Source organism: Staurois parvus, unplaced genomic scaffold (assembly GCF_062004578.1).
Source record: "Staurois parvus isolate SC_StPar_1 unplaced genomic scaffold, SC_StPar_1.0 ptg000490l, whole genome shotgun sequence".
NCBI classification, from domain to species: Eukaryota; Metazoa; Chordata; class Amphibia; order Anura; family Ranidae; genus Staurois; species Staurois parvus.
The window spans coordinates 630,642-774,820 of record NW_028318286.1 but is presented as its reverse complement, the minus strand read 5'-3'; the positions used below and the strand labels follow the sequence as shown (position 1 = coordinate 774,820).

The window sequence follows — 144,179 nt, the reverse complement described above, 5'->3', positions numbered from 1 at the left end:
GAGAGGAGTATGGCGTGTATGGAGGTGGGTGGTATGTGCAGGAGAGTGGTGCAGAGTGTATTGAGGTGGGTGGTATGTGCAGGAGATGAGTATGGCGTGTATGGAGGTGGGTGGTATGTGCAGGAGAGGAGTATGGCGTGTATGGAGGTGGGTGGTATGTGTAGGAGAGGGGTGCAGAGTGTATTGAGGTGGGTGGTATGTGCAGGAGAGGAGTATGGCGTGTATGCAGGTGGGTGGTATGTGCAGGAGAGGGGTGCAGAGTGTATTGAGGTGGGTGGTATGTGCAGGAGAGGAGTATGGCGTGTATGCAGGTGGGTGGTATGTGCAGGAGAGGGGTGCAGAGTGTATTGAGGTGGGTGGTATGTGCAGGAGAGGAGTATGGCGTGTATGGAGGTGGGTGGTATGTGCAGGAGAGGAGTATAAAGTGTATGTTGGCGGGTGGTATGTGCAGGATACGGGTATAGAGTGTATGGTGGTGGGTGGTATGTGCCGGATAGGGGTACGGAGTGTATGGTGGCGGGTGGTATGTCCAGGATAGGGGTATAGAGTGTATGGTGGTGGGTGGTATGTCCAGGATAGGGGTATAGAGTGTATGGTGGTGGGTGGTATGTCCAGGATAGGGGTATAGAGTGTATGGTGGTGGGTGGTATGTCCAGGATAGGGGTATAGAGTGTATGGTGGTGGGTGGTATGTACAGGATAGGGGTACGGAGTGTATGGTGGTGGGTGGTATGTCCAGGATAGGGGTACGGAGTGTATGGTGGTGGGTGGTATGTCCAGGATAGGGGTATAGAGTGTATGGTGTTGGGTGGTATGTCCAGGATAGGGGTATAGAGTGTATGGTGTTGGGTGGTATGTCCAGGATAGGGGTATAGAGTGTATGGTGTTGGGTGGTATGTCCAGGATAGGGGTATAGAGTGTATGGTGTTGGGTGGTATGTCCAGGATAGGGGTATAGAGTGTATGGTGGTGGGTGGTATGTCCAGGATAGGGGTATAGAGTGTATGGTGGTGGGTGGTATGTCCAGGATAGGGGTATGGAGTGTATGGTGGCGGGTGGTATGTACAGGATAGGGGTACAGAGTGTATGGTGGCGGGTGGTATGTACAGGATAGGGGTATAGAGTGTATGGTGGTGGGTGGTATGTACAGGATAGGGGTATAGAGTGTATGGTGGTGGGTGGTATGTACAGGATAGGGGTATAGAGTGTATGGTGGTGGGTGGTATGTACAGGATAGGGGAATAGAGTGTATGGTGGTGGGTGGTATGTACAGGATAGGGGTATAGAGTGTATGGTGGTGGGTGGTATGTGCAGGATAGGGGTACGGAGTGTATGGTGGCGGGTGGTATGTCCAGGATAGGGGTATGGAGTGTATGGTGGCGGGTGGTATGTACAGGATAGGGGTATAGAGTGTATGGTGGTGGGTGGTATGTACAGGATAGGGGTATAGAGTGTATGGTGGTGGGTGGTATGTACAGGATAGGGGAATAGAGTGTATGGTGGTGGGTGGTATGTACAGGATAGGGGTATAGAGTGTATGGTGGTGGGTGGTATGTACAGGATAGGGGAATAGAGTGTATGGTGGTGGGTGTCTCCTTGCGGTGCCCCCCATCTCACATGATACCACAGTGCCCAGGTTGGCCATCCCTCCTGTCCATCCCTTGTCCCGGACCTGCCTGGGAGCACTCTGTTGCTGGGAGCACAGGAAAAAAATTGGGAGTGCCTGGGAATACTGGGGTGCTGGGATCACAGGTACAGAAGTGAGTGTGACTGGGGTGCTGGGATCTGTGGATGGAGTGCGCAGGAGCACAGGAGTGCAGGAGCTCTGGAGCCTCACTGATGTAAAGTGTAAGAAGATTGAGGAACACTGGGATTCACAGGAATGAGAGACACATTCAAAGAGATGTGAGGAGACGCGGGGTCCAGCAGCTAATGTAGTAGTACACGGGTTCACTCTGATGCGGTGTGGCACATCACATGTGATTTGCACAGGAACCGCAAAGTATTCCTGTGACGTATTCCTGTGCAAATCACATGCGATTTCTGTGTGGTGCAATTTGAGCCATACACTTTGTATGACTCAAAATCGCACCGCATCCGCACCAAAAAAGTGCAGGACCCTTTTTTTATCCGCACCAGAATCGGATCGCACGGGTATTCTCGCCCAGGCGATCCGATTCTGCATATCGCACCGCGTTTTACAAACTGATTTCGGGGTGTCGTTAACTTAACCTCTTTACGGTAATGCGTGGCCTCCCGACATCTGGGCCTAGACGCCAAGCGGCCGCACATTTGCGTTCTATTGAAAAAGAACATATGTGCTGAGAGTGCGCGCCCTGCGCACTCCCAGCACACATGTCCGGTACTCTTTCAATCGGGACCTTTCCCGAACATGACTCTAAACCCCGCCCCGCCTCTCGACTTCTGAAACCCTTACAGGGCTGGGAGGCGCCAATGAGTTAAAATACACATCAGCACAGGGGCGGACTGATAACTCATGGGGCCCCCGGGCAACAGGGGATCATGGGGCCCCTGTGTCCTTGCCCAAACTCAAAAAAGCCTATGAAAAAGGTACCAGGGGCATCTCATGGGGCCCCCTACTGACCCCGGGCCCTCGTGCAATGCCCGAGTTTCCAAATGGTCAGTCCACCCCTGCACCCGCAGCAGTTCATATGAACGGGATGCGATTATAATGCGGAGCGGAAATTGCACAGAAACCAATGCGAATTCCACACCGTTCTGATTGGGGCAGCGAACCCAAAAACTGCTGGAGCAGGTGAGGGTGACACTGCTGTTTGAACCGACCAATTTAAAACACTCATATTTAATAACCAGGGGCGGACTGACCTTTTGGAAACTCGGGCACTGCCTGAGGGCCCGGGGTCAGTAGGGGGCCCCATGAGATGCCCCTGGTACCTTTTTCATAGGCGTTTTTGAGTTTGGGCAAGGACACAGGGGCCCCATGATCCCCTATTGCCCGGGGGCCCCATGAGTTGTCAGTCTGCCCCTGTTAATAACTAATACTAAAAAATATACATAATACTAAAAAATATACAGACCGCCAAGAAGGGGAACCCACATATTCCTAATGAACCCCTTAAAATTGCTACATCAACGTGATTGTTAAAAAAACATGAGGAGCAAATAAATAAAACCTCAAGACACTCATCTTACTACAAATTACAAAACAAAATATAACAGATATAAAAAAGAAAAAATGACCAACTATGCAAAATAAAATACAAAAATGAATGTGACCGCAGCAAGGAAAATTCAGCGAGCAAAGTAAGCCCAGCATGGTGGTGTAAGAGCGAAGACTGTATAGAACGGAGTGACGGGCTGCCAAAGACCTCTCCGGCCCTTTACCACACACCTAACACGAGCCCCCGGCCCCCCGGCCAATGAGACGGCTCCCTCTGGGCCAGACCTGTGCATGGGCCTGCCCCTCACTTGATGTAATTATACCTGGATCTTGTCCCATTGTCACAGCCAGCGTTTCTTGCATCAGGTCTGAACTGGGGCAAAGTTGAATGTGTTTTTGCTGAGCAGCGCAGGAATCTGGAAACATGTTTTCTCCAATCCAAGACCTTTGCAACGGTTATAAGGGGCAGAAAATACATTAAAGCGGTTTATGTCAATGGACTATGGTTTTATGTCAGCCTGGCAGTAAACAATAAGTACGTTCAATCGGTTTTTACGACATGGTGTCATCAGCTTCCTTGTGCAATATATTTTTTATTTGTATGTCGCAACTCTTCATTTGAAGTGTACCTCTGACCGGAACGTTTTCTTCCAATATTGGGTGGAGAGTGGAAGGGTTAGAGCCCCTGTTAGGGTTTTATGGCTGTCTGTCTCTGCTGGGGAGATTCAGCCTCTCTGTCTTGGTGAAAAAGTGATAGGGAATCCAAAACTTACAAGTGACACCAAAACAGGAAGTGAGGGGAAATCTTCCAATGGGGACCCCTGTTCTGGTGACAACTCTATAAGAGGGGATTTCCACTCACTGGGATAAATCTTCCAATGGGGAAGTCTTCTTCTTTGTTGGAGTAGTTTTGTTTTTTTTACATCTAGTATCCTAGATTGTGTAGCGGATGCAGCAGTCCTTATTTATGTTTTATTGGCTAGTGCAGGGGGTCTCCAAACTTTCTAAACAAAGGGCCAGTTAACTGGCTTTCAGACTTTAGGGGGCCAGACTGTGACCATCGGGAGTAGAAATTGTCCTGCGTCATTGGTGTCAATGGGAAGAATAGTGCCCCGTTGCTGGTTTCAGTGGGAGGAATAGTGCCCCATCGTTGGTGTCAGAGGGAGGAATAGTGCCCCATCATTGGTATCAGTGGAAGGAATAGTGCCCCATCATTGGTGTCAGAGGGAGGAATAGTGCCCCATCATTGGTGTCAGAGGGAGGAATAGTGCCCCATCGTTGGTGTCAGAGGGAGGAATAGTGCCCCATCATTGGTATCAGTGGAAGGAATAGTGCCCCATCATTGGTATCAGTGGGAGGAATAGTGCCCCATCGTTGGTGTCAGTGGGAGGAATAGTGCCCCATCATTGGTATCAGTGGGAGGAATAGTGCCCCATCATTGGTGTCAGTGGGAGGAATAGTGCCCCATCATTGGTATCAGTGGGAGGAATAGTGCTCCATCATTGGTGTCAGTGGGAGGAATAGTGCCCCATCATTGGTATCAGTGGAAGGAATAGTGCCCCATCATTGGTATCAGTGGGAGGAATAGTGCCCCATCGTTGGTGTCAATGGGAAGAATAGTGCCCCATCGTTGGTGTCAATGGGAATAGTGCCCCATTGTTGGTGTCAGTGGGAGGAATAGTGCCCCATCGTTGGTGTCAGTGTAAAGAATAGTGCCCCATCGTCGGTGTCAATGGGAAGAATAGTGCCCCATCGTCGGTGTCAATGGGAAGAATAGTGCCCCATCGTTGGTGTCAATGGGAAAAATAGTGCCTCGTTGTTGGTGTCAGTGGGAGGAATAGTGCCCCAGCGTTGGTGTCAGTGGGAGGAATAGTGCCCCATCATTGGTGTCAATGGGAAGAAAAGTGCCCCGTTGTTGGTGTCAGTGGGGGGGGATAGTTCCGCATGGTTTGTTTCAACGAGAGGAATAGTGACTGTTGTTGATGTCAGTAGCAGGAATTATGCCCCCTTGTTGGTGTCAGTGGGAGGAATAGTGTCTTGTATCAGTGTATCAGCCGTGCGGGCCACGTTTTGCACGGACACGAGAGCCCATTCATTTGAATGGACTCCCATGCCCATGACATGCAGGGAAGAAGTCCCGGCACTTCTTCCAAAAATGCAGCCGAGGTTCCCAGTACGGTTGCGTTTTCCAGTGCAGGCGGCGCGCCATTAGAAATAATGGCACCCGCCTGCGGGTCCGCATTTCTCTGTGCGGGTGGTGCGGCTGCACGGATTTTCTTGTGGATCCGCAGCGACACCACCCGCACAGATGTGAACCTAGGGTAAATGTCGAGGGACATTTTGGGGGGATTTTTATTTTTTTAACAAAGTACTTGCGTGTCTTTATTTCTAGGTGACAACTTGAAAGTGATGTGGCAGCTCCATAGCCACTGATCACTTTCACAGAGCCAGCAGCGTGGTGCCCTCCCTCCCGCCGATCTCACATGCAAACAATGAAACCAGAAGTGATGTCACTTCTGGTTTTAGAGGCTCCATTTCCTGGCCAGTACAGCCAGGGGACACATCTAAGCAAGCTGATCTGTGCTTGGTTAGATGGTGTGAAGGGAACAGAAACACTGGGGTCTACTAGACCACTAATGCCTCCATAAAGAGCGTCTGCGTGTGGGGGTTTATTAACCCCTTGTGATAGCAACCAAGTAAAAAATTTAAATTAAAATAAAAGCGCCAGAGCTGTAAACTGTCACCTATGGTGATTTTTGTGCACCGTAGTTTTTGGCGATATCACAGCGGCAAGCAATTTTAAGACATGGAATGTTTGGTATCTATTTGCTATATGCAGCCTCATCTTTTCTATTTTAACCAAAAATTGGTCTTATATTGTGTGTTTTTGCACTTAAATTAATCTTATATTTTTTCCCTGAAAATAAACATTTGCGCAAATACCATGTGACATGAAAAATTTGCAACTATCGCCTTTTTTTATTCTGCTTCTACTCTGCTTTCAGAAAATATATAATGCTCTGGGGGTTTAAGTCATTTTATTACCAAAAATTACGATTTGTACATTGATGGAAAAAAATAAAAAAAAAAATTCTCTGGAGCTGAACTGGCTAATAGTATAAAGAGCCCTATTTAACAATATAAAGAACTTTGTTTAAAAAAATAAAGAACCCTATTTAACAATATAAAGAAATCTATTTAATAATATAAAGAAATCTATTTAATAATATAAAGAAATTTATTTAATAATATAAAGAACCTTCATTTAATGATATAAAGAAATCTATTTAATAATATAAAGAAATCTATTTAATAATATAAATAAATCTATTTAATAATATAAAGAACCTTCATTTAATGATATTAAAGGACCCTGTTTATTAAAATAAAGAACTCAATTTATTAGTATAAGGAACTCTGTTTTATTAAGAAACCCTTTTTAATCATATTGATGTAGCATAATTTTTTATTTTGCAATATCATCTTAATTTTAATTATCTGTCTATGTATTTCTGGAAAAAAAAAATAGATGCTGGCTTATAAATAGCTCGTGGTGTTGGCAACAAATCTTCTACCAATTTAGTGCATTGCAGGCTTTGGACGAACCCGACTGCTATATATTCTGTCGCAGTGTAATTCTACGTTAAAGCAAGTTAAACTGTAACAATGTCAAGGAGGAAAAGCAGTTTGTCTATGCGAGTTTTTGTTTCATCGGAAATATAAAAATTCTATTCGGTCTCTTTATGTATCCATAATATGAACATTTTGCTGTGGATACAATGGTAGCAAATGGAAAATCAGACTGATGAATGATTTTTTTTTTCTTTAATGGAATAAGTTGCAAAAATAAACAAATATCTTATAAAGTGAAGTTGGAGTTGTACATATTTGGGGCCCCTACAGCCAGAATGTGAAAGCATGCCCAACGCAGTGCACGCTCTTACATAGATGCAAGGTCCGAATTCCCTCTGGTCAATGAGGTCTGTATCCCCCCACCCCACCAACAATTTTTCCAGGTCCCTAGTCCAAAGACATAATTCCACAAGCACTTCCATGGCACCCTGACCTCACTTTTGTAAAATGCCAGATTCTGCGCATTTATGGACATCAGTGTATAATTGAAGAGAAAATTGTTGGCAGAAAGGGCAATAGAGAGACTTACAGGGTCTTCTCTGCCATAATAAAAAAAATCATAAGAGCTTAAAATGGTAGTAAACTCGTTTTCCAAAAAAAAAAAAAAAAGAGGTTTTCCCTGCATCGCTTACTAGCATATTATGAAAAACTTGCCTTAGAACGAAGCCCAATGTCACTGTTGCTTCCATCTTTACCCGAGCTTCCTTCCAGGTTCACAGGCTGTGGCTTCCTTCCTGGTTCACAGGCTGTGGCTTCCTTTCTGGTTCACAGGCTGTGGCTTCCTTCCTGGTTCACAGGCTGTGGCTTCTTTCCTGGTTCACAGGCTGTGGCTTCCTTCCTGGTTCACAGGCTGTGGCTTCTTTCCTGGTTCACAGGCTGTGGCTTCCTTCCTGGTTCACAGGCTGTGGCTTCTTTCCTGGTTCACAGTTAGGCTTCCTTCCTGGTTCACAGGCTGTGGCTTCCTTCCTCATTCACAGGCTGTGGCTTCCTACCTCATTCACAGGCTGTGGCTTCCTTCCTGGTTCACAGGCTGTGGCTTACTTCCTCATTCACAGGCTGTGGCTTCTTTCCTGGTTCACAGGCTGTGGCTTCCTTCCTGGTTCACAGGCTGTGGCTTCTTTCCTGGTTCACAGGCTGTGGCTTCCTTCCTGGTTCACAGGCTGTGGCTTTTTTCCTGGTTCACAGTTAGGCTTCCTTTCTGGTTCACAGGCTGTGGCTTCCTTCCTGGTTCACAGGCTGTGGCTTCCTTCCTCATTCACAGGCTGTGGCTTCCTTCCTCATTCACAGGCTGTGGCTTCCTTCCTGGTTCACAGGCTGTGGCCTACTTCCTCATTCACAATCTGTGGCTTCCTTCCTCATTCACAGTCTGTGGCTTCCTTCCTCATTCATAGGCTGTGGCTTCCTTCCTGGTTCACAGTCTGTGGCTTCCTTCCTCATTCACAATCTGTGGCTTCCTTCCTCATTCACAATCTGTGGCTTCCTTCCTCATTCACAGGCTGTGGCTTCCTTCCTGGTTCACAGGCTGTGGCTGCTTGAATGGCTGAGCGTCTGATCTACGGTCACAGCACACAGCTCTGAAGGAACAACATGGGTATGCCATTCCTTCAGAGCGCATGCGCTGGTATTGTCACTGGTTGCTGCTTCGTAGAATATCTCCTAAACGGTTGCATTAACCACTTCCCGTCCGGCCGCAGAAGTTCACATCGGCTCAAATTTGGCGCCAAACTGCCTTTATAAGGAAACCCTGCACTGCTCTCAGGTGCTGGTTCATCTCTGGCTCCCCAGTACCTTATTCCTGTTCCTGTGCTACTGTGACCTGTGATTTCCTGTGTACCGACTCGACTTGCTCCTGGACCTGTCTTCTCTGCTTAAACCCTGATCTGACCTCAGCTTGGTTAACGGATATCCTCTCTTGCTCCTCTGTGTATGACCTCAGCTATCCCATCTGGCTATGTCTGCTTTGATCTCCACCTGGTACCAGACCTTGGCTTTGAACCGGCTATCCAGTAATCCTCTGTTCCCCGTAAGGGCTTGCGTACCTCGCACAGGCGCCACCTGTCTGCAGACCTCATCTCAGTGCATCAGCTGTGCTCCTGGGTGGACCACCAACAAACACCCCTACAGGCGACCTGTGCCACTTTGGGCCTGACTCCCGCTGTCCCACTCTCAGAGGAGTCTGGAACTTAGCCGCAAGGGAAGCCCTCTCTCCACTGGCCTCTCACACCAGGTATGTAACAAATTGGTGTTCAACCCAGGACTGGAATCCCCGATGTCACTGTAGACACATGCATTGTTCTGTGTTTACATATAAAATAGGATGGTGAATTCATATATAATACAAAGTGAAAGGAAGAAACACGCCTGTAGTTTGCCTGGGCTTGTCAAGCTCATTCATTCACATATTTATTCCCTGTTTGTCAGACCACTCCTGAGCGCTGTAGTTTGCCTGGGCTTGTCAAGCTCATCCATTCACATATTTATTCCCTGTTTGTCAGACCACTCCTGAGCGCTGTAGTTTGCCTGGGCTTGTCAAGCTCATTCATTCACTTTCAGTTCAATGGGCTGCCCTACACGCAAAAATCGCATCAATAACATGCTACGTTAAGGTGCGTTGCGGTGAACTTAAAGCGGAACTAAAGTCTTGCTGTCAAAAACTGCGATCAGGCGTGTAAGAGTGGGGCCGGGTAGTGGGTACCCGGGGGAGGAAGGAAAGATACACGGAGATCCGAGATTGCAAGGAAATGTATTACCGTTCCATCAACACGGTAATAGAGTCTATGCGGCAGCACCGAACTGGCAGAAACACAGATAACTACGCAGCACTTGCGGAAAGCGATGCTCAGGTGCCAGCAGCGGTTAGCAAGCGGTGACGCAACAAGGCACTAGTAGCGGCGTCCAGTGTCTATTCTGTCCTTCCTCCTCTGGAACATCTCCCTACGCTGGTCACACTCTCCCTCTCCAGTGGGTTCCTGTCCCTGACCTAACCACATGCAAGCTGCAGACAGCCATTGCTTTTTATAAGTACCGCCCTCACTAAAGATGGCTGAGGAGGTCAACCGGGGCAGCAGCACCCTGCTAACACGTAGTGGGGCCTAAGAGGAAGCTTACATCACCGGCACGGTCCCCGTATGCCAGGAAGATGACTCCTGTGCATGTGCAGGAGTCATGTCATCCTGCGCCAACCAATGAAGACGACCGAAACTAGGCTCCCAGCACAAGATGCCGGCACTGGCATGGGACGGGGACTGTTAGGAAGGTAAGTTAGGCTCCGCTTTAAGAATTAGCACCGCTACACGCCTGCGAGCATTTTTTTGCAAGCTGCGTCTCATATTGCACAATGTGAGCTTAGCTTAAATGATTAAAATAGTAAAAATAAAATGAACACAGTATATGTAGTCCTGTGTAATTCCAAGAAAAAAAAAGAAATGGAAGTCTAAAATAAAAGATGATAAATCCTATATTAATAGTTTGGTGAAATTCCAATAAAAAGGAAATGTAAGCTTAGATAAAAAAAAAAAGATAATTCATTTATAAATAGTTCTGTGTAATTCCAATAAAATAAGGAAATGTAAACTTAAAACAAAAAATGATCGTATATATATATACGTAAATATTATTCTGTGCAATTCCAGCTTTAAAAACATGTAAGCTATAAATAAATAAAAAAAATCCTATATTAATAGTTTTGTGTAATTCCAATAAAAAAATGTAAGCTAAAAAAAAGAAAATCATTCCTATATAAATAGTTTTGTGTCATTCCAATAAAAATAAATGTAAGCTAAAAAAAAAGAAAGAAAATAATTCCTATATAAATAGTTTTGTGTCATTCCAATAAAAATAAATGTAAGCTAAAAAAAAAGAGAGAGAAAAGAATTCCTATATAAATTGTAATTACAATAAAAACATTTAAATGTAAGCTTTAAAAAAAAAAGGACAATTCTTATATAAATGGTTCTATGTAATTCCCATAAAAAAAGGAAATGTAATCTTAAAATAAAAAAAAATTACCATTCCTATAAAAAAGATTTTTTTTTTATAAATCACCCCACTGAGAATTTTTATGTTGGGGAAAAAAAGAGGTATTTTTTGTTATTGTGTCCCGTGGCCCCAAGCGATAATAAGATGGTACACAGTGTATTCTGTATTCCACTTCCTGATCAATCATTAGCTCTTAAAGGAATTTTGTTGATCAGAAACTCTCTTACGACAAAACTTGTTTGCAGGTCTGAGAGTCGGAACACATCAATATGACGAAGGGACAGACCTGCGAGGGGGGGGGGGGAGAGGGGGAACTGGAGGCGGAGCTTGTGTTACTTGTTGCTATTTAAAGAACCGGCTTCTTACCTGATGTCATCAGAGAAAAACTGACCTACTTGACTTCAAAGAAGAAGGAAGAATTACAGCTTTCTACTACTTTTTCATAGTAAGTACAGAAATTTAATTTACACTTTAACTCTTTTGTGCTTTGATGGTGATTTTTTAAAGAATTGTTTTCAAGTTTTGCATATTTCTGTACTTTGTGTATTGTGTGTTTGCTTGCAATATAAATTGTTTTTCCCTGTACATGGTATAAATCTCTCTGAATTAATTGCTAAATTGTGATTTTGTTAGGTGTACCTGTCTATTGTTAAGTGTGCAGCCATTTCCATGGTATGCTACACTAGCACTGGGCGAACGCAGGACCTATCACTAGGACCTGACAGCGTGACTGAAACTGGAGGTACCGCTTGACTCCAGATTCTTTGACATGGCCAGGTCCTAGAAAATTGATTGGCTGGACAGTGGTTTGGCTATCAATATGGCTGCCCTGCTGTGTTTGAGTGAGTGGTGTGGTTTCAGGGATTCAGTGGTCTAAAGCAACCCTTGCATTGGGGTCAGTAGGAAAATGTCCGTTACATTGGCAGTTAATGGGAAAAATGCACCTTACATTGGTGGTCATTGGGAAGAATGTCCCTTACATTGGTGGTCAGTGGGAAGAATGTCCCTTACATTGGGGGTCAGTGGGAACAATGTCCCTTACATTGGGGGTCGGTGGGAAGAATGTCCCTTACATTGGGGTCAGTGGGAAGAATGTCCCTTACATTGGTGGTCAGTGGGAATAATGCCCCTTACATTGGTGGTCGGTGGGAAGAATGTCCCTTACATTGGTGGTCAGTGGGAAGAATGTCCCTTACATTGGTGGTCAGTGGGAAGAATGTCCCTTACATTGGTGGTCAGTGGGAAGAATGTCCCTTACATTGGTGGTCAGTGGGAAGAATATCCCTTACATTGGGGGTCAGCGGGAAGAATGTCCCTTACATTGGTGGTCAGTGGGAAGAATGTCCCTTATATTGGAGATCAATGGGAAGAATGTCCCTTACATTGGTGATCAGTGGGAAGAATGTCCCTTACATTGGTGGTCAGTGGGAAGAATGTCCCTTACATTGGGGGTCAGTGGAAAGAATGTCCCTTACATAGGTGTTCATTGGGAAGAATGCCCCTTACATTGGTGATCAGTGGGAAGAATGTCCCTTACATAGGTGTTCATTGGGAAGAATGCCCCTTACATTGGTAGTTAATGGGAAGAATGTCCCTTACATTGGTGGTCAGTGGGAAGAATGCCCCTTACATTGGTGGTCAGTGGGAAGAATGCCCCTTACATTGGTGGTCTTACTACTAGTGGTAGATTAACCTGCCATCTTCCACACAGTAGTGTCACCAGGAAGGTGTCATGGGAATGTAACACCATCTTCTGGCTTTGCAGTGGGCGTTGTGGAACTGGTTGGGAAGCTACAAAAAGACAATATCAATTGTTTACAGACATTCGTATCTAAATTAAAAATATTTGATATCTTATATATTGCCAATGTAGTTTTTAAACACTCATGATGTTAAACCTTCTATTTCTCCAAAGGTTAACAAAGAATTCCTGACATCAAGATGCCATCCCAGCAGAAGACAGAGCTAGAGATTACAGGAATTGTGACTCATGGAGATCTGAACAGCTTAAGTTCCGATGTGGTCAACTTTATCGTTTCCAATGCTCGCATCTGCTTGCCAGATAACATCCACATCTGTGATGGCTCCGAAGAAGAGAACAAGAAGCTCATCCACCAGATGGAAGAGACTGGCATGATCAAGAGGCTGCCCAAATATGAGAACTGGTACGTACGTCTATGCTATTGTAGGCTGGGAAAAATGTGAGAATTGATTTGGAATTCTAGCCATAAAACGTATAGATGCATTTGCCAAGTAAATTTTTTTCCTTTTCACCATATCAGTTGGCTGGCTCGTACGGATCCCCGTGATGTGGCAAGAATTGAAAGCAAAACTGTGATCGTTACTCAAGAACAAAGAGATACGGTGCCAGTTGCCAAAAGTGGACTTAGCCAACTAGGTCGCTGGATGTCCGAGGATGATTTTGAGAAAGCATTCAAGTCCAGATTCCCTGGTTGCATGAAAGGTACGGCGATGGGGTCCCTAAACGACCCACTGAACTGTGCTTTTAATACGACTTATTTTAGGTAATCTCAATGCTCAAGCAACCAGCTCTGTTGTTAATGTCTATATGTTTTTTGGGTTTTTTTTGGCAGGTCGTACAATGTATGTCATCCCATTCAGCATGGGTCCTATAGGCTCCCCACTTTCAAAGCTTGGCATTCAGCTGACGGATTCACCCTATGTAGTGGCCAGTATGAAAATCATGACCCGAATGGGAACGGTTGTCTTGGATGCCCTTGCAGAAGGGGAGTTTGTCCGATGCCTTCATTCGGTTGGCTGCCCTTTACCACTAAAAAGTGAGTCAGCGAGACTGTGCTAAAAATGTATACATATATATTGGATATGAAGCAAAGAAAAAGGTCTCAGGCAAAATATTAATTCCTGTATATGTGTTTCACAGAACCACTGGTGAACAACTGGGCGTGTAATCCAGAGCTGACACTCATTGCACACATCCCCGAACGCAGAGAGATCATCTCCTTTGGAAGTGGCTATGGTGGAAATTCTCTCCTGGGGAAGAAATGTTTCGCTCTCAGAATTGCCTGTCGGATTGCGAAAGAAGAAGGTTGGCTGGCAGAGCACATGCTGGTACGAAAAAAAAAACTCCAATCGCAAAATTTGTAACTTAAGCCTCTAAAGGAATCCTGTACTCAGAAAATACATAGGTTGTCATTGCTTAAATCCTAGCACCAAATTCAGTGTACCCCAGATTCTCCCAGAAATTCTGGGAAAAAAAGATCTTTTTTAAAGTTCTAATTTTCTAGATCTTATTGATCCAAAAGCCTTAACACTTCAAGTCACTAATCCTGAAAAGAATCCTCTGATCATATTGGCTGCATGGTCACGGATTCCGGAAGTATGGAGTTCGGATGGCCACGGCACTAGTATTTTCAAAAGGCAGCTAACAATGGAACCCTCCATATTTTCTTTAAATATTATCTACTTTCACAAAGCCATATATCTGGAATTATTTAAATATAATATCAGATTGTCCTGATCTTTGAACTGAAGACCTAAGATTTAATGGCCTTTGTCATAAGTACTATATTTATATTGTATTTCTGTTCCTTGATCCTCACAGATTTTGGGAATCACCAATCCTGAGGGACAGAAGAAATATTTTGCTGCTGCTTTCCCAAGTGCTTGTGGGAAAACCAACTTGGCCATGATGCGGCCCGCACTGCCAGGATGGAAGATTGAGTGCGTTGGTGATGACATTGCTTGGATGAAGTTTGACGATCAAGGTAATAATTTAAAAGGTCATAATAAAAGTTGACATCTACAGTTAATAAAAAAGTAGATGCAGATCATTCACCATAAGTTTTAGCATTTATAGCAGTGGTGCTCAACTAACTTGATGTAGGGGGCCTCATATGTGGCCTCCTGCATCGCCAAATGGCTGTATATAATAATCAGATAATGTAATGCTACAGAAAAATGCAACTGGAGATGGTAAAAAAACTGCAGGTATGCTATAGGAGATGCTCATGTACTATACGAGCAGGGGCGGACTGACCATTTGGAAACTTGGGCACTGCCCGAGGGCCCGGGGTGAGTAGGGGACCCCATGAGATGCCCCTGGTACCTTTTTCATAGGGTTTTTAAGTTGGAACAAGGACACAGGGGCTCCATGATCCCCTATTGCCCGGGGGCCCCATGAGTTCTCAGACCACCCCTGTATACGAGTATACTATATGACATTGGGGACATTCTTCAGGACACAGTCATAGGCTTGGGACACATTACATGAGAATGCTAGAGATCACTGCTATTGTAGCCCCTTTATATATCAGTACTTGCACATATGTGCTCCCTACTGCTCGCTTACAAATTACTGGTGCCACATTTTAAACTTCTCTCAGCCATAAAAAAGATCAGAAGGGAAAAAAAAACAAGAATAGACATTACAAAAAAAAAGTAACATAGTGTGGAAGAAATAGATCAAACCATTTACTAAAAGCCAGTCGAAAGAATACCTTTCCTTTGCTGGCTTGAGTAAGTACCAAAACACAGACACTTCAGTAGGCTGCACAATAAGTGCCAAAGGGATGCATTCGGCTCCCATACTGCAGGTTGGGCATTAGGGGTTTATAGAATCTAAAAACAAAAAAAAAAATGAAAATAATAATTTTTTACTTAAAAAAAAAATTGTGTGCATATTTGAAAATGTACCATATAATGTTCCTGATCTATTTTGTCCTCAGCGCGTCAATCTTGATGCATATTAATTGGAAATATAATTGATTTTGTTAGGCAATCTAAGAGCTATTAACCCTGAAAATGGATTTTTTGGCGTGGCTCCTGGAACCTCTGTGAAGACCAACCCGAACGCTATGGAGACAATCCGAAAGAACACCATATTCACCAACGTAGCAGAGACCAGTGATGGTGGAGTCTACTGGGAAGGCATGGACGTGAAACTAGAACCAGGAATCACTTTAACTTCATGGAAAAACAAAGAATGGACACCTGAGGATGGTAAGATCATCAGGGGAGCAGAACTTTGAAAATAACACATTTTATACACCAGAATGTTTTGGCCCCATTCTACCATAAAATCTGAAGATCATTATCAACAAGCGTAATTCTTGTTCAAGCATGTCATAATTTTAATGTAGTCCACTAATCATGTTTAATCCACAATATTTATACACCTTTCTTAAATATGGGACTTTAAAAATGGGTAAACAGTCCAAAAACGTTACTCACAAACACTAGTATGATTCATCCTCATATTACAAAGATCTGAACAACTAATTTTAACAAACTTTTCATTGTTCCAGGTGAACCTTCTGCCCATCCTAACTCTCGTTTCTGTACGCCGGCCGGCCAATGCCCGATCATTGACTCCGAATGGGAATCTCCGGAAGGTGTTCCTATCGAAGGCATCATCTTTGGTGGTCGTAGACCTGCAGGTATGTAATCTAAAGCTAATAAATTTAACTGAACATGTAAGAAAAAACAAAACAGGAGGAAAAAAAAATCTTCATATCAGTAGATTTGTTGTAGAATGCTTGATTTGTTTACGGTTTTATGTAACCAGTTTCTCAAATTAATTTCAAGGTGTTCCACTGGTTTATGAGGCAATGAGTTGGCAACATGGAGTCTTTATTGGGTCAGCAATGAGGTCTGAAGCAACAGCTGCAGCTGAGCATAAAGGTGAGTAACCATGAAATTGTAAAGCGCTGCGCAAACTGTTGGCGCTACATAAATCCTGTACAATAATAATAATAATTCAGCCTATTTCAGACACCCTAAAAGTATCATATAATAAATACTAACTATGGTGGCCAAAGGGAGTATTTGAAAACGTATGTTTTTTTCTTTTGTAGGCAAGGTCATCATGCATGATCCTTTTGCCATGAGGCCTTTCTTTGGATACAACTTTGGCCGGTACCTTGCCCATTGGCTCAGTATGGAGCACCTCCCATCTGCTAAACTGCCTAAGATCTTCCATGTCAACTGGTTCAGAAAAGACAAGCAAGGAAACTTCCTGTGGCCTGGTTATGGAGAAAACATTCGTGTTCTTGAATGGATGTTCAACAGGATCAACGGAGAAGACTGCGCCAAGAAGACACCCATTGGCTACATCCCCGCTGAAGGCTGTCTGAACCTGAAAGGGCTCGGAGACATCAACATGGAAGAGTTGTTTGAAATCTCCAAAGAATTCTGGGAAGATGAAGTCGAGGACATTAGAAAATATTTGGATGACCAAGTCAATGCTGACTTGCCTTACGAAATAGAGGGGGAACTAGATTCTCTGGAGGAGAGGTTGAAACAGCTGTGAAGGGTAGAGTAGGTGGACATAGAGCCTTTCATTTCAGTTTTAGAGAAGGACTGTTTTCTAAAATGAGAACCTGGGTCCCCAGTTAAATAAATAAGCATGTGGTTCTTATTCTGTACCACATAATCTTGGGCTTTTCGATGTACCGGGGGTGACCTAAGTAGTAGTACGTACTGTATCCTGTCTTCCTTTCTTTCTATATTCCTTCTCTGCATTATGTATTGTAAAGAAGAGAGGATGGAGTGAAAAGGAGGACAAAAAAATATCCTAAAGCTTGTAAAAGGAAAACTTGAATATAATAAAGTGGAGAGAGGAGATGAGCTAGCATCTTGAGGGTTCTGAAGGAGCATAGCCCTTTCAGGAGAATTTATGAGAAAGTATATTTTTCTTGTGTTTGCCTACTTTATATATTTTATACCTAACTATATATTCTATGTATATATTTGAATACTGTATGTCATTATTTTCTCAAAGTTGTTAAGTGCAAAATAAATAGTATTTTTTAAATAAAATAATAAAAGACTCGGTGTTTGATGTTTTGGGAAGCAGAGGTTAAATAAAGAGCAGAATACCTGGTCACTGCATTATACCGCACACATAGTACATCTGAAGTCAAAGTAGATAAAAAATAGTAGCAATGGGCTGAACAAGACAAAACTTGGTTCCCCCATCCGTGGAAGCATGGATGAATCTGCAGTGTCCTATGGTGTTCAGACAGCCAGCACCAGTGGTTGTCAGTATACCGAAATGGTGACTGTAACTGATTGGCTGCAGGCGCTATTCGGCTGAGAATTTTTCACCAGTTCTCAGTTGTTAAATTGACTTTTGGTGAGCCAGGTGGTGTCAACGAGGACTTCAAGGAATTCCTGGTGAATTGGCAAAAATTAAATTTGTGTATGGCCAGTTTAAGTTGTGGTGACCTGTATCCCTGGGTTTGATCCATACTTAGAATACTACCTGTGTGGAGTTTGTATGTTCTCCCTGTGTCTACATGGCTTCTCTATGGGTGGTCCAACTTCCTCCCAAACTGGCTCTTGTGTGTGTATAAATTTCTAGAAATGGGAATCTGTGTGTTGGGTGCATCGACAAGGTAGGACATATAGATGGGACAGATAATTGAGATTCTAAGGCAGCCAATAGATGATTCGATTTTATTTACTCCCACCATGCATGGAAAGATAGAAAATTTCTAGATTAAATAATCAACACAGTCAGAGTTGATGGGGGAATCCCTCCCGCAGCGCTTTTGTGTTCTGCCAGCCGGCAGTAATTACATGTGAAAAATCCAACAGGCTGGTTGAACCTATGTTGATCGATGGATCGACTTGGGTACAATCAGCCTGCCCATACATGGATCAAAATTTGGCCAGTCCCTGCTTAACCGGCCAAATTTAGATCCAAGTATGGCCAGTTTAAGACAGTCATTCTCAACCAGGGTTCCTCCAGGGGTTGCTAGAGGGTTCCTGGAGCTGTGGCTGATTGACCTCCAATTTGACGATACTTGGACAGTTCCAGGGTCAACGCCACTTAGTAAAGCTGGCTGCATGACACCAATGATCTTTTTAGCTGTTGATTCTGACCACCACAGTAAGGGGGCATTCTTTCCAATGTATAGGACTTTTTTACCAACTCACTCCCAATTAATTGGCTTTAGTAGGGGTCCCCTGAGACCTAAAAATGATTTTTAAGGGTTACTCTAGGGCAGAGGTCTCCAAACCTTTTAGACAAAGGGCCAGTTTACTGTTTTTCAGGGTTTCGGGGGGGCTGTGGCCAGTGTGAGTGGAAAGTGTCTCTGCATCAGTGGGAGGAATAGTGCTCCATTATTGGTTTTAAAAGAAGGAATAGTGCCCCATCAACAGTGCTAGTGGGAGGGATAGTGCCCCATTGATGGTGTTAGTGTGAGGAATAGTGCCCCACCATTGGTCTTAGCAGGAGGAATAGTGCCCCATTGATGGTGTCAGTGACAGGAATAGTGCCCCATCATTGGTATCAGTGGGAGGAATAGTGCCCCACCATTGGTCTTAGCAGGAGGAATAGTGCCCCATTGATGCTGTCAGTGACAGGAATAGTGTCCCATCATTGGTGTCAGTGGGAGGAATAGTGCCCCATCATTGGTATCAGTGGGAGGAATAGTGCCCCATCATTGGTATCAGTAGGAGGAATAGTGCCCCATCATTGGTATCAGTGGGAGGAATAGTGCCCCATCATTGGTGTCAGTGGGAGGAATAGTGCCCCATCATTGGTATCAGTTGGAGGATTAGTGTCCCATCATTGGTGTCAGTGGGAGGAATAGTGTCCCATCATTGGTGTCAGTGGGAGGAATAGTGCCCCATCATTGGTATCAGTAGGAGGAATAGTGCCTCATCATTGGTATCAGTGGTAGGAATAGTGCCCCATCATTGGTATCAGTAGGAGGAATCGTGTCCCATCATTGGTATCAGTGGGAGGAATAGTGTCCCATCATTGGTATCAGTGGGAGGAATAGTGCCCCATCATTGGTATCATTGGTTGGAATAGTGCCCCATCATTGGTGTCAGTGGGAGGAATAGTGCCCCATCATTGGTATCAGTGGGAGGAATAGTGCCCCATCATTGGTGTCAGTGGGAGGAATAGTGTCCCATCATTGGTATCAGTGGGAGGAATAGTGTCCCATCATTGGTATCAGTGGGAGGAATAGTGCCCCATCATTGGTATCATTGGTTGGAATAGTGCCCCATCATTGGTGTCAGTGGGAGGAATAGTGCCCCATCATTGGTGTCAGTGGGAGGAATAGTGCCCCATCATTGGTGTCAGTGGGAGGAATAGTGTTCCAAGGGCTGGACAGATGCAAGCAAAGGGCTGCAGTTTGAAGACCACTGCTCTAGGGTAAAACGGTTGAGAAGGGCAGTTTTAAGGTCATAGTTCTTGCCTGGGGTTCCTCTTTAACGTAACAAAGGTCATTCTCCAGCTTCTATGGAATCGATTTATGTTGTGTATGTGAACACATTGTGATGTAGAAGGAACATATTTATCTGCACCTTTCCATTGAGTGTTTTTTAATCTATATAGAGAAATCAGCTCCGCCAGGATTTTATGGATCTTGGCATCCTGAGCTGTTGAATTTGTTACGAAACGGATTGTAAAGCTGTAAACTTGATAGCAGAGATAGTGGCAGCAGGTAAACACCGAGGTCAGCGGTGATGTCAGCGAAGGCGCTGGAGTATTAGGGAAGCATGGTTTGAACATTAATGGACCATTCAGTCTTGTGTGCTGAGGCAGTGTATGTTAATGCTCAGCAACAGACTGATGGGTCCAAAAGGGTCTGCTTGAATCAGACCCAAAACCTTTATGTGTTTGGCTTTGAGAAGAGTGGGTTGTCTCCTCTGCTGGTGGGAATGTCTTCCACTTATCCAGGTCCTTCTGTGAGAGGCCTGGGCTCTGCTGTGAGCTTAAAGAGACCCTGTCACCAAGTGCCAGGACAAGGCCACTTAGCGCCCAGGGCGAGGATGTCAAGCGGCACCTTCCCCAAAAAGGTATGAGCATTATGTGTCAACAAAAACCCCTCCATCTAATCTTCTAACTAATCTTCACACTTACCCTCTAGGCCACAGGTGTCAAACACAAGGCCCGCGGGCCGAATCCGGCCCTCCAGGCCATTTCATGTGGCTCTTGTACCTCTCCTGCAGGTACCCCCTTGTCTCCACCCCCACCTTGTCTCAGCAGTAGGCAGCAGGGAGGAGAATAGAACTTCTCTACCAAACCCTGCACCTCACAGTGCAGCTGCAGCACCCCCTCATCTCTGCCTCCCCTGGTCTCAGCATTCAGCAGACTCTGGTAACTGACTCCCCTCCTCCTCTGGTCCTCCTCCAGACCCTGTACAAGGGTGTTAAGGAGGGTGTGGGATTCTTGACATCTGATGTAAGGGGGTGGGGTGCTCTGGACATCTAATCTTACAGCAACCATAATGCTGATACGGCCCGCAATGAAATGCAGTTTGACACCCCTGCTCTACTCCCTCTGTACAACGGTCAGTAATACAGCGCCACCTACAGAGAGGAGGGTAAACTGTGCCCGTCTGCAAGCCATCATATCTAAGGATTTCTAAGCTCCAATACACTACATTTTAGTTTTTGGGTTTAAGATCACTTTACATTTTATGAACCTGCGAACACAACCTGTGCCACTGGACCGCCCATAACGTTTCTTGCTCTGGACACCTTGCCTTACAAATACAACTGGCCCTCTGAGGGCAACCATAATGTCAATATGGCCCGCAATGAAATGGAGTTTGACACCCCCGCTCTAGGCATAAATTCCCTTTGCAAGCCAAAATTTTCCCTCCAAAATAATTCCCACTCTTTGAGTCCAAATCCCCCTTCCCAGTGCAAATGCCCTCCCTCCCCAACTCCCCCCTCCTAGCACAATTCTTCTACCCCTCAAATTTCCCTTCTGAGCATAAATCCTCTCCCCCTATCCAATTGCCCTTCTCCCAGCACAAATCCCCCCCTCCAAACCCCACTCCTAGCACTATTCCACCCCCCCATACCTAGCACAAATCCCTTCAGTCATTCCAACTAGCATAAATCCTCCCCCCGAAATCCCCCTACCTAACAGAGATCCACTCTCCTTGTACAAATCCTCCTCCCCAAATCCCCCTACCTAACAGAAATCCACTCTCCTTGTACAAATCCTCCTCCCCAAATCCCCCTACCTAACAGAAATCCACTCTCCTTGTACAAATCCTCCTCCCCAAATCCCCCTACCTAATAGAAATCCACTCTCCTTGTACAAATCATCCCCCCCAAATCCCCCTACCTAACAGAAATCCACTCTCCTTGTACAAATCCTCCTCCCCAAATCCCCCTACCTAACAGAAATCCACTCTCCTTGTACAAATCATCCCCCCCAAATCCCCCAACCTAACAGAAATCCACTCTCCTTGTACAAATCATCCCCCCCAAATCCCCCAACCTAACAGAAATCCACTCTCCTTGTACAAATCCCTCCCTCCAAATCACCCATTCTAGCACAATCCCCCAAAATCCCAAACTGCTCCCAGAGCAGCTGCCCCTCTTGGCCACCCCTTGTGTCTCCAGACCATCCATTTTAACAATCCTTCTATAAGATGTGCGTGTTTAATATGTTTGAGGCATAATATTTACTTCCTTGTGAGATATTTTATATCTGTGAGACTGATGCTGGGTGCCACCATCTTGGATGTGAGATCAACAGCCCTAGCAGACTCACTAAAGTGACAGTATTCCTCTTCCCTCTTCCCCCCAACAGCTACATAAAAAGTTATGCAGGAAAGTAAGAGGTGGAGGAGCTAGCCCAGCACAGGCAGTAATTAAGCAACCCCAGAGGAGGTGAGGACATTGATGTGCAAGGAGAGAGGGGACTTTGGTAGGGAATTGACTCTCTTGGAGCAGTCAAATGTTCTTACACATTGGAAGTGAAAACAAAATCATTGGAAAGATAAAACACAGCAAGTAGGTAGCAGAATACTGGATTTTTCTGTGCTTTACCTAAATTGTTTAAAGATTAAGTTCACCTTTGGGAACATGTTACATGTTACATGTTCCATCTGTTTTTAGGGTGGACTATGCAACATGTTCCCAATGCTGCAGTCACTGCCTGATCCCCCCATCCTTGTGACAGCAGTACAGGACAAAATTCCCCGCACTAGCTGTCGCTTTTTGGGCCAATGTGACTTTGTATGTACCATACCTGGCTGATGCCACTGGAAGCTGGAAATCACTGAAGTAGACACTGCTACTACACTGTTACTACACTGTTACTACACTGCTACTACACTGTTACTACACTGTTACTACACTGCTACTACGCTGTTACTACACTGTTACTACACTGCTACTACACTGTTACTACACTGTTACTACACTGCTACTACACTGTTACTACACTGTTACTACACTGCTACTACACTGTTACTACACTGTTACTACACTGCTACTACACTGTTACTACACTGCTACTACACTGTTACTACACTGTTACTACACTGCTACTACACTGTTACTACACTGTTACTACACTGCTACTACACTGTTACTACACTGTTACTACACTGCTACTACGCTGTTACTACACTGCTACTACACTGTTACTACACTGTTACTACACTGCTACTACACTGTTACTACACTGTTACTACACTGCTACTACGCTGTTACTACACTGCTACTACACTGTTACTACACTGTTACTACACTGCTACTACACTGTTACTACACCGCTACTACACCACTACTACACTGCTACTCCAGAGATCTCTGCTTGCTTCCTGGTCCCATGCTGAGTGGCTACCCGGCTGCATTCTGAACGCAGGAGGTTGGCCGCTAGGCACAAGCGCCATTCAGAGAACACTTTGCATTTCCCTAATGAGTGCAAAGTGTTATCTCATTGGACGAGGTGGAGAATGTGACGTCACAGCCCCGTCTCCCCACCTCATCCAATCAGGGAACGCTGTGAATTTATTGGGAATATGGAAAGTCCTCTCTGAGTAGCGACCTCCTTTGCTCAGATTTCAGCAGTCGCTCGGCGTGGGACTCAGAGACCAGTGGAAATGACTGGAGTAGCGGTGTCTTACTGCCGTACTAGGCTGGGGTGCCATTAAAGAAAGCAATGACACTGCAATGTGCATTACCACGCACTGCCAGCAGGTGAACCCAGCCGAAGTTTATTTTTAGTTTTCCCCCAAAACACAGCTCATGAAATATGTTAATATGTAACAGCAACTGTAAACATGGGATAAACGGGAACATACAGAGCACATGCATGATCCAATCAGCGGCAAGCAACACCCCTTCCTGTCCTTTTATCTCAATTAGAAATGATTGAGCGAGCCATTGGTACCAATCACTCACTGTGTTCATTCATAACTAAACTTTTTTTTTTTGGGGGGAGGGGGGCTGTCAGGTTGGCTTTATGGGGCCCTGTGGTTTATAACAGCAGCCCTGACGGTCGCAGCCAAACTCAGAGACGACAGACTAGAGATTATAAATCTTACCTGCATTCAGCAGCAGCTCCAATATTTCAGTCTATCAGCATACAGAGGGAAGATTGAGATGTAACACTTGTATCATGAAGTCTGGAAGAAGAAATGTCTTTTATAACATGATCTGATGCACAAATACACTAATATTTGTATAAAAAGTCCCTGATTATATATACAGCAGGAAACGTAATGACAAGGGACATACACTTATCTTATGAAGACAGTCTAAGCAGGACTCTCACAGTGCCCCGTCGTCAGTCTGTAAAGTGCCACTCACCCTCCGAGCTCCACCTCTCTGCATATGATGCTTCCTAATGATTTCAACACATTTGCATAGATTTTAGCAGCCAGTTTAGGGCTGCGGGCTTTAACCTAGTCAGGGGCGGACTGACCATTTGGAAACTCGGGCACTGCCCGAGGGCCCGGGGTCAGTAGGAGGCCCCATGAGATGCCCCTGGTACCTTTTTCATAAGCTTTTTTGAGTTTTGGCAAGGACACAGGGGCCCCATGATCCCCTATTGTCCGGGGACCCCATGAGTTGTCAGCCCGCCCCTGAACCTAGCAGATGACCCGTTCTAATGAAGGACTATTAGACAGGAGGTTACAGAGGCGCATCGGAAATACTGCTCCATCCAAAACCACCTTCACCGTAAAGGGAATCTGTCATGGGAGAGACATGCTGGCTGCAGTCTGTGGCCTCGCCTTCTGAAAATGCTAGTTCCCTGGCTGTGATTCTCAATGCCCTCTCAATCATTAACCTGGAGCAAGTGTATTAGAAGGATTTTTATCTTTTCTCCAACTTTCACTTGCAGCATGCTTCTCCTGGGTCCGTGACTCTGAATTATTCAAGCCAGTCCAAACCAGACAGCTAGAATTTTTGGAAAGAGACCAGCAATGGCAGCCTGCGGGAGGAATAGCCTGCAGGAGCCTGTGCACTGCACCAAAGATGCGCTGATGCCGGTTGCAATGCTCTGCAGGCTCCAATGCAAGCAATTAATAAATGCAATTTTTGTCTTTTTTTTTGTTCTCCATATGAGTAGATTTATTATTATTTTTTTCTTTTCTTTTTACAAAATGTAGATTATATCTTTCAAAATAAATATATATAAACTTGCGCCACAGAAAAAATATAAACTTTAAGACATTTAAATGCTGCTGTTCTAAAAAACAATCCAATACAATTATAAACACTCTTGGAGGACGTTTGTTTTTGGGATTGAGCACAATTTATATATATTTTTTGTGTGGACTTTAGATTTTTTTTTGGACTTTTATTTATAATATTTTTAATTTTCACATATAATTTATTTGCGCTGTAGCGTGTTTATAATTTTATTGGATTATATCTTTCAGTCTAGGTTCACACTATTGTGGGCGGTGCAGCCCGCGTCTGCTTGGCCATGGTAGCCCATTCATCTGAATAGGCTGCTGTGCCCACGTTTCCCACAGGAAAAAGGTGCATTCTCCTTTTTAAAAATGCAGCGTCAGGAAAAACGTGCGCTCTTTTTGACCATGCGATTTCCCTGCAGTTCCCGCATTCGCAAACACGATGCAGGCTGAGATGCGTGGGGGGTGCCATTCAGAATGAATGGCAGCACTGCGCATCTCCAAAGAGCAGCACAATTTGGCTGCAGGTGGTTTTGGGTGCGGGAACATCCCTCCATCCACCACGCGCCCCCAGACTACCAACCCCTAAAAGCTTTAACATGTCAATTTCCTTTCAAAATTAATTTTCACTATATTTAAATCTGAATTTTTCACAAAAATAGCTCCTGGTGATCCTGTCATAAAGATCCTTGTTTAGGCACTTCCTGCTATAGGGTGACAACGCTCTGTCCCTGTCTTCCAATTGTGCTTCTGCGTTGTCACCAGGGGCGGACTGACCATTCGAGCACTCGGGCACTGCCCGAGGGCCCAGGGTCAGTAGGGGGCACCATGAGATGCCCCTGGTACTTTTCATTGGCTTTTACGGGTGTGGGCGAGGACACAGGGGCTCCATGATCCCCTATTGCCCGGGGGCCCAATGAGTTGTCAGTCCGCCCCTGGTTGTCACGCCATCACTCAGGCTTCTGATAGATACTACAAGAAGCCATTTCAACAGGCATGGTCTGCCGTTGTCACCATCAAGAAACCCACCTTAAGAAATACCATGCAGCCATCGCTGAAGTGCATATTTTAAAAAAAGTTCTGAAAATGGCTAGTTTAGCAAACTAAATGACCATTAAGGGTTTACATCTGCTGTAAAGCTAACCAGTTCTAAAGAAGTCTGGAAATCTGGACGTACTTATCCATGACAATTCTTTAATATAAACCACAGAGTAATGGACATCTCCATTTTGGATGGCTTTGCCGCTTTATGTAACCTTCCACTCTGTGGTGCACAAGGACAGCACGGGGTTAACTCTTTGGGCCTTCATTGAAGCTGAATGCAAATTGCAGCCACCTGTGCTTGGTGGACCCTACAAAAGGCAGGAAGGGGGCGGGTGTTCAGGTTTGGTGGAAGCCACATGGTTGGCCTCTGGTGTACTGTAGAGCTGGTTTTTTGGTCTTGGATGTTTGGTGAGACCCTTGAAGGGGCACATGAGCGATGACTGGTTGGGGCTCCAGTGAGCCTCAGCACAAGGTGATGCTGAAAGAGATTCTGAAGAATTCTGGCCAAGCCGTCACTGAAGAGCAGGCCTGGGCCCTGTGCTACCAATGTAGCTGCAAATGCCAGTGGACTCGGCAGGTTTCAGGAATGTTGCCAGTGCTGGGTGGTGTGGAGAGTGTCTTTATTCACCAGGATGGAGATGTCTCTTTTGTGCAGTCTGCTGGTAAGTGATATGTAGGCTTTGACCTTCTGGTATGAGGTTTTTTAACTTGACTTTTGATGTGCTTGGTGAGGGTTGGAAAATTTTACCTCTAATTTAGTTTTGACCTTTTGACATGCAATGTAACTCAGTCTTTTTTTGTTAATGGTGTTAGCCTGCCACATAATCTTTCAGTTTGCTAGTGGGCTGCCTGATATATTCTACAATGACTAACAAAGCTAGGCCGAGGGCAAAAATTAAGGCAATAAAAACCATAGGGCCTACATGAGGATAAAAGAAAATAAGGCACTCAGAGGTTAAATGTGTAAGGAGGTTGTAGGCAGGTGTTTCTCCACTGCAGTTGGTGTGAAACTCAAGTGGAATCTCAGTCTGGAGAGCAAGAGTAATGATTCTATATGGCTTTCTGGGTCATTGAAGTAGTTTTCTGGTTGGCTATGTTGTACCCATATGACCTTTTGTGGCCATCTTGGGTTAGCAGGGTATATTTAAGCCCCTGCCCTGGGTTTGTGCACTTCTGGCATGTGTAGTGACACCTTGTGTGCTTGTGTATCTAGCAGTAGGGAAAGTTTCCTGATGTGGGAAACAGGGACTTGCTATCTTGGAAAGGAGCTTCCTCCTTGGAATTAGACAGGCATGGCCTTGCTTCAACCTCAAAAAACAGACCTGTCCTCTTCTACATCTGACTAGTGTACTGTTAGTTTTTTCCCCATGTGGTGCTCTCCCACCTGGGTGTCTGTAATGTTTGCATTCTGTTTGGAATACTAAGTTCAGGTTTCACTGACACCAGACCATGCACCTCCCCACAGGTTATCTGCATTGGGTCAGGAAGGGCTTTAGAGATTGAGACGTTCAAGATTGACACTTAGTGAGAGAACGTCAATCCCACCCACCTTATGTACATAGGTGTCTTGAGGTTCAGGGAGGCTCAACAGTGCATGTGGTTTGGCAGCTTTGAATGTCATAAAGTGTTGTAAAATGACTTCTTTGGTAATGTCCTCAATTTCATTAATTTGTAGTGACCTGGGATTTTAGGGGCACAATGTATCTACAGCTTGTCCTACGTTTGACTATTGAGTGGCGTATTGCTTTTGGGGCCTAATATAGTTGTGGCTATGTAGGTATGCAAAGTAGAATAGTGCCTTCAGAGATAGCAAACCATTTACTAGTGTTTATGTAGCACCCCTCTAGGGGGAGCTGGCAAGCTTTGTTAGAGGCTGAATAGCAACCTGGGATGAGTCAGCCAGGTAATTTTTAGGTAAAGGCTCTGCTGGTCAGTGCCATGATTCCACCTACTCAACGCTTGAGATGTTTCTAGAAGACAGTGGGTGGGGGTGTTGAGGGGTTGATCTGCATACTCAAGAGATTCTAACCAATTCCCAAGCAGGAAGCTTGGCATGGGGTCAGAACAGCCCATAAGTATGAGGCCTGACCAGGAGGTGACCAATATCGGGTGGAAAATGTAAGAAGGCTGTAGTGTACAGCCTGGGAGGGTGCCCATCTGCAGGCAGGAGCTCAAAGGGAGCATCTGTTTGAAAGGTGACCCCATGTTTGTATGGAATATGACCGGGTCTAAATCTAGAGTGTAAAAACTTAGCAAGGTGTTCTAAATCAGAGCTACAGCCCGTAGGTTTGGGTGGAATAACTCTGATTTCAGGTAACTGAACCAGCAATTCTACTCCTATTATGTAAATACGTGACTTTCTAGTCCAGGGTAATACCATAGATTTCCAATTGCATTTAGTTTCTATCCTAGTTTTTAGCTGTCATAAGTATTTTCTTTCATTTTTATAAATGGCTGCATGTTTTGCTTACTAGGTTTACTGATTTTCTCTGAAAAGGTTAATCTGCCATGTAACATGCTCTTCTGCTATGTGTTCTGTGACTTCTAGGTATGGTGGGCGCTAGTCAATCAGAGGAAAAGGTAACCATCAGCTTTGTTGTACCTTTTAAACATGTTTAGGGTTCAATCACCTTTGTGATATGCGGTGAAATGTGCATTTTACTATTACAGGTACTTGTATAAGTGCTGTCAGTTAACAGTGCTTCACATAGTATATAGACACAGTACATTCCAGGGGTGGACTGACAACTCATGGGGCCCGTGTCCTTGCCCACACTCAAAAGCCTATGGAAAAAGGTACCAGGGGCATCTTATGGGGCCCCCTACTGACCCCGAGCCCTCGGGCAGTGCCAGTTTCCAAATGGTCAGTCCGCCCCTGGTACATTCACCTTAGTCCCTGCCCTCAAGGAGCTTACAATCTAAGATCCCTCACTCTTCATACTTGCACATACTAGAGACAGGAGCCAATTAATCAGCATGTCTGTGGAGCATCTGGAGGAAACCAAAGCAGGCACGGGGAGAACTTGCAAACTTCAGTAAGGTAGTGTGGGTGGGATTTGGCTACCCTAGTGCTGCTAGGCCGAAGTGCTAACCACTTAGCCACTGTGCTGTCCTATAAGCTTGCGTTAATATAAGGTAACCTGTGATGCTGACTGTGGCATGTTTGTCCATTAGAACCCCAATGAACCTTTCTGCCTTTTGCCATAATCTCTAGACTGGTTCCTGAGTGGCAGGGTCTGCATTCATTATAACCACCTGAGTAGTCTGTTCTAAGAACCGGTGCATTGGTTGATCTGCTATGTAGTAGTCAGTGATGTTTAGGTTTTGTGCTGCCCTAGGCAACACAAAAATTGGTGCCCCCCTGCAGAAAGTCTGACATTGACCAAGAGCACCTCTGCCCTCCACCTGAGCCTTTGACTACCACTGCCCCCCATACACCAGCCACCATCCCCCATGGCGAGACACTCACCTTCACAGTTCTGGACATCCCCAGGAACGAGAGTTGGGCTGTGCATACACAGTCGTGAAGCCACAGCATCTCTCGGAACCCACCAGGTCCCCATTACCTGTGTCCCTTCCATCCTTCCTTCCAAGGGGCTCTGCTGCCCCCCTGAAAAATCCCTCTCTAGGCAAATGCCTTGTTTGCCTTGTGGTAAATACACCCCTGGTAGTTACCATGCATTGTAACGAGTACATGAGGTGCCATTCAAAATGGCATCACATCAACCTTTTTTTACTGGAGCATGCTGGTGCAAATGGGACCTCAAATGAGTCTCAAATTGGTATTGCAGGTGATGCCTAAAACTTTATTTTTTTTTCTGGGTGGACTTCTGTTAATGCGGTGCTTGCTTTATCAGAAGTCTACCCTGAGAAGTCAAATTTTAGGCATCTCCTAAACACTCGTATGACGCTAAACTGCTGGGGGCTTTGTGTGCCAAGTACTGGACATCTCTAGGTTGCCATATCTGACAGATTGAGGTCAGGTTGAGCTGCCTTCATTGCCAACTACAGAGTTGTCTGGGGGGTACACAAGGCTAACTGTTGAGCTTCTGGTCATGTCTTCTGTCTACCAGGTGATTGAGCAGCTAGGGAAGGTGATGTACTGTGCCCTAGACTGGGGCCTCAGCAGTGACATGGAACGTGTCCTCAGCGACCCGCTACTTTATCTGCTCTACCGGATGGTCGGCCTGAATGCCAACTGCACATCTCCCACTGGTGAGTTGTGGAAAATCGCCCTCAATGAAGTTATAAAGGTAGGTACCAACCAATACTAGTAAATGGAGATGTTAAATGCGATTTACAATGTGATTTTCTAGCTTGCACATTTTCCCTCTTCGTTTTATGGTGTTCCACTTTTTGTACCGGGCTAGAATGCGGGAATGTTAGATTTATGAACATACTAGAAGTAGATTTAATCAGTCATTCAATTGTCAGATTTATAGTAATTTATCAGTCTGCAGCTTTTATTAAAATAAACTCTGCTAATCCTGTTATGAAGATGGTAAACCACTTCTGTTAAAGGGTAACAATGCTGCACCTGGGATCATGCTTTGTTGCCCTGCCCCATACCACCCCTAGTGGAGACTAAAAGCGGATGCGTGTTGTACAGGCATGGTCTGCCAATGTATTCAAGAAGCCAGTCCAGAGCAATGAGTGCATCAAGAATGACTGAGGTTGGAATAAAAAGTGAAAACATGACTTTATGGTATAACATGCCAGCTGTAATTGCTTTCTAGTAAAGCAAATGTCTTCTAGGGTTTAGAGTAGTGCTGTTGGAATTTTGGGCCAGATGTGGCCTTTTGCTTGGCTTTACCCGGCCCTTAAGGCACTCCTCCCTCTGATACAAGCATTATCCCCTTCACTGATGCAAACAATGGGGCACCACTGACATCGGTGGTGCGCGGTGTCCTCCCCGGACATAACCGGCGGGGCGCGGTGTCCTCCCCGGACATAACCGGCGGGGCGCGGTGTCCTCCCCGGACATAACCGGCGGTGCGCGGTGTCCTCCCCGGACATAACCGGCGGTGCGCGGTGTCCTCCCCGGACATAACCGGCGGTGCGCGGTGTCCTCCCCGGACATAACCGGCGGTGCGCGGTGTCCTCCCCGGACATAACCGGCGGTGCGCGGTGTCCTCCCCGGACATAACCGGCGGTGCGCGGTGTCCTCCCCGGACATAACCGGCGGTGCGCGGTGTCCTCCCCGGACATAACCGGCGGGGCGCGGTGTCCTCCCCGGACATAACCGGCGGGGCGCGGTGTCCTCCCCGGACATAACCGGCGGGGCGCGGTGTCCTCCCCGGACATAACCGGCGGGGCGCGGTGTCCTCCCCGGACATAACCGGCGGGGCGCGGTGTCCTCCCCGGACATAACCGGCGGGGCGCGGTGTCCTCCCCGGACATAACCGGCGGGGCGCGGTGTCCTCCCCGGACATAACCGGCGGGGCGCGGTGTCCTCCCCGGACATAACCGGCGGGGCGCGGTGTCCTCCCCGGACATAACCGGCGGGGCGCGGTGTCCTCCCCGGACATAACCGGCGGGGCGCGGTGTCCTCCCCGGACATAACCGGCGGGGCGCGGTGTCCTCCCCGGACATAACCGGCGGGGCGCGGTGTCCTCCCCGGACATAACCGGCGGGGCGCGGTGTCCTCCCCGGACATAACCGGCGGGGCGCGGTGTCCTCCCCGGACATAACCGGCGGGGCGCGGTGTCCTCCCCGGACATAACCGGCGGGGCGCGGTGTCCTCCCCGGACATAACCGGCGGGGCGCGGTGTCCTCCCCGGACATAACCGGCGGGGCGCGGTGTCCTCCCCGGACATAACCGGCGGGGCGCGGTGTCCTCCCCGGACATAACCGTAGTTTCTTCCTGGAGCATGCACAATTTTAAAGCGTGAAAGTATAAGTATCTATTTATTTGGCATATCTATATTTTACCAAAAATTGTTATATATTTGCATTAAAATTGGGGTATTTCCAAGAAAAGTTTGAAAAATTGCTGCGTAAATACCATGTGATTTGAAAAATTGCAACACCCACAATTTTCTTTGATTTCTGCTAGAAAATTACCCCAAACATTTTTACATGTTGGAGAGATGTCAGAATTGGCCGGGTAGGCTAGTGGTTAAATGAGGATACTGTAAAATGGCTTATTTATATTGAACTAAATCTATACCAACCAAGCCCAGCGTTCCCTTTATTCTTTTTGGCAGACTGTTACTCCATTAATCACATTTCCTGCAAAATTGTGCTTACATCTACTGCCAGTGCCCTGGATTGCTACTGTAGTAGAGCTTAACCCCTTGACGCCGATGTCACTCAAATATGTGGCCTCATAGAACTGGGCTTTTTCTGTGGGGGCCGCATATTTTCATTCCTGTCTTTGTGCTGGGAGCGTGCCGCACAGTGCTCTCCTAGCAGTGTCTGGGGTGTCACAGAGCCCCTGGTCCCGTTCTAGCGATCCGGACCCGGGACTCCTGTTTCCAGGTCACACGATCACTGATACATAAGTGAACAAAAACTGAATTAACAAGTGTCCATATAAAAATAAGTCCTTATTCCCATCAGAACCAATGATAAATATTCAGAATGTGCTTCCACCTATCCACTACGTGAGAAATATTGACCGCACTCACCAGATGGAGGTGAGTAATGAGCCTTATAGGATATAAGGGATCCTATAACCCCTCCAAAAGTGATCAAATCTTCTTTCACCCTGCTTAGGTATATAAATCGTCTCCACGATATTCCTCCATGGATTCCTCAATGGTGTATAGAGAAAAAAACTACATAGTGTAATACTGCCACTTCATATAAAATATAAAGATAGAATAAGGCCACTCACATGTTTAAATATAATTAAAAGCCTTGTTTAATAGCCTAGATGGCTTCAAGATAACCAATTTCCACAATGCAAATATAGGGATCTCATGCTTCTGTAGTATCTTCAGAGGATGAACAGCCTTCCACCTCTAGGAACCGCATAACTCGGCGTGCGTTCCAAACACCGGAAGTGACGTGAACCAGAATGATGGTGGACCGGAAGTGCATCAATGCGTTTCGCCCCACCCACAGGGCGTTCTCAAGACCGCATATTTTCATTCCTGTCTGTGCTGGGAGCGTGCCGCACAGCGCTCTCCTAGCACAAAGTCTGGGGTGTCACTGAGAGCCCCTGGTTCCGTTCTAGCGATCCGGACCCGGGACTCCTGTTTCCAGGTCACATGATCACTGATAGCCTGTGTTTGACTATCTCAGTGATCAGCCACTGTGAAGCCCGCCTTGGTTTTTTTCTTTGAATGGGGGAGATACATTGTATCTCTCTACTTGCAGAGAAAAAAAATCAAAACATTGAAGAAAATAAAAGAAAAACTACCTAGATCAAGGATTGATTTAGTTCAATGCCAGGGTGTGTTTGGGTCAAGGTCACATTTTAAAGGTCATGATTTGTTTTAAAATTGGCGTTAGTTTCAGTGTGTTTTTACGTAAAAAAAATGTGCACTTTCTGTGCTGTACAGGTAAAAACAACAAACATACACATATATGGTACCACTGCAATCGTTAAGAGCTGAAAAATGTTTTGGGTTCTTTGGTGGTAGGTTATGGTAGTAACAAGAAACAGCTAGATTTAATCTACCGGTATTTTCTTTACTATTTTGGGCCAGTTTTCCTTTGAACCCCCCCGATATCTATTACCATCTACCACAAAATGAAAGCCCTATTTGTCCTGAAACAAACGCGGTATAATTCACCTGGATGTACAAAGTAGTTGTGGTGATATATACGGTTTTACGAACACGTCAGTTGTAAAATTTTACTTAGGCATTATTTGTTTTACCCTTAGGTGTGAAGAGGTTAATTGCCCACTGAAGAATCTTCAGGAATGTTTGATTCCTAAACCCCCCCCAATGTGCCCTGTGGCTGTCTTCTGACCCCTACGTCTGTCCTGTATTGGCATAGGGGTTGGTAGGAGAAATGAAAACTGCAGGTGGCTCAGTAATCAAACATTTCCAAATGTCAGTTTCTGAAGGTGGTTCAGTGGGCAATCAGCAATGTCAATAGAGAGGCGAGTAGTTTTGCAAGGAACATATTTGCGGTTTTAGCGACTGTCCCTTTAAATCTTTGCATCCTCGCCAGCGAAGGTGTCCCACCTTCAGGTCAGCACACAACAGCTCTGGCAGCAAAACTAGGAGCTCCATCTACTGGCTGTAAGTTGTAAATATTCATAAAAACACTAGCAGAGTAAAAATGACACAATATAACAGTAAATATACACAAATATTTAAATCATTTGACACAAGTCCAACTGAAAAATGACATTTGTGATGAAGTGCAAAATCCTTATTGATCGGAAATCACCACGTGAACATAACGATGATTGAGTAAAGTGCCTTCAGATATCACCACGTGCTCCAGAGGAAAACCTTTAGGGTCAGGCCGCACAACGTATTCTGGAATGAGGTATCCACCTTACATCCCCGCCGGAAGTGACGCATCGCTCGCGTGTTGCGAGGAGGATGGGGCGAGATGTGATATAGATAACCTTAAGGCTACGTTCACATTAGCATTGTTTGCAGGCAGCAGAGAGGCGTTTGGGAAGCGTTTTTACAGCTTCCCAAACGCCTGGGACAATTCTGCACATTGCAGCACATGGTGCTGTTGTAACGGGAGCGTTAGCGTCACGGCGTGGCAAAACGGACGCCTCTGGTCGAGTCAGAAGGCGTTGAAGCCTCCTAATCTAGTCTATGGTGCCGCTCCATAAACGCCCGGCCGGCATTTGCAGTGTGGTTGCGGGGCGTTTGTCGAGGGGTAACACAATTCAAACTTCATTATAGGCGTTTGTAGGGTGTTTTTAACGCTCGGCAAACGCCTAGCAACCACCGCTGAACCACGCATGTGGCTTTGCGGAGGGTTAAAACGCGCTCCGCAAACGCCGGACCAACGCTTGCCAAACGCTATAGGGGAGTTTGGCAAGAGTTGGTAAGTCAAGTGTGAACGAGCCCTAATGGTTATTTTGGATATTTTGGCATGCTGTCATTTATTTTATGTGAGTGCAATACTTTCTACCCAATAAATGGTTTTTAATGGTTTCACGCGATGAGTTTCCTTTGACATCTTTCCTTGATTACGGAGTGTAATAGTTTGGAGGATGTCCCATCATATTGCCCTCTGATGGTCTTTGATGATCTGTACTACACTGACACTCACAAGTGCTATTGCCTATCAGGTTTGGATGGACCATGATATCTGGTGAGTGCCAGTGAATTGGGAGAGGCCTTCCTCTGGAGCACGTGGTGATATCTGAATGCACTTTACTCAATCATGTTCATGTGATCATCTTGGTGGATCTATAAGGACTTTGCAATTCATCACAATTTTCATTTCAGTTGATGGGTTATGTCAAATGATTTAAATTTGTGTATTTACAATGTTGTCATTTTCACTCTAATATATAATGTATATGTGTGTGTGTGTGTGTGTATATATATATATATATTTTTTTTTTTTTTGTACTGCTTTTGTTTCATGTGGTGATCACTGCTTTATTCACTGTTGGGGCAGCGACATGCTTACACGTTCTATGCACTCATTTGTTGACTTAAATGAATGATTTATTTATTTAAGGCTAGATTTTTTTTCCCTTTTTTTTTTAATATATTTTCACTTCTCATTTGCTTGGTGAATCTACAGTTTATATATTGATTTTGAAGATTAAATATTCATCATTTTCATGCGCCTAATTTTGGAGTTACCCTCAACTTCAACATTGAATTGATACTTTGTAGATTCCCTTCCAGTATGAGATTTCATTTTTCCTTGAATAGATGCTAAACCCCCAAAACTTGGGTAGTAAACTTTGTATAAGAAATCAGATGAGGCTTAGCCATAATACACAATTAAAGCGCCTATTTGTCCTGTAACATAATTCTCCATTCACTAGGCTTTTAGGCTTTGACATCTTGTGTGATCAGCCTTTCTTGTACTTTATGGTGGTTAGCCTTGATTTTCCTTACCTGTCTGCATCTGCTGATACACTAAAAAATTCCTTAAGTTCACTTTATTCAATGTTTTTCAGGTGTGTGTGGAAAGACTTTTCCTTTCCTCTGATGCGCCAGGACACTACAAAGCGGTGTGCCGTATGCAATATGGAGTACATGCTGAGATCTGCAATCTCCTGCAGACCATAAAGCAATCAAAAAAGGTAGTGTGATTTGGAACGCCATGCCTCAATGTCTTGTATAATGAAGATGATTGTGATTGGTTTATAACCAGTTCAGTGCAAGCCCACCATAGGGTGTCCATGTGTGCCATTGGAGCTGCTGGGAAGAACCAGAAAGGGTAGGTATGAGGTGTTGGTACTGCCTTGACCACACCTGTATGTAATGGGTTGGAGGGTGTGCCCTGCCAAAGCAAAAAGACTTGCATAAGAATTTTCTGCTTGATTTAAGGGGGAATGTGGTAGAGGAATTAGAGACGTGTATATGTGATCTACTGTGCTGTGTTCTTGGTACTTAATGGATTTTGCCTTAAACAAAATGTCAAGAATACTGGGGCATGTACCATTAGGTTCCTGCATATGAAGGCAAACCTAGACATCCTTTGTTTTAGGAAGAAGGGTGTCCTTTAGTGCTGACATTCTAAATCTGAACAAGGAGATTGAGAAACAGATGGCTTGATACAACCTTGGGTCGGAGGTTGGGGCGAGCCGGCCGTGTCGGAGGTTGGGGCGAGCCGGCCGTGTCGGAGGTTGGGGCGAGCCGGCCGTGTCGGAGGTTGGGGCGAGCCGGCCGTGTCGGAGGTTGGGGCGAGCCGGCCGTGTCGGAGGTTGGGGCGAGCCGGCCGTGTCGGAGGTTGGGGCGAGCCGGCCGTGTCGGAGGTTGGGGCGAGCCGGCCGTGTCGGAGGTTGGGGCGAGCCGGCCGTGTCGGAGGTTGGGGCGAGCCGGCCGTGTCGGAGGTTGGGGCGAGCCGGCCGTGTCGGAGGTGCACTGTTGCTAGGTAGCACTGGGTCACCTATTGCAGGAGGTGCTCTTTAACTGTATAGAAAGCCAAACCATTTTGGTTAGTGTAGGCAATGGTTAAGATCTTAGTATCATGCTGAAGGTTCATTTCTGTCCTAGACTCACGGGGAACAAGGATCCCTGCAAAGCAAGAACGTATATCTAACAATTGAAAACAGAACTGGTCATTGGAAAACTCTTCACCCCGTTTTCATCTTTCACTAGTTAACATAATGGTTTCCAAAATCAGTGGAGACAATAACCAGACTTGTAACCCCTCCACCTTCTATACAAAATGGCCTTTTCATTCTGTAAAGTTTCTGCACTTTGCATACTGCTGCCTTTAACTATAAAGTGCAGTAGCTTCTGAAGGCTCAACTTCAAAGAAGTCTTTTCTTTACTTTAGTTTAAACTGTCTTAACAAGATTTTTCTTTTTCCAGAATTTGATGAAACTGGAGACTAATAAGGAGAGCAACAACTCTGTTGTTTTTGAAAATTGGGTAAGATTTAAGATTTTTTCACTTTAGGTATTCTGCTAAAACCTTTAGTTTTTAGTAGGATTTAAACCCAATTGTCGCCCTAACAGGTGAATATTTTCTTGGTTCATGTTTGTGGGCAACTGTAGCGTTGGTTTCTTATCCCTTTCTGTCCTAGTGACAATGGTCACCAGGGCAGAAGTTAAATCTTCCCCATATGGGCACTACATTCACAATTGCTGGAGTAAGTTTTCTGGTTTTATGAAGCTCTCTGAATGCTGAAATAAAGGTTTACTGGCTTTCTTTAAGTAGTCCCTCTTATTGGGTATGTATAACTTCTGTATTTGAGGATTTGCTAGTCGTAAAACTATCTGAGCAATTTCATGTTAATAAATATTTAAAATGTTCAGTTAGTCTAGTCTGTAGTCGTTCTGCAGGTCTATAATTCTTTCAGCTGTTTAATGTAGGGGAGATTCAGATCCTTCCCTGTCTCCAGCTCCCATGAGTGTTTATTACAGGTCCTTATATAGTGCCATCAATTTATGCAATTTATGCTTTACATATTCAAATCGGTCCCTTACCCCCATGGAGTGTATAATCTAAGGTCTTTAACATCCATACATACACATTAAGGACAATTTAGACAAAAGCCAATCAATGCACCAGTATTTTTGTGTGGGAGGAAACCGTAGTACCCAGAGGAAACCCGCACAGGGAGAAGATGAAAACTGTGCAGGTAGGGCCATGGTTGGAATCGAACTGCCAAACCTAATGCTGCCAGGTGGGAATGCTAACCACTTAGCCACTGTGCTGTTGAGTTGGATAATTGAACAAATTAAGGTGGACTGTTAGAAACGGGACTCATTTTCTGGAAGATACTTCAGGTATTAAGGTGTGGTACTACACAGATGAGAACTAGGGATGCACTGCTTTTGGTTTTTATTGGCGAATACGAGTACCGATACTTTCGGGTCAAGTATTTGCTGAGTACCAACACTTTGCACTGCGATTTGCATATACACAAATTGCACTGCAAAGAATAGTATGTGATTTGAACAGGAATGTGATCTGTGTCCAAATCACATGTGGCTTCCCCACTGCTGTGTGATCCAGGCTTTTGTTAGTCATTGGTCAGCTGCTGACAAATCAGATGCCATCTAGACTGAACTGTCATTTCTGCAAGGAAAGAAAAAGCGGCAGGGATTTCAAATTCCTGCCACTTTCTCTCCTCTATCGCTGACTCACAGCATTGGATGCCTACAGGGAGGTTTCCCACATCGCTCCTGTGTGAACACTGGCTATGACAAGCCAGCTATGACAATGTGATTTGGACAGGAGTCACATTCCTGTTCAAATCGCATGCTTATCTTTGTGGTGCAATTTGCATCCATTACTGCAAGTCGCACCACAATGTAAGTACCGTGAGTATTTACACAAGTACTCATGAAAATTCTCATTATTCTCACAGATACTGCTATCTGTGCATCCTTAACCAATTGCCGACCGCAGATAGCCGAATGACTGCTGCACTGCGGCTGGCCAGTTCTGGGTGGGCGTCATATGACGTCCTCCCAGAACGCGCTCTCCTGCGCGCCCCCCGGCGATCTCTGTGATCGTTGTGTCCTACGGGCACAGCTGATCACGTGACGTGGTAAAAGGCCAATCACAGCTGCGTTTTGCCACATGATCAGCCGTGTCCAATGACACGCTGATCACCGGGAAAATGCAAATGTCGGTTCTCGGCTGCACTTTCCTCACGCTGTCAGATCGTGAGGAAAGTACTGCCGAAAACCGGCAGTTGTCAGAGCGGGGATCGGCACCGATCATCAGGGTCACTGATCACCAGTGCCCTGATCGGTGCCCAGCAGTGCCACACACAAAGTGCGCCCACCTGTGCCCAGCAGTGCGCCCACCTGTGCCCAGCAGTGCGCCCACCTGTGCCCAGCAGTGCGCCCACCTGTGCCCAGCAGTGCGCCCACCTGTGCCCAGCAGTGCGCCCACCTGTGCCCAGCAGTGCGCCCACCTGTGCCCAGCAGTGCGCCCACCTGTGCCCAGCAGTGCGCCCACCTGTGCCCAGCAGTGCGCCCACCTGTGCCCAGCAGTGCGCCCACCTGTGCCCAGCAGTGCGCCCACCTGTGCCCAGCAGTGCGCCCACCTGTGCCCAGCAGTGCGCCCACCTGTGCCCAGCAGTGCGGCCTCATCAACGCATATCAGTGAAGGAGAAAAATTACCTGTTTGAAAATTTTTATAATAGAAACAAACTTTTTTTTTTTTCAAAATTTTTTGCACTTTTTGCTTATAGCACAAAAAGTAAAGTGCCCAGCAGCAATTAAATACCACCAAAAGACAGCTCTATTTGTGAGAAAAAAATGATAAAAATTTCATATGGGTACAATCTTGCATGACCGCACAATTGTCAAAGTGCGACAGCGCTGAAAGCTGAAAATTGGCCTGGTAAATAAGGGGGTATAAGTGCCCGGTAGGCAAGTGGTTAATGAGAACCAGTAGAGTGTCATCTGCTCAGGAGTCCCCCACTGTCCTGCCACTAATACTTGTATCTGTGCAAATGGCTTAGTGCAAGCTAAAAGGCTAATGTAAATGTTGGTTTCTGTTGCAGAGTGCCTTGTGGAAAGGCGTAATGAACGAGCTACGTGTCGGGTTGAGACTCTGCTGCTCCAAACGGCACACCCACAAAGCTCGCCCAGTTGAGTATCCACTTGCGCCATATGAGATGTTGATGGAGGACATCCGGTGTAAGAGGTACACACTGCGAAAAGTCCAAGTAAGTTTGATGTCAAAAGGGGGGGATATTTAAGATGTGTTAAGCCCAAATCCAAGCAAAATGTTTTAAAAAATGTGTGGGGGGGGAGACAATAAAAATTTGCGTTACTACCCTCCGAATCATTTCCCAGTCACTGGGATAATCCCTTAACAACAAAAGCACATTGGTGCGCAGAATGTAATGCATGGTTTGGTCATCGCTGCCAATGAGCGACATGACTTTGAGGGAATGCCGGAAAAATAAACGCAACAGTGAGCTTTAAGTGGCAGTCTAGTTTTTTTGTAAATTGTACCTGTTGATCCTGCCAGTAGACCCAAAAGTGAGTTAGAGCCTAGGCTAAACTAGAACATAGACAGGGCTATCATTTATGTTACGTTATCTAGGGCTATCCTATCCAAAGGCTGAACATAGACTTCCCTGCAAGGCTGAACATAGACTTCCCTGCAAGGCTGAACATGGACTTCCCTGCAAGGCTGAACATGGACTTCCCTGCAAGGCTGAACATGGACTTCCCTGCAAGGCTGAACATGGACTTCCCTGCAAGGCTGAACATGGACTTCCCTGCAAGGCTGAACATGGACTTCCCTGCAAGGCTGAACATGGACTTCCCTGCAAGGCTGAACATGGACTTCCCTGCAAGGCTGAACATGGACTTCCCTGCAAGGCTGAACATGGACTTCCCTGCAAGGCTGAACATGGACTTCCCTGCAAGGCTGAGCATGGACTTCCCTGCAAGGCTGAGCATGGACTTCCCTGCAAGGCTGAGCATGGACTTCCCTGCAAGGCTGAGCATGGACTTCCCTGCAAGGCTGAGCATGGACTTCCCTGCAAGGCTGAGCATGGACTTCCCTGCAAGGCTGAGCATGGACTTCCCTGCAAGGCTGAGCATGGACTTCCCTGCAAGGCTGAGCATGGACTTCCCTGCAAGGCTGAGCATGGACTTCCCTGCAAGGCTGAGCATGGACTTCCCTGCAAGGCTGAGCATGGACTTCCCTGCAAGGCTGAGCATGGACTTCCCTGCAAGGCTGAGCATGGACTTCCCTGCAAGGCTGAGCATGGACTTCCCTGCAAGGCTGAGCATGGACTTCCCTGCAAGGCTGAGCATGGACTTCCCTGCAAGGCTGAGCATGGACTTCCCTGCAAGGCTGAGCATGGACTTCCCTGCAAGGCTGAGCATGGACTTCCCTGCAAGGCTGAGCATGGACTTCCCTGCAAGGCTGAGCATGGACTTCCCTGCAAGGCTGAGCATGGACTTCCCTGCAAGGCTGAGCATGGACTTCCCTGCAAGGCTGAGCATGGACTTCCCTGCAAGGCTGAGCATGGACTTCCCTGCAAGGCTGAGCATGGACTTCCCTGCAAGGCTGAGCATGGACTTCCCTGCAAGGCTGAGCATGGACTTCCCTGCAAGGCTGAGCATGGACTTCCCTGCAAGGCTGAGCATGGACTTCCCTGCAAGGCTGAGCATGGACTTCCCTGCAAGGCTGAGCATGGACTTCCCTGCAAGGCTGAGCATGGACTTCCCTGCAAGGCTGAGCATGGACTTCCCTGCAAGGCTGAGCATGGACTTCCCTGCAAGGCTGAGCATGGACTTCCCTGCAAGGCTGAGCATGGACTTCCCTGCAAGGCTGAGCATGGACTTCCCTGCAAGGCTGAGCATGGACTTCCCTGCAAGGCTGAGCATGGACTTCCCTGCAAGGCTGAGCATGGACTTCCCTGCAAGGCTGAGCATGGACTTCCCTGCAAGGCTGAGCATGGACTTCCCTGCAAGGCTGAGCATGGACTTCCCTGCAAGGCTGAGCATGGACTTCCCTGCAAGGCTGAGCATGGACTTCCCTGCAAGGCTGAGCATGGACTTCCCTGCAAGGCTGAGCATGGACTTCCCTGCAAGGCTGAGCATGGACTTCCCTGCAAGGCTGAGCATGGACTTCCCTGCAAGGCTGAGCATGGACTTCCCTGCAAGGCTGAGCATACTTTAACAGATGTAACGGCATCACCTTATTACATATAGTGAGTGATTTACTGCTAGGATCAATGAGAGCGCTGACTGTGAAACTGCCTTGTCTTGTAATTTTTTGCCTATAGTTCAGTCATCTTCAAACCTTCCTCTAGGCCAGTGGTCGGCAAGCCGCGGCTCGCGAGCCACATGCGGCTCTTTACACGCTTTAATGCGGCTCTTGTGTGCCGGGCGCCCGCTCCCCTCCCTCCTCTCGGGCGGCAGGGACTCTGCAGCGTGATCCAAAAAAAAAACAGCCAGGGCAGCGCGCTCAAATGCAATGATTGGCCAGTCTCGCTGCCACTCACATCCTGATACCCAGTGATTGGCTGTCAGGATGTGTGTAGGCGGGGCAGCGTGACGAACGTGAGAGGAGCTAGGCTCCTCTCACAGTCCGCCCTGAAGACCGGAACGGCGCGGGAACACGACGAGAGGAACGCGCGGAGCAAAGGTAAGTGAATTGACACAGGGGGGACTTGGCTTACTACTTGCTACTTACTTACTACTACTATATGAGGGATGAATTACTATAGGGGGGATGAATTGCTATAGGGGGGATGAATTGCTATAGGGGGGATGAATTGCTATAGGGGGATGAATTGCTATAGGGGGATGAATTGCTATAGGGGGGATGAATTGCTATAGGGGGGATGAATTGCTATAGGGGGGATGAATTGCTATAGGGGGGATGAATTGCTATAGGGGGGATGAATTGCTATAGGGGGGATGAATTGCTATAGGGGGGATGAATTGCTATAGGGGGGATGAATTGCTATAGGGGGGATATGAATTGCTATAGGGGGGATATGAATTGCTATAGGGGGGGTATGAATTGCTATAGGGGGGGTATGAATTGCTATAGGGGGGGGTATGAATTGCTATAGGGGGGGGTATGAATTGCTATAGGGGGGGGGATGAATTGCTATAGGGGGGGGGATGAATTGCTATAGGGGGGGGGATGAATTGCTATAGGGGGGGGATGAATTGCTATAGGGGGGGGATGAATTGCTATAGGGGGGGGATGAATTGCTATAGGGGGGGGATGAATTGCTATAGGGGGGGGGTGAATTGCTATAGGGGGGGGATGAATTGCTATAGGGGGGGGATGAATTGCTATAGGGGGGGGATGAATTACTATTGGGGATGAATTACTATAAAAACTTATTGAAATTAAAAACAGTGTACCATCCTATGTATTTTCAGTTTTAAAAATGTGGCTCTCAAAATAAACTTCAATCGTGGTTTTGGCGAGATTTGGCTCAGTTGAAAAAAAAGGTTGCCCACCACTGCTCTAGGCTATTACTAATGTGATTGTTTCAGAAGGAACAACTTTTAAACCTCCACCAAACTAAGCGGTTTCTTCCGATAGTTATTTTGGTCATTGTATTACGTTCAAAAACACAAGCATCTCTGAGGTTTTAAACAGGACAGGATGCTATGTAAGGTTATCTAGGAAATGCCACGTACCTTCTGTTTCAGCTGTAGTTTTATACATTTGTAGTACTACCCTCTGGAGGACCGCTGGACTTGTTTTGGGTCCCCCAAGCTCTGCATGGCTCGGCAACATGCATTTTTCACACTTGCACATCCAGAGTCAGTAATAGTCCTTGATCTGCCTTTGGTTTTATGAATTAACTTGGGGTCTAAAGGTATATGGGATGCCCAAGGAACTGCAAAACTTAAGGACAAACTTCTTCGCAGCAAACTAGAAAAATGTAGATAAAAGAGCAGTAATCAATATATAATGGTGCAGCGCTAAATAAATACTAATATAAGTGACCAAAATCAGACTAAATATAATCAAATAAACAATCTTAAGTGAAAAAGTGTACCAATATTAAATGAGTGCACACACATAATCGCTATAAAATCGATATAAAAGAATAACCCCAATAACAGGGATCACACTAAGTGAACAACAAGTGCATGTGTATACAAAAACACTCTGTGACATTATATATATCCACTATAAAACAGTCCACACTGTCCCAGTATTAAATATCAATTAGTGCTCCACAGCAATAACTCGCTTGTAAATCATAAATCCAGTGCCAACTCGTGAATCCAAAACCATCCGAAGTGCCCCCTCACCTCCTAACAGTGACCACAAGGGCCAGCTCGCCTTAGGGTAAGACGCACTTTCCCAGGAATAATCTTGTCTCCACCAGATGGACCCTCCTGGATATCCCAGACTTTTATCCTCCAATTCCCTGGTACTTGTATTAGTAGTTCACCCACACAGGATCATGATAAAAACAGATAGAAATCCTTTATAGTGTAAATCCGTATTTATTGCACATATAAATCCAAAAAATCCTACTCACATGTCACACAGCAACATCAGGCATTTCCCCATATTATGGGTGCATATGCATGGTTCCAGGTGTACAAAGATGGCCCCCACGCCGGAACTGACGTCACTGCGCACCAGAAGTACTGTCACTGCGTACCGACGCGTTGCGTCACGATCACCACGTGCAGTCTCTTTAAAAAGCTCTGAAATCCCCTTGATTCAACTCCTCGGACCCCAGCAGAATCCTCCACCCAGCTGCACTGGGGGTATCCCTGGGCAAGGGGATTTAAGAGCGAACAATGTAGTCCTGTGCCAGTGTTCCACATAATCTGATTTGTCCTCATCTGGTCGTTTACATTTACGTAAAAGCTGAACAAGTCTGGAAGTAAATGAAATGTTATGTTTTTAAATGTTCAGTACTGAAAGCAGAAATGAGACTATACTTAACATACACAAGTTCAATCTGAAAAGAGTTGAAATAGTTCCCTATTATACTCATGTGACTACTCAGCGCAAACCTGGTCTCTGCAGTAAAATGGAAATGCGGTTATGTACAATTCTTGTGGGGTGTTGCCTCCTATGAAATACTGTAGCAAAATATGTATTAAGATACTAACCTAGCATTAAATGTTTTAGGAAAGTGACCTGTCCAGTAGCAAATCAAGCAACAGTGAGGAGAATGTCATCTTGGAACTGATTCGCTCACTGAAACCGGTAAGTCAATATTTGGCTTTGTGGGTCCCAAGTGGGCTCCAGTCATTGTTACTTTGATGGCACCATAAGCAGGGAGCGAAGGCCACATGCTGAATTTCATGTTGTAAAGATAAAAACATTTATCAATTGGTGTAAAGACTTGGTTGCGGTGTGCTTGGCGAATGGTGTTCAAGTACCCATAAAGCTAAACATTGGGTGTGACTTAGAGAAATGTTTGGAAAATTGGCCTATTGACTATATTCACTGCACACATTTGCCACAAGATGCTTTGAAGAACCATGGGAAAACGAAGGCTTACCCATTAGCTTGAGTCCCTTCCATTGTTTTTCCACTTAACACTCTAAGCCAGCCATTTGCAATCTTTAGAACTGAAACCTATGAAATTTACATGTCTCAGGGCACCCTTGATACTGTCTACAGCTTAAACATTAGCACAATTGGTCTGTAATTATAAAAATGTGAAGAGATCACTAATGCCCTTCATTGTATGACCGAATTGGTTTTTTTGTAATCCTTATATAAAACTAATGGCCAAATGACAATTGTAGTACCCCCTTTAATGTTTAGTAGAAAGGCTTTTCATTGGTGATCAGTCTAGCTGTCCTCACATTGATATCCATTCAGTGATCCCCTGACACTGGATGAGTGAGACCCCTCTTCAGACAACCAAAGAATTGAGTGGTTAAGACAAACCTGAGGTACCCAAACAACTTGAACCCCCTGGTTGAGTGGTCAAAGTTGCTCTGCTAAATAGGTGCTGGCGCAAGCCAACATGAGGGTGCTCACAGCATTCAGCTTATATTCATATGGTTTGGGTCTTTTTCCGCAAAACAGTTGCACAAACCCCTTAGAAAATTATTGGAGTTTGTCTTAAAGTATAACTAAAGACAAAACCCTTTAATTTTAAAAAGAATGATTAGAAGTGATTTTTTTTTATTGCTGTCTGTGCTTCCGTTAGGCTTCACCCTTTGTGCTTTTTATCAGCATTGAAAGTGAAAATAAAAATCCTAAATTTTGGATTGTTCCCCAAAAAGTGAAAAAAATCTTCCAATTGTCCGACTGCTTCTGGTGACCTCTGAGACCCCAAAGGATTTTCAGACTACAGCTCAGTCAACTTGTTTTATTTAGGGGCTTAGCAACTTTGATAGGGTTTAAAGGTATATGGGATGCCCAACTTGACTTGCAGTTATAACTGAGGACCAACTTCGTGATGTACAAAAAGGTAGATTCTAAACTTTCTACTCCAGCCAGTGGCAGTCTCAATAAATAAATAGCATTCTGAGGAGCACCTGGTCCTTCCTAACTGAATTCCCTAAAGGCCCTCAGCTAGGAAATTCCCATCCACCTGGCTCTTTTGCAAAGTACCCTGGAGCAAGAGATTCTGAGACTGCCTGCAGCACTCTCAGGGAGAACTGGTTTAGTATTGCACCCAGCAGTCCTCTTCTGTAGGCCCCAGGGGTATAGAGGTACTCACTGTCCTTGTATCATGTAGTTCTGGGTAAACTGTTAAGACCTCACTGTGCAAGTTTGTCCCCGCTTGCAGGCTGTCCATCACTAGGGGACTGTAAGGTAGAGAAGCTCCCGCTGTCAGCTTTCTTTCCTGCAGACTACAGCCTGGAGATATAACCCCCTTGCCAATCTCCCAGCCCCCCACCCCAGCTACACAGCAGTACCTTTGTAATCGATCTTCCACCTAACTCCCGTCCCCTGCCAAAATGGCTCTTTATATCCAGGGGCAGTTTGACACACTACAAGAACCTAAAGCCTGGGATTGGTCACTCCCATGAATATGCAGATTGATCCTTCTGTCCGCTGGCTTCTGGAAGTTTCCATGGACCTCCAGAACCAGTTGCAGTCGAGGTCAGACCAGGTTCCAGCCTAACCTGGTCTGACCTGGACTTGGGCCCCGCTCAGATATGCTCACTCTGAGTGAGCCATTAGTTACCCAATTCTCTAGCTTCACTTGAGGGTGCTATATGGTACTCTTACCTGCGATTTTATTTAGTTGGTGACCTCTTTAAAGGAGATCTTCATTAAAGCAATTAACCACAAATACCCATTTTGTTTTAGGCCTCAGCACGTAAGCTGAGAGAGAAACCACAGGAGGAGCCAAGTCTACATGAGCTCCTGATGTCTGAAATTAAATCTTCCAGGTCAATACTCAGGTCTACAGCAGAGGGCAAGAAATCTTTTCGCAGGGTGAGTTTTGGTAAGTCCACATCAGATTTTCTACACCCTTTTCAAAGTTTCATATTTGGCTTCTCAAGTGATCATGTTAACTGTTCTTTGCAAAAGTTTTGGCTAGAGTTGGGCTTTAAGGAATACAGAAACTTTTATTTTTTTAGATGAAGAATTAAGGATTGCAGAAAGCCTGTTCTCCATTCCTTCAGACTACCCTTACTATAGATGCCGGCGAGAGTCCAGATGGAATGTGCCAACCTTCGATTTGCAGGACAATCAAGTTGAGGTAAACCTAATTTCTAAGTAATGTGGGGCACCAATTACCCAGATTAATTGGCAACAGTTTGGTAATGTAGGTGTTTGACCTCAATAGTTAAAGCCAAACCTGTTCAGTAGAGTAAAAATGGATGTGCGTTTACGTTTAAAAGCTGGACTCCAAACAGAAATAAAAATAGTTCAGCTATGTAATCATACTGTTTTTAAATGCAAGGAATGAAAGTATCTGGTTTAGATATTGATCTATTGAAGTCATAAAGCAGAGCTCAAAGGCAGGGGGAAGCAGCACAAGGAGCCTATCAGTTGTGTTGCCTTGCAAGGAAATAAAAGTGCTATCAATGGTGAGCTCATTGGTTTTACTGTTCAGTCAGACTGGGGAGGGGCAAGACCTGTTAACTACAATAGTGATTTCCTCCCCCTGCCACAGGACTGTGCTGTTTGGTAGAGCTGTATACATCTCAGGATTGAATGGATAAGTTCCTTGGTAGGTGAAAAGGCTAACTTGTATGTGTTCAGCATTACACCTCTCCATTCATCCGGGCAGTAGAGGCTAAAGGTCTTAAGACAAACCCATTTTGCTCAACCTGCAAGTAGAAAATGACTTCAGAAAAGTCCAATAGAGGCAATATTTGTCCTTTTTCTATCAATGACTCTACAAATGCGCTGCTCCTTTGAGGGAAATTGGTTCACGCTAGTATCCGGTTAATTGTGGACTGGCCCTGGGATAAACTGGTAACCTTGGTTGCCTCAGCATGATGGCTGAACAGCAGACGTCTTGTTACTTTCCCATCATGTTTGGTCAATGGCTTTTGTATAGTAGATGTGGTTTAGGTTATTGGCATTAGGAAGTTAATTGTGGAATCTGTCTTTTCTTGCCATTTATAGGCAAGGATAAGCTGGAACACAGAATTAAGCCAGGAATCCTCATCAGAACAAAAGTTCTCTGATCTAACATCCAGCAGCACAGGTAAGCATTGTCCAATGCTGGGTTGCCCTCCAGCCTTGCCTAGTGAGCTGCCTGAGTAATGTAGGACAAAGCAACAAGTTCTTTATTTCCACTCAACCAGAAGCCCACCCTTGTACTGTAAGCAATAAAAACCCTGTCCTTTAACTCTTTAGGGACGTGAGAACATTGTATTTGTGTCAATGGCATATATGTGACACTGAAACACTCCTATGATTAAGCTTGCATTAAACCTATAGATGACCACCTGACCTGGTTTAAGTGGGTTTTGCATTCTCATAGAATTTGTGTAAGAAAGCAAAACCAAATGAATGACGGCCTATTTGTCAATCACAAAGCGCTAGTCTGCTGGGCACAATATGAAGGGTATTCCCCTAGTACAGCAAAGGACTCATGAGCTGCGTCATATTTTTGGGGCCTATATCTGGGTTGGTGACCTTTGTTAAAACCTGATTTATGGAGAAAAATGGCAGCTTACTCTGTACACGCACTATACATTAACACATTAAGCTTTGCAGTACGTAGTTTGTGAATCGCTCATTGTTTTTAAGATATCTCCTTCCTGCCTGTGTGGACTTCATCACAAGTGGACCTCCGAATGAACTGTTGCTCAGCCCAAGTGGACACCCGAACAACCAGTGGCTCAACTCAAGACAAATTGCTTTCTTCTGAGTCGAGCCTGAAGAGGTTGTCTTTTGGCCACAAGCGGTCAAGCTCCTTTGAAGGCTTTCCAGGGGGAGCACAGGATGAACCGGTATCAAACAAGTGTTTTCATACTATATCAGTACTCTGATATACAGTTGACTTGAATATGATTCGAGGTTTTTGGAAGTTCTAGAAATGGCACTGACACATTTTTTCCCCTAATCTCAGGCCTGGAACTCTCCAAGGGTTAGTCTACCTCCAACAGTTTTGGAGCTTGCTCCTCTTCGTCGAATGATAGTGAAAACTGAGGTGTCGGTCTTCCTGTCCAATAGAGATATTCTAGGGCAAAAGGTAAGGGCAAGGATTATGGGTCGTACACATGGGCGGACTAACAACTCATGGGGCTCTGGGCAATAGAGGATCATGGGGCAACTGTCCTTGCCCAATCCCAAAATTCTTTGAAAAAGGTACCAGGGGCATCTCATGGGGCCTTCTACTGACCCCGGGCCCTCAGGCAGTGCCAGAGTTTCTCAATGGTCAGTCCGCCCCTGATTGTACATGATTTTCAAGAGGCAGAATGGCTGCTTCACTGGTATCTTGATATAGCACAGCTAAGCGTTAAAGTACAATCACTGTGCAATACAATTCACAGTATTATACATATTCCTTATGAAATTGCAGAAAATAAAACAGTAACTCAAAGCTATAAGTGCATTAAATACATTAAAACATTCTGTAAACTAAACAAATCTTCTGCATGGCAGGCTTGTTCAAGCTGTCGGAAGAGGCTTTTATGCTGGCAGGTCCTCTGCAAATTCTGTGAAAGGTAAGATTGCCATGTTCCTGAGCGGCTCCTTTTGAAATGAACCAAAAACAACCAAATGCCACAGGTTAGGAGCTTCTCACTTAACCAGTGAACAAGGAAAAGGGGGAGGGAGGGAAGAGACAATGAACATGCTATAAACGAATCTATAAATTTCTAACAGCAGAAAATTAATGTAAATGAGTCCATAAAGTCCGTCTTGCTCCACACTCAAGCTGCTGCTCCTCAGAGTGAAGTGATCTCTAAGAAAATAAAACAGATCGCCAGACTTAAGTGCAGTAGTATAAGCAGTTTTCCCCTTGTATTCTAGGACAGCCCTAGAGGGAGTTCCAAACACATTGCCCTCAGATCTAAAGGTAGTCCCTCAGCAGCATGGTCAGTTATTTCCTCCATCCAGAGATGACATTTTGCAGGAGAACCATCCTTGTTGCTGGGGCTTCGTTCTAAGGTGACCTGGAAGAGGAGAGAACCTTGGGTCTGGCTTGCTGGTTTTAGGGTTTCTTTACCAGGAGACTTTCTTGAAGGATAGGGTGCAATCCCTTTGCACCCGGGTGGGAGGTGGCCTGGTCCCGCCTACCATCAGAGCCCTTTGAGGGACAGGAGTGATGGTGTGGCATCCCCTTGGCAGTGTGGCTTCAGGACAGCTTTGTCCATCATAATCTAGACCTAATATGCAGCCTGCATTAGGCTTTTGTGAGGAAGGTCCTCCAAGCAGTTGTCACCCACAGTCTGAGTACTCGTCTCCTACAGTAGGGCTGTCCTGGAGGACTGGGGGGGGGGAGAGACCAGTTAGTCTTACCAGCAACTGTTTCCGTAGTCTTCCAGGATAGCACGTACCCACCCTATCTGATTTTTTTTTTTTTTTTGTGGGGGGGTTGTTTTTTCTGTATTTGATACAGCCTTCAGTTCTTGTAGGTAACTGACCATGCTGTTGAAGGATCTTACATAGCTACATAGTCTGGCTAAAAAGACAAGTCCATCCAGATCCAATTTGCTCCTGCAGGGAAAAAAATTCCTTCCTGATCCCACCGAGAGGCATTCGGGTATTCCCTGGATCAACTTTAACTATAAATGTTAGTATCCAGTTATATTCTGTGTATCTAGGAAAGAATCCAGGCCTCCAAAGCAATCCACTGAGCTGGCCACAACCAACTCTTGAGGGAGTCTATTCCACATTTTCACAGCTTTCACTGTGAAGAAACCTTTGTGTTTAAAGATTCAATTTTTTCCTTCAGATGTAGAGAGCGCCCCCTTGTCTGTGATGACCAAAGGGTGAATAGCTCTACACCGACTTCACTATAGGAACCACTGATGTATTTATACATGTTGATCATATCCCCCTTAATCTCTTAAAATAATAAATTCAGTTCCTCTAATATTTCCTCATAGCTGAGCTCCTCCATGTCTCATCAGTTTGGTTGCCCTTCTCAGTACTTTCTCCAGTTCTTCATTGTTTTTTGTGAATTAATGCCCAAAACTGAACCTCATAATCCAGATGAGGTTTTATTAATTTGTACAGGGGTAGAATGATTTCTCTGGAGTCTACCTTTTAATACGAGACTATTTTACTCGCTTTAGAAACTGCAGCTTGGCATTGCATGCCATTAAGTTTAGGATTTGTTTCCTGACCCGGTGAGAGGAGCTCGAACTCTCTAGGGCTGTCCTGGAAGACTACTGGAAAGTTGCAAGTAATTCTAACTCTGATTTTTAAGACAATTAAAAACTCATCTCTAAGAACAAGGCATGTCTACATGAGTGAAATCATGGGTCAGGAAGATGAATGGTCAGGATGCAGCTGTGGTCACCAGCAGGATCAGATGCTGCAGTTGGATGAGCCAGGTAATGGCAAGAACCAGGCTGGAACACAGGGGCACTGGACTGCAAGTGATGTCACCGTTGGTGGAACAGCATGCAGAAGAGCATAGTTAAAAGTTTAAAAGATCTGCAGCGTTTTCCTCAAACCAGAGAACTAAGTTGCAGCCTGGTTCTAGGCATTACCTGGCTCATCCTACAGTGACTTATGATCCTGCTGGTGGCCACAGCAGCATCCTGACTGGCCATGGAGAGCAGTGAGTTTAAATCATGGAGACATGCTTTGTGCTACCTAAAAATGAGTTGCTAGTTGTCTCAATAAAAACTGCTCATATTACTGCACTTAGTCTGGCGGTCTGCTATTCCATCTCCTTTTGAAATGATCTGAAACTTACGGAGTAGGGGCTCTTGGTGCTGTTGCTTTTCCTATTGAATCTGAACCAGTTCTAGAGCCGTTCTGAAGGTGATTGACCAAATATGCAGCTAAGATGCATGTGATCTGATATGCCTGCCAAAAAATTCCATGCAGCCATTTTTGCATGCCTGATAACTCTGCCAGAAAGTAAAGCCAGACCCTGACCCCTCACCACTGCAACTGCTGTATGGTCAAGACCACACTCAACCTGTGACTAGACAATGTAAGCAGGAGCGCAATAAGGTCACGCCTCTGCTCAGACTTGATGCTGCCTCTGCACGTCCAGTGTGACTGGTAGAGGGGATTGCAGGAGACTTTACACTTTCTTATTAAAATTGAATACCAAATATTACATTAGAACAGTAGTCTTGTCTTTCCCTATACCACAGTATGTGTAGTCTACTCATGCTTCCAGGCATAGCTGCGCTTCACTTGTCTTAATGGTCCCCTGAATGTTTATCTGCTTGACTGCCGTAAAGACATTTTCTGCAATTGTTCTCTTTAATTTTGCAGGACTATCTGCCCAGAATGCCGTGTGGAGGTAAATTCTTAAAATTGGGGTTGATTGATTCCATGTAATGCTTTTTCAACTTAAAAACTTTTAAATTTTTGGTTCTTTCAGAAAACTGCTAGAAAGAATAAACATGAGCCCAGTTTGTGGTTACAGTACACATTGGTATATGTGGATTACCATTGCTCAGACGGGGATACATTTATGAAAGTGTATTGTGAAAAACCATTCAATTAGCTAAATATATTACAGGTGCCTTAAAACAAATTGCAGTCTTCAAAAATTAAACAAAAGTGTTGACTGAAATAAATTCCCCCTGCTAGCATGCTGCAGACAGGGACCTTTAATATGTGAAGGCAATGGTCTCTCTGCAAAGATTACAGGACACATGGCTGCATGTGGTTTACCATTGCTCAGATGGGGATACATTTGTGAATGTATTGTGAAAAACCACATAATTGGCTAAATATATTACAGGTGCTCTAGAACAAATTGTGTGCAGTCTCTAAAAACTGGACAAGTGTGAATTGAAAAGACTTTCCCCTGCCAGCATGCTGCAGACAGGGACCTTTGTGTGAAAGCAGTGGTCTCTCTGCAAAGGTCAACATGCCCCTGATAAGTCAGTTTAGAGCAGTGGTTCTCAACCTTCCTAATGCCGTGACCCTTTAATACAGTTCCTCATGTTGTGGTGACCCCCAACCATAAAAATTATTTACCCAGTAATTATAATTCATGAGTGTCGTTTTACCTCCAATACTGCTGCTTTCAACCCAGTAGCTGCTTTCAACCCAGTAGCTGCTTTCAACCCAGTAGCTGCTTTCAACCCAGTAGCTGCTTTCAACCCAGTAGCTGCTTTCAACCCAGTAGCTGCTTTCAACCCAGTAGCTGCTTTCAACCCAGTAGCTGCTTTCAACCCAGTAGCTGCTTTCAACCCAGTAGCTGCTTTCAACCCAGTAGCTGCTTTCAACCCAGTAGCTGCTTTCAACCCAGTAGCTGCTTTCAACCCAGTAGCTGCTTTCAACCCAGTAGCTGCTTTCAACCCAGTAGCTGCTTTCAACCCAGTAGCTGCTTTCAACCCAGTAGCTGCTTTCAACCCAGTAGCTGCTTTCAACCCAGTAGCTGCTTTCAACCCAGTAGCTGCTTTCAACCCAGTAGCTGCTTTCAACCCAGTAGCTGCTTTCAACCCAGTAGCTGCTTTCAACCCAGTAGCTGCTTTCAACCCAGTAGCTGCTTTCAACCCAGTAGCTGCTTTCAACCCAGTAGCTGCTTTCAACCCAGTAGCTGCTTTCAACCCAGTAGCTGCTTTCAACCCAGTAGCTGCTTTCAACCCATTGGAAATGTGTTTTCTGATGGTCTTAGGGGACCCCTGTGAAAGGGTCGTTCGACCCCCAGGTTGAGAACCACTGGTTTAGAGGATTACTGGCAAAATTCCCAGCACCTGCTGATTTAAACATCTGTAGGTCTGACACCGCAGGGGCCGGAGCTTAATCCTGTGCGTCATACTGGCAGGGGACATACTTCCCTGCTCAGGCAGTGGCTGCTCTTTGAAGACCATGACCAGTAAGAATTTCCACACCACCACACCAACTTGTTTTTACAATGTAGCTAGGCCAAGAACACTTGACCTGTTGTGGGTGGGTCTCAGTAACCATACATTTGCAGTGCAGGAAAACGCATGTTAAACGCTCTTCTCCCATAGACTTCTGTGCTGCTCAACATGCATTGGATGAGACGTACCTGAAATATTTTCCAGACATGCTGAAACACACGTGAACCATGCTAATTAAATTCTGGGATGCCAAGCTACATACATCTTGATGCATTATGAACATTGCACAGAGCAGCCCCCTACCACCTCTTCTGGGGTTCCCTGCTAACACTGTCAACTCTTAGTGCCCCATAGCAAACCCTGTCCAAAAGGGGCACCTGTGTGGGCATGCTCCTGAGCCAGCCTTTGTCCACAACCCCTGCTTCCCTCAGGGGAATTGACGGTCAGTCAGGTCTATCATACAGCATCAGTGTGATGCAGCTGTCCCATGTCTCTAACCTCAAGAACTTGAGAATACATGACTGCTGATTGTGCATTGTAAGGTCTTTTCCAAGCTGAGAGCTGTGACGGTCAGTCACCCAAATAGTGTCCTTGGCTTCCTTCTACCAGACTCTCCTCTAATACATAAAAATCCCACTGTGGGAAGATGGCAATCTCAATGGGTTAGGCTGTCTTTCAGCCAGGTAATGCTTCTATAGAAAATGGTTTGAAGTCATTTTAACTTCAATTGTTTTTTAAGTGATGCCTTTAAGTTGCTTTTCAAGCTTTCTGTTCTTTGCAGATGTTGATGCCCCACCAAAAGTGCATGCACTTACCGGTCAGCTTCTTTAAAGCTCTGATTCTCACGCAGCAGAGTGATCTTACCCGAACCAAGGAGTTACTACAATGGAACAATTCCAGGTGATATTTTTGTTCAGTCTACAGTGCGTTCGTAATGTATTCAGACCCCATTCACTTCAATTTAGTTGCAGCCTGATACTACAGTTTAAATTAATTTTCCCTTAGTCTTTCAGGACAGCACCTTGAGACCTCAGCTCCTCGCCTGAGGAAACACCTCCACCCAAAATAAAACACCTGTGACTCCCCTCCGACCTCAGTTTTTGGTGTTTTTTCCGGTGGGGAGACATGCTATGGAGGTTTGTCCAGGTGCTATCAGGGGACCGGGAGGGCCTGGTGAAGGGAGAGAGGTGCAGCTGTGGGTGTATAGACTGGATAGCCGGGTTTTATCCTCCATGGTGGTGCGGTGACAGGCGGGCCTCCTCCATAGGAGACGGAGGGGCTGCACTTACCTGTCAGGCTGCACCCTGGCCCCCACCGGAGGGGGTGTTGGTGAGCCGGGTGTCCTCGTGTCTGGTGTCCAGAGGGACTGGGGGAGGAGTCCTGCTGTCCCACGCTGTGCCGGCGTTGGAGCCGGGCCAGATGCCAGGAGACGTAATTTCCGGCGGAAGAGGCGGGGCTTCTCCCGGGATGCGCCTTCCGGCTGCGGCCTAAAGACACGAGGGGCAGCGTTTTCTATGGTGGTGTTAGCACTGTATCCTGCAGAGGCAGGCGACACAGTATTTGGGCGACCACCTTCCTGAGGATGTCTGGAGCAGAGGCACCGGGACCAGGCGAGGCCAGCACTAGCCAACTGCAGGTAGGCGGCTCAGTGGAGCCTTGTTTTCCCTACCTGTGGGTCCCTAGCTCCAGGGGGTGTTCCCAGCCCTCTTATAGTCAGAGGTGCCAGAGGGGGCGATAGGCCCAGGCTCCTACTCAGTTAAACGGTTTGATTAAATGCTTTGTAAAATGTTAAGTGCCTACTTGTAATTGCTGTCCTCTTGACAAGGTGACAATACAGGTGGGAACTGGCACAGGTACAATGCATGTTCACATAAACAAAACTATCCTGCCAGCATCACCTAGGATTTTAGGGACATTAGAAACGGATTTTGCATGACGTTAACATGTTAAAGCTAATGATCCTTAAAAATGGTTTACAATTACTTAAAACATTTTGATCTTTCTTTCTAGCGTTCCCTTGGTTATGTTTCATCCCAAAAATGTGTCAGAAGTTTCCTTCCACAAATGGATAATGTACAACTGGACTTCAATGTCCATATGTCTTAAGTGCCAAGAGTACATATTGGACGTGATCAAAAGGAATCGGAGCTGCGAGGTCCCTGGAGGAATCTTGAAGTCTCGGAGCATGTCTGTATCTGCTACACCATTCCGAAGACCTTAAACCTTCAGAAGGTGCCAACTTCAACTTCTTTAGAAAACTGGTTGACTACAGCTGGAGTCGACTTCAATCCTTCAGACCTCCTGAAATTCTTATGGCGGTTATCAGAGACTTGATGAGACCAGGGAAACATGTCCTTGGTAAAGGCTTTTTATATTGTTTGTGTGTCCTGTCTTATGACTAGGCCTATCCAAATAAAATGGTCTTGTTTGCTTTGAGATGTTTGTCCAAAAACACATTTTTAGTTTTGAATTTCCCAACACACCCCTGGTGGGGAGAGGGTATATTAACCTTTTTCATTGAAGGTAAAAAATTTTAAGCAATGCCTTTAAAATTTTTGACCACTAATGACATAAACACTGGGTATGTATGGAATGTGCATAAAATTATAAATGTTTAACTAAATTATTTTATTTCATAATTCTAAATATCACAGTATGTAAGAAATTGTAAATATTTTATTATTTTAAATCCCAATTCTTGCATGGTTTTTGAAATAATGCACTTAACTGCTACACTTTTTTAAAACCTCAATTGGATTCACCAGACACAGACCGCTGTATATGGATTTGATGGGACTGTTGGTGACTTGTCCCGGAGAACTTGTTCCACGCTCCCTCTCACTACATGTGTTTTATGGCCTTGTTTCTTGAAGTATGACTGATTTTATTATGGCCTTGTGCTTAATGCTTGAGAGGAGAATGTATATTCTGTCAAATTTAACAATAAAGTGCAAGATTATTATGGAGCTTGTGGTTTTTTCATTTGTCGTTTGCTATATCAAGGAACTAACTTTTGTTAAATAACAGTGGTTTTATGTGCACATTAAAGCTCACTGGATGTGTAAACCCAAAATCCCTCTTTCAGTTTAGCATTTTGCTGAACTGTACATTTTTCACTTTCTAGGGGAAAACTTGTGTTCCCATTGGAGTGACCACTGTCTTCTAGAAAGTGATACCAAATTGTAGTTATCCCCAGAGCGAGTGGTAGGGAAACATTTCCAGACTTTTTATGAACCCAACTTTCCAAGAGGGTCCTTCACTTTAGAGGTCTTCGACAAAAAGTGAATTAAGAATTTCCCAACTGTCTACAGACAGCAATATTGGTATGCATTTCAACCCTTCTGTACGAATCCCAAAGCAAGAGTTTTGGGCTTTACATGCACTTGAAACAATTTCCGTTGCAAAGCATGAAGCCACTTTCTTGAAAATTGCAACAGCGTTGTTAGCTTGATGTGCACCGCTTCAGTTGGTCAGTGGACCAGGTCTGCAGGATCTTAAGATACTTCACTACAGATTTAAAATTGCCTATGCCTTGCTGTGTACAGTGAGGCATATTTCTAAAATTGAGTTTAAAAATACTTAAAAGCCTAACTGCAGCCAAAAAAGGTTTGCCTAAGGCGGGGTGCAGTTCAATTTGTGACTCCACTGGGAAGCTTTTCTAAGATCCCATCTGACTAGTAGTAGGGTTTCAGCTGCCTAGGACTTGATCACGATCTGGAATTGACTGCATGCATGGGCATTATCATTCTGGCCCAGCCAGTCCATATGCTTGAAGGTACTGATTATAGGAAACGCCTGGGAGCCAATAAAGGTGAGGAATGTGATTCTAAATTTGCTTTAGAATGTGTGGCATTTATTCCATCACTACTGGTCCTGAGAGGAGAACACCTCAATGGGGACAGACTTGGAAAACAGAGGCTCTAAACTTTCACTCCAACCAGAATAAACTGGGTTTGAGTGTCCAGCCACAGTGTCCCCTGAAGTCTATTGCTGCTCCATGCTGTCAGCCTGTTGACGGGTGTGAGCCTGTTGACGGGTGTGAGCCTGTTGACGGGTGTGAGCCTGTTGACGGGGGTGAGCCTGTTGACGGGGGTGAGCCTGTTGACGGGGGTGAGCCTGTTGACGGGGGTGAGCCTGTTGACGGGGGTGAGCCTGTTGACGGGGGTGAGCCTGTTGACGGGGGTGAGCCTGTTGACGGGGGTGAGCCTGTTGACGGGGGTGAGCCTGTTGACGGGGGTGAGCCTGTTGACGGGGGTGAGCCTGTTGACGGGGGTGAGCCTGTTGACGGGGGTGAGCCTGTTGACGGGGGTGAGCCTGTTGACGGGGGTGAGCCTGTTGACGGGGGTGAGCCTCTTGACGGGGGTGAGCCTCTTGACGGGGGTGAGCCTCTTGACGGGGGTGAGCCTCTTGACGGGGGTGAGCCTCTTGACGGAGGTGAGCCTCTTGACGGAGGTGAGCCTCTTGACGGAGGTGAGCCTCTTGACGGAGGTGAGCCTCTTGACGGAGGTGAGCCTCTTGACGGAGGTGAGCCTCTTGACGGAGGTGAGCCTCTTGACGGAGGTGAGCCTCTTGACGGAGGTGAGCCTCTTGACGGAGGTGAGCCTCTTGACGGAGGTGAGCCTCTTGACGGAGGTGAGCCTCTTGACGGAGGTGAGCCTCTTGACGGAGGTGAGCCTCTTGACGGAGGTGAGCCTCTTGACGGAGGTGAGCCTCTTGACGGAGGTGAGCCTCTTGACGGAGGTGAGCCTCTTGACGGAGGTGAGCCTCTTGACGGAGGTGAGCCTCTTGACGGAGGTGAGCCTCTTGACGGAGGTGAGCCTCTTGACGGAGGTGAGCCTCTTGACGGAGGTGAGCCTCTTGACGGAGGTGAGCCTCTTGACGGAGGTGAGCCTCTTGACGGAGGTGAGCCTCTTGACGGAGGTGAGCCTCTTGACGGAGGTGAGCCTCTTGACGGAGGTGAGCCTCTTGACGGAGGTGAGCCTCTTGACGGAGGTGAGCCTCTTGACGGAGGTGAGCCTCTTGACGGAGGTGAGCCTCTTGACTTAATATACAAATATGGAAGGTCCCATTTGGTCTTGGCTCCACTGCTTCAGGTCTCAACTCTTCATTGACTAACCATATAGTGAAACAATTGCCGTGGAATTTGCGTGTTCAAAGAAATTGTCAGCCATCCTTCCATTTCTTGGATATCCATACTAAACCTTTAAGACTGGGTCTATTTTACATAACCGTTTTCGGCTCTTACACGCTGGTAAGTGTTTAGTGGCATTTTAGTAGTATTTTGAAGCATGTAGGAGCGCTAGCCTTGTGTTTACAGTACATGTAAGGAAGAAAAAAACTAGTAAAAAGCTGTTAAGTGCATTTTAGTGTTTAGGAGCGTTAAGAGTTTGCTGGAAAAATGCCTTCAAAAACTCTACAAGTTATTCTGCTCCTAAATGCTGGAGCTTGAAAAACGCTACTTAAACTAATGTGCATGAACACATCTGGTTAACACTAGCTTCTAGAAGCAGGATACAAATGGTGATAGCAGCTTCTAGGATCTTAAAAAATTGCTATTGTGCAAGGAGCCTTAGAGCAGGGGGGTAAGAATTGGGCCTAAATCATATTTGGTTATACTGGAGTCAGTACATTACTCACTATGCTACATTACTTTACCTTCTCCAGTGCCGTTGGCATCGGGTGCCTAAAGGACCCATGCTTCATGTGAATGATTTTTCTCAGTATTTGTCTTGCTGCACTGTAAATGATGCATGGCAAAAATGTATATATCCAGACAATTTAACTTTGGTTTTGTCTCTCTGCTGCATTGCAAATATGGACAGAAATAAGGTATTTGCTTTTTGCTAAGCCTAGTGTTGTATCAAAGTGTGAAAAGGCTGCTCTTGCAGAAATCAAGAGTTAATAACCAGAGCTGACAACATAGTGCTGCACTAAAATCTTAAGAAGCATTTAACCCTCCCCATGTTACCTTGGAACCAAGGACAAAAAAAATAAACCCTGGCGTTCATGGGGGCAGTTGGTGATGGACTAGTAGTGGAGTCAGGTCTCTGCACTATAATGTAAAGGAGCTCTGTAATATAAAGGGGACTGCACTGTATTGATTAGTGCCCCTTTACAGCACTGGCCCTTTTATATCATAGTGCCCCTTTACATTACAGTGCCTCTAGAGACTAAAAATTGCTAGTGTGCAAGGAGCCTTAGAGCAGGTGCTAAGAATTGGGACTAAATCATACTTGGTTATACTGGAGTCAGTACATTAGTCACTATGCTACATTACTTTACCTTCTCCAGTGCAGTTGACATAGGGTGTCTTAAGGACCCATGCTTCATGTGAATGATTTTTCTCAGTATTTGTCTTGCTGCACTGTAATGGCCTAATCCAGTGTTTCTCAACTCCAGTCCTCATGGACCCCCAACAGGTCATGTTTTCAGGATTTCCCTCAGATGAAACAGCTGTGGCAATTACTAAGGCAGTGAAACTGATCAAATCACCTGTGCAAAATAATGGAAATCCTGAAAACATGACCTGTTGGGGGTCCATGAGGACTGGAGTTGAGAAACACTGGCCTAATCCAACAAAGACATCTCTTTACTGGACCCAATTGAGCAGAGATAGCCCAATCCTCAGCTGTCAGTGTGTTGGCGGGTGAAAGAGGTAGCAGTGTGTGTTGCGGCTGGCTGGGAAGGGTCTGTCAGTGGTGCTTCCTGCTTGTCACTGGAGCAGTCTCTATACCTCTCCTCCTTTCAGCCCTGCTTTAGGCATAGCCACACAGTGGGAAGTGAATGGCAGCGGACATCTGTTAGCCCTGTCCAGACCATGGTCCATCCAAAAGGGGAAGTTCCGATTTAAGGACTGCTCCCCCTTAGGGATTGGCACCTTTGGAGGGTGGAGGGGGAGCAGGTACCTGAAGTTGACAGGTACCCACTCCCCCTTCTGGTCTGATTGCCTAGGCGATTGGAAACGGCAGGTGTCTTCCCTTCCTGTAGTCTTTTGGGACTTGTGACAGGTCTCAGAGACTACAGGACCGTTCATGAAGCGCAGCGCTACTCACGCATGTGCAGTGGGTACCCGGCTGTGAAGCTGCAAGCTATCACAGCCGGGTGTCCACACTGAAGATGCCGACCTCCTGGAATACAGGATGGCCGGGGAAACGGGCTGCGGGGGACACACCGAGGGACAGGTAAGAGGCTGTTCTTTTAAGTCAGCAGCTACAGTTTTTGTAGCTGCTGACTTTTATTTTAGACAGTGTGAGTGGAACTCTTTAACGCCTCCTGTGTCCTGGACATCAACAGCACACTTTTCTTAAGCCTGTTGGCCTTGGCCCTATGGCCAGTCTGGGCCTGCTTTGTACACTTCTCCTCATGGGAATATGGGGTTGGTTTTCTTTCTGCGGTCATGCGTCCTGTGGTAAGGTGACAACACTGCTACTCCATATAGAGTATATTGGTTGATTCTAGCAGAATCATTGGATGGAAGGAAAAAAACCTTCATAGAAAATCTTGGTCTTATCGAAGGACTATCAAACTGTCTTGTTCTAACGTGCGGTAATCTTTTTTTTCCTTATTTTTGATATTTTAGATGTTATCTTGGACAGTGGAAAACCTTTCAGATTAACCCAACCACTTTTACCTCTCATGGGACAGCCTGTATCTTCCTTGATTCCCTGTTATCTGCTATGTGCTAAGGCAGGGGTGTCCAAATGATGGCTCTCCAGCTGTTGAAGTACTACAAGTCTCATTGTGCCTCTGCGTATCTTGCAAGACCTCATGGGACTTGCAGTTTCTCAATACCTGGAGGGCCATAGTTTGGACACTCCTGTGCTAAGGCCTTGCGGTCTGCTTTTGTCTCAGTACAGTCCAATTTCCAAATAATGGGCTGCACACAGACATTCAACTCTAGTCAAGGTTTCTTCAATGACACTCTATCTCTCGCTCCCATCCAAAGCCTTGACCCTAACCTGTTTCATCCACAAAAGGGGTAGTAATGGGTGGGAATAAGTGGTGTGCTGCTGTTGTAATAAACCCCGAACTGAGTGAAAAACATTGTTTATATTATTACAGACAGTCCCTGCGTTCCAATCATTCAACTTACATACACCTCGTACTTAACCTCCCTGGTGGTATTCCTGAGTGTAGCTCGGGGTTAAGTTTCAGTATCAAAAGTGGTAACCCCGAGCTACACTCAGGCTTACCTTGCGGCGTTGCTCAGGGGTTCCCTGCAGTGCTTACCTTGTCCTTCGCTCCTGCAGTGTCCCTGGCCATCTTCTCCAGCCGATGCTGGCATCCGGCTTCTGGTCCCTGTGACATCGGGACATACGGGCGCTGAAACCGCCGGCAAATTTGAACGTTTTAAAAAGTAATTTTTTTGAAAACTAATATAACATAGTAAAACATTGCTGTTTCAAACCATTTCACATACATTGTGTCCCGAGTGCTTTGTCTGGCGCCTTGCCTGCATTTTTACTGTTTTTTTCTGCCTGGAAACTGAGAAACGTCCATGGCGTCCAAAAAGTGTCCCTTTAGGTCAGACGCGGTTTTAGACAGGCTAGAGAACAGCGATAGTAAATCAGAACCACTTGCAGAATTGAATGATAATGATTCGTGAGGGAAATTCATCATCAGACACTGAAAACGATTCTGCGACTTTGCTCAGCAATGTGCAAACTTGGCGCTCTATTTCACATTTCAGTGTTTTTGGTTTGATTATATTATTGAATTAAACTTTATTATATTTTTTTTATGATTTATTAAATTATAATTTATGATTTTGTGTTTCAAGTTTTATCATATGCGGAATGTTTACTAGACTCTTGTTCGGACAGATTTCAGTGAGTTATTCCTAAAAATGACAGGCCTGCAATAAAAAAAACTTCATATTTCCATGCAAAATAATGTACCGCTTTCAGCACCAAAAATCTGAAATAATCACACCGCTAGGGAGGTTAAGAGAAGTAAAGTTTTTTTGTTTTTTTTTTTCCCCCTAGTTACCTAGATGTTTCCCCTGCCAGCTCCAAGTGTGAGAACTTGGAGATCACATGATCACTTCTCACAGCTGCTCTGAGCAGAGAGCGTTGACTATCAGTCACTGCTCTTTGCTCTGCCTTCCCAGAGCTCAGGGCTGTGGAGGGGGAGGAAGCTGCTGGTTTGGGCTCTCAGCAGATCACTGATAGGCTAAGCCAGGTGCTGCTCCAGACTCTGGGGTGGATCCCGACTTTAAAGTCGGAAAATTTCTCAAGCCTGGACCTGCTGAGTGACAACAGCTGACCGTAGGCGTCAGCTGAAAACTGGTCACAGGAGTGCAGAATGGACAAAAATATCTGATGAGCAGTTTCAGAATTGCTACTCCATCCATCGAACCAGATGTTAATGTGTGAATTCATCAAAAACAATGTCAAATATTGTACAAGGTTTACTTTTGCCCTTGCTTGCATTTAGAGTACAGTGGGTAAATGGTTAGCACTTCCGTCTTGCATTACTAGCTTTGTTGGTTCAAGTCCCAACCACAGCACCACCTGCCTGGATGTTCCCTGTGCCTGTGTGGGTTTACTCCAGGTACTCTGGTTTAATTCCAAAGACCTGCTGGAAGGTAAATTGTCCCTAGTATGTGAGCTTGGGATATTAGATTGTATGCCCATTGAGGGTTAGGGACTGATGTGAATGTACAATATATTTGTAAAGAGCTGCATATATTGACAGCATTATATAAGTACCTGAAATAAATAATTTTTACAAAAAAATTGTATTACTCAAATAGGTACATTATCTATATCAGTGATTGTTAACTTGTGATCGGCCTGAATTTTTCTGCTCATCAGCTCTCCTTATTGTTAGTGTATTTTATGTATGACCCGAGACAATTCCTCTTCTTCCAATGTGGCCCAGGAAAGTCAAAAGGGTGGGCACCCCTGCCCTAGATGATGCTTGGCTCCATTTGCATGATGCCATATACAGTGAATACATACATATATATTTATATTACTGCTAAATTAGGAGTATTAACACTTCGGCCCTCAATTCCCTCATGTTTTGCATTGTATTGGTATTGTTCTGTCACATGTTCTGTCCCCCTTTGTAATGTACAGCGCTGAGCGAACTATTGGTGCTTTATAAATACTGTATAATGATAATAATATGATATTTGAGGAGAGTAGTTCTAATCCATTAGAGTGAACACACTGTGGTCATAAACAAGCCACTTCATTTTTCAAATAAACTAGATGCTGGATTTCAAACCCTGTGATTGATACACCTTTTCACGGGCAATCTCTAAACTTACTAAACTGTAGAATGAACATTTTTCATTTTTATGGCTTGGAGGAGGTTACAGCTTGGAGGATAAAAGCTCCGGCTATATAACATTTTCAAAAATTAGTTTTAGTTGAAATCCTTGTGGCCATGGACAAGCCACTTCCACTGTCAGTCATGCCAGTGGTTGGACATCTAAAACATTTGTTGATGGTCTTTCTATTTGGCTGATGTCTTATAATCCTAAAACATTTAGGCATTTAGCTCAGAGGATAAGATATCTAGCTTAAAAAAGAGAATTCTAAGTTCTAACTCCGGAAATAATGCTTCCTTCTAGTTGGATGGTGCCTTATATAACTGAAACATCAAAACAAATTCCTTAATGCCGGAGAGGAGGTGATATCTCTAGGGTTAGCAGCTCTGATCAATGAAAAGAATCGTGAGTTCTAACCCGTCAGGGTGAAAGCCTTGTGGCTGTTGACAAGTTACTTTTTCTCTCAAGCATCCTTTTGGTCGGAGGTCTAACCTCTTTGTTTGTTGTCTTCTGCAGTTGGCTGATGAATTCTATTCCTGAATTAGTAGAATAAAGCCTTGGTTCCTTGTCTATGTTAATAGCTTTGCAGGTAAGTGCGCTCCTCAATGTTATAAGAGGTGCATGAGTTCTAATCCTCTGAGTTGCATGAAATTCTCTTCTTAGGTGTCATTTTGGGAAGAGGTCTATTGCTGTGTATTGTTCTACTTGGCTAACGTCTTCTATTTTAAAACAGCCGTATGTTTCTTCAGTGGTGCAGTGGCATAGTGGTTAGTACTTCTGCCTTGCAGTAATTGGGGCATGGGTTCAATTCCCAACCATGGTGCCTCCTACATTGAGTTTACATGTGTTTCCTCTTGGTACTCTGGTTTCCTCCGACACTCCAAAGACATGCCGATAGGTTAACCTCCCTAGCGGTATGATTATTTCATATTTTTGGTGCTGAAAGCGGTACAATTATTTTGCATGGAAATATGTAGTTTTTTTTATTGTAGGCTGTAATTTTTAGGAATAACTCACTGAAATCTGTCTGAACAAGATTCTAAATCATACATTTAATTCAATAATATAATCAAACCAAAAACACTGAAATTTGAAACATAGCGCCAAGTTCGCACATCGCTGAGCAAAGTCGCAGAATCGTTTTCAGTGTCTGATGAGGAATTTCCCCCACCAATCATTATCACTCAATTCTGCAAGTGGTTCTGATTTACTATCGCTGTTCTCTAGCTGATCTAAACCCGCTTTTGACCTAAAGGGACACTTTTTGGACGCCATGGACTTTTCTAAGTTTCCAGGCAGAAAGAACAATCAAAATGCAGACAGGGGACAGGACAAAGCACTCGGGACAAAATGTATGTGAAATGGGTTGAAACAGCAATGTTTTACCATGTAAAATCGTTTTGAAAAAAATGAAATTTTTTTTAAATTTTCAAATTTCCCGCCGCCGCCGCCCGTACGTCCCAACGTCACAGGGACCGGAACACAGGAGCCGGATGCCGGCATCAGGCGGAGGAGATGGCCGGGGACGCTGGAGGGGGGACATCGCGGGAGCGAAGGACAAGGTAAGTGCTGCAGGGACTCCCTATGCAGCGCCGCATGGTAAGCCCGAGTGTAGCTCGGGGTTACCGCTTTTGGTACAGACATTTTACCCCGAGCTACACTCGGGAATACCGTTAGGGAGGTTAATTGGCTCCTGTCTAAATTGTTCTACTTTCATCCCTGGCCATGCGGGATCTCCTGCATGGTAGGGTTTGGGGAAAGACCTGGCAACCTACCCTGTAAAGTAATTGCTAAGAGAATTCATGTAAGAAGTCGCTTGCAAGTGACGGTCCATGTAATTGCCAAGGGTTGGATACGATTGAATGGATAGATAGATAGATAGAATTACACTTCTGGGATGAGAGGAGGTAATAACGCAGAGTATTAGAACCCCAGTTGAAAGTTTTGTGTCCCTGGACAACCCACTCCATCACTGAAGTGTCCTAGCAGATACAGTTGTGTCTGTTATGCTCGGCATAAACATTTAGATGTATTTCCTTACATTATGTTTTTTTCTCCCTAGATAACTAAGGGTTTTAAAAAAGCCAGAAATAGGGGAATGAATATTATGGAGTCTGAGAGTGGGGGTAAGAGCTCTGGCAGGTACATATAAAAGAGTCCTCAACAATAGTGCGAAAGCATTGTGGTGCTAGACAAGCTGCTTCCCCTCTCAAGAGACCAAGCTACTATAGTTGGGTTTTCTTGCAATCTAGTTTATTGGTTACTTATATTCCAGAAATATGATAATGAATGTCATATTGGCTCAGAGGAAGTGATAGCTCAGATGAGAAGAACTTTGGCTAGGAAAAAAATGAAGGACAAAAGGTATAATCCATGTACATGAAAGTCTTACAGACCTTGACAAGCTGCATCTCCTCTCATGTATCCCAGTGAATGAGGATGTGTTTGCTTACTTTATGAGGTTTTTTTAGCAGTTGAATAAAGCTTTAAAAAAAATCCAGAAATTGGAGTTTGAATGCTCTCTTGGCTGAGAGGCGTTGAGGAAATATCTCAGTGGATATGAGCACTGGCAAGTCTAGAAAAAAACTATTTTGAAATGTCTAAGTAAAAGCTTTGTGATCTTGGCCAAGCCCCTTCCTCTAACAATAGCCCCAACATATATTGAATTTTCCCTTGCTTTAGGTGTTTTCTAGGTTTTTTTTTAACCTTTTAATAGAGAAACGAAAAATTAATGTGTGGGGATTTCTGACTGGCATGAGGATAGGATCTTACTTTAAACAAGAAATCCAAGAGTTGTAATCCATCTAAAACCTTGTAGGCCTGTACAAACCCCTTCACCTCTTTAGTTGATATAGTTTTGTTTCTATTTGTTCTTTTATTTTATTTTCATTAAAATTGAGGACAAATGTTTCATCACCAAGAGGAGGTGGTAGCTCAAAGCATAAAAAACTATGGCTTACCAAAAAAGCACTCCAATCCATCTGACTGAAAGCCCTTTGGCTCTGTAAAAGCCACTTCACCTTTCAAGTGTCCTAGTGAATATGCTTCTGTTTCCTTAGTTTAGGTATTTTTTAGTTTTCTATTGCCTTTTATTTCATAAGTAAGAAAGTGAATGATCCCATAACTGAGGTGAGCCAATAGCTCAGAGGGTAAATACTCTTGCTTACATGAAGCTGTAGACCAAGGTTTCAAACCATCTGTACTAAAGCTTTGTTCCCTGCACAAGGTGCTTTCACCTTTCAATATGTGATGATGTGCTCCTTTACTAATGCTTTTTTTTGGTTGACTAATGCCTTTTAAAACGGAAATAAAAAAATGTAGGTGATAGCTCAGAGGATAAGATTCCTGGCGAAGATGCAGGAAACGTAAGGTATAGAGTTTGACCATTTGGCTCTAAACAAGCCACGTCACCTCTGAAGTGTTCCAGTTGATATGCTGCTTGTGTTTTTCCTTAGTTTAGGTATTTTTAGTTTGCTATTGCCTTATATTCCAGAAATAGGAAAATGATTAGGTTAGTGGCCTAGAGCAGGGGTGGGCAATGTGCGGCTCTCCAGCCGTTGCAGAACTACAAGTTCCATCATGCCTCTGTCAGTTTTTCAATGTCCGTTCTTTGCAATGCCTCTTGGGAAATGTAGTTCCACAACAGCTGGAGAGCCACACACTGCCCACCCCTGGCCTAGAGCATGTGATAGCTCACAGAGTAAGCCCACTGCTTCAAATATAAAGCCGAGCACCAAGAGTTCTATCTGACTGCAAGCCTTGTGGTCCTAGACAACCTGCTTTCCTTCTCATATGGCTGGAATATTTTTCAATAAATTTGAGGAATAATGCTTGAGCACCCAAGAGAAAGTGGTAGCTCAAAGCATAGAAACTATAGCTATTATAAAAAAACGGAGTGAAAGCCTTTTGGCTCTTGACAAGCTACTTCCCCTGTCTATTGTCCAAGTGGATATAGTTGTTTTCCCTTAGTTTTGATATTTTTTTGCTTGCTAGTGCCCTATACTTTATAAATAGAAGAACAAATGCGGCTGCTTCCCTCTTCCATAGGCAATAGCTGAGAGGGTAAAATCTCTGACTAAAAGATCTTCTAAGGAGGCTAGGAGTTCTAGTCCATTAGATCAAAACTTTTTTCCTGTAAACAAGCTGCTTCACTTCTCAAGTGTACTAATGGAGATGTTCTCTCTTACTTAGTGTTTTCCACTGTTTTCCCAGAAAAGCCATTTCACCCATAACAAGCCATTTAACCTCTCATGTGCCATAACAGATATAGTTGTTTTTCCTTAGTTTAGGTATTTTCTGATTTGCTATTGCCTTATGATCCAGAAATAGGAGAATAAATGAGCCTCTGTCTACAAAGAGGTGATAGCTCAATGGATAAAAACTCTACCTAAAAAGGACAAGTAACTAAGTGTTCTAATCAGTGAATGGAAGCTTTGCGACCCTAGACAAGAGGTAAATCCCATGGGGATGTAGGTTTTTTCCCCTAATTTTGGTATTTTCTAGTTTGCTATTAGCTTAGGTTCCAGAAAGCGGAGAAATAATGAGCCCATGACTGAGGGAAGGTTCATTTTTTTCTCATTTGCTAATGCCCTATATTTTATAAATATAAGAATGAACAAAAAAGTCCAAAGGTAGAGGTGATAGATTAGAGGGTAACATCTCTACTTGCTCTGGAACAAGAGTCAGCAATTCCCAGTGAAGTCCTTTGGGCTCTAGAAAAAATGCTAAGTCAAATGTCCCAGTAGATATCACTGTCTTTCCTTAGTTTCAGCATAGCTTGCTAGTGCCCTATCTTTCAGAAATAGGAGAATAAATGCCCCACCACACATATCAAGGTGGTAGCTCAGAGCTTTGGCTATAGCAATAAAGAAGGAGGCTGTGAGTTCACGTCTATTAGAGTGACATCCTTGTGTCTGTAAACAAGCTACTTTGCTTCTCATGTGTCCCAATGGAAAATTTTTCTCTTACTTAGCTTTTTCCACAGTTAACTAAAGCATTAAAAAATCCAGAAATAGGAGAATGTACAGCCAGGTAACGGAGAATAGGTGGTAGCTCCGTGGATAAGTTCTCCACCTCATGTGCTTGACAAAGGATTTCTAATCTATTTGAGCACAAGCCTTGTAATGATTTACAAGCCACTTCACCTCTTGAGTTAACCACCAGCAGTAAGTATTTTGCTTTAGTCTGGTTTGTTTCTGCTTCATATTCTGGAAATATGAGAATGAACATCTACAGATCTGAGAAGAGGGGAAATCTCTGAGGATGAGACCTCTGCCTGGCAAAAAGTGATTTATACATCTGAGTGAGAGCCTTGAGTGGCATCTTTGCCTCCTGCATGTCCAACTGCGTAGTAAAGTGTTTCCTCACTGTTCAAGAAGATGTGATAATTTGGAGGATAAGAGCTGGGCCTAAAAAAGAAACGGTCACCATGTGTTCAACACCGTCTTCGAGTGGAATCTTCGCGACCCCAGATTTGCTTTTTCACCTCTCAGTTGTCTTAGTGGATGTAGCTATTTTCCTTAATTTAGGTATTTTCTAGTTTGCTATTAGCTTATGTCCCAGAAATGGGGGAATTAATTAATCAGTGTCCAAGGGAAGGCTAAATGAATGAAGGCAGAAGTTCTAATCTATCACACCTCCCATGTGTTCCAGTGGATATAGTTGTGTTCCCTTAGTTTGTCTTTTTTTCCTAGTTTGCTAATGCATTCTACAAATATGAGAATGAACACTAAAGCGCAAAAGAGGAGGTCATGGTACAGAGGATTATGGCTTCTACAAAAGAAGAGTTTTAAGCCATCAGAGTGAAAGCTTTGTACCCCTACACAGTGAATGGGGTGTTCCAGTGAATGGGGGTGTGTTCCTTCACTTAAGTTCTTTTTTTAGTTGATTAATGCCTTCAAAAAGCCATAAATAAAAGAATGAAGAGTAGCAAATGGTAATTGTTGTGATAGCTCAGAGGATAAGGTCACTGACAAACATGCAGGAGCAAAGAGTTCTAATCCATTAGATGTCAAGTGTCTTGAGTGGTACTCCAAATGTAGCTTTTGACTGGTATGCTAATGCCTTATATTCTAGAAACATGAGATTGAAAAGGTCTGAGGTTGGGAAGAGGTGTTATCATAGGGGATAAGGTCACTGAATGGAAAATAAGATCTAACATTCAACCATTTGGTTCTAGACAAGCCTTGTCACCTCTCATGTGTTCCAGTAGATATACAGTATGTGTTTTCCCCTAATTTAGGTATTTTTCTAGTTTGCTATTAGCCTTATATTCCAGAAATAGGTATAGGATTCGGTGGGTGTCTTAGAACCTGTGATATCTCACAGGGCAAGCTCCCTGGCTTAAATTTAAAACAAGAGATCTATCTGAATGAAAGCCTTCTGGCTCTAGACAAGCTGCTTCCCCTCTCAAAGTGCTAAACTTTTAGTTAAATTTGAGGAATAACACTTCAGCACTCAAGAGGAGGTGATTGCTCAAAGCCTATCTAACAAAAAAAATAGGAGCTCCAATTCATCATTCATTCATGAAAGCCTTTTGGCTCTTGACAAGATACTTCACCTATCAATTGTCTCAGGGGATATAGTTGTTTTAATTTTGGTATTTTCTTGCTTATTGGTGCCTTATATTTCAGAAATAGGAGAATAAATTCTGCTGCAACTGGGTGAAGATGACAGCTCAGAGGGTAAGAGCTCCCAAATGGAGGCAGTTAAGAGTTCGAATCCATTAGAGTGAAAGCCTTGTGGCTGGAAATAAGCAACTTCACTTCTCAAGTGTCCCACTCAATGGCAATAATCTTTCATACCTAGATTTTTATCCCAAGTGACTAATGCATTGAAAAACCTGGAAATATGAGAATGAACAATCAAGAATGAGAGAGGAGGTGGTAGCTTAGTGGGTACGTTGACCTGTCAAATGTACTATAATTGTTTTGCTTTGGTATGGTTTCTTACAATGAAAATACAGTATGAGAATGAACTTGTCCATAACCAAGTGGAAGTGATAGCTCAGAGGATAAGAACTCTGTCTTGGAAGAAGTGAGCTTCCAATCAGTGTGAGGATTTTGGAGCCCTTCAGGGACATCTTTGCCTCTTGCATATCTAACTGAATAGAACATGTTTTCCTCACTTTAGTTTTTTTTTGTCTTCCTAGGTGTTCAACACCTTAAAAACGCCAAAAATTGGAGACTAAACATTAGTGTCTGAGAGGGTGAGATACCTCCGTAGATAAAAGCACTGTGAAAACAAAAGTTCAAATTTGTCTGATTAAAATCCTATTGAACCTGAACAAACAGCTTCAACTCTCAAGTGCCCCGACAGATATAGTTGTTTTTCCTTAGTTTAGGTATTTTCTTGTTTGCTATTGTCTAATGATACAGAAGGAGGAGAATAAATAAGCTTGAATCTAGAAGCTGGAGATAGTACAGAGGGTAAGAGCACTGCGTCATAAACAAGACCAAGTGTTCCAATCCAACTGAGCCCTGGATTTGTGATCTTTGACAAGCTGCTTCACCTCTCAGTTGTCCTATTGGATGCTGTTTTTTTCCTTAATTGAGGTATTTTCCAGTTTGCCCTTACCTTATGTTCCAAACATAGGAGAATTACTGATCTAGTGACTGAGGGAAGATGATAACTCAGAGGATAAGAGCCCTGGCCAAAAGAAATAGAAACCAAGAGATTTAGTCTACTTCACCTCCCATGCATTCCAAGGGATACACTTGTGTTCCCTTAGTTTATTTGTCATGGGAACTAGGTGGGGTCCGGAAGAGGCTGAGGGCTGCTTGATGGTGTATGTACAGCCAGACTCTCCTTCTCGGGGATGTCTGGAGCTGTGAAGAAAAGAAGGGACATGCTAGCCATGGGAACCAGGTGGGATCCAGAAGAGGCTGAGGGCTGCTTGATGGTGTATGTAGAGCCAGACTCTCCTTCTCGGGGATGTCTGGAGCTGTGAAGAAAAGAAGGGACATGCTAGCCATGGGAACCAGGTGGGATCTGAGAGAGGCTGCGGGCTGCTTGATGGTGTATGTAGAGCCTGACTCATTCTCGGGGATGTCTGGAGCTGTGAAGAAAAGAAAGGACATGCTAGCCATGGGAACTAGGTGGGATCTGAGAGAGCCTGCGGGCTGCTTGATGGTGTATGTAGAGCCTGACTCATTCTCGGGGATGTCTGGAGCTGTGAAGAAAAGAAGGTACATGCTAGCCATGAGAACCAGGTGGGATCTGAGAGAGGCTGCGGGCTGCTTGATGGTGTATGTAGAGCCTGACTCATTCTCAGGGATGTCTGGAGCTGTGAAGAAAAGAAGGGACATGCTAGCCATGGGAACCAGGTGGGATCTGAGAGAGGCTGCAGGCTGCTTGATGGTGTATGTAGAGCCTGACTCATTCTCGGGGATGTCTGGAGCTGTGAAGAAAAGAAGGGACACCCATGCCATGGGAACCAGGTGGGATCCAAGAGAGGCTGTGGGCTGCTTGATGGTGTATGTAGAGCCTAACTCTCGTTCCTGGGGAGCTGTGAACATGAGTGTCTTTTTCTCTATCACCGGGGTGGGGGATAGTGGAAGGCTCTCCTGGGTTCCTGGGTTCCCGGGTGGGGGGGCAGAGGTGTTGTTGGTCAATGTCAGCATTGTCAGGTTCTCTCCACAGGAGGGGGAAGGGGCGGTGGTGTTGGTCGGTGTCTGTGTGGGCAGATGATTTTTGTGTTGCCTAGGGCACCACAAAACCTAAATACACCACTGTATAAGACATCAGCCAAATGGAGATCTGAGCCAGTTCTCCTCCTTCAGAAGTACTATGACATAGAAATTAGGTAATTAATGAAGCTGCAGATATTGCTCGGCAGTTAGAGATTTCACTCAGTGAGCCGTCTGCTCTGTCAGCCTCCAACAGCTAAGTTCACAGCTGCCATTAAACATGGATGTAATCATCTACCTGAGAAAAATCACCAATTTATTATAGCTGCAGACATAAACAGAGGAGATGAACCCCGGAACAGCAGGAGCGCTCTCCGCTCACTGGGCTCAGGCGGTTTCCTGCTACACTAACAAGGTGTTCCGGCATTGCGTCCTTGTTAGAGGTCTGTGATACAGAATGTACTGAATGCATTGGGTCAGCTAAATAGTCACGCAACTAGCATTTTCAGTAGGCCAGCAATGTCAGCTCACGCATTTCCTTACAGAAAGATTCACTTTCATTTACAAGACTGACACTTTAATAAAGAAAAGCTGACAGCTTCAAGGTCCAACCCCAGTCTATGTCCAGTTTGAATAGTGCCAAACATTATTCAGCTCACTTTCTGTGAGCCCAGGGTGTCATGAACACATCCTCCTGGAAGTGCATCACCATACTGACCTGGGCTTACAGTGCTGCCCCAAGTCAGGCTTTGCAGCACCAAAAACCTTCCACTGCTGATGCCAAACAAGAACATGAAGGACCTGTGACATCACCAACTAGAATCGGGGTTCTCAACTCTTTATGAGAGCAGGACCTGGTAAATTCGTCCATAACCTTCCATGCCCCAACAGTAAAATATAACAGTAACAGTATTGGAATGCAAAATGTGCATTGAAATGTTGGAAGGCTCTGGATGGGGCTGAGTATCATCGTGGGGGGATGGGAGTTGGAGGCCTGCAGCCAGGGGCAGACTGACAACTCATGGGGCCCCTGGGCAATAGGGGATCATGGGGCCCCTGTGTCCTTGCCCAAACTCAAAAAAGCCTATGAAAAAGGTACCAGGGGCATCTCATGGAGCCCCCTACTGACCCTGGGCCCTCGGGCAGTGCCCGAGTTTCCAATTGGTCAGTCCGCCCCTGCCTGCAGCACACCGGGGCACACTGTGGTGAGAGCTTAAAGGCACTGAGGAGGTTGAGGACTTACAGAGGGCCTGGGGGCACTGTGGACCACTATTGGAGGTTGGGAGGGCGCTATGGAAGCTGAGAAGTACTGTCGGAGGTTAAAGCGGATTTTCACCCTTCAATTCATCTTCCATGCGTTCCACCCCTCCTCCAATCCTCTGCATGATTTTTTTGGGTTTATCTATATTTTTTTAATGAAATTGTCTGGCTCCACTCCCATGCAAGTCATTCACCTAGGCAAATGACATACACTGTACTCCCTTTGCCTCCTGGGATATGAACATCACATATAACAGGAGACAAGGCCAGCCATCCTTCCTTCCTTTCTTCTCTCCCCCATCTCTAAACACTTACTTGTGGTCCCCTGTCACCACCGCCAGCTCCAGGATGATCTCTGCCACTTCCATGTTGTCCAGGCTGTAAAGGAGTGTACTGAGGCCATCAGTCAAATTGCTGGGAGGGAGCAGGGGCATGGCTTGCTGGATGCTGTGTGTGTCTATGGACGCACACAACACCAGCTGGGAGTGTGCATGAATGGGTGTTCCCTTAGCAGCCAGCTAGCTAAGGAGACACTCACGACCAGGCAGAGAGAGCCAGAAACTTGGGGGCCAGCCACAGGAGAATAAAACAGGCAATTTTTATTAAAGAAAATTAATTATATCATGTAAATTTAATATCACTTTAAACAATCACTTTTTTTTTTTAAATAACAACCAAACACGGAGAAGGATTATTTACATGTTTATTATACAAAGTCGCAACAATTCTGCCCATATCCCGTTATTTAAAATACAAAAACCATAGGTAGTCTGTATCTGATGAGGTATAACGGCCGCTCCTCCATCTAACTGGCTCCTTACGCTGTATTGTCTGCTCAGCAGGCTGTACATAGAGGTAGGCGATGAACCACAAAGGAAAGGAAGAGTTTAAATAGAAGTCATCACTAAAAAAAGAGTTCCAATATGGCTGCCCAGTGTGCACGTCTTTCAGTTCTTAAACATTTTCCGTTTGCTAATAAGTCTGATTGAAGCTGTCCAAGAACTGTGACCTAGACACAGCATTTCATGTGTCTACATATCCCCCAGAGCTAAGAGAAAGCTGAACATTTCCAGCTGGCCGGTAAGCATTGAAAGAAATAATTGAAGATGCATATCATTCGTGGTGCTGGCAAATAAATCCGTAGAGAGGGTTACACTTTAAAATTGAAAGTCGAAACAGATTCACGAAAGATGTTCATCTTGCTTTTCCAGCTTCAGTTGTTCGATCACATCACAGATGGCGGAGACATTTAAACATTGCTGGGACTGATCGGGGTTGGCGGGGGAGGACGTGCGTGGTGATCGCTCCTGGATTTCTACAGAAAAATAACGGTCTCAAGGAAAATCAGGATTTCATTTTCAGTGCAGATGCTGAAATCACTCATTGTGAGCCGTGTAACCTCCTCCTTTCATGGCACTGAGGAAGGGCTGATATACACTCTGCAACCTGAAGAGCTAATTCTTGGTAATATAAAGTTGCTGCCACTGTTTCTAATGCTTCGATTGATTTGTTTTGTAGTGCATACAAAAAAAAAAAAATATATATATATATATATACACACATATATATATATATATGTATATATATACAATATGTGTGTGTGTGTGTGTATATATGTTCTCCCTGTGCCTGTGTGGGTTTCCTCCGGGTACTCCGGTTTCCTGCCACACTCCAAAGACATGTTGGTAGGTGAATTGGTTCCTGTCTAAATTGTCCCTAGTATGTGTATGTATGAATGTGAGTTAGGGACCTTAGATTGTACCCCCCTTGAGGGTTAGGGACCTTAGATTGTACACCCCTTGAGGGTTAGGGACCTTAGATTGTACGCCCCTTGAGGGTTAGGGACCTTAGATTGTACGCCCCTTGAGGGTTAGGGACCTTAGATTGTACGCCCCCTTGAGGGTTAGGGACCTTAGATTGTACGCCCCTTGAGGGTTAGGAACCTTAGATTGTACGCCCCTTGAGGGTTAGGGACCTTAGATTGTACGCCCCTTGAGGGTTAGGAACCTTAGATTGTACGCCCCTTGAGGGTTAGGGACCTTAGATTGTACACCCCTTGAGGGTTAGGGACCTTAGATTGTACGCCCCTTGAGGGTTAGGAACCTTAGATTGTACGCCCCTTGAGGGTTAGGGACCTTAGATTGTACGCCCCCTTGAGGGTTAGGGACCTTAGATTGTACGCCCCTTGAGGGTTAGGGACCTTAGATTGTACGCCCCTTGAGGGTTAGGGACCTTAGATTGTACGCCCCCTTGAGGGTTAGGGACCTTAGATTGTACACCCCTTGAGGGTTAGGGACCTTAGATTGTACGCCCCTTGAGGGTCAGGAACCTTAGATTGTACGCCCCTTGAGGGTTAGGGACCTTAGATTGTACACCCCTTGAGGGTTAGGGACCTTAGATTGTATGCCCCCTTGAGGGTTAGGGACCTTAGATTGTACGCCCCCTTGAGGGTTAGGGACCTTAGATTGTACGCCCCTTGAGGGTTAGGGACCTTAGATTGTACGCCCCCTTGAGGGTTAGGGACCTTAGATTGTATGCCCCCTTGAGGGTTAGGGACCTTAGATTGTACGCCCCTTGAGGGTTAGGGACCTTAGATTGTACGCCCCTCGAGGGTTAGGGACCTTAGATTGTACGCCCCTTGAGGGTTAGGGACCTTAGATTGGACGCCCCTTGAGGGTTAGGGACCTTAGATTGTACGCCCCTTGAGGGTTAGGGACCTTAGATTGTACGCCCCTTGAGGGTTAGGGACTGATGTGAATGTACAATATATATATGTAAAGTGCTGCGTAAATTGACGGCGCTATATAAGTACCTGAAATAAATAAATTGTAGATCTATTGAAAGCGTTTGGAAATTGTCTAACTCCGAACTTCTGCTCCAGACTCAATGAACCCTGTATGCCCAATGCAGCCAACAATTTCAGAGTTTCTGCTCAGCTAAAACCTGATAGGACAGCTGAGTTTTGTAAATACATAAGTATACATCATAATTATGAGGTCGCTCTGGAAGCTGGAAATCACTGTAATAGACAGAGCTACTCCAGTGATCTCCACTAGCTTCTGGGTCCGAGCAGCTGCTCTGCTGCATTCTAAACACAGGAGGTTGGCCGCTCGGCACAGGCGCCATTCAGAGATCACTCTACATTTTCTCAAAGTACGCAAAGTGTTCTCTGATTGGACGAGGTGGGAAAGTGCGGCGATACAGATCTGAAAATTATTTCAGGGGTTCCCTGAGATCTCAAACTTTTTGCCAAAGGTTCCTCCAAGGTAAAAAGGTTGAGAAAGGCATATGTAAGAGTCTTCAAAGTTCAAGGACTTTCAAAAGGCACATTCCATTGACACAGCTAGGTTTTCCCTCTATAATACCTGCCAAAGCTTACCTACCCAGACACTTGTGACATCACAGTGTGATGGGGAATTTATAAACCTATAATAAACCATAACTATTTACCTTCAGCCACTGACAGATCGGAGACGTTCGGCAAACTGTCTTCACTTTGACTGCTATTGGCAAACTCCGCCCCTTGCACTGCGTCCTGCGCACCAAGGGCATCAGTTAGAGCAGCTGAATCTCCTTTGCAGACAAAAAGGTGGGAAGAAAGTCAGAAGGGCAACTCTTTTGGCTCTTTGAAATTTCAATTAAAGCTGAAATCCGGATAGATATAAAACACACAACTTTTTGCAGCTCTATATTCATTAATACTGTACATCATTAAATAAATAAATATATATATATATATATATTGTAATGCAAGCCATGTAAGCACCGAAATCTGATTTGGTATCTGACTCCTGCAGTTCCATGTACGGTTGAGCTCAGATGGGGGGGAGTGGGGGTGGGTGCAGCACAAGGAGCCAATCAGAAAATAGAAGTGCTGTGTTGCTTGTTAACATCATGCTAACAAGGAAAACTCTGATAGGAGGAGAGAGCAAATGACAGAAAGATGAACTATTATATCCGCTCTCCCCGGACCCTGCATTCACTATATCCAGTCTCCCCGGACCCCACATTCACTATATCTGCTTTCCCTGGACCCCGCATTTACTATATCCGCTCACCCAGGACCCCGCATTCACTATATCTGGTCTCCCCGGACCCTGCATTCACTATATCCGCTCACCCAGGACCCCGCATTCACTATATCCGCTCACCCAGGACCCTGCATTCACTATATCCGCTCTCCCCGGACCCTGCATTCACTATATCTGCTCTCCCCGGACCCCGCATTCACTATATCCGCTCTCCCCGCACCCCGCATTCACTATATCCGCTCTCCCCGCACCCCGCATTCACTATATCCGCTCTCCCCGCACCCTGCATTCACTATATCCGCTCTCCCCGGACCCCGCATTCACTATATCCGGTCTCCCCGGACCCCGCATTCACTATATCCGCTCTCCCCGGACCCTGCATTCATTATATCCGGTCTCCCCGGACCCTGAATTCACTATATCCGCTCTCCCAGGACCCCACATTCACTATATCCAGTCTCCCCGCACCCCGCATTCACTATATCCGCTCTCCCCGGACCCCGCATTCACTATATCCGCTCTCCCCGGACCCTGCATTCACTATATCCGCTCACCCAGGACCCCGCATTCACTATATCCGCTCTCCCCGCACCCCGCATTCACTATATCCGCTCTCCCCGCACCCTGCATTCACTATATCCGCTCTCCCCGGACCCCGCATTCACTATATCCGCTCTCCCCGGACCCCGCATTCACTATATCCGCTCTCCCCGGACCCTGCATTCATTATATCCGGTCTCCCCGGACCCTGAATTCACTATATCCGCTCTTCCAGGACCCCACATTCACTATATCCGGTCTCCCCAGACCCCGCATTCACTATATCCACTCTCCCCGGACCCCGCAGTCACTATATTCGCTCTCCCCGGACCCCGCATTCACTATATCCGCTCTCCCCGGACCCCGCATTCACTATATCTGGTCTCCCCGGACCCCGCATTCACTATATCCGGTCTCCCCGGACCCTGAATTCACTATATCCGCTCTCCCCAGACCCCGCATTCACTATATCTGGTCTCCCCGGACCCTGCATTCACTATATCCACTCTCCCCGGACCCCGCAGTCACTATATTCGCTCTCCCCGGACCCTGCATTCACTATATCCGCTCTCCCCGGACCCCGCATTCACTATATCTGGTCTCCCACAATACACAGGACACGGAAACGCAAATATTTTAGTAAATATAAATTGCTAAATACTTTTTCTCATCAGCAGTATATAGCAGTCTTGTGGCTTCTATCAGTGTCCATTTGAGCACTGGTTAAATCTTGTAGGAGGAGTTTTCATTCTCCTCTGACTGTCCTATGAGGCTGCATAACCCCTGACCCTCTGTCTGGACAGTACTGATTGGCTCTGTACCGACTACATGCACCCTCCCAAAGAACACAAAACTCTCTAGCCATACACACTAAACTAAGCATGTGCAGAGTGACTCTTAGAGCTCTGTACTATCAGCAGATGGACTGGGGACAGTAGAAGAAGGGGAGGATCAAAGAAGACAGGATCAAACAGCCTTTTTACACAATGTGAAGGATTAACCCCTTAGGTTCCACAGTGAGTATAACCAGCATGCTTTACTGCATCTACAGACTGATTTTGCTGTTGTGGGTTTAGGAACACTTTAACTACAGCAGAGAACAATCAGATATCCTGTCCTGACAGACAGGGCTGTGCTGTGTGGTTGAGCCTTGCAAATGTCAGGACTGGATGGAAAGAAATACAACTCCTTTGGCAGCTCCCTTATATGTATTTCATCCGTTCATTTGAATGTTTGCCAGGAGCTCAGCTTGAGTTGTTCCATTGTAACTGAACAGGCTGCTGCAACCTCCATAGTGTTCAGTACAGCCAGTTATATATCGTTTATTGGTATGGAGGTTTGATAAAGCCAGAGGTCAGGTGTCTCTCAGGGTACAAAATGTCCCCAGACAAGAACAAGAAGACGCTACCCTGTTACAGACTCTTGAAGTGTCTACTGCGCCTTACATAGAATGTTCTCTTTTCAGGTACAGCCCTTAGGAGAACTGTGAACAGGTGAAGGGCTGTGTCTATAAAGGCATTTCATGGACTTCTCTGGATGGCCACAGACTGACCAATAGGCATACCTGGGGCCAGGGGCTGACTGACAACTCATGGGGCCCCTGGGCAATAGGGGATCATGGGGCCCCTGTGTCCTTGCCCAAACTCAAAAAAGCCTATGAAAAAGGTACCAGAGGCATCTCATGGGGCCCCCTACTGACCCCAGGCCCTCGGGTGGTGCCCGAGTTTCCAAATGGTCAGTCCGCCTCTGCCTGGGGCATTCCCTGCTAGAAGCTATGGATAGTTCAAGAACCTGTACACACAGGCTTAACAACACAGCCAAGGGAACGAATACAAAGGAGCTGATTTACTAAAACTGTTAGTGCAGAATCTGGTGCAGCTGTGCATGGCGGCCAATCAGATTCGAACTTCGCCTCGTTCAGTTAAGCTTTGCCAAAAAAAAAAACCTGGAAGCTGATTGGTTTCTGTGCAGAGCTGCTCCGGATTTTACACTCTACAGTTTTAGTAAATCATCCCCATGGAGTACCATTAATGCCCCCCCTGGGCACTTATTTGTTTCTGCTGATACAGCAAAATTTTACCTGTTATGTAGCCACGATCCTGACTGTATTCAACATTCACTAATTTATCGCCTACTGTAAAATTTTGACTGTTTTGAATATTAATGTTGTACCATTTAACCACCTGAGGATGGATCACCATATGGGAATCTGTAATTAAAAAATAGAAAATAAATTCATATTATTATTAATACCACAATTGCCAGCAAATTGGATTTACCTTCACAATACAGAATTCAGGGCTACTAAAGTTTACATGCTTGGAATTATTATAGTGTGCAACCCTCCTAGTTAGCTAGGGGGAGATAGCTAATTATTTTTTTAGTTAGAAGGCTGAGTAGCAGCCTGGGTGATAGTCAGAGCGGTCAAATTCGGGTCAGGGCTAAGAGGATCTGCAAATCAGCTCTCTGATACCTCACTCTGATCTAGAGACTTGGAGAAGTCTCTAGAACACAGTGAACGAGGGTGAGGAGGAGCTGGTATGCACTCTTGAGGGATCCTGGCCAATCCCCAGGCAGGAGGCTTGGCATAGGGTCAGGACAGCCCTACTCTGAAGCAGGAGAGTTTGAGTGGAAGATGTAGAGCTGGCTGAGATGCAGAGGCTTGGGAGGGGGCCCAGTGGGAAGGAACCTACCTCCAGGTAGAGGAGCTGGAAAGGAGGATCACTCCACCTCAGGAGTCCCCTGAGAGAGGACCACCTGTGCAGCAGGGAAGGAGCCAACCCAGAGGAAGGCCTGAAGGCAGCCACCTATCCAACAAGAGAGTAAGAGTGAGTAATCCTACACCCCCTAGGCCAGTTAAGGGGAAAGGGGCATTCTTGTGTGAAACCTGACTAGCTCTTTACCCGTGACTGTTTCAACTTAAAGTGGCAGGCACTGGATCCCCTTGCCCAATCATTTCCCTCAGATAGCTGGATGAGAAGAGGATTCATCTGGGGCGGTACACTAGAGAGGCTAGAGGGCCCTCCAAGAAAGAACTTTTGCTGTAAAAAGACTTGTACATAGTTGCCAGGAAGTTGTTCTCAGCTGACTGCTCCTTGATCATCCCATACACCCCTTACCCCATCCAAGTTCAGTACCCCTAATAAAACTTACAAACCAAGCTCAGGGATTGTTTACTGGAATGCAAGTCTGTAGAAAATTTGTATTGCTTGGCTATGCAGGTCTGTTGGGGGCCCCATATAGTCAGCGACTCCTAAGGGGGTAGTGCTACAATCGTTTTGGATAGCAGGATGTTGGAGAACATTTCCCCTCACTTCCTGTTTCGTGACCACACAGGAACTGAAGAGGCATTCTCTTAAACGGGGACACAGACAGTAGTGAGATCTGATGGAGTTTGTTAACCTTCGCTGTTCTACCCATAGCTAAAAGAGGAAAAATCTTGTCTGGAGTTAGGAAATAAATACTAGAGAGATGTAGATGTTAGATCATGGTTGGATACACAGGGACAGACTACCCCTATGAGAGTAAAAAGACTCATATAAAAGCTGATGGGAAGTTCCCTCAATCAGTCGCTTCAGACCAGCTCATCTTGTCCACATTCAAGGATGCCAGCCCATAACCCAAATTCCAATACTAAACTAAGGCCACTAAGGTGAAGGCTACCAGATGACTATCAAAATGGTCATTTTGGCCAGCAAGATAAAAAGATTGTGGCTTAGTTTAGACAAAGGTTGTTGGCTTGGTAAGGTCACAATGTAGAGTTTACAACCCATGGAGACAAAAGAAGAGGCTGGAGGATGCTTGGACCATCCACATCCACACACTAATAAACTATCTTTGGATGGTTGTAGAATTAAAAAATCTCCACTTAAAGGGTCAGTCCATATAAAGCTAGTATTTAAATGTTTGGTGGATGCTGAAGAATTTAAATAGAATTTTCAGCTTCCCACCCCCTCTTTTTTTTCTTCTTACGCCTACTTACCTTCTGCGTTGTCCTGCCGAGATCCTCTTCTCAGCAGCTGCTACTCAGGTCCCAGGCCGCCATGTCTGTGTGTGATGGCATTGGGAATCCTGCCGGCTCTTCCAAGATTAGCTGGCAGGCCTCTCTATGATGCACCGCTAGGTCCACCCCCTTCCTTCTCTGTGAATGAAACACTAAAGGCCTCCTGGGATATGTGACGTACATATCCCAGGAGGCTCAGCGGGCACGGTACACATCATTCGGGACCAAACCCTTTCTATTTATGGGTGAAGATCTGCTTTAAAGTGATTCTAAAGGCTATTTTTTTTCAAAAATAACAAACATGTTATACATACCTGCTCTGTGTAATAGATTTGCACAGACAGGCCCCATCCTCCTTTTCTGGGCACTTGGCCCTTTCCCCCTGCTGAGTGGCTCCATAGCAAGCCGAATGATATGGGGGCACTCGTGGGTGCTCATTTCCGAGCTGGCTCTGTGTGTTCATGACGCATAGAACGTGGGTCGGCCCTGCCCCTGGCTCTCTACTTACTGTCTGTGACTGACCATAGCAGGAGTCTCACTGTCCAATAAGGAGAGAGAAAGAGCCGAGAGAGCTGCTGCTCTCATGCACACTGCTGGATTGAGATCGGGCTCAGGTAAGTATAGGGGGGGGCTGGGGGGGGGCTGCCTTTAGAACCACTTTAACCTTTTGATGTTATCTTCTACCTCTCTGTTGGTGAGATCTTTAACTCAGCAGTTTGAAGTCTATAGGAGGTGAATAGGCAAGCTACTTGTAGGCAGGTACAGTCTGCTTTCTCCACTGCAGATGGCGCTCAACCGCACTGCTGAGGAAGAGGATGTCAGGAAGAATTAGATGGTTCTCTGGGTCACTGGGGAAGCCATCCAGTTGCATGCTGTCACCTCCATGTGACTGTGGCAGCCTTCTTGGGTCAGGCAGAGTCTATTTAAAGCGGAGCTCCACCCAAAAGGGGAAGTTCTGCTTTAACCTCTGCACGCCGGCCGAATGCAAATGTGCGACCTCCCGGCGTCTGGGCCTATACACTGAGCGGCCGCATATTTGTGTTCTATAAAAAAAAAAACATATGTGCTGAGAGCGCGCGCCCTGTGAGCTCCCAGCACACATGTCCGGTACTCACGGAAAGGTCCCGATCTCCTATTTCGATCGGGACCTTTGCCGATCATGTGACCGTCGTGACGGCAGTCACATGACCCTAAACCCCGCCCCACCTCCCGGCTTCTGAAAGCCGTAAAGGGCCGGGAGGCACCGGCGCCAAGGGGTTAAGGACTGCTCCCCCGCTCACCATTAAGGATTGGCACCTTTGAGAAATAGGGGGGGGGGAGTGGGTACCTGAATTTGACAGGTAGCCGCTCCCACTTTCGGTACAATCGCCTAGTTGGAAGGTGTTCTCCCTCCCTCCCTGTAGTGTTTTGGGACACGTGACAGGTCCTAGGAGACTACAGAACCATTCAGGAAGCACATGCGCAGTGCGCACCCGGCTGTGAAGCCGCAAGCAGTCACAGCCAGGTGCTCACACTGAAGATGCCGGCCTCCTGGAACACCAGACGGCTGATGAAACGGGCTGCAGGGGACACACCACGGCTGTGGGGGACACACCGGGGGACCGAGGGACAATTAAGTGGCTGTTTTTTAAGAGTCAGCAGCAACAGTTTTTGTAGCTGCAGACTTTTATTTTTTGACAGCGTGAGTGGAACTCCGCTTCCCGGATTGGTGGGTAGTGTAGGGACAGGTCACCCATCTGTCAGGGACAGTGACTAGCAATAGGGAAAGGTTCTAGACCAGTAGGAAAAGGGTAGTGACACACCACCCTTCCTAGAATCTTCCAATTTGGGCATGGACTGGCCAGGCCGTATTCTGCCCCTCAACACAGATGCTGTCAGAACATCCGAGATCTGCTCTGCTACACATTGTCATCGCATTCTGTGGAATGTACATCAAATAAACACCACTGTATCATTTATGCCCATTCAGATATTACATTTTGGCAAAAAAAAAAATGTATCTATTCTTCTGAGACATTGTCCTGTGCACTGCTGGGGGACTCCGCTCCTTCCCCTATAACTCTCCTCTCCTGAAATACTCTGCACTGCTGGAGGACTCCGCTCCTTCCTCTATGACTCTCCTCTCCTGAAATACTCTGCTCTGCTGGAGGACTCCGCTCCTTCCTCTATAACTCTCCTCTCCTGAAATACTCTGCACTGCTGGAGGACTCCGCTCCTTCCTCTATAACTCTCCTCTCCTGAAATACTCTGCACTGCTGGAGGACTCCGCTCCTTCCTCTATAACTCTCCTCTCCTGAAATACTCTGCACTGCTGGGGGACTCCGCTCCTTCCTCTATAACTCCTCTCCTGAAATACTCTGCACTGCTGGAGGACTCCGCTCCTTCCTCTATAACTCTCCTCTCCTGAAATACTCTGCACTGCTGGGGGACTCCGCTCCTTCCTCTATAACTCTCCTCTCCTGAAATACTCTGCACTGCTGGGGGACTCCGCTCCTTCCTCTATAACTCTCCTGACCTGAAATCCTCTGCACTGCTGGGGGACTCCGCTCCTTCCTCCATAACTCTCCTCTCCTGAAATACTCTGCACTGCTGGAGGACTCCGCTCCTTCCCCTATAACTCTCCTCTCCTGAAATACTCTGCACTGCTGGGGGACTCCGCTCCTTCCTCTATAACTCTCCTCTCCTGAAATACTCTGCTCTGCTGGAGGACTCCTCTCCTTCCTCTAAAACTCTCCTCTCCTGAAATACTCTGCTCTGCTGGAGGACTCCGCTCCTTCCTCTATAACTCTCCTCTCCTGAAATACTCTGCTCTGCTGGAGGACTCCTCTCCTTCCTCTATGACTCTCCTCTCCTGAAATACTCTGCGCTGCTGGAGGACTCCGCTCCTTCCTCTATACCTCTCCTCTCCTGAAATACTCTGCGCTGCTGGAGGACTCCGCTCCTTCCTCTATAACTCTCCTCTCCTGAAATACTCTGCGCTGCTGGAGGACTCCGCTCCTTCCTCTATAACTCCTCTCCTGAAATACTCTGCACTGCTGGAGGACTCCGCTCCTTCCTCTATAACTCTCCTCTCCTGAAATACTCTGCACTGCTGGAGGACTCCGCTCCTTCCTCTATAACTCTCCTCTCCTGAAATACTCTGCTCTGCTGGAGGACTCCTCTCCTTCCTCTAAAACTCCTCTCCTGAAATACTCTGCTCTGCTGGAGGACTCCGCTCCTTCCTCTATAACTCTCCTCTCCTGAAATACTCTGCTCTGCTGGAGGACTCCGCTCCTTCCTCTATGACTCTCCTCTCCTGAAATACTCTGCTCTGCTGGAGGACTCCGCTCCTTCCTCTGTAACTCCTCTCCTGAAATACTCTGCACTGCTGGAGGACTCCGCTCCTTCCTCTGTAACTCTCCTCTCCTGAAATACTCTGCTCTGCTGGAGGACTCCGCTCCTTCCTCTGTAACTCTCCTCTCCTGAAATACTCTGCTCTGCTGGAGGACTCCGCTCCTTACACTCTCTCAGTCAATGTCTTACCTTCATTCCTCTCTTTACATCTTGTATTGTTCTGACTTTTCACTGTCCAGAGGTTTTCCTCCTTGCTGTGAGTGAGGAGGTCCATTGTCTTCATTGTGTACAGGTCAGGATTGACGTCCTTTGCTCTGGATTTCCCCAGCCGTTTAGTGATTTCCATGGCTTTCATTGGCTTGTTATTCTCCAGAATTGTGAGGATCTCTCTCTCTGTTATACAAGGACACATCGGGGGAGCGTTACCAAACGGCTATTTCAATAAAGCTTTGACAATAAAACCTGGAAGCTGATTGGTTTCTATGGACAGTTGCAGCAAATTTTTTTGATTCACTTTTAGTAACCAACCCCCCCATTATTACAGTGCGATACAATCAAGCAAAAACACGCCTCAGGTAAAGTAATTTTCGGTTTACGAATGAAAATCAATGGCTCGGTTTACGAATTGTTTTCTGAACCTCCGGAACGGATTAATTGGTTTTCAATGCATTTACAAATTAATTTTTATTCATGTGCTGTACAGTATTTATGCCTTTAAAGTGCACTTTATAAAGAGTTTTGAACACATAAAAGACTTTTTTTTTTACTTTTACTGACCTCCGGAATGGATTAATTGGTTTTCAATGCATTTAACAATTTGTTTTGCTATACGAACGGATTAATTGGTTTTCAATGCATTTATGATTTAATTTTCAATCACGTCCCTGTACAGTATTTATGCCTTTAAAGTGCACTTTATAAAGAGTTTTGAACACATAAAAGACTTTTTACTGACCTCCGGAACAGATTAATTGGTTTTCAATACATTTAAAAATTAATTTTTAATCATGTCCCTGTACAATATTTATGCCTTTAAAGTGCATTTTATAAATAGTTTTGAACAGATAAGACTTTTTTTTTTACTTTTTTCTGACCTCTGGAACGGATTAATTGGTTTTCAATGCATTTACAAATTTTTCCCGCAATACAAACGGATTAATTGGTTTTCAATGCATTTACGATTTAATTTTTATTCATGTCCCTGTACAGTATTTATTCCTTTAAAGTGCACTTTATAAAGAGTTTTGAACACATAAAAGACTTTTTTTTTTACATTTTTCTGACCTCCGGAACAGATTAATTGGTTTTCAATACATTTAAAAATTTATTTTTAATCATGTCCCTGTACAGTATTTATGCCTTTAAAGTGCACTTTATAAAGAGTTTTGAACAGATAAGACTTTTTTTTTTACTTCTTTCTGACCTCTGGAACGGATTAATTGGTTTTCAATGCATTTACAAATTTTTTTCCGCAATACGAAAGGATTAATTGGTTTCCAATGCATTTACGATTTGTTTTTAATCGTGTCCCTGTACAGTATTTATACCTTTAAAGTGCACTTTATAAAGAGTTTTGAACAGATAAGACTTTTTTTTTTTACTTTTTTCTGACCTCCGGAACAGATGAATTGGTTTTCGATGCATTCCTATGGGAAACTGCGTTTCGGTTTACGAATTTTTGCAATAAGAAAAGTCCCACGGAACGAATTAAATTCGTAAACTGATGTGCGCCTGTATATGTACATTATTACATCAGATATAAGATTTTTGTTATATTTTGTTTTCATTTTTGGTCAGTTTAATTTAGAGTTTTTATTATTATACTATTTTATTTATTATTATTATTTTTATTTTATTTATTTTTTATTTTTATTTTATTTATTTTTTATTTTTATTTTATTTATTTATTATTAATTATTTATTTTATTATTATACATTTTTATTATTATACTTCTGGTTTGGTGTGCTTTGTGATTCATATTGGTGCTGCCAAGAGAAGAGTATTTTTTTATGTTGGCAGCAATATTTATTACAAGTACTGCGGACTCTTTTTCTGTCTTCTGATTGGCTTTCTGGTCAGCAGAATTACTCACGTTGCTCTGTTAATGGGCTGGTTGTGTCGGATCCAGTCCTGTTCGGTTGCTCCATTTTTGCTTTATTTTCTGAATGAAAGAAATAAGAAGCTGAACTCCAGGCAGATACATCGGGCACACATTAATAAAGATCTCTATTCATGAACACATCATTAACTGGATTATAATATATTTATCCACACCTGGTTATATTCTTTCTATTTTAGTCTAATCTATTCCATTCTATTCTTTTCTATTCCTTTATTTTCTATTCTATTTAATTCTATTCTTTTATTTTCTATTCTATTCTGCTCTGTTTTACACCATTCTATTCTTTTCAAAATTCGAATTTTGAAAGATGGCTATATTCTTTCTATTTTATTTTATTTTATTCTATTCTATACTAAGCTATTCTATTTTTTCTATTCTATTATTTTCTATTTCTTTGTTTTATATTCTATTTTATTCTGGGTTTTTTTTTTTAATTTCTATTCTATACTGTTCTGTTTTACACTATTGTATTATTTTCAAATATAGAAATTCAAAAGATGGCTATATTCTTTTTTATTTATTTGTCTATTCTATTTTAGTCTCTTTTATTCTAAGCTATTCTATTGTATTTATTTTATTATATTCTGTTATAGTCTATTATCTTCTGTTTTACTCTATTCTTTTTTTATTATATTCTTTTATAATCTATTCCTTTATTTTCTAATCAATTTATTCTATTATTGTATTTTCTATTCTATTCTGTTCTGTTATACTCTATTTCAGTGGTCTCAAAACTGCGGCCCCTGGGCCAATTGTGGCCCTTTGCTTGCCTCTATCCAGCCCTCGGGGTACTTTTCCTCCCCCTGACACCAACAAAGAGGCACCATTTCTTACACTGACACTAACAGTGGGCAACCATTCCTCTCAATGACACCAACAATGGGACATTTTTCCATCCACTGACACCAATGATGGGGCACTATTCCTCCCACTGATACCAATGATGGGACACTATTCCTCCCACTGACACCAATGATGGGACACTATTCCTCCCACTGATACCAATGATGGGGCACTATTCCTCCCACTGACACCAATGATGGGACACTATTCCTCCCACTGAAACCAATGATGGGGCACTATTCCTCCCACTGATACCAATGATGGGGCACTATTCCTCCCACTGACACCAATGATGGGGCACTATTCCTCCCACTGATACCAATGATGGGGCACTATTCCTTCCACTGACACCAATGATGGGGCACTATTCCTCCCACTGATACCAATGATGGGGCACTATTCCTCCCACTGACACCAATGATGGGGCACGATTCCTCCCACTGACACCAATGATGGGGCACGATTCCTCCCACTGACACCAATGATGGGGCACTATTCCTCCCACTGACACCAATGATGGGGCACTATTCCTCCCACTGACACCAATGACGGGGCACTATAACTCCCACTGATACCAATGATGGGGCACTATTCCTCCCACTGAAACCAATGATGGGGCACTATTCCTCCCACTGATACCAATGATGGGGCACTATTCCTCCCACTGATACCAATGATGGGGCACTATTCCTTCCACTGACACCAATGATGGGGCACTATTCCTCCCACTGATACCAATGATGGGGCACTATTCCTCCCACTGACACCAATGATGGGGCACTATTCCTCCCACTGACACCAATGATGGGGCACTATTCCTCCCACTGACACCAATGATGGGGCACTATTCCTCCCACTGACACCAATGACGGGGCACTATAACTCCCACTGATACCAATGATGGGGCACTATTCCTCCCACTGACACCAATGATGGGGCACTATTCCTCCCACTGATACCAATGATGGGGCACTATTCCTCCCACTGACACCAATGATGGGGCACTATTCCTCCCACTGATACCAATGATGGGGCACTATTCCTCCCACTGATACCAATGATGGGACACTATTCCTCCCACTGACACCAATGATGGGACACTATTCCTCCCACTGACACCAATGATGGGGCACTATTCCTCCCACTGACACCAATGATGGGACACTATTCCTCCCACTGACACCAATGATGGGACACTATTCCTCCCACTGATACCAATGATGGGACACTATTCCTCCCACTGATACCAATGATGGGACACTATTCCTCCCACTGATACCAATGATGGGGCACTATTCCTCCCACTGACACCAATGATGGGGCACTATTCCTCCCACTGATACCATTGATGGGGCACTATTCCTCCTTCCACTGACTACAAGCTTTATATAATTTTTTTTTTACTCCCACTTTCGCTGGGACATTTTCTACTCCCACTGGCCACTCCAGCCCCCCTAAAGTCTGAAGGACAGTAATCTGGTCCTTTGTCTAGAAAGTTTGGAGACCCCTGCTCTATTCTATTCAAATCTATTTTATTTTTTTTTTCAATTCAATTCTTTTATATTCTACTCCTTTATTTTCCATTCTTTCCTATTCTGTTTAATTCTAAATTTGAATTTTCGGAACACTAACACATACTTACACATTGAAGGAAAGCAGCAATAATCAGCAATATATTTGTATTTCAAATTTGTTTTCGAATTCTATTTTGAATGAAATTTTGTTTCAATATTTTGGATTTGTTTAAATTCATTACTATTGTAATTCGTAAATTCAGGTACATATTAACCTCCGAATAACGAAAATGTCCTCCAATGTTTGATTCGGAACGAACCAAACTGCACATGTCTACTATACTGCATATTATATAGATGCCTACCTGATGCTCGGCTCTTTGCCTTAATGCTCCAGAGCTTTTCCTCATTACAGCAGAGCAAGTCCCAGCCCTGCATCTTGTACAGATCAGGATTAACATCTCTAGTGGAGGTTTTTCCCAAGGCCTTGGCGATAGCGAGCGCTTTCTGTGGTTTACCCTTCAGCAAGAGCTCATAAATGTCTTTTTCTGTAAGAGAAGAGCCTAATTGTCAGTGAGTGATGGCCTACAGAGATTTCCACCGTTCACCAAACTGTAAGGAGACTAGAGATACTGTCATTTATTAGTAATACATTATCCCAGCGATGGCACCACCTGCCTGGAGTTTGCATATTCTCCCTGTGACTGCATGGCTTTCCTCCGGGTACTCCGGTTTCCTCCCACACTCCAAAGACATGCTGGTAGGTTTATTGGATTTTGTCTAAATTGGCCCTAATATGTGTATGTATGAATGTGAGTTAGGGACCTTAGATTGTACACCCCTTGAGGGTTAGGGACCTTAGATTGTACACCCCTTGAGGGTTAGGGACCTTAGATTGTACACCCCTTGAGGGTTAGGGACCTTAGATTGTACGCCCCTTGAGGGTTAGGGACCTTAGATTGTACTCCCCTTGAGGGTTAGGGACCTTAGATTGTACGCCCCTTGAGGGTTAGGGACCTTAGATTGTACACCCCTTGAGGGTTAGGGACCTTAGATTGTACCCCCCTTGAGTGTTAGGGACCTTAGATTGTACCCCCTTGAGGGGTAGGGACCTTAGATTGTACGCCCCTTGAGGGTTAGGGACCTTAGATTGTACCCCCTTGAGGGTCAGGGACCTTAGATTGTACCCCCTTGAGGGTTAGGGACCTTAGATTGTACGCCCCTCGAGGGTTAGGGACCTTAGATTGTACACCCCTTGAGGGTTAGGGACCTTAGATTGTACGCCCCTTGAGGGTTAGGGACCTTAGATTGTACACCCCTTGAGGGTTAGGGACCTTAGATTGTACGCCCCTTGAGGGTTAGGGACCTTAGATTGTACGCCCCTTGAGGGTTAGGGACCTTAGATTGTACGCCCCTTGAGGGTTAGGGACTGATGTGAATGTACAATATATATGTAAAGCGCTGTGTAAATTGATGGCGCTATATAAGTAACTGTAATAAATAAAATAAAATAAATAATTGTTGTTATTATCATATGTATTAAATTGCCAGGTCACCCTGGGCCCGGGTTCACACTGATGCGGTGCGGAATTCACAGCGTTTTCTGTGCGAATTCTGCACTGCATCAGAATCACACCCCGTTCATGCGAACCACTGCAGGTGTGTATATTAAGTTAACAACACCCCGAAATCGGTGCACTAAACGCAGTGCGATGTGCAGAATCGGATCGCATAGGTGTGAATACCCATGTGATCCGATTCTAGTGCGGACCCAAAAAAGGATCCTGCACCTTTTTAGTGCGGTGCGATTTGAGCCATACAAAATGTATGGCTCAAATTGCACCACACAGAATTCGCATGTGATTTGCACAGCACGTATAAGGGAGGGTGGGGGCTGGGGGGGGATCCTGCAGCACAGGAGGTTTTTCACCTTATCACATAGAATGCATTGAGGCTTTAGAACCACTTTAGCTTATCGACACCCCACAAATGGTTCTCAAAACACCGTACGATTGGCTGAATCGGATCGCATGGGTGCAAACACCCATGCGATCCAATTTCAGTGCGGTAAAAAAAAAGGTGCATGCCCCTTTTTTGTGCAGATGCAGTGCAATTTGAGCCATACGAAATGAATGGGCTCAAATCGCATTGCAGAGCATCGCATGTGATTTAACCTCTTGCCGTCCGCCTGCTGTTTATAAACGGCAGGGCGGTGGCAGTCCAAGGTCGGGTTGCCGTTCCTAAACGGCACCCGCCTTTTCTAGCTGTGCGCGCTCCCTAGGAGCGCGCACCAGCGCGATCCGGTGTCCGCTGTGTCCTCCGGACACAGTGAAACACCGATCGTCGGACGGGACCTCTGTACGAGGTCCCGGTCATGTGATCACTGATTGGCGAATCAGTGATCACATGCAAAGTAGTGAGCAAGATGTCACTTGTGACATCATTGCTTACTACGTGTGAAATCTGTGAATGATCACAGAGGTCTCATGGTACAAGGCTATTCACAACAGCCTTGTACCATGTGACAAGCTGTGACCAATCACAGCTCACTCAGTATTTCTCAATGACTGCAAGAATGCAGACAGAGAGAAAGAGAAATGATTGCTTTTACATCCTATATGGGTGTAAAAGCAATCAGTGTAAAAAAAAAAAAAAAAATCTTCATCACCCCCCACAAGTAGTACAGTGTCACCATGGTGACACTGTACTGCTAGGGTGACAGTATGTAAAAATAAAAAATAAAAATAAAAAATAATAAAAAAAAAAAATACAATAAAAATGTAAAAAAAAATGTTTAAAAATTATAATGTTTTATTATAAACTAATTTGGATTTTTTTTTTTACTAAAAAAATAACGGAATACATTTTGGCCAAGATTTAGGATGAAATATTATTTATTTGCAAAATTTTATAAAAAAAAACACTTTTTTTCAAAATTTTTGGACTTTTTCATTTACATAGTAAAAAAAATAAAAATCCCAGCGGTGAATAAATACCACCAAAATAAAGCTTTATCTGTCTCAAAAAAATGGTAAAAAATTCATATGGGTACAGTATTGCATGACCGCGCAATTGTCATTCAAAGTGTGATAGCGCTGAAAGCTGAAAATTGCCCTGGACAGGAAGGGGGTAAAAGTGTCCGGACAGGAAGTGGTTAAACAGGAATGCGGTGCGACAATGTAGACTTAAAGGGGACGTTTCCAGCTGCTCGTTGAACAGACAGACGCGGAGCTGGGTCTACTCACGTAAAGTGGTGAGTTCACAGTTCTCTGGAAGCCTTTGCATGTGATCTGCGCTGTCCCGGGACGCCTCCGCCATTGCACCTGAAATGAAGAGGGTAAGTGACCGTATGATGGCCTTTCACCCACAATTCCCAATACCAAGGCTTCCAAATCCTTCTCAGGGACGTTTTTATGCTGTGCCCCACCATCAGGGCCGATAGTAACCCATTCATGCCCAGGATCAGGGTTGCCCCTAATAATAACCCACATGGAAGAAAAATATATTTTAAATATATTTAGAAAATATTCCTCCCAAATATATTGACATATATTTGAAATACTACAATTTTGGCCGTATTCAATATATATATCAGGGGCGGACTGACAACTCATGGGGCCCCTGGGCAATAGGGGATCATGGGGCCCCTATATCCTTGCCCACACTTAAAGCACACCCAAAAAAGCCTATAAAAAAGGTACCAGGGGCATTTCATGGGGCCCCCTACTGACCCCGGGCCCTCAGGTAGATCTCTAGTGCCTGAATGGTCAGTCCGCCCCTGATAGATAGATATATATATATATATATATATATATATATATACACATATATTTCTCTCTCTCTATATATACATTTCTCTCTATATATATATATATATACATATATTTCTCTCTCTCTCTCTCTCTATATATATATATATATATATATATAATGTGACAGTAGGCAGGTGAAATCACCTGGTTGCGTCCTGGATGGACGATATATTTGTCCGAGATTCAGGCTTTATGGGGATTTGTACCACTAGAGGGAAGTGCTGAGTCCTTCAGCACTGAGATAATGAGCCCAGCTGAAGGTAGTGGGCTCATTAACACTTGTATAAAGCTTCCCAGAGTGCTTAGGGAGTGGCTCCACCCTGGAACCAGATCTGTGCCTGAAATGTCTGGGGAGCTGACCTGTTATCTGTGTGCAGAGAGACCAAAGCCTGTGTGGCTAACCTCCCAGTACTAGCAACTAGGTATAGCAGCAGGCTGTACCTAGTGGGTAGCTAGGGAAAAGCTGTTGTTGCAGTAAGTAGCCAAGTTGGCCAGGATTTATTTTGATGTCTCTTTTTGTTTATCATTTTTTCTGTAAATATTGTAAATAAATTGCACCTGTTTGTTTTCACCTCCACTATTGTTGTGCTGTGCCTATCTTTTTGTGTTGTGCACCCATCCAGGGGGTCACACACACCCGCTGCCGAGCTAACCTTGTTACATATGGTGGAGGATGCGGGCAGTTGTGGTAACTAAAGGCCAGCATGGAGGAGATAATCAGACAGTTGGCTCTGGCAAATGCCAATCAACAACAGGCAAATGCCAATCAACAGCAGGCAAATGCAAGTTTCCAGCAGAGCATTGCAGCCCAGCAGAAGGCCTTGGAACAAGCAGAGGTCCGCCATAGGGAATTGCTGGTGCAACAGGACCAGAAACACCAGAAACAAATTGAGGCTGTTTTGAAGCAGCTCCAGCAGAGGCAGCAGACTGAGGCTGGTGATGATTCTGGTAAAACACCATCATTTTCTGTGGGCCGTTTATTGCCAAAAATGACTGGAGAGGATGATCCGGAGGTGTTTCTAACCACCTTTGAAAGGACTGCTGAAAGGGAAAAGTGGCCTAAAGAACAGTGGGCTGGATTGATGGTCCCATTATTAACTGGAGAATCGCAAAAAGCTTACTATGACCTGGAGCCGGACCAAGCCAAAAACTATGATGTGCTAAAAGTGGAAATTTTGGCCCGGTTGGGTGTTACCCTCGCTGTCCGTGCTCAGCGGGTACATAATTGGACTTTTCGGCTTGGGAAACCTCCCAGGTCACAGATGTATGATCTCATTCACCTGAGCAGGAAGTGGCTGCAGCCAGAGACTTTGACCGCCCCAAAAATTGTGGAACGTGTCGTCATGGATCGGTTCCTAAGGTCTCTGCCTAATACTATTCAAAAGTGGGTCAGCCATGGAGACCCAGAAACTGCAGACAAGCTGGTGGATCTAGTGGAGAGATACTTGGCTACTGAGAACCTGACCTCCTCTTCCAGAGACTCACGGACTTTCCACCCTAAGACCAGACCATCCCCAAATATATTTTTCCTCCATGTGGGAAGAGACATTCAGTAACGTTGCATCCCGGGAGCCCAACATTTAGAGTGTTCAGGATCACACTCACCTTGGACTGTGGGGCAGGCAGTAGTCCGCTCCGTCCTACATCAGTCTAACATCCATCTGAATGTTTATTTCAGCCGGAGTTCCGCTCACGTAATCACTGTGAACAGTTTCTATTCTCTTTCATCACAAACAAAACTGAAACTGAATTCTTCTCTCTGCAGCAGCTCCACCTTCTGCTCTGATGTATGGAAACCTCAAACTCCGGAATAAGGCAGAACTCCGGGCCACTAGAAAAAGGAAAGAAAAACAAAACAGAAATAGGCATTATTTTTAGATGCAGCTAGTATAACTACAGAAAGCCTTCATATTGTCATCCCCCTTGACAGCAAAAAATCAGACTGAGAGCGGGAGTTTCTGATTTGAGCCAATCAGGATCAACTGCACAGAGCTGCCAATATTATGGAAAATTGTTATCCCTACTTAATGTAATCATCATATATATAAACAGTCATGGCCAAAAATATTCCCTCCCCCCCTGCATTTCTGTCAGATAACGCCCAGAAAATCGTTGCAATGACAAATGTTTTGGCATGCTCATGTTTGTTTCTTTTGCTTGTATCGGCAGGACACAAAAAAGTGCAGAAATAAAAAGCCAAATCTGACACATTCCAGGCAAAACCTCAAAAATGAACAGGACAAAATTATTGGCACCCTCTCAGAATTGTAAGAAATAATTGCATTCCAAGCCTGTGGTGCTCCTGTCATTTGTCATTAAACTCCCCGTATCAATGACCAGGTGCTGACAATATAGAAATCACACCGGCAACCAGTTAAAATGGTGAAAAATGGCCTCCACCTTTCTGTTGTGTGTCTCTGTGTGCCACATGGAGCATGGAGGAGAGAAAGAGCCGCAAAGAATTGCCTGAGGATTGGAGAACAAAAATGGTGGAAAAGCATGGACAATATCAAGGTGACAAGTCCATCTTCAGAGATCTTCATGTTCCTGTGTCCACTGTGCGCAACATTGTTAAGAAGTTTACAGCCCATGGCACTGTAGCTAATCTCCCTGGACGTGGAGGAAAGAGGAAAAATTGATCAAAGATTGCAACGAAGGATTGTTCAAATGGTGGATAAAGAACCTCCATCAACTTCCAGACAAATCCAAGCTGACCTTCAGGCACAGGGTACAACTGTGTCAGCTCGCACTCTACGTCGCCATCTGAATGAAAAGGGACGCTATGGTAGGAGACCCAGGAGGACCCCACTGTTGACACAGAAATATGGTAGGAGACCCAGGAGGACCCCACTGCTGACACAGAAATAAGGTAGGAGACCCAGGAGGACCCCACTGCGGACACAGAAATAAGGTAGGAGACCCAGGAGGACCTCACTGCTGACACAGAAATACGGTAGGAGGCCCAGGAGGACCCCACTGCTGACACAGAAATATGGTAAGAGATACAGGAGGACCCCACTGCTGACACAGAAATATGGTAGGAGACCCAGGAGGACCCCACTGTTGACACAGAAATATGGTAGGAGACCCAGGAGGACCCCACTGCTGACACAGAAATATTGTAGGAAACCCAGGAGGACCCCACTGCTGACACAGAAATATGGAAGGAGGCCCAGGAGGACCCCACTGCTGACACAGAATTATGGTAGGAGACCCAGGAGGACCCCACTGCTAACACAGAAATATGGTAGGAGACCCAGGAGGACCCCACTGTTGACATAGAAATAGGATAGGAGACCCAGAGGACCCCACTGCTGACACAGAAATATGGTAGGAGATACAGGAGGACCCCACTGCTGACACAGAAATATGGTGGGAGATCCAGGAGAACCCCATTGCTGACACAGAAATATGGTAGGAGGCCCAGGAGAACCCCACTGCTGACACAGAAATATGGTAGGAGGCCCAGGAGAACCCCACTGCTAACACAGAAATATGGTGGGAGATCCAGGAGGGCCCCACTGATGACACAGAAATATGGTGGGAGACCCAGGAGAACCCCACTGCTGACACAGAAATATGGTAGGAGACCCAGGAGGACCCCACTGCTGACACAGAAATATGGTAGGAGACCCAGGAGAACCCCACTGCTGACACAGAAATATGGTGGGAGATCCAGGAGGGCCCCACTGATGACACAGAAATATGGTGGGAGATCCAGGAGGGCCCCACTGCTGACACAGAAATATGGTGGGAGATCCAGGAGGGCCCCACTGCTGACACAAACATAAAAAGCCAGATTGGAGTTTGCCAAAATTTACCTGAGAAAGCCAAAATCCTTTGGACAGACAAAACAAAATCCCATCTTTTTTGATAAAGCCCATCATTCTACTGTTTTCAGAAAAAGCAATGAGGCCTTTAAAGAAAAGAACACATGGTGGGGGGTCGCTGATGTTTTGGGGTTGCTTTGCTGCTTCAGACACTGGAAGTCTTGACCATGTACATGGCATTATGAAATCTGAAGACTACCAAAGAATTCTGGGAGGAAATGTAGGGCCCGGTGTCAGAAAGTTGGGTCTCCAGTGTCAGAGGTCATGGGTTTTCCAGCAGGATGATGACCCGAAGAACACGTCAAAAAGCCCCCAGAAATGGTTTCAGATAAAGAGCTGAAGAGGACTGAACTGGCCAGCAATGAGTCCAGATCTCCATCCCATAGAGCTCCTGTGGAGAGATCTCAGAACTGCAGTTGGGAAAAGGAACCTTCCAATCTGAGAGACCTGGAGCAGCTGGAGGAAGAAGAGCGATCCAAAATTCCAGTAGAGAGGTGGAAGAAACTCATTGATGGTTCCAGGAGAAGCCAATAATTTCAGTCATTTTAGGGTTGTCCTACCAAATATTAAATTGAGGGTGCCAATAATTTTGTCCAGTACATTTTGGGGGGTTTGCATGGAATGTGTCAGATTTGGATTTTTGTTTCTCCACTCTTTTTGTGTCCTACCAATACAAACTGTATGAGTGGGAGATGTCCTATTTGCTCTTATACAGCACATCTACCAGTCGGGTCCAAATGATGCATCCAACAATGCAAACTCTATGTGAGACTTAATCTCAGCAATTGCTGAGTAGGGAGTGACTCCATGGAAATGCAGGTTGTCACCAGATGGATAACCTACAAATCTTTTGACAACACCAGGGGTGGACTGACAACCCATGGGGCCCCCGGGCAATAGGGGATCATGGGGCCCCTGTGTCCTTGCCCAAACCCAAAAAAGCCTATGAAAAAGGTAGCAGGGGCATCTCATGGGGCCCCCTACTGACCCCGGGCCCTCGGGCAGTGCCCGAGTTTCCAAATGGTCAGTCCGCCCCTGGACAACACCATAATTAGTTATCATAAAAACCGTTAGTTCTGGTTATATGCACTGCTCCAGGCATGCTACACATCCCATAGTGGATAGTCCATCTAAGGCAGGAGGGGGTGGCTACATTCCTAAATACAGTGGGACCATGGAGAACAAACGTAGCCACCCTCCAACAGGAAGTCTGGTCACAGCAGCAAAAAAAATAAAAGGGATTTGAAGATCTGGAGGAGGCTCAGAGCAATAGAAGGGACTTCGCTGAGTTAATAATAAATACTTAGATGGATTTTTTTTCTATTAAACCAGAGTTTAGTTTCACTTTAAAATATGTTGTCACTTAAAGCAGAACTCTAAGCAAAACCTTTTTTGTTCATTTGGTATAGAGCAAGGGAGGGTTATAACCCCTGCCAGATGTATTTTTCACCATCTTTGTCCCATTGTGGAGATTTCCCATCACTTCCTGTCCCATAGCCAAACAGGAAGTGAGAGGAAATCCCTTCAAATTAAGGGAATTCCTTGGGGCCCTCCAGTTGACCAGAACTAGTGTCCCCATTGGAAGATTTCCCCTCTATTAGTGTTCCGGGGACCCCTAGTTGTCATCAGAACTAGTGTCCTCATTGGAAGATTTCCCCTCTATTGGTGTTCCGGGGACCTCTAGTTGTCACCAGAACTACCGTCATCATTGGAAGATTTCCCCTCTATTAGTGTTCTGGGGACCCCTAGTTGTCACCAGAACTAGTGTCCCCATTGGAAGATTTCCCCTCTATTAGTGTTCCGGGGACCCCTAGTTGTCATCAGAACTAGTGTCCCCATTGGAAGATTTCCCCTCTATTGGTGTTCCGGGGACCTCTAGTTGTCACCAGAACTACCGTCATCATTGGAAGATTTCCCCTCTATTAGTGTTCTGGGGACCCCTAGTTGTCACCAGAACTAGTGTCCCCATTGGAAGATTTCCCCTCTATTAGTGTTCCGGGGACCCCTAGCTGTTACCAAAACTAGTGTCCCCATTGGAAGATTTCCCTCTATTAGTGTTCCGGGGACCCCTAGTTGTCACTAGAACTACCGTCCCCATTGGAAGATTTCCCCTCTATTAGTGTTGTGGGGACCCCTAGTTGTCACCAGAACTAGTGTCCCCATTGGAAGATTCCCCTCTATTAGTGTTCCGGGGACCCCTAGTTGTCACTAGAACTACCGTCCCCATTGGAAGATTTGCCCTCTATTAGTGTTCCGGGGACCCCCAGCTGTCACCAGAACTAGTGTCCCCATTGGACGATTTCCCCTCTATTAGTGTTCCAGGGACCCCTAGCTGTCACCAGGACTAGTGTCCCCATTGGAACATTTCCCCTCTATTGCTTTTCTGGGGACAACCCAAAATTTGGGATTTTCTTTTGCTTTCACTTTGAGTGATAACAGTAAACAGGATAAGAGAGGGAAGATCTCCCTAGCGGGGACACATCTCTAGTCCATCCAAAACTAAGAACAGAAAAGTTGTGTGTTTAGTTGTACTTTCAGATGCATTGCAGCTTCAGAGCAGACTTTGGTGACGATAAAACTAAGCCTGCAGCGCCCTCTAGTGGGGAGGTTTTGTCAGTGTGCTGCTAAAGGAGCCCTCTAGTGGCTGAATGACAGCTCTACACAGGAGTCCTTTAGAAAGCTGTAGTACAGAGGTGGGCAACCTTATAGAGGAGGACATCTACCTGAACAACATGGGAGAAGTCAAAGATCACCGGGCGCAGTGTCTCCTCCTCACACCTGATTTAAACCTCGAATTGCCTACGTCTCCCAATCAGGGGTTTAAATCAGGAGGTGAGGAGGCAACGTATCCCTCCTCACCACCTGTCAATCACACTTGGATCGCTTTTTAGAGGAGCGGCAGTGCCTGCTGAACTTGTGAATGAGCCCTTAGTTGCATTCGGCAGCGGCACCCTTAGGGCTCGTTCACACGTAACGTTGGCGGGTTGTAAAACCCTGCGGTTGAGTTGTGGTTTTACCGCCCCCAATCCCTACCCCTTTTAGCTGCTGAGGCAGCAGCCGAAGGTGTACACATGCCGGAGCAGGAATGAACCCCTTGTTGCTTTTGGTGGGTGCTGCTGCCTGCCAACAATGACCCATTAAAATAAATGGGGCCACCCTGCAAGTGCCCCACAACTGCATACTTCTGCGGGGTCCAAGGGGTTAAAGTAGGCGGTGAGAATGCAGCACAGCGCTGTCTGTTGAACCCCTTCATTGCTGTACTGTACGAGGTTGCAGAATGGCCTCGTTCACTTGAGTGGGTCATGCTTGACAAGTGCTACACCCACCAACCATGATCGGGCGTATAGCTCCTGATGTAACATGTGTACACCCCTGGCCACTGCAGCTAAAGAGGGTGTGGTTGGGGCAGGGGTGGTAAAGTATGGGATTTTACCACCCTAAGAAACTGCAAATATAAATGAGCCCCTACTGCTCTGAGCCCCCCTGTAAGGCTGCTTTCACATTGATGTGCTGCATTTACCTGCACCCCGGTTGCAGCACAGTACATCTGCAACTTTCCTGGGTTAGCTGCACTTTGCCATAGACTTCTATTATATCCTGCAGGTGTGATGCACTTTCTGAAAGCGCACCAAAACTTCTGCATTCAGGATATGATAGAAGTCTTCGGCTGAGTGCAAGAAAATCCGCAGGGAAGCTGCCGGTACACTGCACTGCACCTGCGGTGTGGGTAGGCCGCAGTACATTAGTGTGAAAGCAGCCCTGTACTATTATGCCCAGTGTGTTGATTCACAATGACCTGAAGATCTCTTCTTTCCTGCTGCTGGCACCACTCTGGAGCCCGCTAACCGGGATAAGAGGTGAAGTGCAGTTGGTATCACTCCGCATGGGACAGGAGCCGGCATTACAGAGGAGACCACTACCTGGGATAAGTGATGGTGTGCAGTTGGTAACACTTGGCGTAGGACAGGAGCCGGCAGTACAGAGGAGACCTCTAGCCAGGATAAGAGGTGGAGTGCAGTTGGCATCGCTCCACATGGGACAGGATCCGGCACCACAGAGGAGACCTCTAGCCGAAGAAGAGGTGGAGTGCAGTTGGTATCACTCGGCATGGGACAGGAGCCGGCAGTACAGAGGAGACCACTACCTGGGATAAGAGGTGGAGTGCAGTTGGTAACACTCGGTGTGGGACAGGAGGCGGCACTACAGAGGAGACCTCTAGCCAGGATAAGAAATGGAGTGCAGTTGGTATCACTCCGCGTGGGACAGGAGCTGGCACCACAGAGGAGGCATCGGTTTTTGCAGCTCCCTACTACAGCTCCACCATGTCTGCTGCAGAGTCCCCTAACTCCCTCCAGAACCCCCAACTCTTACAGGGCCACCATGTCGACTGCAGAGTTCCCTAACTCCCCTTTTAGAACTCCCATCCCTTACAAGGTCACCATGTCTGCTGCAGAGTCCCCTAACTCCCTCTGGAACCCCAAACCCTTACAGGGTCACCATGTCTGCTGCAGAGTCCCCTAACTCCCTCTGGAACCCCAAACCCTTACAGGGTCACCATGTCTGCTGCAGAGTCTCCGAACCCCCTCCAGAACCTCCAACCCCCACAGGCCCATCAAGTCTGCTTCAGAGTCCCCTAACCCCCTCCAGAACCCCAAACCGTTACAGGGTCACCATGTCTGCTGCAGATTCCCCTAACTCCCTTCAGAACCCCATCCACAACAGGACCACCAAGTCTGCTGCAGAGTCCCCTAATCCCCTGCAGAACCCCCATTTCCAAGTCTGCTGCAGAGTCCCCTAATCCCCTGCAGAACCCCCATTTCCAAGTCTGCTGCAGAGTCCCCTAACCCCCTGCAGAACCCCCATCTCCAAAAGGGCCACCAAGTCTGCTGCAGACTCCCCTAACCCCCTCCAGAACCCCCATCTCCAACAGGACCACCAAGTCTGCTGCAGAGTCCCCTAACCCCCTGCAGAACCCCCATCTCCAACAGGACCACCAAGTCTGCTGCAGAGTCCCCTAACCCCCTCCAGAACCCCCATCTCCAACAGGACCACCAAGTCTGCTGCAGAGTCCCCTAACCCCCTGCAGAACCCCCATCTCCAACAGGACCACCAAGTCTGCTGCAGAGTCCCCTAACCCCCTACAGAACCCCCATCTCCAACAGGACCACCAAGTCTGCTGCAGAGTCCCCTAACCCCCTCCAGAACCCCCATCTCCAACAGGACCACCAAGTCTGCTGCAGAGTCCCCTAACCCCCTGCAGAACCCCCATCTCCAACAGGACCACCAAGTCTGCTGCAGAGTCCCCTAACCCCCTCCAGAACCCCCATCTCCAACAGGACCACCAAGTCTGCTGCAGAGTCCCCTAACCCCCTGCAGAACCCCCATCTCCAACAGGACCACCAAGTCTGCTGCAGAGTCCCCTAACCCCCTACAGAACCCCCATCTCCAACAGGACCACCAAGTCTGCTGCAGAGTCCCCTAACCCCCTCCAGAACCCCCAACCGTTACAGGTCACCATGTCTGCTGCAGAGTCCCCTAACCCCCTCCAGAACCCCCAACCGTTACAGGTCACCATGTCTGCTGCAGAGTCCCCTAACCCCTTCCAGAACCCCCAACCGTTACAGGTCACCATGTCTGCTGCAGAGTCCCCTAACCCCCTGCAGAACCCCCATCTCCAACAGGGCCACCAAGTCTGCTGCAGAGTCCCCCAACCCCCTATAGAGTTCCCATTACCCCAGAGTGACACCCAATCGTATCCAGAGCCTTCCAGCATTTCACACATATTTTACTGTTGGGGCATGAAAAGGTTTGGAAGAATGTACCAGGCCCTGGTCTCAATAGTAATAGGGTGGCTACGTTCATTCTCCATGGTCACACTTTATATAAGAATGTAGCCACCCTTTCTTGCTAAAACTATGGACTATGGACCTGTTAGAGGGTGGCTACATTCATTCTCCATGGTCCCACTGTATGTAGCAATGTAGCCACCCTCCTTTGCTCGAACTTTGAACCTATTAGAGGGTGGTTATGTTAATTCTTCATGGTCCCACTGTATGTAGGAATGTAGCCACCCTCCCTTGCTTGAATTTTGGACTATGGAACTGTTAGAGGGTGGCTGTGCTCATTCTCCACAGTCCAAAAAACTATATACAAATATATATATATATTCAAAAAACGATATGCTAAAATAACTAAAAGTATCCAAAAAAGATAAACAAGAAATATATATATTCAAAAAACGATATACTAAAATAACAAAAAATATCCCAAAAAACTATATTCAAAATATAACAAATAACAGTAAAAGTGAGCGCTCTTGAAATAAGCAGCTGAACATACAAGGAAACCAGATAAAACCTCGTTAATTATATATAAATAGTGCAGCGCTTGAATAAATTGGATAAAACAAATATAATATAATAAAATGTCCTAATAATAAATCGTACAAGCGTGACAGTCTATGTGATGTGAATAACATAGAATCTTCAATCCAGTGGTGGTGCTCCCTGGTTTGCTGGATCCATTCACATTCCTGGAAGGCTCTTATCCTCATCCCTGGAGGGGGAATCATCTCATGTTCCAGCCCGGACCCAGACCTGTGAAGGGGGATCTATATTGATATACACACTGCGTAATGTTATTATGCTTCTGGTGAGTGCGTAATTCTTACTTTACCACTGGAAGCACCATCACTGGATTGAAGAATCTGTTATCCACATCACATAGACCAGTGGTGGGCAACCTTTTTTTTCAACTGAGCCAAATCTCGCCAAAACCACGATTGAAATTTATTTTGAGAGCCACATTTTTAAAACTGAAAATACATAGGATGGTACACTGTTTTTAGTTTCAATAAGTTTTTATAGTAATTCATCCCCCATAGTAATTCATCCCCCATATAGTAATTCATCCCCCAGAGTAATTCATCCCCCATATAGTAATTCATCCCCCATAGTAATTCATCCCCCATAGTAATTCATCCCCCATAGTAATTCATCCCCCATATAGTAATTCATCCCCCATAGTAATTCATCCCCCCTATAGTAATTCATCCCCCATAGTAATTCATCCCCCATATAGTAATTAATCCCCCATATAGTAATTCATCCCCCATATAGTAATTCATCCCCCATATAGTAATTCATCCCCCATAGTAATTCATCCCCCATAGTAATTCATCCCCCCTATAGTAATTCATCCCCCATAGTAATTCATCCCCCATATAGTAATTCCTCCCCCATAGTAATTCATCCCCCATATAGTAATTCATCCCCCATATAGTAATTCATCCCCCATAGTAATTCATCCCCCCTATAGTAATTCATCCCCCATATAGTAATTCATCCCCCATAGTAATTCATCCCCCCTATAGTAATTCATCCCCCCTATAGTAATTCATCCCCCATAGTAATTCATCCCCCCTATAGTAATTCATCCCCCCTATAGTAATTCATCCCCCATATAGTAATTCATCCCCCTTAGTAATTCATCCCCCATATAGTAATTCATCCCCCCTAAAGTAATTCATCCCCCATAGTAATTCATCCCCCCTATAGTAATTCATCCCCCATATAGTAATTCATCCCCCCTATAGTAATTCATCCCCCATAGTAATTCATCCCCCATATAGTAATTCCTCCCCCATATAGTAATTCATCACCCATATAGTAATTCATCCCCCCTATAGTAATTTATCCCCCATATTAATTCATCCCCCATATAGTAATTCATCCCCCATATAGTAATTCATCCCCCATAGTAATTCATCCCCCATAGTAATTCATCCCCCATATAGTAATTCATCCCCCATAGTAATTCATCCCCCATAGTAATTCATCCCCCATATAGTAATTCATCCCCCATATAGTAATTCATCCCCCATATAGTAGTAGTAAGTAAGTAGCAAGTAGTAAGCCAAGTCCCCCCTGTGTCAATTCACTTACCTTTGCTCCGCGCGTTCCTCTCGCCGTGTTCCCGCGCCGTTCCGGTCTTCAGGGCGGACTGTGAGAGGAGCCTAGCTCCTCTCACGTTCGTCACACTGCCCCGCCTACACACATCCTGACAGCCAATCACTGGCTATCAGGATGTGAGTGGCAGCGAGACGGGCTAATCATTGCATTTGAGCGCGCTGCCCTGGCTGTTTTTTTTTTGGATCACGCTGCAGAGTCCCTGCCGCCCGAGAGGAGGGAGGGGAGCGGGCGCCTGGCACACAAGAGCCGCATTAAAGCGTGTAAAGAGCCGCATGTGGCTCGCGAGCCGCAGCTTGCCGACCACTGACATAGACTGTCACGCTTGTACGATTTATTATTAGGACATTTTATTATATTATATTTGTTTTATCCAATTTATTCCAGCGCTGCACTATTTATATATATACAAAATATATACAGTATGAAATTTATAATAATGTGTACTTGTGAGCTACTATAGTGGTATGTAAAAATGCTTATAAATAGCTAGCTCCTAAAAATGTGATGGTGCGTAGTGGAGCGCGACACATTTAATATTTTATTTGTCAAAATATATACAGTTGTGTTCAAAATATTAGCAGTGTGTTGGAAAAAGTGACTAAAGCTGAAAATCCTTCTAATAGCTTTTATTTCCATCCACACAAATGCATTGGGAACACGACACATTCTATTCCAAATCACAACATGAAGAAAAATACATCAAATTTGTGTTGTTCCTCTAAAAAAATGGAAGAAAAGTGAATATTAGACGATTCAAAAAAATAGCAGTGTTTGTATTCTTCTTTACAAACTCAAACATTCACTATATAACCTGAGAAATGTTTGAAGATTTTGCTTTCCTATGAATGACTTCATGAATATTTGGTTGTAGTCGCACTGTTTCTGAGAACTGCTGTACATCTGTGTTGCATGGAGTCACCCAACTTCTGGCCCCTGTGATCAGGTATTCCAGCCCAGGATGATTGGACCACATTCCACAGTTCTTCTCTATTTCTTGGTTTTGCCTCAGAAACGGCATTTTTGATGTCACCCCACAAGTTTTCTATTGGATTAAGATCCGGGGATTGGGCTGGCCACTCCATAACGTCCATCTTGTTGGTCTGGAACCAAGATGTTGCACGTTTACTGGTGTGTTTGGGGTCGTTGTCTTGTTGGGACACCCATTTCAAGGGCATTTCCTCTTCAGCATAAGGCAGCATGACCTCTTCAAGTATTCTGATGTCTTCAAACTGATCCATGATCCCTGGTATGCGATAAATAGGCCCAACACCGTAGTATGAGAAACATCCCCATATCATGATGCTTGCACCACCATGCTTCACGGTCTTCACAGTGTACTGCGGCTTGAATTCAGTGTTTGGGGGTCGTCTGACAAACTGTCTCCGGCCACTAGACCCAAAAAGAACAATCTTACTTCCATCAGTCCACAAAATGTTCTCCATTTCTCTTTAGGCCAGTCAATGTGCTCTTTGGCAGATTGTAACCTCTTCAGCACACGTCTTTTTCCCAACAGTGGGACTTTGCGGGGACTTCTTGCAGATAGCTTGGCTTCACATCGGCGTCTTCTAATTGTAACAGTCCTCACAGGGAACGTCACACCTTCTTTCATCTTCCTGGAGCTGATTGTTGGCTGAGTCCGCGCCATTTTGGCTATTCTTCTATCCATTCCAATGGTAGTTTTTCGCTTTCTTCCACATCTTTCAGGTTTTGGTTGCCATTTTAAAGCATTTGCCATCATTTTAGCTGAGCAGCCGATCATTTTCTGCACTTCTAAAATCAACTTTTTAATCAAGGTACGCTGTTCTTCTGAACAATGTCTGGAACGACCCATTTTCCTCAGAATTTATTATTATTATTATTACTACGAGTTTATATAGCGCCAAAGGGTTTGCTCAGCGCTGTACAATAGGGGGGGACAATACATGGCACAGTACAACAAAGACAGACAGCGTACGAGGGGTAAGAGGGCCCTACTCTTACGAGCTTACAATCTAGGAGGGAGGGGGTAAAGGTACAGTAGGAAGTGGCTGGGGGGGATGAAGTGGTAGGAGGAATGAGGGAGGATGGCCGTTAGGTGAGGGTGGGGTAGGCTTCCCTGAAGAGATGGGTTTTGAGGGAGCGCCTGAATGTGAATAGAGAAGGCGACAGTCTGATGGATTGGGGCAGTGAGTTCCAGAGGATGGGGGAGGACCTGGAGAAGTCCTGCAGTCGTGCATGGGAGGAGGAGACCAGGGAGCAGGATAGAAGGAGGTCCTGTGAGGAGCGAAGGGTACGGGTAGGGTGGTACCTGGTGATCAGATTGGTGAGGTAGTCAGGGGCAGTGTTGTGAACGGCTTTGTAGGTCAGGGTAAGGAGTTTAAATTTGATGCGTTGGGCAATCGGGAGCCAGTGGAGGGAGAGGCAGAGGGGGGTGGCAGAGGTGGAGCGGGTGGTAAGGTGGATGAGTCTGGCAGCTGAGTTCAGGATGGTCTGGAGCGGGGAGAGCCTGCACTTGGGTAGGCCAGTGAGGAGGGAGTTGCAGTAGTCAAGGCGTGAGATGATGAGGGAGTGTACTAGAAGTTTGGTGGTGTCTGGGGTGAGGAAGGAGCGGATCTTGGCAATGTTGCGAAGATGGAGCCTGCATGTGTTTGTGAGTGATTTGACATGCGGTTGGAGGGAGAGGTTCGCGTCAAGAATGACGCCAAGGACTTTGGCTTGCGGGGCGGAAGTGATAGTGGAGTTGTTGGTGATGATGGATAGGATGGGGGGGGGGTGTGGGCAGGGGGAAAGACGAGAAGCTCGGTTTTGGAGAGGTTAATCTTGAGGAAATGTAGCGACATCCAGTCTGAGATGTCATTTAGGAGGTGAGTGATGCGGGCGGAGATAGTGGGGGTGAGGTGAGGGGTGGAGAGGTAGATTTGGGTGTCGTCAGCATAGAGGTGATAGTTGAAGCCGTGAGATTGTATGAGTTTGCCCAGGGAGGAGGTGTAGATGGAGAAGAGAAGGGGTCCAAGGACAGAGCCTTGGGGGACCCCAACAGAGAGGGGGAGGGAGGGGGAGGTGGCACCATTGTAGGTGACACTGAAGGAGCGTCGGGATAGGTAGGATGAGAACCAAGAGAGAGCAGCATCTCCGATGCCAAGGGAGAGTAGTTTATTAAGAAGGAGGGGGTGGTCAACTGTGTCGAAGGCCGCAGAGAGGTCCAGGAGAAGGAGGACAGAGTAGTCGCCCTTGGCTTTGGCGTTGAGTAGGTCGTTAGTGATTTTGAGGAGGGCGGTTTCAGTGGAGTGTAGGGGACGGAAGCCGGACTGTAGAGGGTCAAGGAGGTTATTGTCAGTAAGGTGGGAGCTTAGGCGATCGTAGACTAAGCGTTCAAGGAGCTTGGAGGTGAGTGGCAGCAGGGAGATGGGTCTGAGGTTGTTGGGGTCCGCGGGATCCAGGGAGGGCTTTTTGAGGATGGGGGTGATATGCGCGTGCTTTAGGGGGGAGGGGAATACGCCAGTAGAGAGGGAGAGATTGAAGATGTGGGTGAGGGAGCGGATGAGGGAAGAGGGGGGTGACCGGAGGAGTTGAGAGGGGATAGGGTCCAGGGGGCAGGTAGTGAGGCGGGCTTTTGAGAGGACTTTGGCGACTTCCTCAGTAGTGACAGGGCTGAGGGAGTGCAGTGCGGGGGGGGTTATGGTGGGCGGGGCATTGGGAGAGGAGGGGGGCAGTGCGGTTGTGAGGGCAGAGGAGGGGGGAGATGAAGGGGTGACGGGGGCGAGGAGGCTAGGTGGGGAGGTAGATTGCAAGTTGACGATGTCCTTACGGATAGCGTCAATCTTGTTGTGGAAATGGGTGGCAATTTTGTGGGCGGTGAGAGAGGTACTGAGTGGAGGAGAGGGGGGGGGAGAGCAGGGAGTTGAAGGTGGAGAAGAGTCGGCGGGGGCAGGAGGAGAGGGTGTTTATTAGGTTAACAAAGTAGGCCTGCTTGGCGGCGTGGAGGGAGGAGGTGTAGATAAGAAATGCAGATTTGTAGAGGGAGAAAGTATGAGGGGACCTGGTTTTGCGCCACAGTCTCTCCAGTGCGCGACTGCGACGTTTGAGGCGTTTAGTGCTGTCGGTCTGCCAGGGTTGAAGCGGTCTGGGTTTGATGATGCGTGTGGTAAGGGGTGCCAGAGAGTCTAGGGCAGCTGACAGTGAGTCATTGTACAAGGTGGTGGCTATGTCAGGACATGACAGTGAGAGGATGCTGTCGTGTAGGCAGTCGGCGGCAGAGTGGAGGGGGGCCGGGTTCAGGTTGCGGAGGTTGCGGCTGGTGATGGTTTGGCGTTTTTGAGGGGGGGAGTTGGGGGAAGGGGAGATGGAGAAGGTGATGAGGTGGTGGTCGGAGAGAGGGAAGGGGGTGTTCGCGAACTGGTTGAGGGTACAGAGGTGGGAAAAGACGAGGTCCAGGGTGTTCCCTCCGAGGTGGGTGGAGGATTGAGTGTGCTGTGTGAGCGCGAAAGAGGAGGTTAGGTGGAGGAATTGGGAAGTAGCCGGGGTGTTGTCGTTGATGGGGATGTTGAAGTCCCCGAGGATGATGGTGGGGAGCTCAGAGGAGAGGAAGAAGGGAAGCCAGGCGGCGAAGTCATCCAGGAAGCGGGCTATGGGTCCGGGAGGCCTGTAGATCACTGCGATCCTTAGGGGGGTGGGTGAGAAGAGTCGGATGCAGTGCGCCTCAAAGGAGGGGAAGGAAAGAGGGGGTGGGTTAGGGAGGACCTGGAAGGTGCTAAGCGGTGACAGGAGCAAGCCGACACCACCACCTCTGCGATTGCTCAGTCTTGGTGAATGGGTCCAGATGAGACCTCCATGAGTGAGTGCCGCAGGGGAGGTGGAGTCGGTGGCCTGTACCCAAGTTTCGGTGATTGCTAGGAGGTTGAGGGAGCGAGAGATGAAGAGGTCATGGATGGCGGTAAGCTTATTGCAAACCGAACGAGCATTCAGGAGTGCAACCGAGAGAGGGGGGATAGATATGGGGAGGAGGGGTACATGTATGAGGTTGAGGGGGTCGCGTCGGCTGGCGTGAGCAGGGGGGGCTCTAGGGGGGGTGTGAGGTGGTGAGGGGCCAGGGTTTGGGGAGATGTCCCCAGCTGATATGAGAAGGAGGAGGGTGAGGAAGGTGGCGTGGGAACGGGAGGTGTAGGAGCGCTTGGGTCTGAAAGTGGTGGCAAGTGGGTCAGCGGGGAAGTGGAGTAGCAGGAGGAGGTGGTGGGTGCCGTAGTGGGGAGAGGGGAGAAGTGAGGGGGCGATATAGAGCTGCTTAGCGGGGGTGGGTGGGTAGAGGAAGGCGGTTTTAGGGATAGAGGAGAGGAGGACAAGGAGGAGGAGCGCGGGCGGCATGTTGGGGTGAGCGGGGTGCAGGAAGGGTCAGGGTGGGTGAGGGGGTGCTGGTCAGGGATGGCGAAGCAGTGTCCGAAACGCAGTGGGAGGTGGCTGGTAGTCCCAGGTGGGGTGGAGGGCAGGGGATCCCTGGTGGGATGGTGGCCGTGCTATCCCTGGTGGGTTAGTAGCGATCCCTGGAGGGATAGTGGTTAGGGGTCCCTGGTGGTTAGGGTTTCTGGTGGGTGGTGGGATCCCTGGTGGCTGGCGGTGGGATGGTGGTTGGGCTCCCTGATGGGTAGTGGGTGCCCCTGGTGGAGTACCTGATGTCCTGGAGCGTCGGGGTGGAGGTGGATCCCTCCTATGTTAGGAGGACCGTTGGTGATGGTGGTGGTAGCTTCCCCGGAGGAGCGGAGGCGTCCCGCTGCGATTCCAGCCACGGCCGGCAGGAAACACCGCGGCTTCGGGTGCCGTGGTAGGCCTCAAGCCGCTTCGGACCGCCGGAGCTCCGCTGGAGGGACGGAGTGTCTGTGTCCCCTTCAGGGTGTTGGTGGGGACATCGGCAGCAGGCTCAGGGGCCCGGATGGCAGCGGATCGGGCGCGGGGGCGCCGGAGCTGACGAGCACGTGGCTGCTCCGGGCGAGCTGGTACCCGGTGGTCGGGATGGACCCAGGGCCAGTGAGGGGGGCCCTGGGGAGGCTGGCTGATCGGCGGGGACCGGGGAACAGAGCAGCGGCGGCCTGGGCTGATGCCCGGCGATCCGGGTCGGCCGCGCCAAAAATCGAGGCCGCGGCTTCGGGTGCCGGGTAGGCCGCAAGTCCCGGAGGTCCGGGGAAAGGTGCAGTGGCCTTACCTGGCTGATGAGCAGGGACCGAAGGATCGTGGGGCCCCCGTTAGGGTCCGCTGCTGCCCAGATGGCAGCGGATTGGGGCCAGGGGAGCAGGAGCTCGCCGACGCACGTCCTTCTCGCCGGACGAATTTCAGAGAGAAATGCACTGTAACCAGCATGTACAACATTTGCTGCCTTCCTTCCTTAAATAAGGGCAATAATTGCCACTTGTTTTTCAAAGAATGATTGACCTCACTAATAGAACTCCACACTGCTATTATATTGAACACGCCCCTTTCAATGAGTGATTCAATGATACAGAATCAGCAGCATGCATGTCATGACTGTTGGGTCTGTTGGATTTCTATGACTCTACTACACCTGCTAGGAAATTATTTGCCATGTAGAAATATCATTTCCACCAAAAACAGTGATTGATCCGGTTAGTGATGTCTGACTGCTATTATTTTGAACACAACTGTATATCCAAAAAATGATATACTAAAATGACTAAAAGGATCCAAAAAAGATATACAAGAAATGTATATATTCAAAAAACGATATACAAAAATAACTAAAAATATCCAAAAAACTATATACAAAATATATATATCCAAAAAACGATATACTAAAAGGATCCAAAAAATGATATACAAAAAATATATATATTCAAAAAACGATATACTAAAAGGATCCAAAAAATGATATACAAAAAATATATATATTCAAAAAACGATGTACTAAAATGACTAAAAGGATCCAAAAAAAGATATACAAGAAATGTATATATTCAAAAAACGATATACTAAAGTAACTGAGAGTATCCAAAAAAGATATACACAAAATATATATATTCAGAAAACGATAGACTAAAATAACTAAAGATAACCAAAAAACTATATACAAAATATATATATCCAAAAAACTATATACTAAAATGACTAAAAGGATCCAAAAAAGATATACACGAAATATATATATTCAAAAAACGATATACTAAAATAACTAAAGATATCCAAAAAACTATATACAAAATATATATATCCAAAAAACGATATACTAAAAGGATCCAAAAAATGATATACAAAAAATATATATATTCAAAAAACGATATACTAAAATGACTAAAAGGATCCAAAAAAAGATATACAAGAAATGTATATATTCAAAAAAGATATACTAAAGTAACTGAGAGTATCCAAAAAAGATATACACGAAATATATATATTCAGAAAACGATAGACTAAAATAACTAAAGATATCCAAAAAACTATATACAAAATATATATATCCAAAAAACGATATACTAAAATGACTAAAAGGATCCAAAAAAGATATACAAGAAATGTATATATTCAAAAAATGATATACTAAAATAACTGAGAGTATCCAAAAAAGATATACACGAAATATATATATTCAAAAAACGATATACTAAAATAACTAAAGATATCCAAAAAACTATATACAAAATATATATATCCAAAAAACGATATACTAAAAGGATCCAAAAAATGATATACAAAAAATATATATATTCAAAAAACGATATACTAAAATGACTAACAGTACCCAAAAAATGATATACAAAAAATGACATACAAAAAATATTTAGATATTCAAAAAATTATATACTAAAAAAATCCCCAAAACTATACACAAAATGTATATATCCAAAAACTATATACTAAAATATCCCAAAAGCTATAGCTCCTTTCTACTTAGCGGCTTCAGCAACCTAAAAAAAGAAAAGCAGCCATTGGAGCGGATGGCCTTAGCAATCAGCGCTGGTTAGACTGAGAATTTCGTCTCCCCGGGCTCTCTTCCGCCTGGATTTTTGCTGCAGTGCAATAACAGGGTCATCCTAACCCAAATTGCGTGCCAGTTGAAAAGAAGGAGATTTTTTTTTTCTTCCCCTCTTATGTAACATCTCCGCTCTTATTGGCGGAGACAGGCGCGCCGTGGCCTAAAATGTTCCCTGCTCGAGATGTATTTCTGACACAGGAACAATATGCATACGCAGGCATCTGCTGAAAAAAAAAAAAAAAAAAAAAAAATCTTTGCGTACCGTTTCCTCTGCAAAGCAAAGCCTAAAAATAAGAATTGTTCAGTTGGAGATGAAGTCGCGGGCGGGCCAAAACATCCTGTGCCGTCTCCGGTGACGTCTCTAGGTTACAGCTCCAAATTTTTTTTTTTTGTAAATGACCCGTTTTTAGCGCTGCCGAGTGTAGCGACTCCTCTTAACCCCTTCCGATGCTGGAGATGCGCAGTCTGACCTTACATGAACCCGTCTGAGCACCGTGAGCCGTGTTCCGGGAGGCTCAGCACGGTCAGCAGGAACAAACATCGAAGAAAGAAAAAAGAAGCTGATTGGCTGTGATGGAGATCTCCCCGAATCTTCGCTGAGCAACTGATTTTTGGAGGTGCAACGTCCCCGTTGCTGTTTGTGAGATTGCCATAACAGTCGGGGAAACATTTTTTTAAAAATTGTCCTTCGGTGTGACAGGCCTGAACCAGGAAAATAATGGGCAGCCCTATAATGGAAGCTGTGCTGTGGGGATGGGCACAGGGGCAATTTTTGTAAGGGCCTGCAATGCCAGATTGCCAAACAGAGTAGGCACCAATCCTTTGGCCAATCACAGGGCATGATGACGTCACAAGGGGCGGGGGTGATCCCATCCCCCTTGTGACATCATCACCCTATTTAGGAACTGTCACTGCAGCACAGCAGTCAGACGGCGGGAGCCAGCGTTGAGAGCGGAGCGGATTTTTTTTTCTTTTTTCAGGTCGGCGGTGGCGGCGGGCATCGTGATTGACGTTGGACCTACTTTGGCGGACATTTTTTTTTATCTTTAGACTGTCTCCTATCTTTTTTTGCAGTACACTTTTTTTTTGTGAATGGGTAGTGGTACCATATACCCGTCACTCATTCACATGGGGGGGAAGGGCGGGATCTGGGGGCCCCCTTGTTAAAGGGGGCTTCCAGATTCTGATAAGCCCCCGCAGACCCCAACAACCACTGGCCAGAAGAGGCCCTTGTCCCCATCAACATGGAGACAAGGTGTTTTGGGAGGTGGGGAAGCCCCCCTGCTCCAAATCACCCCCCCCATGTTGACAGCATGTGGCCTGGTATGGTTCAGGAGGGGGTGGGGGCGCTCGATTGTTCCCCCCCCCTTTCCTGACCTGCTGGGCTGCATGCTCGGATAGAGGTCTGGTATGGATTTTGGGGGGGACCCCCACACCATTTTTTTTACATTTTGGAATGGGGGTTCCCCTCAAAATCCATACCAGACCCAAAGGGCATGCTGTATTTTAGTACCTGAGTGGTATCCTACCACATACTCAGAGGTAAGATACCGCACAGTAAACTGTCCCTGTTCGAAGTTCACGGTCGAAGGTTCGATTGTTCGAGACCGTGTTCAGCCCATCAGTAGCTACAATGTATTGAACTACAGTAACACAAAAAAAGTGTATATAAAAGTCTACAGGAGAATCCACAAACACTACCGACTGCTCCTCAAAAGACTGAAGTGATCTGTAGAAGGACATGGAAGAAGATAGTAGAGTGCACTACACTAAGTGCAGTAGTAATAGAATGCTTCATTGCAAAAGATGACTGGCATTTCATCACTACTGCACTTAGTTGGGCGTCCTCTGCTGTCGTATTCAATTTGTTAGTGTATCCAAATCTGCTAGTACATCTCACACTCCCCTCCCAGACTGACAATGCCGCTGTCCAGGGGTGGACTGACCATTTGGAGACTCGAGCACTGCCCGAGGGCCCGGGGTCAGTAGGAGGCCCCATGAGATGCCCCTGGTACCGTTTTCATAGGCTTTTTTGAGTTTGGGCAAGGACACAGGGGCCCCATGATCTACTATTGCCCGGGAGCCCCTAGAGTTGTCAGTCCGCCCCTGCCGCTGTCCAAAGTTGCCCCCTGTAGCTCCTTCATCCAGAGTAGAGGATCTCTATTACAGAAGGTGTGCTACTGGTCAGATCACCAGGGGAAAACAGAAGGGAAAGAGCAGGTCTTTATTGCAGAGGAGACTCCCAACAAAATCCTTTCTTCCAACGATGTATTTGTGAATGTACACTGAGTCACACATGTGCAGGGATGGGTTAACTCCTGTGCGTAGAAGTTTTGTCACCCTGGGGCCAGCCAATCGAGATCGCTGATGGCTGGCGATAGCTCAGTGGTTACTTCGTTGGACCAATCTACAATCGAGGTGGCCAAAGATACTGAACCTGGAGGAAGACCGGGCGAAGATGTCAGCAGGAGCTGCAAGGGACATGGTGGCCATTGCAGTGGTGCTCCTTGGCGGGTGCCTCTGCCATAATGTGCAAGATGCCATACATATGCAGGAACTGCAAGGGACATGGTGGCCATTGCAGTGGTGCTCCTTGGCGGGTGCCTCTGCCATAATGTGCAAGATGCCATACATATGCAGGAGCTGCAAGGGACATGGTGGCCATTGCAGTGGTGCTCCTTGGCGGGTGCCTCTGCCATAATGTGCAAGATGCCATACATATGCAGGAGCTGCAAGGGACATGGTGGCCATTGCAGTGGTGCTCCTTGGCAGGTGCCTCTGCCATAATGTGCAAGATGCCATACATATGGCAAAAACCCAGCAGACTCTAATTCCACCTTAAAACATGACCCTACTCCTCCATTAGCCCACAATGCTTCTTGAAGTACACTGAGTACATTCAAAGCCTAAGAGTTTACTCCAGCATGCAAAAAAATGGGGATTTTCCGATTTCAGGTCACCAAAGTCACACCCAAAAAAACGAACATTTTTCAAGGGGCAAAGCTAAGAGACACCAAAATCTTCCCTAAAATCAGGGATCGGTGTTCGTCATGAAGCGGCTGCACTGCAGTCGTGGAAGAGTTAAGGGTAGTTGCCAGGGCAATCATGATCGTGCTTTCTCAACGTTCAAAGTCCTTGGCACGCAGACGCACTCATTGTCTGCTTTTGGCAGCAGCGACGGCTGCAGCTGCAGGAAGTGGCGGTCTTGCCGGCAAGCTGCTTCCAGAAAGCTGTCATCGGCAGTCAATGTAGAAGGGAAAATCAGTTGACCTCAGCAACAGCGCCGACTCAAATAGAGCAGCAAGCGAAGCGTTGGAGAAAAAAAAAAGCATTAACTAAACACTTGGAACAAATCTGAGTTCCCCTCGGTGTCACACCTGTGCTGTGTACTCCGTCTTTTACCAGTCTGTGTTCTGAAGGATTTGCAAAACTCTTCCTGAGCCTTCCTAACAAGCATCATCTACCTGTAAAATATGTCCTTCACCTGCACAGTGCTCGAAACTCTTACAGACCCCATGCAGATGGTGTCATTTGTACGTTTTCAGAAGTTTTAGTGCTACAAGGTCACAAAGTCAAAGATCTCAAGCCAATGTAGGGTATCTATGAAGGGCTGCAACCAAAATCTAGATGTCCACGGTGCTTCTGAGGCAGTACTGCAGCCTCATGTATCATGATGCTATAGTGTGAAGCCTTCCTGCATTGCACCATTGGTTGGAGGAGACTATGTGGTGGTTTCAGAAAGAGGCAGAAGAAGGAACCAGAGAACACACTGGCAGGTTCAGATCCATGGCCATTGAGATGACATGTGTAGGCAGCTACAGGCTACATTCTCCAATGCAGGTGGTGCTCATCTGGAACGGCAATGCAGCTGGAGGAGGAAGTTATGAGTTTCCAATTGGCTACGCTGGTTCCAGGTGGCCATCTTGGGTCACGCAGAGTCTTTTTGTAAGTGGCTAGTGTAGGGACAGGTTACCAGAACTAGCAGTACAGAGAGGTTCCGGAGGAGTAGGGAAAGCATAGGATCTACATCTGTAACTTCAGCAAGCTCCTCTTTGGTTTGGACCAGCCAGGCTGCATTCCGCGCTCCTTGACCAGCGCTGTCTTCAGTTTGGGACCACACACTGCTGACAGTCCGCTCCCAACTGTTGGAAGTGCCCCGGTCGGATGGGCTTCCCCACTGGGCTTGTTGTACTGGTTCACAAGTTCTACGATACATTTTGGAATGGGGGTTCCCCTCAAAAATGGGACTCTGTGTGCTTTCTGTTGCTGCCCCACACTGCATCTACCCAACACAAGGACGCAGGTAATATTTGGATTTCAGTGAGTGGAACATCCACGTGTACATGACGATCATTGCAATCATGACATAGTTACATAGTTAGTGAGGTTGAAAAAAAGTTTATCTAGTTCAACCAAAGAAAAAATAAATAGATAGGGAACCCACAGACATTCGGCCCACTAAAAGACTTTATCCAGCCTGCAGCAACCGGCCATGGAAATACCCCAGCTGGCTGGAAGTGGATGCACCAGTTTGGTATGGTAATACAAAAACTGGAGGTTCACTGCCCCACCTCCAGTACTCAGTGCAGATCCACCCTTCTGCTGTGGTTACTAGGACTGTTGACATCTTAGCAACCAATGATGTGATTGTCCCTTCCCCAGATTTACAGGAGGACTGGACTTTCTCTGTCCAGACCTGCTCTGCGATCTGGCTTCCAATATGAAGCTGAAAGGTAAGGGAGGACTTTGCAGGGCACACATGGATGTAAGGGTGGACTCTGCTGGGCACTTCTGGATGTAGGGTGGACTCCGCTGGGCACTTGTGCCTGTACAGTGGGGACTTTGCAGGGCACACATGGATGAAAGGGTGGACTCTGCTGTGCACATCTGGATATAGGGTGGACTCTGCTGGGCACCTGTGGCTGTATAGTGGGGACTTTGCAGGGCACACATGGATGAAAGGGTGGACTCTGCTGTGCACATCTGGATATAGGGTGGACTCTGCTGGGCACCTGTGGCTGTATAGTGGGGACTTTGCAGGGCACACATGGATGTAAGGGTGGACTCTGCTGTGCACATCTGGATATAGGGTGGACTCTGCTGGGCACCTGTGGCTGTATAGTGGGGACTTTGCAGGGCACACATGGATGTAAGGGTGGACTCTGCTGTGCACTTCTGGATATAGGGTGTACTCTGCTGGGCACCTGTGGCTGTATAGTGGGGACTTTGCAGGGCACACATGGATGTAAGGGTGGACTCTGCTGTGCACTTTGAGATGTAAGGGGGACCCTGATGGACATTCCAGGATGTATAGTAGGGACTTTGCCTGGCATGCCTAGATGAATGGGGGACTCTTCTGGTCACTATTGCATGTTGGGGGGGCTCTGCTGGGCACTCCTGGATGTAAGGCGGAACTCTGGCACTCCTAGATATAAGGGAGGGACTCTGCAGGACACTCCTGCATCTAGTGGGAACTCTGATTGGATCTAAGGGGAAAATGTGATTGGCACTCCTGAATGTAGGGATGGAGTCTGATGGGCACCCCCGGATATAAAACTTTTTTCGGCCTACAAATATTTGTCAAATATATGATATAGCCCTGATATTGAAAAGACTGGAGACCTCAGATCTAAAGGGCTTTTTTTCAGCAGGAATGTGGGGGAACACAGTCCTGGCACTTCCAGCACTGAGTGTATGTAATGGCAAGGGGTGCTGGGGTGCGCTGGAGGGTCTATTGATGCTGGCTGCTGGGGGATCTATTGTTGCTAGAGAGGATCTATTTTTGCATGAGGGTCTATTGTTGCTGGGGAGGTCTATTGCTGTTGGTGGTGTATCTATTGTTGCTGGGGGGGATCAGTTGTTGCTGGGAGGGATCTACTATTGAGGGAGAGGTCTATTGATGCTGGCTGCTGGGATATCTGTTGTTGCTGCTGGGGGTCTATTGTCGCTGGGGTGGTATTTCGTTGTTGAGGGGAGTCTATTGTTGTGGGGGGGTCTTTTGTTGCTGGGGGGATCTGTTGTTGCTGGCTGCAGTGGATCTATTTTACTGCTTTTTTTGTTATCATTAACAAATTCCATTTTGGTTCTGTATTCTCTAAAGGAGGTGGTACTGGGAGGTGGGGTGGTATTTTGTTGTGGTAGGGTCCATTGTTGTTGAGGGGAGTCTATTGTTGTGCGAGGGGGGGTCTTTTGTTGCTGGGAGGAATCTACTGTCGAGGGAGAGGTCTATTGATGCTGGCTGCTGGGATATCTGTTGTTGCTGCTGGGGGTCTATTGTCACTGGGGTGGTATTTTGTTGTAGTATTGTCCATTGTTGTTGAGGGGAGTCGATTGTTGTGGTAGGAGGGGGTTGTCAATTGTTGCTGGGAGGGATCTACTGTCGAGGGAAAGGTCTATTGATGTTGGCTGCTGAGATATCTGTTGTTGCTGCTGGGGGTCTATTGTCACTGGGGTGGTATTCTGTTATGGTAGGGTCCATTGTTGTTGAGGGGAGTCTATTGTTGTGCGAGGGGGGGTCTTTTGTTGCTGGGAGGGATCTACTGTCAAGGGAGAGGTCTATTGATGCTGGCTGCTGGGATATCTGTTATATCTGGGGGTCTATTGTCGCTGGGATGGTATTTCGTTGTTGAGGGGAGTCTATTGTTGCTAGGGGGATCTGTTGTTGCTGGCTGCAGTGGATCTATTTTACTGCTTTTTTTGTTATCATTAACAAATTCCATTTTGGTTCTGTATTCTCTAAAGGAGGTGGTACTGGGAGGTGGGTAGGGGGTTCTGTATTGGGAGGTGGGTAAGGGGTTCTGTATTGGGAGGTGGGTAGGGGGTTCTGTACTGGGAGGTGGGTAGGGGGATCTGTACTGGGAGGTAGGTAGGGGGTTCTGTACTAGGAGGTGGGTAGGGGGTTCTGTACTGGGAGGTGGGTAGGGGGATCTGTACTGGGAGCTGGGTAGGGGGTTCTGTATTGGGAGGTGGGTAGGGGGTTCTGTACTGGGAGGTGGGTAGGGGGTTCTGTACTCGGAGGTGGGTAGGGGGTTCTGTACTGGGAGGTGGGTAAGGGGTTCTGTATTGGGAGCTGGGTAGGGGGTTCTGTATTGGGAGGTGGGTAGGGGGTTCTGTACTGGGAGGTGGGTAGGGGGTTCTGTACTGGGAGGTGGGTAAGGGGTTCTGTATTGGGAGGTGGGTAGGGGGTTCTGTACTGGGAGGTGGGTAGGGGGTTCTGTACTAGGAGGTGGGTAGGGGGTTCTGTACTGGGAGCTGGGTAGGGGGTTCTGTATTGGGAGGTGGGTAGGGGGTTCTGTACTGGGAGGTGGGTAGGGGGTTCTGTACTGGGAGGTGGGTAGGGGGGTCTGTATTGGGAGGTGGGTAGGGGGTTCTGTACTGGGAGGTGGGTAGGGGGTTCTGTACTAGGAGGTGGGTAGGGGGTTCTGTACTGGGAGCTGGGTAGGGGGTTCTGTATTGGGAGGTGGGTAGGGGTGAAAGCAAGAGACAGTGCTTAGAGGTGGATAGGAGGCGAAGACAAGGGGTGAATCAGAAGAGGGGGGGTCCTGCACCAATTCTCTGGGGAGTAAAAAGCAAGGCAGAACCCTATACAAGAGCATCTTGGCCCCTGGATCAGTCTCTACCTGCTTTTCGGATACCTTTTTTTCTCAGGGACATGGCTGAGTTTCCGGTTATTGTAATCCATCCTGTGTTTTAGCTTTCTACCACAACAAAGTAAGAGAAAAAAAAAATAGATTGTACAGCAAAGCCAAAGGCGATGGATGAAATGAGCAGAGTGTGTTTGGTTTGGCCGGCAGGGAGGATGCGATGAAAGCTCACTTGCTGGGAAGCTCAGGAAGGAAGCCATGAATCGACTGGCCGGGACTCGGCCGGATTGGGGACGTGCTCGTCAAGTATCTGCAAACGCAGTCCTGAAATTGCACGCTGTGATACAGCCAATTGCATTTTTTTTAAACTGTAATCACATTCACTTTTTTTTTTTTTTTTGAAGGAAAATAAACATTTTATACCTTTTTGATGTTTTATTCGGCGGTCGTGTGACTGCACAGCCTCCAGCGGGGGGGAAGTAGTGCGATAATGTTGCCAATGAAAATAAAAGATGAAATGTTCCAATGGAGTCAGAATTATTATTCCCCTGAATAATGTTCATAATGTAAATAAGTTATAAAGCCTAGATTCCTGCTGACCCGCGTTCCACAACTGCGCTGATCGATACTCGCTACAAGCCGCGGAGTTACATACATAGTTACATAGTTAGTCTGGCTGGAAAAAGACAAAAGTCCATCCAGTTCAACAAAAAAAAAAGTTGTAATCCTACACCCACCATTGATCTAGAGCAGGGGTGTCAAACTGGCGGCCCTCCAGCTGTTGCGGAACTACAAGTCCCATCATGCCTCTGCCTTTGGGAGTCATGCTTGTAACTGTCAATCTTGCAAAGCCTCACAGGACTTGTAGTTTGGCAACAGCTGGAAGGCCGCCAGTTTGACACCCATGATCTAGCATGATGCAATTTGCTCCTGCAGGTGGGAAAAATTCTTTCCTGATTCCCCGAGAGGCAATCTGATATTCCCCCGATCAACATTGTGGTGTTGAGCCTCCAGCTCGGAGCTGCTGTCAATCAATAGAGCGTGGCAGCAAATGCCGACTACAAGAGTACAGGCATGCTGTGCTTAGGCATGGCCTCCCTTTATCTCCAAGCAGCGCAGATCTGCTTCCATCTTTGACGTGGTCAGGTAGAAAGAGGAAACCTGGCAGGATCAAATACTGAAACGGAACGGACCCCAGACTGCGCTTGAGTACTTCCGTTAGAATACCGCTTCCCCGTCCGAATACTGACAACAGACACCACAGCCGACCATACAAGACTAGACGACACCAGTCTTGAAGTAAACCAGGAGGTAGACTAGTTTATTTTAACACAGATACAAGATATATACACTCAGGGGGACAACCCCCCTCCCTGCATAATGACACAGGGCGGGGCAATCTACATTTAGTAACAAGAGACACACCAACAGACAGTCCCATCAGGAGGGAGGGCTGCTGGAGACACCCCCCACTAAGCCAATACACATAAATACATACATCCCATAATAGTTTGCTCCAAAGCAAGACAAACAATAGAACAATGGGATGCAGCCACATGACACTAAACAATCCACAACCCCCCACCCAGGGGCAGACTGACAAGTCATGGGGCCCCTGTGTCCTTGCCCAAACTAAAAAAAGCCTATGAAAAGGTACCAGGGGCATCTCATGGGGCCCCCTACTGACCCCAGGCCCTCGGGCGAGTTTCCAAATGGTCAGTCCGCCCCTGCCCCCACCTATCTCCTAGATATGTCTACACAATATTAGGACAGATCACCTTGTACCCCTAACAGGCACAGGGTGACTTACACAAAATAGGGATATGGGGAGCTGAGACAGGGGTCTCCCCACCTCTCCAAATTGAGCTGTGTTCCATGGGCCCCCCACCCAAAGTGACTCCCGTCACAAATACCATACACCAATCAGCCATGACTTTATAACCACTGACAGGTTACATTGATTATCTCGCTACAATGGCATCTGAAAGTGGGTGGGATATATTAGGCAGCAAGTGAACATGCTGTCCCTGAAGTTGATGTGTTGAAAGCAGAAAAAATAGGCATGGCAGTTTGTTGTGTATGGGGCTGTGTAGCCGCAGACTGGTCAGGGTGCCCATGCACACAGGGTGCAGCATCACACAATGCTGTGTGAAACGCGTTAACATCCTTGGATTCCAGTGCTGTTTTATCTGTCAGCTTTGCAATAAAGAAGCAATTTTTTGGTATCCTGTTGAGGTGTACGGCTATCTTCTCTTGGTTTCCTGGTTGATCGCGTTGGTGAGCCAGGCCAGCACCTGTCGGGAGTGACCAGCTGTTCGATTTCCCCAGCTCACCTGGAGCGGTGTTTTTCTCTTTGTTATATCCCCAGACCCAGAAGCTAGCAGCAATCACTATAGTAGCAGTGCCCACCACAGGGATTTCCAGCTTCCAGAGGGATCCCATAAGTATGGCACATACATGTAGGCAGGTGCAGTTAGCTAGTCTGCCACTAGGTGACTAGTCTCCTTTTAGTTAGAGCCCTCCTGCAGTGATGTAGGTGTCAGAGTCAGTTCTCAGATTAAAGCCAGATTTGGAGGAGCCCTGGTGCTGTTGGGGCTTCAGAGCCAAACGACCCACACCAATACATATGTAGCCAGCTTGTGGATGCCCAGGACAGGGCTGGAGCCTGGGGATAGAGCCGGCTGTGGAATTCCTAACCCTTCTGGGGGCTAGGGTCGGTAGTGAAAGGCCCTTTAGGCCTGGCCAGGAGTTCCCTGAGTGAGGCTAGTTCCCTGGAGGGTCCCAGGAGAAGCATGCCTATAGAGGAGGTGACTGCAGAGATCCTATCCCAGTGAGTACTAATGACCCCGGGTAGAGATAGACTGGTAAAGAAAGAAGGTTGACTTAAAGTGCTGTATGATGCTTTCACATGTTGTTACTGCGGACCATCCACTAATTGTAATTGACTATGTACTATCACATGAACCCGGATGCTATGTCAATATGATACGACTGTTTATGCCATCTTCCAAGTTCCACCAGTAAAGTGCAGAAACCCTATTTATGCGTGAACATTCCTTCCTTTTGGTCAAAGGCCGGGAATGTCGGGAGGAGGCCTCTGGTGTGGAGTGGGCACAAGATGAAGGGAGATACAGCCTCAGCAGGAGGGCCACTGTTCTAGCAAGGAGAGGAGCAGGGCAGAGATTTGTGCTTTTAGCACCAACATTGAGCCAATCGCAAGCCCTTATGTACACATACTTACAGTGGTCCAAGCTGAACCAATGGAACTATGTGAAAATATCCATACCTGGAATTCCCTGCACACCATCTGAAATTTCAAATTCAGTTGACAGTAGGGGTGTGTGCACTGGCTGCTGAAATGAGAGAACTCACAGAGAACTGCAGTGAGTGACAAACCGACATCTTGCATTCTCTTTGGGCGTGTGATGCAACTCTTGCGGTGTCGTGTTTCAGACAGGTGAGGAAGGTGCCTATGCAGGCAGACAAAGGTCAGGAATGCTTCAACGGAAAACTACACTGGCTTGGGATAAATATTATATTATATGATTAAAAATCATTATCTATCTATCTATCTATCTATCTATCTATCCCTCCCATATCTATCTATCTATCTATCTATCTATCTATCTATCTATCTATCTATCTATCTATCCCTCCCATATCTATCTATCTATCTATCTATCTATCTATCTATCTATCTATCTATCTATCCCTCCCATATCTATCTATCTATCTATCTATCTATCTATCTATCTATCTATCTATCTATCTATCTATCTATCCCTCCCATATCTATCTATCTATCTATCTATCTATCCCTCCCATATCTATCTATCTATCTATCTATCTATCTATCTATCTATCTATCCCTCCCATATCTATCTATCTATCTATCTATCTATCTATCTATCTATCTATCTATTATCTATCTATCTATCTATCTATCTATCTATCTATCTATCTATCCCTCCCATATCTATCTATCTATCTATCTATCTATCTATCTATCTATCTATCTATCTATCTATCCCATATCTATCTATCTATCTATCCCTCCCATATCTCTCTATCTATCTATCTATCTATCTATCTATCTATCTATCTATCTATCTATCCCTCCCATATCTATCTATCTATCTATCTATCTATCTATCTATCTATCTATCTATCTATCCCTCCCATATCTATCTATCTATCTATCTATCTATCTATCCCTCCCATATCTATCTATCTATCTATCTATCTATCTATCTATCTATCTATCTATCCCTCCCATATCTATCTATCTATCTATCTATCTATCTATCTATCTATCTATCTATTTTTGGCAAGCCCTGTACAGTTGGTGCAGAAGATGCTGCTAAATTATTCAGCCAGACCTCTCTGTTCTACAGAAAAGTTTCACTTTTTTTTTTCTTCATGGTGGATTTTTATCAAGTACAAAAAATAAAACACCAGCACCTCTATCACGATCAGTGGCTAATTCTGTCGCTCTCTTCTCTCCTTGTGTGACCTTCCTACGTTTTTTTTTTTCGGAAGCACAGAGGTATTTTTATCTAGCTTTTTTAGAAAAGTAACAAATAAAAGGATTTTTGTACTTAACATAAAATCTATCTTGGAGTTGATTAAAGGACATGGGATTAAGTTATTCATAGACAATTGGGTTATGCTGCTGCCTACAGGAAGACCTGGACACTGGCAAATAAAAAAGCCACTGGCCAGCCAGGTATAACCCCCCTCCCATTCCCAGCATGCTTCAGGTTTGGAGAAATACAGTTTTTAGGAGTAGGTCACAACACATAGGGGTGAGACCTCTGTCCCTTGATGAACCCCAGGAAATAGATTGCACAGTAAGTATAAAAATCCTATATTCCTGCCCTTTTCTCCATCCTCCCCTACATTCCCTTCCTTCCCTCCTCATCTCCCTTCCCCTTATGTTTGAATAACCTCCCAATGAGACCCTTGCCCATTGGAGTGTAGTGGGGGGTGGTGATTTTATACCTGCCCAGCCATCTTGTTCCCCCATTCTGAAGTTCTTTGAGACTTTAGAGTACATGTGCCAAACACAAGGTCCACAGGCTGAATCTGGCCCATCAGGCTTTTCATATGGCCCTCACAACTCTCCTGCAGCTGCGGCGCTTCCCTTGTCTCCAGCTCCACCTTGTCTCAGCAGTCGGCAGCAGAGAGGAGGACAGAATTCCTCTGCCATATCTTGTGGTTCTCCGTGTAGCCACGGAGAGACTCATCTCTGCCACCCCCCATCTCAGCAGTCGGCAGCAGAGAGGAGGACAGAACTCCACCTACAGATCCTGCATCTCTCTGTGCAGCCGCAGCACCCCCTCGTCTCCATATCCCCTGGTCTCAGCATTCAACAGATTCTGGCACCTGACTCCAGCCCTCCTCTGGTTCTCCTCCAGACCCTGCATTTCTGCTTCCCAGATCTGCCCCCAGCTTCTTCTTGGCAGCAGCACAAGGTAAAGGGGGTGTACTGTGGGGCAGTGGCATCCCAAGGCAGGTGAGGGGGGTGCATCCTGCACTGAGTGACACCGACTGCATGGGGTGACACTGGACTCTGTTCCATTATTCTCAATCTGCAGATCCGATCCGAATCGTCACCATGCAACCTATACAGGATGACACAGGACCCACTCCACGAACAGGTAAGTTGTAAAAGGAAAGTCGAAGATCACCGCAGGATAGATCGGATCTGCGGCTTGAGCATAATGGATCAGAGTCCGATCCATTATTCTCAATCTGCAGATCCGATCCATTCTGCGGGGATCGTTGGAGGGGGAGTCACCAAGTGTTACCGCACCGGGTGACACCAACCCTAGGGACGCCCCTACTGTGGGGTGTACAGACTTTACATCTGATGTAAGAGGGGGTGGGGGAACTCTGGACATCTAGTCTTACAAATACAGCCAGCCCTTTGAGGGCGACCATAGTGCTGATTTGGCATGCAATTAAATTGAGTTTGACACCCCTGCTTTAGATGAAGCTCCTACCTATTGTCCCCATGGCTCACAACTCCTATACAGAGCCTCACGTATCTCCAAAGCCAATCTCCTTCAATGCAAAGGGACTCAATATCCCAGAATAGCCCTGCGCGCTCCCAGCACATGTGTCCGTAACTCACGGAAAGGTCCCGATCTCCCCTTTCGATCGGGACCTTTTCCAATCATGTGACCGCCGTGATTCGCCGGTGTATCACTGGATTTTAACCTCTTCGCGCCGGCATATGTCGGTGACTCCCAGAAAGGTCCCGATCTCCCCTTTCGATCGGGACCTTTTCCAATCATGTGACCGCCGTGATTCGCCGGTATATCACTGGATTTTAACCTCTTCGCGCCGGCATATGGCGGTGACTCACGGAAAGGTCCCAATCCCCCCTTTCGATCGGGACCTTTTCCGATCATCGGACGGCAAATCACGGTGGTCACATGACCCTAAAATCCCGCCCGCCTCCCGGCACTTTAAGAGTTTCGTAAGCTGGGAGGCAGGCAGGGGTTTGAGGGTCATGTGACCGCCGTGATTCGCGGTCACATGATCGGAAAAGGTCCTGATCGAAAGGGGAGATCGGGACCTTTCCGTGAGTCACAGACATATGCCGGCGCGAAGAGGTTAAAATCCAGTGATACACTGTCTCATCCTGCTCTGCACATGCTCAGTTGCTCTCCATTTTTAGGCACTGTGCCGAAATTGTAGAGGCTGATCTAATGAGTTAAAGCGGAGCTAAACCTATCGATTTAACAGTTTAAAAAAAAACAGGAATGTAACTGTCACATTTGCTTGTGTTCTCAACCAAAAGCATAAAACAACATAACTGATCATATGTGCATCACCATGGTAGTTGTAGATCAAACAGATGGCAGCTTCCTCGGCTGAAAATGATAGCAGGGTTTAGTTCTGCTTTAACCACTTGCCCTCCACAGGATTCCCCCCCTTCCTGACCAGGCCATTTTTGGCATTACGGTCCACTTGCGCGGTCATACAACACTGCACCCAAATAATATGTATGTCCTTATTTCCCACAAATAGAGCTTTCTTTCGGTGGTATTTGATCACCTGTGCATTTTTTATTTTTTGTGCTATAAACAAAAAAAGACCGAAAATTTTGAAAACAAAAATATTTTTGACTTTTTGCTATAAAACATTTCCAATAAAAAAAAATTTTAACAATCAAATTTATTCATAAATTTAGGCCAAAATGTATTCTGCTAGATGTCTCTGCTATAAAAAAATCCCAATACATGTAAATTAATTGGTTTATGTGAAAGTTATAGTGTCTACAAATGGCGGTATAGATACTGGAATTTTTATTTTTTTATACTAGTAATGGCGGTGATCAGCGGCTTATAGCGGGACTGTGAAGGGCATTCTGACACTGGGGGGGAACTGACTAACTGCCACTGACATCTCCAGTGACCAGTGCTAATAAAAAGCACTGATACTGTACTAATGGCACTGGACAGGAAGGGGTCAAGAGCTGGGCGATCAAAGGGTTAATTGTGTGCTGTGTGTGTTTTACTGTGTGCTGTGTTTTACTAGGGAGACATGCTGTGCAGAGAGATACAAAGCAGCATGTCCTTACTAACAGGAGAGAGACCTGTGTTGTTCACACCCAGGTCTCTCCCCTGTCAGCGTTACCCGACAATCGCCAAGTGCCGGTCGGGAATCTCTGGCCGGGACCCGGTGATTGACATCCCTAGCCGGCAATAGCTGTGCAAGTAGGGCGGTGCGTGCACACTCCCTACACGGAAATGCAAATCATGTATATATATACGTAATTTTATGCAGCTGTGCCGCCCTGTAGCAGTACTTTTGCTATGATGTGGATAACTGCTGCTCAGGGCTCTGGGCTTCAACAAAATGGCCGCTTCCAGCAAGAAGAAACAGGAACAACACTGGAGGCCATTTACATCACACACTTATTTTGGTAGCAGAATTATTAATATGGAATGTATGTTCCTTGCTAAATAACATTATTTGTTATCAATTATTATGAGTAAAGTTCCACTTTAACCTCTTGGTGCTGGCTGCATGCAAATGTGCATCCTCCCGGTGTCTGGGCCTTGACGTCGAGCGGCCGCACATTTGCATCCCATTAAGAAAAACATATGTGCTGAGAGCGCGCGCCCTGCGTGCTCCCAGCACACATGTCCGGTACTCACAGAATGGTCCCAATCCCCTCATGCGATCGGGACCTTTCCCGATCATGTGACCGCCGTGACAGCTAATCACATGACCCTAAAACCTGCCCCGCCTCCCGGCTTCTGAAACCCTTAAAGGGCCGGGAGGGGTTAATTTGCAGCTTACTGCCCAACTGGCAATGCCCAATTCTCAAGGGCAAAACAGGACACAGGCCCATTACCTTATCAATTATATATATTGCCCATATGAGAAACAGGTTTCTTTTTTGAAGAAGATAGGTGACCTCCTGACGACCTTCCACTCAGGCTTACTGCTATTGATGGGGGGGACATGAACGTACTGCTCAACCTGCTTCTAGACTGCTTGAGTGGTTCCTCATCTATTCCCCACTGGGCATTATGCCAAATAAAACTACAGTTTTCCTTTCCTTTGCCTTGACTCTTCATGATACTTGGTTATTCCTTCACCCGACTGTGAAAGACTACATATTGTTCTCACCACCACCCCAGAAATATTCCAGAATAGACTATTTATTCTTTACTCAGACTGACCTAAATCTAACCTTCTTGCAGTAAACCACAAGTAAACCTCTGTACGTGTCAGACCTCCATCCAGTCACGATGGCTCTGTACTTCCCCGATCGTGATACAAGATCGAAACTATGGCAACCATCCTTGTTGGCAGACCCGTGCATTTCAAAACTCTTTAAACCAGACTTGAAGAATATTTCGATCTGAATGTAACCCCCGATACCTCGAACATATCTCAATAGGAGGCGCATAAATGCCTCATTAGAGGTGAGTTCATAGAAGTATCTATCAAACTTAAGAGGGGGAGGGGGGGAACAGGCTATATATTGCTGCCTTATTGGCTAAGATCACTAATCTGGAGCTGGCACATCAAGCCACCATTACCCTTGAAGCATTGCTGCAGACTAGACAAGTTGTCAGAGGACCAGGGGCGGACTGACAACTCATGGGGCCCCCAGGCAATAGGGGATCATGGGGCCCCTGTGTCCTTGCCCAAACTCAAAAAAGCCTATGAAAAAGGTACCAGGGGCATCTCATGGGGCCCCCTACTGACCCCGGGCCCTCAGGCAGTGCCCGAGTTTTCAAATGGTCAGTCTGCCCCTGCAGAGGACCAATACTCGCACAGCTAATATTAATGCTACAGCTAATGCTCATTCCCGTGTAGGTAATGCTCATGTACAGTGGGGATCGAAAGTTTGGGCACCCCAGCTAAAAATTTGTATTAATGTGCATAAAGAAGCCAGGGAAAGATGGAAAAATCTCCAAAAGGCATCAAATTACAGATCAGACATTCTTATAATATGTCAACAAAAGTTAGATTTTATTTCCATCATTTACACTTTCAAAATGACAGAAAACAAAAAAATGGCGTCTGCAAAAGTTTGGGCACCCTGCAGAGTTAATATCTTGTACTGCCCCCTTTGGCAAGTATCACAGCTTGTAAACGCTTTTTGTAGCCAGCCAAGAGTCTTTCAATTCTTGTTTGAGGTATCTTTGCCCATTCTTCCTTACAAAAGTCTTCCAGTTCTTAGAGATTTCTGGGCTGTCTGTCACGCACGGCTCTTTTAAGGTCTATCCATAGATTTTCAATGATGTTGAGGTCAGGAGATTGTGAAGGCCATGGCAAAACCTTCAGTTTATGCCTCTTGATGTAATCCCCCGTGGATTTCAAGGTGTGTTTAGGATCATTATCCATTTGTAGAAGCCATCCTCTCTTTAACTTCAGCTTTTTCACAGATGGCATCAAGTTACCATCCAAAATTTGCTGAAATTTTATTGAATCCATTTGTCCTTCTACTCGTGAGATGTTCCCTGTGCCACTGGCTGCAACACAATCCCAAAGCATGATTGATCCAACCCCATGCTTAACAGTTGGACAGAGGTTCTTTTCATTAAATTCTGTGCCCCTTCTTTTCCAAACGTACCTTTGCTCATTCCGGCCAAAAAGTTCAATTTTAACCTCATCGGTCCACAGAACTTGTTTCCAAAATGCATCAGGCTTGTCTATATGTTCATTTGCAAAGTTCAAACGATGATTTTTGTGGTAAGGACGTAGAAGAGGTTTTCTTCTGATGACTCTTCCATGAAGACCATATTTGTACAAGTATCTCTTTATAGTGGAATAGTGACCACAACTCCAGTGTCTGCCAGATCTTTCTGGAGGGATCTTGCAGTCAAACGTGGGTTTTGAATTGTTTTTCTCACAATCCTGCGAGCTGTTCTGTCTGATATTTTCTTGGTCTTCCAGATCTTGCTTTATCTTCCACTGTTCCTGATGACTGCCATTTCTTAATTACATTCCGAACAGAAGATACTGACATCTGAAAACGCTTTGCTATCTTCTTATAGCCTTCTCCAGCTTTGTGAGCGTCAACTATTTTCAGTTTTCAAGACAACTGCTTAGAAGAACCCATGGTGCTGATTGTTGGGGCAAGGTCAGATGAGTCTGGGCATTTAAAACCTTTGAGCTTGACATCACCTGGTCTTCCCAGAGGATGATTGAGAACAATCCATGACAGTGGCAAGTCTCAGCTTTGCACAGGGGGCAGTGCATGCTATAAATTCTGCAGGGTGCCCAAACTTTTGCAGACGCCATTTTTTGGTTTTCTGTTATTTTGAAAGTGTAAATGATGGAAATAAAATCTAACTTTTGTTGACATATCATAAGAATGTCTAATCTGTAATTTGATGCCTTTTGGAGATTTTTCCATCTTTCCTTGGCTTCTTTATGCACATAAATACAAATTTTTAGCTGGGGTGCCCAAACTTTCGATCCCCACTGTACATGTACCAGCACAGAGCCCAGGCTAATATCCAGCATGCACTGACCGGTAGGCACTTCTGTGTGCACCTTCTGTGTATACCGACCTCGGCTTGCCTCTGACTACTCTCTGCCTGTTTCTCTGGTGCTGACCTCAGCCTGCTACTGGACCTTGCTCTGCCTGCTTCCCTAGTACTGACTTCAGCCTGCTATCTAACCACGTTTCAGCTCCACCAAGTATGACCCTGGCTCATCCTGACAACATCTTGTCCCTGGCAGTCAGCTGCTATCAAGCTACCAGACCCCGTGCTTCTTTGAGCCTTGTACCTTTGTCACCACCTTCATGGGTGCTCGGACCAGAGCTGCAAGGGAAACCCTCTCATCAGTTCGGCCTTCAACCAAGGTACGTGACACAGGCCCTGTTAGAAGAATTGGGAAAACAGGTCAGAAAGATATTTGCTTTAAGTCATAAAATGTTCTATGAACATGCTAACAAAAGTGGGAAAGTGTTGGCCAGGATCCTTTTTTCCTTCTCAATTCCCAGGGGATTAGTAGGTTGACCTGCTTGATAGACCTTTCTCACCCTCTCAAGGATACACCCCGAGTCTATTAGTTCTTAGCCTTGATGACCACACTAACCTAGTGGTTAGACATGCAGCAGTTGATAAACACCGGAGTCCAAATGAAAAGTCCTGTACACTTGAGACCATACAATAGCATGTTTTATTTGTTTTCTCTATTTTTGCATCCTTTTTTCTTCAATGACATCATATTCATTCTTCGCGGTAGAGCTCTGATGGTTTGATTGTACTGTGGTCACAAACACTCGTCTGTCCTTGTACAACCGTGCTATAATGGTATCATGGCTTTTTACTATTACTTATGTTTTGTATTGTATCTTAAATGCCAAATAAAACTTTTTATTATTGTTCATTAGGGAATTCAGTTATTCATAGACGATCCATAAGCAGTCCAACTGAAGGGTAGGTTGTAAAAATTCCAAAATGCTAATAGGCCCACATACCAAAAACAATAGAACTGGGGGCAGTCAGCAGCTTGAAGACCTGCCTGCAGGATCTAAAGGCATGACCTTTACTCACCTTCACTCCAGCAATGTGGTGTCCACGAACACCCTTGCCAGCTGCTGACATGTTCAGCCAGTCTGTTTCAGCAGATGCTGAAATTGTACAGTTAGTTTCTCGTGTGCCCAAAGGTCTGGAAAGTGCCACAGACACAGCCCTTGTGCCCAAACATCTAGAAAGCACCAAAACCAGCCTTGGGCCCAAAGGTCTGGAAAGCACAACAAGCAGAGCCACGTGTACAAAGGTCTGGAAAGCACCACAAGCAGAGCCATGTGCCCGATAGTCTGGAAAGTGCCACAAGCAGAGCTGCGTTGCCTGAAGGTCTGGAAGGTTTCACAGACAGAAGAAACCAGAAGCCAAGCCCTGTGCCCGAGGGTCCCACACCAGGCAGGTCCTACAATCTTCAGTCTAATGGGGTCTGGGTATGGCCTTTGCTACTGCCAAGGAAACACTGATCCGGATAGCTATATAGAGCCCAGGGTAATGTAGATGAAGTTTTGATTGAAGCAAAGAAAATATCCTGAGCAAAACTCAAAATAGCTGGTAAACTTTTCCCAGTACAGAAAGGACATCCATCCTGCTAAGACACTAGCATAAAACCCAAGCATGCTGGGAGTTCTGTGTTCCTTAATGAACGATACTTGAATAGGATTTTTATACCTACTGTACAGTCTGTTTCTTAGGGTTCATCAAGGGAGAGATTTCTCACCCCTCAGTGTTGTGTCCTACTCCTAAGGACTGCTTTTCTACAAACCTGAAGCATGCTGGGAGTGGTAGGGGGTTATACCTGGCTGGCCAATGGCTTAGATGTTTGTCAGTGTCCAAATCTTCCTTTAGGCAGAAGGATACCCCAATTGTCAATGAAAAACTGGATCTTGTGTCCATTAATGAACAATTAAAAAAACATGGACAAAAAACACATGGAAGCCATCCTTTATTTGGGCTCGTTTTAGACTGCTAATGAAGCATTTACCTTAAAAAAGAAATACATTGGGAGCAGGGGCGTATTTGCCGCGAGGCAAACAAGGCATTTGCCCAGGGCGGCACTTTTCAGGGGGGGGGCATGGCAGAAGCGCCGCCCCCCCCTTTCCCACGGAAGAGACACATTTCCATGGGAAAGGGACAGGTGCTGCTGTGTCTTACCTGTGTCCGCGACTCCGTGTCCTCCCTGGGAGCAGATGCTGTGTTTTGCTGGAGGGGGGTTATTTTACCTTTTCTTTAACATTTATAAATATAAAAAACTGATCATTTGTATTTATTAAAATGATTTAAAAATGATGTAAAATTTTTGTTCTAAAATAAACCTTTATTATTGGTTGCAGGAGTTATTAGGGAGTTTGCTTGGCTGCTTAATAAAGACAGCATTTCCAGATGGTCCCCATCTCTGCTAGGAGAGTGGGAAAGTGGGAGGGGTACTCTTCCTCCAAATCATCCAGGTCTAGTTTTAGCATGACAGCATCCCAAAAAGCCTGCAGTGAGCCCCTGATGTTGGTGAGAGCTAGCCACCCGCGATATATATATATATATATATATATATATATATATATATATATATATATATATATAGAGGGAAGGCTTACAGGCTATGCAGCTACAGAGCACAGCAGCATTGGTAGATCACAATATAAATCTATTGGCAGGTAACACAGCTTCTCTATAATTTTTTTATCAACGATGCATTTAGCCACCTCCGGGGCTTGTCACCCATCCAATAACCAAATCCTGTTTTGTTTATTTCCACTGGATCATATTTTATCTTGTTGGGGTCTAATAACAGAAGACATCTATTACCAAAATCAATAACAATTAAGTTTTGTGAAAGCAGCTTGAGGTCTGTAATAAGTATGCGATTGTCTCTGGATAAATCATTAAATAAAGGCTCTGGCAGTATTCGGTGCAGCTCTGGAAAGGGCCTGTAAGCCACACACACAAACCAGACATTGAGGGCCTTTAAAGCATGCCCGTAGAAGAGTTCTGCATACCTTAAGGTGTACAGTATGTCTGGGAAAGATGCATTCTATACATGTACGTTTCCCAGTTTTGTCGTATTAAAAATTCTGTGCGTACAAAAAATAATTGTTGATCCTGTCGGAATTCCAGTGGGCTCCTGTCTTCCTGTAGTGTGATGCTGCCGGAACTCCAGTGAGCTCCTGTCTTCCTGTAGTGTGATCCTGCCGGAATTCCAGTGGGCTCCTATCTTCCTGTAGTGTGATCCTGCCGGAACTCCAGTGGGCTCCTATCTTCCTGTAGCGTTATCCTGCCGGAACTCCAGTGGGCTCCTATCCTCCTGTAGTGTGTTCCTGCCGGAACTCCAGTGGGCTCCTATCTTCCTGTAGTGTGATCCTGCCGGAACTCAAGTGGGCTCCTATCTTCCTGTAGTGTGACCCTGCCGGAACTCCAGTGGGCTCCTATCTTCCTGTAGCGTGATCCTACCGGAACTCCAGTGGGCTCCTATCTTCCTGTAGCGTGATCCTGCCGGAACTCAAGTGGGCTCCTATCTTCCTGTAGCGTGATCCTGCCGGAACTCCAGTGGGCTATCTTCCTGTAGCGTGATCCTGCCGGAACTCCAGTGGGCTCCTATCTTCCTGTAGCGTGATCCTGCCGGAACTCCAGTGGGCTCCTATCTTCCTGTAGCGTGATCCTGCCGGAACTCCAGTGGGCTCCTATATTCCTGTAGCGTGATCCTGCCAGAACTTCATTGAGCTCCTAATTTCATGTAGTGAGCTGACAACGCTGCCTCTGCTGCACCAAAATCTAAAGCAATGTTGTCATCCATGCCTAGGTCTTTCCCGCTGGACTACTCTATGTCATGGAGATGTAGAGAGGGGAAGGAGTTCTTATTCTTGAGCATTATACCCTGAGGTGGCTCTGCAGGTCCTGTGGTAAGTATACTGCATCAAATGGTAAGTGTGGCCTAAATGCGCTAACAAAGTAAAGGGCTTAAAGGGGTATTGTAAAATAAAAAAAAAACAAACATACTCCCTATATACAGCACATGACCCACAAAATATGCTATAAATACTGTGCAAGGAAGCGGCTACCGGATGTTACTCAACACTCAACACAATCATCTTTAACCCCTTGGCACCAGCACCTCCCGGGCCTTTAAGGGTTCCAGAATCCAGGAGGCGGGTTGGGATTTTAGGCACATGTGACCGCTGTGATTTGCTGTCACGGCGGTCACATGATCGGGAAAGGTCCCGATCGAAAGAGGAGATCGGGACCTTTCCATGAGTACCGAACATGTGTGCTGGGAGCATGTTTTTTTTTAATAGAAGGCAAATGTGCGGCCGCTCGGCGTCTAGGCCCAGATGCTGGGAGGCCACACATTTGCGTTTGGCTGGCGCCAAGAGGTTAAAAAATAAAAGTCATCAGTTACATATATAGATACAGAACACAGGAAATAGAGGGAGAGCCAACACTTTGTGTATTCCTACCTTAAAGGAGAACTTCTTTAAAATAGTCAGGGACATCTTAGCAATCGGCAACTGTTGAGACAATTAATATTTTGGTCAGGAGCAAACAGAATGCAGGGGTCAGAAATATGTATACATAGTGCAGGGGTCAGCAGTATGTCATGTACAGGCCAGTGTACAGAGTGCAGTGGTCAGGAGTATTTAACATACAGCACAGAATACAGAGGGCAGCAGACAGGAGCATTTAACATACAGTGTACTCTACAGAGTGCAGAGGCCATAAGTGTATAAAATACAACAGTACAGGTTATAGCATGCCCTAGTTACACCCCTGGGCTCAATAAATATCTTCGGGAGATTTGGTAGACTGGATCTTGTGATATTTGCTAATCATTGATTATAATAACATAAATCTTTTCAAAGGCCACAAAAAAAAAAAAGAAAAGATTTTTGTTCGTACAGTAACATCTCGTTTTTTAGGTTCATTGAGGGGTGCAGAATTGGGGTGAAGAAACTCTTGGGGTTATACTGCCACCTTCAGAAGGTTAGGACACTGGCAAACAAGAGATGTTAAGCCGGTCCCTGTATGACTCCACCTCCAACCGTCATGCCTTAGTTTTGTGAGCAAGGAGTGCATACTGTAGGGCCAATAATACATAGAAGCTGGACCTGTGTTCCTCAATGATTTTACGGTAAGTATAAAGAAAATATTTTCTTTATTTTCCATTGAGAGACACAGGAATTGTAGAAATTGTTGAACAGTTGAGACTTCCAAAAGCAGTCCAAATGAAAGGTGGGCAAAGCCACAAGGAAATCCAACAAGTGGAAATCATTCTGCAAAGAAATCAACACCTGAAAAAAGGCAAACTATTTTGAAGTTGCCATGATGGGGAGAGGGTGCCTTGGTTCATCCTGGTACTCAGGACCAGGACAAATATAAACCCCTAAGGGGAAGACAGAAGGTGCCATGAGCCTCAATCATGGAATGGAGTTAAAAGAGTATCAAAGGAATCAACACCTGAAAAAAAGGCAAACTTTTGAAATTGTCATGATGGGGGGAGGGCACCTAGGTTCATCCTGGTACTCGGGACCAGGACAAATATAAACCCCTAAAGGGAAGACAGAAGGTGCCATGGGCCTCAATCATGGAATGGTGGACGGGCCAACCATCCACCAACAAACAGTGGAACAGCATTCCACCTAAACAGGAGAAAAGAATAGACCAGAAACAAAGGTGGTCAGCAATTAAAATATTTGCTGGACCAAGCCTAGGAGCATAAACAGACATACTATGGCCAATAGCGAATAAAACTGACAACTGTACTAAAGGCTAAGGCTTAACACACCAAACCCTTTACTTCCAGGAAAGGAAGCTTGGCCATAGGGGAAGGTATAAAATATTAAATCATCTAACCTAGCCCATTGAAAACAAAATTATGAGTCGCAGAGCAAGGGTAGAAATCCTAATATTAGTTAGAATATGAAGAATTTAGGGAGACTTCCTCATAGGCTCAGTTTATACAAGATTAACTTTCAGTAATCAGATCCAATGAAATCCTCTATCCCTCTTGAAGACGTGTATTAGAGTAATGTGTCCAACCTGCTGACCCTTCAATGGAGTACAGGACCTTCCAGTGATAGATACTTCCTAGCAAGGAAGAAGTAAGGGTATTCCCATGCAGTACTGATTGCAAGGGACAAGACCCTAAGCACAAATCTAGAAGATTGATTCACTTGAGTAAAGCCTTCCTACTGTTCCACGCTGTTTGCCAGTGTCCCAACCTCCTGAAGTTGGCAGCTGACTGTTCAGGAATTTCTCACAATTCCCTGTGTCCCTTGAAAGACTTCAAGAAAAAAGATTTTACGGTAAATACAAAAATCTTATTTATGTAGTTCTCAAAAGGATTTATGTCATCATGGTTACTGATTAGTAAACCAGCCTACCAAATCTCCAGAGGAAACTTACTGAGCCCAGGGTGAAAATTAGCACCAGGCACCTGGGGCACATGCCCTGCATCTCCTGCTGGGTGCAGTGGGTCCTGACACCATTACATCACTTTTTTCCTTGCAGCTTACAGCACACACTTCAGATATTGCAGCAGTAGCTCAATGCTGAGGGAGGCTCTCTTAGGCTCCTCCACAGTTCTGACGGGTCATATGACAGCCGAGTAGAAGCCCAGGGGGAAGGACATTCCCCGACTCTGAGGTCTGAAAGTTGAGCTGGCATTTCCCTTGAGGATATTTATTATTGTGGGATGGAGCTGTTTGTTGTGGGGGTTCTTGTTGGGAGAACTCTCGGCTGGGGTGGTGATTCTGCTGTGAAAAGGTAGGAGAGGCTCTCCTAGGCTCCTCCTCAGGTCTGATGGGTCATATGACAGCCAGGTAGAAGCCCAGGGGAGAGGACATACCCCAACTCTCTATCTGAGGTCTGAAAGCTGAGCTGGCATTTCTCTTGAGGATATTATTGTGGGATGGAGCTCTTTGCTGTGTTGGGTTCTTGTGAGGAGAACTCTCGGCTGGGGTGGTGATTCTGCTGTGAAAAGGTAGGAGAGGCTCTCCTAGGTTCCTCCTCAGCTCTGACGGGCTGTAAGACACAGCAGAGTAAAAGCCCTGGAGGAAGGACATATTTTGACACTGTATCTGAGGTCTGGCACTTCTCTGGACCTTTATTAATCTGAGATGGAGCTCTTTGCTGCCCCCCCCCCCCAGTTCTTGTGTGGAGGAGCTCTTCATTGAGGCATGGCAGCTGTAGGTAGAGGCAAAAGAGACTGGCTTAACGGTTTTTCTTTTGTGTGCCAGTGTTCCAACATCCTGAGGGTGGCAGTAAGACCCGACTGTTCAAGAGTTTCTACCCTTGCTGTATCCCTTATTGGACAACAAAGAAATTCCTTTAAATGCGGTCAGAAAATGGACGGAAAATGTATCCTTATTGCTTATTTTGTTATTCCATTCCTAATAAACATAAAATCAAGGGAAACAAGCACACTTATGCATATAAAGGTCCTATTAGATTTTTCTGTTTGAAAGAGTTTAGATTTGATCTGAAATGTTGAATGAAAGGATCAAAAAAAAAAAATGCTCAATACATCACTCAACCCTTTGAAAATAGTTATTGATTAAGGATTTTTCTTTTTCATTACGGCGTGTGGTGTATTACAGAGATGTGGGACATTTTACATTTTCAGCATAAAGAGTTGAAAAACCTGCAATACCACCTGATGGGTGTGGGGCCTTTTGAACTGCCGGCTGGAGCATGGAAGTGTTTTGACTGAGTTATCAGTGCAGCGTGGCGAGTGACAGATACCTGCCACATTACCGTGAAGAACAGTTGTACAGACTGACCCGGGGACTATGGGGGTATTTATCATAGCCATGTTTTTACTCCCTGTAATCCCATAAACAGACAATGTCAAACAATTAAGTTGTTAAAGTAACAGCAGGATTTACCAGATGACTTCATGTTGTGACTGATCACATGAGGCGGTCATAAAGATGAAAGATTTATGTAAATCTTTAGATTGCATTTGCTTTTTTTGTACTTGTATCAAAGGCAAATATAATGTTTTCTTATGGGCTTGATTTGGGTCTTGAATGGGTTTTGATTGGTAATTAATGGTAATGAATTAATCTAGTGAATGGATAGGCTGCATTCTCCGTGATGTCACCGCTCTCTAGTGAATAGATAAGCTGCATTCTCAGTGATGTCATTGCTCTCTAGCAAATGGATAGGCTGCATTCTCAGTGATGTCACCTCTCTCTACTGAATTTATAGGCTGCATTCTCAGTGACGTCGCTGCTTCCTAGTGAAGGGATAGGCCGCATTCTCAGTGATGTCACCGCTCTCTAGTGAATGGATAGGCTGCATTCTCAGTGATGTCACCGCTCTCTAGTGAATTTATAGGCTGCATTTTCAGAGACGTCACCACTCTCTAGTGAATGGACAGCCTGTATTCTCCAATAAAGCCTGTTGAATGGCATGGATTTGCTGCATTCTCATTCATAGCACCAGTCCCTAGCGATTGAATAGATTGCATTCTCCTTGATGGTACAGGTGCACAGTGAAAGGACAGAGCATTCTCAGTGACCCCATCGGTCTCTAGTACAGCGGTGGGGTGCATTCCCAGTGACCCCATTGGTCTCTAGTACAGCGGTAGGCTGCATTCTCAGTGACCCCATTGGTCTTTAGTACAGCGGTAGGCTGCATTCTCAGTGACCCCATTGGCCTCTAGTATAGCGGTAGGCTACATTCTCAGTGACCCCATTGGTCTCTAGTACAGCGGTAGGCTGCATTCTCAGTGACCCCATTGGCTTCTAGTACAGCGGTAGGCTGCATTCTCAGTGACCCCATTGGTCTCTAGTACAACGGTATGGTGCATTCTCAGTGACCCCATTGGTCTTTAGTACAGCGGTAGGCTGCATTCTCAGTGACCCCATTGGTCTCTAGTACAGCAGTAGGCTGCATTCTCAGTGACCCCATTGGTCTCTAGTATAGCCGTAGGCTGCATTCTCAGTGACCCCATTGGTCTCTAGTATAGCCGTAGGCTGCATTCTCAGTGACCCCATGGGTCTCTAGTACAGCGGTAGGCTGCATTCTCAGAGACCCCATGGGTCTCTAGTACAGCAGTAGGCTGCATTCTCAGTGACCCCATGGGTCTCTAGTACAGCAGTAGGCTGCATTCTCAGAGACCCCATGGGTCTCTAGTACAGCGGTAGGCTGCATTCTCAGTGACCCCATGGGTCTCTAGTACAGCGGTAGGCTGCATTCTCAGTGACCCCATGGGTCTCTAGTACAGCGGTAGGCTGCATTCTCAGTGACCCCATGGGTCTCTAGTACAGCGGTAGGCTGCATTCTCAGTGACCCCATTGGTCTCCAGTACAGCGGTAGGCTGCATTCTCAGTGACCCCATTGGTCTCCAGTACAGCGGTAGGCTGCATTCTCAGTGACCCCATTGGTCTCCAGTACAGCGGTAGGCTGCATTCTCAGTTATAGTAACAGTCTGCAATGCAATGGCTAGGCTGCATTTTCTTTGCGTCACTGAGCTCTTGTGAATAGATACGCTGAATTCTCAGTGATTTCACGGTCCGAATACAGATTAGTAGCATCCTTAGGTACAATCCAGGATTAAAAATATACTCTGCCATATAATGCAAACATTTGACAAAGAAACTGCAAGAAAAATATGTAATATAAAGTAGGAGAGAAATGAAAAAAAGATAAAAATAAAAACAAAAGAATAAAAAAATAAATAAAAAACACAAAAATTAGACTTTGTGGCAACATATAAGTAAATTTTATTGTCGAGTTAAGTATTGCAGCCATGATTTATGACATTTCTACCAATACACAGTAAGCAAGAACAGTTTGAAAACTGGCAGAGTAAATCTTGAATATACCATAAACTGCGGCATAAAATAACATTATAATAGTATTCAGAATAATAATAATCAATTACTGCATTGAATGTGCTGTCTTTTACATAAGTAGACTGAAAACAGAACCTGTGATAAAATAAAAAAACTGCTCAAAATACATACGCCATACACATAGTTCACGGAAGTATCAGGAAAAGAAAAAAAATAACAAGCACATCATTCGGCTCCTCATAGAACGCAATAGTTTTATAGCAATATTTGTATATTTGTAGTGTAGGTTATGGGACATTGCAACATTTATATATTAAAATATATCATAACAAAAAAAAGTTTGCCAAGTTTTTCACACAAAAATGCTTCATATTTGAGCTCGTAGCTTTGTGCGATGCACAATATTTGTAGCCGTTCCAAAAAAAAAGTCCTTTTATCACTTGTCAGTCTAGTGCAATTAATTTGTTTTGCTTGTTTGTTTGTTTTTTTTCTTTTTAAGCAAAGTTCGTTTTAAAATGCAATCCATTTCTGACTTTTTTTTTTCACACCAATACTTTCAGGGGGGAAAAAAAAAATAAAAATTGGGTCATGAAATTTTTATTTTACCGGTGGTGTCACCTGTTAAACGAGAACCATCAAGACTGTATATTCATTAACATTTTCTCTAACATTCTACAATTTCATTCCATCCTAAAAGGACAATATTCATGCTGGATTTTGATTCGGTTAAAGTTGGTCATTTACAGAAAAAAAAAAAATTTAAATTTATTTTAACTTACATTAAATATTTTTTTTCTCTCCTCGCTTGCTGCAAAACAGGGCATGTGAAAATAGTTCGACAAAGTTATAATTCATGTATAATAGATAAGCCTTCTCAGGTTCAGAAAACGAAGTCTGAAGCACTCCCAGCTTTGAGATGTCAATGCGTTCTTTAAATTTTATCCATGAATATATCAACTGGAGGCAACCTTTAATAGGATTCCAAGACAATACGAGAAGACGGGAGCTAGTGCCATCCATGAGGCTTTTTGTGCCTTGTCAGAATTATTTTTTTTTTTATATTTTT

At 45.7% G+C, this 144,179-nt stretch overlaps 3 protein-coding genes across 4 annotated transcripts; 2 read left to right on the top strand and 1 right to left on the bottom strand.

Annotated features, from left to right (window-relative positions):
• The first annotated feature begins 11,117 nt into the window (after nt 1-11,117).
• Nucleotides 11,118-17,560, top strand: PCK1 (phosphoenolpyruvate carboxykinase 1). The gene is made up of 10 exons (XM_089689675.1): nt 11,118-11,196; nt 12,667-12,916; nt 13,034-13,215; nt 13,346-13,549; nt 13,654-13,841; nt 14,335-14,497; nt 15,507-15,731; nt 16,037-16,168; nt 16,317-16,412; nt 16,586-17,560. The coding sequence occupies exons 2-10, from the start codon at nt 12,693-12,695 to the stop codon at nt 17,038-17,040; spliced, it is 1,869 nt and encodes a 622-aa protein (XP_089545801.1). The 5' UTR covers nt 11,118-11,196; nt 12,667-12,692; the 3' UTR covers nt 17,041-17,560.
• A 9,061-nt stretch (nt 17,561-26,621) lies between these two features.
• Nucleotides 26,622-57,574, top strand: LOC149452194 (protein spire homolog 1-like). Its single transcript, XM_089689661.1, has 16 exons — nt 26,622-26,847; nt 28,734-28,765; nt 30,259-30,438; nt 36,252-36,377; nt 37,615-37,674; nt 40,268-40,432; nt 45,355-45,432; nt 47,503-47,641; nt 47,778-47,899; nt 48,775-48,856; nt 49,405-49,605; nt 49,719-49,849; nt 50,263-50,324; nt 53,062-53,089; nt 55,390-55,508; nt 56,619-57,574. The coding sequence occupies exons 1-16, from the start codon at nt 26,622-26,624 to the stop codon at nt 56,827-56,829; spliced, it is 1,962 nt and encodes a 653-aa protein (XP_089545787.1). The 3' UTR covers nt 56,830-57,574.
• Nucleotides 57,575-75,463: 17,889 nt separating this feature from the next.
• Nucleotides 75,464-137,821, bottom strand: ZBP1 (Z-DNA binding protein 1). 2 transcript variants are annotated; one of them, XM_089689674.1, is made up of 9 exons: nt 137,771-137,821; nt 96,579-96,804; nt 94,407-94,484; nt 91,527-91,709; nt 88,775-88,843; nt 86,871-87,074; nt 81,426-81,554; nt 78,225-78,347; nt 75,464-76,089 (listed from the first exon to the last, which is right to left on the bottom strand). In XM_089689674.1, exons 3-9 carry the CDS (start codon nt 94,477-94,479, stop codon nt 75,956-75,958), a joined length of 915 nt encoding a protein of 304 aa, XP_089545800.1. In that variant the 5' UTR covers nt 94,480-94,484; nt 96,579-96,804; nt 137,771-137,821; the 3' UTR covers nt 75,464-75,955. The 2 variants fall into 2 exon arrangements, with proteins under 2 accessions (XP_089545800.1, XP_089545799.1); XM_089689673.1 differs by lacking the exon at nt 137,771-137,821 and adding an exon at nt 133,579-133,672.
• Between the last annotated feature and the right edge of the window lie 6,358 nt (nt 137,822-144,179).

Bases quoted from the DNA above. Each gene is read 5' to 3' on its own strand.
- PCK1 (XM_089689675.1), top strand. From the start codon at position 12,693: ATGCCATCCCAGCAGAAGACAGAGCTAGAGATTACAGGAATTGTGACT. The intron at 12,917-13,033 runs GTACGTACGTCT...TCACCATATCAG, and splicing joins CTGCCCAAATATGAGAACTG to TTGGCTGGCTCGTACGGATC. The intron at 13,216-13,345 runs GTACGGCGATGG...TTTTTTTGGCAG, and splicing joins ATTCCCTGGTTGCATGAAAG to GTCGTACAATGTATGTCATC.
- LOC149452194 (XM_089689661.1), top strand. From the start codon at position 26,622: ATGACTGGTTGGGGCTCCAGTGAGCCTCAGCACAAGGTGATGCTGAAA. The intron at 49,850-50,262 runs GTAAGGGCAAGG...TCTGCATGGCAG, and splicing joins GAGATATTCTAGGGCAAAAG to GCTTGTTCAAGCTGTCGGAA. The intron at 50,325-53,061 runs GTAAGATTGCCA...TTAATTTTGCAG, and splicing joins CTCTGCAAATTCTGTGAAAG to GACTATCTGCCCAGAATGCC.
- ZBP1 (XM_089689674.1), bottom strand. From the start codon at position 94,479: ATGGCGGAGGCGTCCCGGGACAGCGCAGATCACATGCAAAGGCTTCCA. The intron at 81,555-86,870 runs GTAAGACATTGA...TTTTAATTACAG, and splicing joins ATGTAAAGAGAGGAATGAAG to ATTCCCATATGGTGATCCAT. The intron at 78,348-81,425 runs GTAAAATTTTGC...TTGTCTGCAAAG, and splicing joins GGATCGTGGCTACATAACAG to GAGATTCAGCTGCTCTAACT.